At 31.4% G+C, this 113,866-nt stretch overlaps 9 protein-coding genes, 2 long non-coding RNA genes and 1 pseudogene across 17 annotated transcripts; 7 read left to right on the top strand and 5 right to left on the bottom strand.

Moving 5' to 3' along the window:
• Positions 1-9,790: 9,790 nt before the first annotated feature.
• Positions 9,791-18,001, top strand: LOC106439608 (UDP-glycosyltransferase 84A3-like). Its single transcript, XM_013881092.3, has 2 exons — positions 9,791-11,411; positions 16,777-18,001. The coding sequence occupies exon 1, from the start codon at positions 9,905-9,907 to the stop codon at positions 11,351-11,353; it is 1,449 nt and encodes a 482-aa protein (XP_013736546.1). The 5' UTR covers positions 9,791-9,904; the 3' UTR covers positions 11,354-11,411; positions 16,777-18,001.
• Positions 18,002-18,218: 217 nt separating this feature from the next.
• LOC106444144 (UDP-glycosyltransferase 84A1) lies at positions 18,219-20,941 on the top strand. Its single transcript, XM_013885659.3, has one exon. The coding sequence runs from the start codon at positions 19,237-19,239 to the stop codon at positions 20,665-20,667; it is 1,431 nt and encodes a 476-aa protein (XP_013741113.1). The 5' UTR covers positions 18,219-19,236; the 3' UTR covers positions 20,668-20,941.
• Positions 20,942-28,389: 7,448 nt separating this feature from the next.
• LOC106439610 (senescence/dehydration-associated protein At4g35985, chloroplastic) lies at positions 28,390-30,679 on the bottom strand. The gene is made up of 5 exons (XM_013881094.3): positions 29,969-30,679; positions 29,571-29,680; positions 29,330-29,496; positions 29,160-29,244; positions 28,390-28,706 (listed from the first exon to the last, which is right to left on the bottom strand). Exons 1-5 carry the CDS (start codon positions 30,638-30,640, stop codon positions 28,553-28,555), a joined length of 1,188 nt encoding a protein of 395 aa, XP_013736548.2. The 5' UTR covers positions 30,641-30,679; the 3' UTR covers positions 28,390-28,552.
• Positions 30,680-30,924: 245 nt separating this feature from the next.
• LOC106376338 lies at positions 30,925-32,891 on the top strand. 3 transcript variants are annotated; one of them, XR_007333837.1, is made up of 5 exons: positions 30,925-31,442; positions 31,511-31,910; positions 32,083-32,368; positions 32,448-32,555; positions 32,652-32,891. It is a non-coding gene; the product is annotated as an uncharacterized LOC106376338 (long non-coding RNA). The 3 variants fall into 3 exon arrangements; XR_007333815.1 differs by having other exon boundaries at positions 30,930-31,442; positions 32,083-32,359; XR_007333832.1 differs by having other exon boundaries at positions 30,930-31,442; positions 32,448-32,891.
• A 436-nt stretch (positions 32,892-33,327) lies between these two features.
• On the top strand, positions 33,328-37,329 carry LOC106376349. Its single transcript, XR_007333890.1, has 3 exons — positions 33,328-35,967; positions 36,052-36,144; positions 36,223-37,329. It is a non-coding gene; the product is annotated as an uncharacterized LOC106376349 (long non-coding RNA).
• A 2,259-nt stretch (positions 37,330-39,588) lies between these two features.
• LOC106373934 (pentatricopeptide repeat-containing protein At1g62590) lies at positions 39,589-41,979 on the top strand. The gene has a single exon (XM_013814045.2). The coding sequence runs from the start codon at positions 39,589-39,591 to the stop codon at positions 41,977-41,979; it is 2,391 nt and encodes a 796-aa protein (XP_013669499.2).
• LOC106446904 (CSC1-like protein At4g15430) lies at positions 41,301-45,974 on the bottom strand. Of its 5 annotated transcripts, XR_007333921.1 has the most exons (15): positions 45,632-45,974; positions 45,497-45,552; positions 45,043-45,392; positions 44,801-44,956; positions 44,575-44,713; positions 44,383-44,484; positions 44,175-44,294; positions 44,022-44,102; positions 43,608-43,948; positions 43,279-43,524; positions 42,735-43,059; positions 42,422-42,655; positions 42,090-42,347; positions 41,768-41,953; positions 41,301-41,699 (listed from the first exon to the last, which is right to left on the bottom strand). XR_007333921.1 is itself a non-coding variant. In XM_013888724.3 (13 exons), the coding sequence occupies exons 3-13, from the start codon at positions 45,354-45,356 to the stop codon at positions 42,117-42,119; spliced, it is 2,289 nt and encodes a 762-aa protein (XP_013744178.2). In that variant the 5' UTR covers positions 45,357-45,392; positions 45,497-45,552; positions 45,632-45,974; the 3' UTR covers positions 42,016-42,116. The 5 variants fall into 5 exon arrangements, 4 of the variants coding, with proteins under 4 accessions (XP_013744178.2, XP_013744184.2, XP_048629355.1 ...); XM_013888724.3 differs by lacking the exons at positions 41,301-41,699; positions 41,768-41,953 and having other exon boundaries at positions 42,016-42,347; XM_013888730.3 differs by lacking the exons at positions 41,301-41,699; positions 41,768-41,953 and having other exon boundaries at positions 42,016-42,347; positions 45,043-45,396.
• Positions 45,975-64,122: 18,148 nt separating this feature from the next.
• LOC125600844 lies at positions 64,123-71,307 on the top strand (annotated as a pseudogene).
• Positions 65,764-67,470, top strand: LOC125575705 (glycerol kinase-like). The gene is made up of 5 exons (XM_048775579.1): positions 65,764-65,788; positions 65,878-65,924; positions 66,015-66,071; positions 66,745-66,977; positions 67,140-67,470. The coding sequence occupies exons 1-5, from the start codon at positions 65,764-65,766 to the stop codon at positions 67,468-67,470; spliced, it is 693 nt and encodes a 230-aa protein (XP_048631536.1).
• A 173-nt stretch (positions 71,308-71,480) lies between the features above and the next one.
• Positions 71,481-78,357, bottom strand: LOC106376360 (ribonuclease 3-like protein 3). The gene is made up of 3 exons (XM_013816432.3): positions 76,628-78,357; positions 75,902-76,045; positions 71,481-75,788 (listed from the first exon to the last, which is right to left on the bottom strand). Exons 1-3 carry the CDS (start codon positions 77,069-77,071, stop codon positions 75,525-75,527), a joined length of 852 nt encoding a protein of 283 aa, XP_013671886.2. The 5' UTR covers positions 77,072-78,357; the 3' UTR covers positions 71,481-75,524.
• Positions 78,358-79,815: 1,458 nt separating this feature from the next.
• LOC106446935 (serine/threonine protein phosphatase 2A 59 kDa regulatory subunit B' gamma isoform-like) lies at positions 79,816-82,098 on the bottom strand. The gene is made up of 2 exons (XM_013888766.3): positions 80,528-82,098; positions 79,816-80,457 (listed from the first exon to the last, which is right to left on the bottom strand). The coding sequence occupies exons 1-2, from the start codon at positions 81,635-81,637 to the stop codon at positions 80,080-80,082; spliced, it is 1,488 nt and encodes a 495-aa protein (XP_013744220.2). The 5' UTR covers positions 81,638-82,098; the 3' UTR covers positions 79,816-80,079.
• A 7,452-nt stretch (positions 82,099-89,550) lies between these two features.
• LOC106446940 (cytochrome P450 708A2-like) lies at positions 89,551-94,131 on the bottom strand. The gene is made up of 7 exons (XM_048773512.1): positions 93,820-94,131; positions 93,345-93,660; positions 90,834-90,983; positions 90,396-90,740; positions 90,130-90,312; positions 89,920-90,047; positions 89,551-89,821 (listed from the first exon to the last, which is right to left on the bottom strand). Exons 1-7 carry the CDS (start codon positions 94,077-94,079, stop codon positions 89,710-89,712), a joined length of 1,494 nt encoding a protein of 497 aa, XP_048629469.1. The 5' UTR covers positions 94,080-94,131; the 3' UTR covers positions 89,551-89,709.
• Positions 94,132-113,866: the final 19,735 nt, after the last annotated feature.

The raw sequence follows: 113,866 nt of genomic DNA on the forward strand, positions 1-113,866 counted from the left end.
TATATTTTACTTATATGATATTATTTTCAAATAAAATCACAATTTTTGTTACTGCTTATTTTTAAAAAACATTTTAAAAAAAATCGTTTCATTAAATAGTTACAATAATGAGGTAAATATATTATATTTTATCATTACTAAAGTTATTTGTTTTCTTAATATTAAATTTGCTTCTAAATTTTATGTTTTTATGTTTGTGAAACTTAATTGAGCCATAATCAAAATACAAAAGCAAATCTGAATTCTCATTTTTATAATTATTTAAAATAAATATCAGTTTCCATTTAATAAACCAATGGCATAAAGTTATTTAGAATGTATAAAAGATTTTAATTATTGTAAATATTGATATGTGTTCAAGAGCTTCCAAAAATGTATCAGCTACTTATGCATGTAAGAGCAGCTCCATCGGGGGTTGTTTAGAGGGGTTTTATACCAAAAAAAAAAAAAATTTAGATGAAAAATGAAATTAAACGCCAGAACCGGTCCTGTATTTGGTGGTTGTAGAATCCGTAATAACCCCATATGTGGCAAAATGATATTGGCTCGAGAGAGGTTGCTGCTTCTCTTCTCTATCGCAATCGATCCGTCTCTCTTTTCTTCGATATTGTCGATGACTCCTCCCCACCGAGGATCTCCGCTCTTGGCCGCTTGCAATCAAACTGTCTCTCTCGCAACCGATCCGTCTCTCGCAATCGATCCATCTCTCTCGTTCTTGGCCGCTTCTCTTCGCCGCTCTCTCTTCGTCGCTGTGAAAGGTAGATGATGTTTGATCTGTTTCTCTCTTCGCCGTTCTTCTCCTCGGAGCCGTCCATGCAAATCATTCTAATTAAAAAAAAAAAAAATTAAGAACCCCTATGGGGTTCTCCCATTGGAGGAGAAAAAAAAATTCCTCTAACTAAGGTTCTTAAGGATACAAATCACCTTTTTTATTCTTAATTAAATCAAAAGAACCCCTTAGGGGTTCTCATGGATGGAGATGGTCTAACTTCCTATTGATCATCGCTTTATTTTCTAATATATTTTTAAAAAAAATCAACATGTAATTTGATAAATATTATGAAAATACATGCACATGTAAACGATAAATTAAATTGATTTGATATGACTTAATTATGATAAAAAATAATTATACTTCATTTTGAATTTGAAAGAATATATGTAACTCAATATATTCACAACATGAGTAACTCGACTAATCCAACGTATATTTAAAATCATAGATTTAACTACGATAATAATATATAATTTTATAAGAATAGTAATATATTCTATAAATATAAATCATAGGAAAACTCAAAACATATTAAAAATGAAAATAAAATATTAACCAACTGTTACAATTTAGTTCTTTTGAAAAATTTATATATATACATGAGACTTTAAAATATTATCATTATATTAATTTATGTAATTTGGAATCAGACACTTTAGTTTATTTTTTATTTATTTCATTCTAAGCACAATCTATCTTAAGTTATACATAATCTTCATAAAATATATTTACATATCTAAGACAACAACCACCTAAATGAAAATAAGAAATTAATCAAAATTTTAATATATAGAATAAACAATATTACAGTTGAATTCAGAGATGCAATCCAATTTACTTAAATGATAAAAATCGACTGTAAAACAACAAAACCGATTAGATATAACATATATAAAATCATATGTATAATTAAAGTAATATAATATTATTAATATAAATGATGCATACAAATTATAAATTAATTTAAAATTAAAAGTAAATAGCAATCAATTATTATAGTATATTTACTTCAGAAATATTTATACACGTGCATGAGCATGAAAAAATCACCTAGTTAATAAAAAAGAGAGATGATACAAAAATTGTTATCAAATATGTATTATTCATATCATTAATTTTCATATATATGTTTATCATATTAGATAATTCCGTTGCTTTTATTTAAGGTAATAATCAAAAATATTCTTTTGTAATCAATTTGTAGTTAGTTTAATAAAAAGTATCATATATATTTATATGGACCAACTTATTTTTCTAAGGATTCTAAGAATCATCCTAGTGATTGACATGTAGCAACGAAAATATGTTGTAATGCTTCATGATTAATATATAGGAGATATATGGTATCAATACTATTAAAGGAGAAGGAGTCTTAAATATCTACCTATGAAAGGTTGTTGCACCATTTCATTTTTTAGCCCAGTATATTACATATTCTAAATATTATAACTAACCTCTATTATATCAACAAGAAAATATCTTCAAAGAATTAAATAAAACCTATTTTGTTCCAAGCTCTATTACATCTTTTTCTTTGTTACATAGAATCTCATAATTAAATAACCATTATTACATTTTATAATCGAAACCATTGGATATTATATATGTACATACGTTTAGTCTAAACCACTAAATATACCACTTTCACACCACCATTAGATACAAATACTATATACAAACATTATATATATGTGTATACGATTAGTCTAAACCACTAAATATACCACTTTCACATCTTCTTGTGAGGCAAAACAACTCCTCCATTTCTATATATCTCATCACCTACATGAACATCTTCCCCAAGTATCGTCATGTTCACACCACCATGCGGGGCAAGCTAGACATTGTTTAAACCACCACTCACCAATCTGAGAAATCAAAGAACTAACATTATACACCATAACAAGATTTTAATGATCCATATAATCATAGACATCTATTATTTAAGTGGGTCATCACATTCATGACAATATTATAGCAAACTTACATATAGCATTTCCATCACAACATTTTAAGGAATTAATATACATGTATTAATTAACCCTAAACCCAAAACTTAGAAATATATAGAATACCGAAAAATATATCCAAAATACATAAATATACCTAATATACCAAAAATAAATTTTGGATACTTTGGGTACCCAATCGGGTTTCGAGTAGGACTCATATCTCATGCCTACGAGAGATCTAAATAAAATTGTACATACAAAATTTCAAATAAACTAATTAATAAATTATATAATTTTTTAAAATTTATTATTTTATATAATACGACTTTGTAGTATAATAATGTATAAAATTTTCAAAATATTAATTTATATTAAAATTTGTTTATAATAAAAAAATGCGCTTTCAAAGTACGGATAAAAATCTAGTTTCTATATTAAAATACAGTAAATACTTATAAAACTAGCACTTTAGTGACTCGAACTCTGGTTGGATTCACGATTACGCAAGAGTGTAACCATTAGATCACTTAGATTAACATGTTAACTAATATATTTTGTATATATATATTTGATTCATATATTAAACGGGTACCCGAAACCAAACCGAAACTGAACCAAATTTTCATAAGTACTTATTGGATATAAGAATGATTTATCAGATGAACCCGGAACCAAATGGTTCCTACCCAAAACCGAACCAAATATCTGAATGCCAAAATACAAAGAATTGTAAAATCTCTATTGTAAGCATTGAATTTTGAGTTCATTCATTTATTCATGAGACTCCATAAGAAATGATTTGAAATCAATCCAAAATACAAAAAAAAATTAAATCTTTAAAATTTGAATATTAATAGATTTTAAAAATTAGATTTAAATCACTAATTGAATAATATTATATTTTAAAATTGAATATATAATCATCATTCATATAATAGTAGATTTAAACTGTATTAAAATGCATGATTGAATAACACCACCTTATTTTCTACGATAAGGTGGTGTTATAAAGCTAGAGCTTTTTAAAAATATTTATTTTTCAATAACTAAGGAATCTTAATCATAGTATAAACAAACATGCATAAAAATACAAAAATTCCCCTTTTTGAACTGATGGAAACCAATGGGAACTTGGAAAGGGATATGTATGGTCATAAATTCATGCCTTCATCACAGAGGTAGTACAAGATTCTACAAAGTGATATGCTAAAAAGAAGTGTTTGATTTTGCCACTAATTATCCTACTTCTTTTGTTATTTTGTATCATGTTCACAATATAAAGTGGATATCCAAAAAACCAAAAAAGATACTTGACTCGACGTATGTGATTGATATGTGAAATGACAAAAAAATGATATTGGAGTAATCAGTAGAAAAAATGTTATAAACTGAGGAAAATATCGGCTGAAAAAACAAGAAAAGATAAAACCTATACTTATATAGATTAATAAATTGTATTTTAATATATACCTGTATTGTTGATTTGTTTCTGAATGTAAAATTTTTGGTCAAATAATAGTAGGTGAATTGGTAGGATAACCATATTGAAAAAATATTAGGTAAATAACCATGTAATAAAGTAGGAGGTTTGGTGTGACAATTTGGCATGAAAACATACCAATTTTTCCTTTTCTGCGCCTGAAGTTTTGGCAAATGCGATGTCTAGATTTATCTGTATTATATTTGTTCGATATGTAGTATAGACTAATATATTCGCACATTTTTGTTATAATTTCGTCTTTTTCAACGCTTTACTTTAGAATTTTTCTTTACTCACAGGATACACCTTTACTCGCCGCGTAAAAGATAGATTCAAGCAATTGAAGAGTTGACACCAGAAAATAATAATTGTAATATGAATCTTATAAACTATATCATACTATATGCGCTTGACAAATAGTACAAAATAATCCATTTATCAAATAGCATATTAGTAAACATAATTGTCTTACTAACTGCACTAGTCAACCCAAACAAAATGAAAACACCCAACCCATGGAACACAATAAAGGCCAAAATATATTACAATTTTCCATTATCAACTGCCCTAGTCAACCTAAAAAAAAGAGGAAAGATGATGCAGAGAAGAGGAAAAAAAAGAAGGACAGAGAGAATGAGGAGAATAAGAAGGAATGAAGAGAAGAAGAAGATGGAGAAAGATGAAATAGAAAAATATATTGTATCACTAAAATAGAATAGTATGTAGTATTTACAATATATTATAACCAATTACATATTGGTTGTTCGAGGAGAGAACATAATGAAAATATAGAAAATATGAGAGAAGATGTAGAGTTTTGACTGAGTTAAAACTCTAGACAAATCAATTTATATAAAATTATCTAATCTATATATTTAAATATAGGATATCATTTGAAGTAGAAATTAGACTATATTATATGAATTTACGATATAGTATAGAATTTATAATTCGATTTTCTTACTCTAACATGATATATCAAATGTTATAATATATATATATGCTTTAAAATTTTCAAAACACATCATAAATAGGAAAAAAATCTATATTTTTGTGAGTATTTTATAAATCTGAATAATTTTTTTTTAAAGAAGCTAGAAGATAAATAAGATTATAGGGGAAAACATTATACAAGAAAATAAAAAAAACAAAAAAAACAAAACCACTACATATGCTTATACAGAGGGGTATAATTGCAATTAATACAAATATATATTGTGTATCCTTGCCATTTAATTGCTATGGTCATTTGTCTAATTAATTTTTTTTCATGGTTATATTTGCCAATTTCTCATAATAGTATTGTTTATGTTGTGTATTGTTTTTCACACACAATATCCCCTATATATTAATTGAGAAAAATTATAACTTCTTTTTATAGCCACATGTCATACTAGAATGATTCTTAAAATCATTAGAGACATATGTTGGTTCATCTAATTATATAATAAAGTTTTTTATTAAGCTAGCCAAAAATTCAATAATAATGTTTTTATTATTTCTTTAAATAAAAGTTACGGAATTGCTTAATGTGACTAAAATATATATGACAATTAATGATTTTGAATAATAAAGATTTGATAAAAATTAGTGTATCCTTCTATCATGCATATATGTTTAATTTTAAATTATTAAAATAAATTATAACCACATTAACCATATCATAAATTTTAGATTTTTCAGTATATGTATATTTTGAATTTTTACAAACAACTACAAATTACTAAAACTGTTAAAAGTCTCACATTCAAATTTTGTGATCCATGGTTTAAAATTTTTGTTATGATAAAAAAAAATGATTATAAAATCATATAAGTAAGAAGTTTAATTTAATTAATTATTAAGATTAAAAGATATATATATGTGTATATATATCGTTTTACAATAACTATATGCCATATAAAATATAAAAGTATTTTAATTTCTAAATTTACTTTGAATTTAGTTTTTGATAAAAGCTTTGAACAAAAATTGAAAACTTAATTTTTAAAAATATAAATTACTAAAACTGTTAATTCCACAATGAAAATTTTGTTTTCAGTAATTTAAAGTTTTTGCTACAAAAGATACAAATGATAAAAAAAACATATGAATAGAAAACATCATCTAATAAAAAATATTATTAAAAATATACTATGTATGTTAATATCATTTATATTTAATTATATATCATATCAAATAGAAAAAAAATATTGTTTGGATTAATAAAATTGATTTATATGTTTGCACCAATTTAATTATATATGTAATAGTTACTGACTTTTAATTATTCAATATATATTTATTATTTCATAATAAATAAAAACATAAAATAATTTTTATATATAATGCTCATTCCGGACTGCGGGTCTTAATCTACTATGGCCATGTTCGTTTGTACATCTGGAAGATGCATCCAGATGGTCCATCTAGATGTCTTATCCAGATGGAAGTCCATCTAGATGTCTTACCCAGATGTTCCATCTGGATGTTGTTCGTTTCTTCATTTCGTCCATGCATCCAGATGAATCATCTGAATGCAACTATGTTCGTTTGCTTTTCATTTTTTAACTTTCATCTGCATCCAGGTGGAGTTGTTAATAAAATAACTAAAATATAATTTTTTACGTTTCGGCGGAAAATAGCATTTTTACGGTTTTGGCCGAAAATATTTTTGTGGTTTTTGAGGAAATATGTGTTTTTCGCGAAAAAGTGCATTTTTATGGTTTTGGGGAAAAAATATGTTTTATGGGTTTGGCAGAAAAATACGTTTTTGCGGTTTGGATGGAAAAAGTGTGTTTTTAAGTTTTGGCGGGAAAAGTGTTTTTGACACGATTTTGGCGGGATTTTTTTTTTTTTTTTTGCGATTTTGGCGGGAAAAGCATTTTTGCGGTTTTGGCGGGAAAATATACTTTTTCCGGTTTTAGCGGGAAAATACAGTTTTTCGGTTTTGGCAGGAAATTGCGCTTTTCCGGTTTTGGTGGAAAAATACGTTTTCCGGTTTTGGCGGGAAAATACGTTTTCCGGTTTTGGCGGGAAAATACATTTTCCCGGTTTTGGCGTGAAAATGTGTTTTTCCGGTTTTAGCGGGAAAATGCGTTTTTTCCGGTTTTAGCGGGAAAATCAATTTTCTGATTTTAGCGGGAAAATACGTTTTTCTGGTTTTTGCGGGAAAATTTCATTTTCCAATTTTGGTGGTAAAATTGTGTTTTTCAGTTTAGGCGGAAAAATACGTTTTTTCCCGTTTTGGCAGAAAAATTGTGTTTTCGGTTTTGGCGAATGCATTTTTTTTTGTTTTGGCGGAAAAATATTTTTTGCGGTTTTGGCCAGAAAATGCTTTTTGGAGTTTTGGCGGGAATATGCGTTTTTTGGGTTTTGGCGGGAAAATGCGTTTTTTCGGTTTTGGTCGAAAAGTGTGGTTTTACTGGTTTAGCCGAAAAATGTGTTTTTATGAAAATGTGTGTTTTATGTTTTTTTTTTGCGGAAAAACACATCTTGTGGTTTTGGCGAGAAAGTGTGTTTTTCAGTTTTTGCGAGAAAATGCATTTTTTTTGTTATAGCGGAAAAATGTATATGCAAAAAAATAGAATTTACGATTTAAAAATAATATTTTTATTTTAAAATGTCATTTTTGTCATTTATCATTTTGGACTGAACTAGATGCATCTGCATCCAGATGCACTATCAAGACTCACATTCATTTGGATGAGAATTTGAGATGAGTTTTTAAAAATTCAGCTGGATGATCCATCTAGATGTAGCATTATAATGCACAAAACAAACATCAATTTGCATCTTCACCCAGATGGATCACCTGGGTGAGCAAACGAACAGGGTTTATCATGGTAAAGCTAGAGAAACAGTATGCGCTCACCTTAAATAATCCACCTTTGCATTGTTTTAAGAAAATAAGTCAATTAGCCCAAAATCCTATTAGAACTTAGTAATTAGGAAACTACCCATGAAACATTTTGTGTGGGGTTTACGTTGCAAGTGGAACAAAGCAAATTACCAAACAGTCCTTCAGTTGATTTAAACAGAAAAATTAAAATAGGCCGACTTCCAAAAGATTAATGGGGAGAGGGGCTAGTAATTAATCATTAATCTAGGTCTTATCTCCTCTCTACTTTTTTTTTCTGGACTAAATCCTCTCTACTTTTTTTTTCTGGACTAAATCCTCTCTACTTTACGTTGTCTATGAAAAATATGCAAATTTATGGAAATACCCAATACAGTGTTTTTGGGAGTTTGGCAAACTATTTATGAGCGTGTATTTTACCCTACTGTGTATTTTACCCTACTAACCCTCTCTTTGCTAGCAGAAGATTTTTTTTTTAAATTTCTGGATACCATTTCCAAATAAACTCCATCAGAGTAAAAATATACAACCAATATAACCTCTGTAGAAAAATTAAATTTTTTGTTTGAACAACTAAGAGAAAAAATACATTTTTAAACAGATAAATCGGAAATGCTTTATGAGAGAATTTGAAACATGTGTGAAACAGACGAGATTATGTTTGTACGGTGGTTGATAGGTCATATAGGGTCTTCGAGGGGATCGGAGGAGGAAGAAAACAGAAAGTAGGGTTACAGTTTCAATTTCAATTTGGGAAAAAAGGGGCTATAGGTAATGAACACGTATAAGGGAAGTCGACCACTTCTGAACATACGTTTAACTACATAACTACATCATTTTTCTTTTGTAAAAGGGCTTTCAGCTACATCATGTTTTATCGTTTAGCTTTTCGATTCACATATAATATATTGAATCAGAGGGAGTATATGTTAGCCGGCTAAATGCATTAATAGATTTGCATGAAAATTTAATACATTTTTATCGATGGTAACTGATATGGTTAGAGAAAATTTTATCCAAGACAAAAAGAATAATAACTGGCTAAATTTTGTTTAGGCCATCTATTAATGTATGTAGCCGGCTAACATGTATATATTCTATAGCACAAATTTTAATATATTTTTTTAACAAAATTAGTTATTTGTTTTTATTGATATAGGAATTTATAGCAGGCCTTGAACGAAGAATTAGCAAGCTATTTAAGTGTTTAGATTTATAGAGGAATTTGTAGCCCGATATAAAATTTGGTATTTCTGATGATGATTGTTATGGTTTAGAACAAATTTTATATTAGACAAAAAATTAATATCCGCCTAAGTTTTTTATATAGGAAATAAAATCAATTATGTCGTGACATAATATAAAAATAAGAATGGGTTTTGTGGAATCTGATTGGGATGGGTTATGTAGTATGGTTCGAGGCCTTTTGATGTTCATGGTTTTTGTTTCTTTATTGCTTGTGGTCTAGCCAGCTTGTCTCAGACGGAGACGTATGCAAAGCTTCTATTTAGTCCGAAAATTGAGATAGATGGAGAGACGAACATAAGAATATATATAGCAGAAAGGCTTAGATAGGAATTATCGAAATTGAAGGTTTTAAAGAACAGGGATAGGTTACAACTTGTCTGACAATAAACTTTACGTGTAACTATAGTTAATCCGAAAATTGAAAAAAGAAAACCAAAAAAAAATCCATAAATTACTATAGGGTTAAAATCGTCCAATAAATATCGATAATAACGGAGAAGTAAGTCGATGGGTATTGAGCTAAATAGGGTAAAGTGCTAATGTGTGGAGTGCAATTTCTCAAAATAAAATCAGTTTCTACTTTCTAGTTTCCATAAGGAAAATAAAAATCGATGGAACCGTCTCTTGAGCATGTGATGCTCGTATCTTTCCCAGGCCAAGGGCACATAAACCCTCTACTTCGTCTCGGAAAGCTCATAGCTTCGAAAGGCCTACTTGTCACCTTTGTCACCACAGAGCAGCCATGGGGAGAGAAGATGCGTCAAGCCAACAAGATTCAAGACGGCGTGCTCAAACCGGTCGGTTTAGGTTTCCTCCGGTTCGAGTTCTTCAACGATGGGTTAGCCGACGATGACGAAAAAAGAACCAACTTCCAAGCCTTCCGACCACACCTTGAACTTGTCGGAAAACGGGAGATCAAGAACCTCATCAGGAGATACGAGCAAGAGGAAAAGCAACCTGTGAGGTGTCTTATAAACAACGCTTTTGTGCCGTGGGTGTGTGACGTGGCTGATGAGCTTCATATCCCTTCGGCTGTTCTATGGGTCCAGTCTTGCGCTTGTCTCACCGCTTATTATTATTACCACCACCGGCTAGTTAAGTTCCCGACCAAAACTGAGCCGGAGATTAACGTTGAAATCCCAAGCTTACCTTTGTTGAAGCATGGCGAGATCCCAAGCTTCCTTCACCCTTCATCTCCCTTTGCAGCTTATGGAGAAGTCATTTTAGACCAGCTCAAGCGACTTGTAAGCCACAAGCCTCTCTTTGTTTTCATAGACACTTTTCAAGAACTCGAAAAAGAGATCGTCGACCACATGTCTAACCTCTGTCCTCAAGTCAAGTTTAGCCCTCTCGGTCCTCTCTTCAAGATGGCTCAAACTATAAGCTCTGACGTTAAGGGAGACATCTCCGCGCCAGCGAGTGACTGCATGGAGTGGCTCGACTCGAGAGAACCATCCTCAGTCGTTTATATCTCCTTTGGCACTATAGTCCACTTGAAGCAAGAGCAGTTCGAGGAGATCGCTCATGGTGTTTTGAGCTCTGGTTTGTCCTTCTTATGGGTGGTCCGGCCTCCTATGGAAGGTTCAAGTGTGAAACCATATGTATTGCCTCGTGAGCTTGAAGAGAAAGGGAAAATCGTTGAATGGTGTTCACAAGAGAGAGTGTTGGCTCATCCTGCGGTTGCTTGCTTCTTAAGTCACTGCGGATGGAACTCGACAATGGAGGCTTTGTCTTCGGGAGTTCCCATGGTCTGTTTTCCGATGTGGGGAGATCAGGTGACTGATGCTGTGTACTTGGTTGATGTTTTCAAGACAGGAGTGAGACTTGGCCGCGGAGCGGCTGAGGAGAAGATTGTTCCGAGGGAGGTTGTGTCGGAGAAGTTGCTTGAGGCCACCGTTGGGAAAAAGGCGGTGGAGATTAGAGAAAGCGCACGGAGGTGGAAGGAAGAAGCGGAGGCAGCCGTGGCGTTCGGTGGATCATCGGATAGGAAGTTTCAAGAGTTTGTGGACGAGTTGATTACGAAATCTGTTGCGAGAAAAGACAACGGAGAATACTCATGATGATGTCACGTAATAGTCCAAATTGTTGATGTAACTCCGAAACCTAGACACCACTACGGTATGTCAGTATTCATATTATCTTTTTTCTTTTTCCTTTTGGGTAAATAACACATCAAATCCCATCTCATGCTCTAGTGATGTCGATCTATCAATTTTTACATTCTATTTCATCACTTCGAGCCACAAGCACTTAGATTTTTAAAACCATTTTGATGCATTAAACTAATGTCGCCATATGGCTTTAAGGTCATTTAGTATTGGGCAATTATCAATAATAGTACATTTTGAGTTTTTGTCTCAAAATAGCATTAGAAGGAGAAAGTCACAAAAATGACATTCATTTAAAGAGTAAAATATCTCTAATACCATTAGTTTAGAATTAAATAAACAAAAAAAAATAAAATAAAAAATAAAATAAAAAAAATGGAAAAAAATAAAACTTTTTTGTATAGTTTCAGATTATATGTTTTCAGATTCGAAATTTTTTATAATTTTTTTTGAAATTATTTTTTTCGAATTTTATTTTTATTTTTTTTTCAAATTTTCTTTTTATAATTCAAAAATAATTTTTGAAACTGTTTTTTAAATTTTTATTTTTAATTTTTTAGTATTTATTTTTTATTTTATAAAATTTTAAACCCTAATTCCAAAACCCCACTCTTTAACTCTAAGGTTTGGATTAATTAATCCAAAGGATATAAGTGTATATTTACCTCTTTAATAAAACTTATTTTTGTGACTTTGAACCTTGAGTGCTAGTTTGGGTACAAAAACTTGATTTGGTGCTATCCTATTTTTCTCTTTAGTATTTTATAACTTTGATGGAAAACCATAGAATATTACAAAACTTGCAATCTTAAAGTAACCAAATAACGCAATAAGCGGAAGACGCAAGTGATTCTAAGAATGATTTTGAAGTTATGATTACTATGTTCTCTTGAGACATATTTTCCTTCTCGTCTAGGTTCAGTTCAAGTTGCGGTTCACTGTCGCCTTAGGTTCTGGTTGTTTAGTTTCATTTACTGCATTTGGCTACTAGTTATCTGTGTAATTACTGTAAAATTTAACATTTTACCCCAAAAATATTTTTTATTTTAGTTTAACTGTTGCTCACTCCTTTTCTTAAACTTTTTGGGTTTGCTTAATTAATATCTTGCTTTATTTATCTCTTATCTTCCATCATCATGTGAGCGTTTGGCTCACAATCTTTTGAATGTTTATGACATTATGGTGACCAATTAAGGCATTATCTTCGGGTATGCTTAGATTTGCTACTGCCAATAGCATTAGATTTGCTACGGTTTTGGTGGGAAACATAATTTTACAGTTTTGGTAGAAAAAACCTATAAATGTATCGTTTGATGGAAATCATAATTTTGCTTATGATGAAAAAGGTCGTTTTATGGTTTTGCCAGAAAATGTAATTTTGTGGTACTGGAATATATAATTTCACAATTTCTGACGAAAAGCATAAATATACCGTCTAACTATGAATACTATTGCGATTTCATAGCTATGCCCATCTGGATATGATCTCTCTTGGGGTTGGATATTTTTTGAATCATAGTCCATTATTGATCACCCCCAAAAATAATGGTCCGTGTGGATAGTGTAAAATGGGCTGGACGGACTAATTGACACCATTAGTTCGATAAGCTTGAATCGTTTGTTCCTTGTCTGTGTGTTGAAGCGAATAAGACATAAATTTTGTGATTACTTGGATAACATTAATTTGGTTGCAGAGACGTTTTTGTTGATTTGTCTATTGTGGTTTGTTAGGTTTATTGGTTATTTGATTGACATATATGAATTTTCAGGCATGCATGATGTCATTTTGTTTGCATCTTTGTTGTATTGACATATATCTGCGGATTTCACTTAAAATTGTCACTTTTTTCAAGTAGAAATAGTCTGAAGAATACATTCATCTGTCTCATCAATACTATTAAAACAGAAGGCCCTTTTTTGAGGTCACCTTAGAGTTTTGAAGTAATTACAGATTTCTGCCACTGGAATATTTTTAGTCTATACTTTTATATTTTTTTCTATTTTACATGAAATATTTTTTGTTCCAATAATCTATTTAAACAACTATAGTTTTCTTTCCATTTCACGGACATAAATTAAGTTTCTTTTCTTTATACAAACTTCTCATCTGTTTCACATTAAAGGTCTTCGTGCTTTCTAAACATATAAATATTGAGACTCTGATCATCGGGTTCTATCAACAATCACATTACAACAATTCGAAGTTTTGATATTCTGATACAATTAAATAAGGATGATGCTTAATACTAAACATTATGCCCTATTCAGAAATATGAAAATCTAACATATATGAACATATTCGTGTTTATATTTTGCCTTTTGAGATGTATAGTATGAAATAGACACAAACCCATTAACCCCAGATCATTTTTATTTTGTTTAATTATCAGTAATATTAAAAATAAACAGCAAGTACTCATTTGGATAACAATTAAAGCTTATATATAATAAAAGTTTTACTATCCAGTTACTTTAAATTGTGAATATATCGAGATGTGCAATATACGCGGGATATCATCTTAGTTGCACATATATTTTCAAATCAATAACCCAAAATTAGAAAAATAAGGAAGTTTTTTGAAATCGTCTACAAATTGATCAAAAGAATCTAAACAAAAAAAAACTAAATCATAAATACTCGGCCAATCATGATAGTTTCAAATCTTTTACAAATCACTAACAAGAAAAAAGCAAAACAAGAAAATTATAATTCTGTTAACATAAATACTGAATATAACAAATCACAATATCTAATTTTTCTTACACGTATATGCAAGCTAATCTTCAAAGTATCTATATTTAAATAAAACAGGACATTTCAAAAATATTCTGATATAATTCAAAGTTTCAAATCTCGCTCCGCAAACACATAAATATCTTTCTGGCTTAACAACAATATATTCAGTTTTAAAAGTTACTAACTATATTAATAGTTTGATGCGGAAAGTTAGTAATCAAAATATACTGTGAATCATTAAAGAAGTATATTCCAAGTAATATTCTAGATTACCAAATCTTTCCACCATGTTCCATTCGTGTAATCCCTACGAAAACCTACATCCCCACTCACTATATATACAACCATCTAAACCCTTATGTAGTACCATGAAAATCTGAACGATAATATTTAAGATGATTGAGAAACAAGTAACCAAGATAGGAAGGCTCTAGAGATTCTCTTTACCTCTTCATGTTCGACCGTCTATGTGAGAGGAAGAATGACGTGGTTACTTGGGAAACAACCAATTCTAACGCATGGAACAGCCAATGGAGTTGCTTGGAGGGATGCAGCAGTATAAGGAACGACGCCATAGTTTGTCCATTCAGCTCGGTGAATTCTCAAGAAACGAATCATGTACAAGGGGTGGAACATTCTTCAAGGTAACACAAGTAAGAGAATGAGTTCATACAGTAATTAGACCGATTCTTTTATCTATTCATATGTTTAATCATTATATAAGCACCTACAGCTTGCATGAGTGTAACTCTACAACAAATTAAAGATAACAACACAAAGATCTGAACTGATCAGAAACTAAAACGAATCAAGAAGACAACCATAAACATCATATGTAAGAAATCATAAATGTTTATAAGCTTTAAACTTTTTTATTATCCCAAAACAGAGATTTCAGAGAGATATGAACTGAGCAAACATAAAAACTTATAAAGAAGACAACCGATTATCAAAAACTGGGCTCTGAGCTACCTCTTTTTATCTTTATGATAATCAACCGAAGTCTATCAACAACTAAACAAAGAAAAAGACATAAGAAATTGAAAAAATTACAACTCCAAATACATTAAACTTACGGTAATCAGAAACTCAGTTTTGAAACTCGAGAAAACAGAAGATCCATGCCACATATCAAAGGTTTAATGGGTAAATATAAAAGAGTAAGGAGCCATTGGAGACGTCAGTTTTTAGATATCTCATGAAGTTTGTCAAAGCACATTCAGATGATACTATTAGCCTAAGAAATTGAAGAGTTACCTGAAGAAATCGGATTTGATGGTGTGAAATTGCATGGGTGAATGGACAAGATCATCGGTTGATAGGGAGAGAAATGAAGTTTTTTTTACCGTCCGATTTGTCTCACATGAGACAAAAACAAAGTTTGTGAAATGTTTCTAACGCAATAACTGAATTATTTGGGCCACTGTTTGATCTTCTTATTCTCTACCCAACCGAATAAAAAAAATTAACTACTAATTTTTTTAATGGTAGATGTAACCCATTTTGGAAGCTCACTTATTTAGTCTTACTTAGTCTAAACCAACTTAGGTTAATCTAAGAATAATGTCTCTAAACATCCAGCATAACTTAAATTATATATTGTATCATACTGCAATATAAATAGGAATAGTTAGGTACTAAATTTGGGAACTTATAATATTTATAATAACATAGGATAACTAAAATATATTAATAATATGTTATGCAATTTAAAGTATCAACATAAAAATGTGAAAGATATAATGAATTCAAAATGAGACATTTAAACTAAAAATATAATTTATTACCTAATTAAGAATCAATATTATTAAAAACTCTATAAATTAATAATGTTGGGACTTATTAATTTATAGATTCATTAATTTAAAAAAATTTCATTTTAAAAATTTACTATACATTAATTAAAATTTAGAAAATTGAATTTCCTTTTATTTTATTTTACTATTTGGTGTATATCAAATATTTTTATATAAATTAAATGTTTTTTTAGATATAATTTTACTAAAGATTATCAAAAGTATTGAAATGTTAAGAAAAACAAAGATGAATTCTATTGTGAATAAAAAATAAAAAATAAAAATTTGATTTCTGTTTATATTAATATAATATCTCTCTATATATATATAAAAATTATTAATATATGATTTTAGTGGGACCATAAATTTACATAAGATTTTTAAATAAATTATTATCTTATTATTTTATCGATTTTATCATATTTTGAACTACCACAATTCGGGACTAAAAACAATTATTAATTTACTACGTTTGTTAATTTATGAAATGTTAATTTATAGAGTTTCTACTGTATTGCACAACCAAAATCATTAATATTAAGAAAAAAAACATGTCTTTATGTAAAACACTGATTTATATGATAAATAAAAAAATAAAGCTTTTAAAATTTACATATCAACACAAAATACATCATATAATGTAAGATCCTTAAATCATGGTATACCATAAAATTTATAGATTAGTATAAAATAGAATACTTATAAATGCGACAAATCCCGCGCTTTTAAAGCGCGGGTCAAAATCTAGTTTAGTTTAAAGTTTCCAAAATGTCATATGGAAAATTTCAAGATATGGTACTCATCATATAGGTCGGTTGTTTATTTGATTTGCATATATGTAGTGTTTTGAAACCTGTACCGAACCAGCAGTCGAACCGATAAATCTGGTGACACGGCATGTAATCAGGTTTGGGTTTAAGGAAAAATCCATGATATAAAACTCGTTAAAATCCACAAAAAAAACTGTTAAAACCGGAATCTGGCTACCGATTGAACTACTGGTTGAACCAATACGTAATTTTTAATTATTTTTTCTTGGATTTTTTTGTTACATTATTAGAATATGTTTCCTATTCTAATTAAGAAGTTTTTTTTGTTCAAACTAATTAAGAAGTTAAGTTTTTAGTTTCTTTCAAAAATAAAAGATTGTATGATCATGTGGATTAAGAATCTATTAACAAAACTAGTTGATGTAATTTGGCATTAGCTTATTTTTGTTATCAATAATTTATTACAATTTATATTTTACTTTTGGTTTATTTTAGATTTAAAATTTAATTTAATTATTCACACTAGACATTTAAATACTTAAAAATTTTAAGTCTTGATATATTTTTTATTATTTGTCATAACACTTAACTTGTTACAAAATTATTAAAAAGTCTATGTTTTATATATTTTGTTTGTGAAATGAAAATAAAAACAAAATTAAATAATTTTCCAAATGGTTTTTAACACATAAAACATTTTTTATATTTTTCAATAGCTAATATATTATTATATAACAAAATTATTTAATTTACTAACTTGCAGTTCGCCTGTGGTCAACCGAATAATCTGGTGATTTTGTAAGTTGTCCGGGTCGAATTTCAAAACATTGATAAAATGATCGGATAAATGTGAGAATATCATCAACTGTGTATAGTGATGGCTCTCAGAAACGGTAAAATATTGTTTTTTGAAAAATAACTAAACCGCTAGAAGATTAACACATGAAAACAAATATCTCGTGAAGAGATTTAAAAAAATATATTATTTCATCTTTTTTTTTTTACTTTTTTAAAAAAATTTCAATTGTGAGAGTCTCATGAAAAGTTTCCGTTGCGATGCTTTTATGTAACGTTTGGTTAAGAACATGTTTATTGTATGTCTCTTAAGTTAAGTCTCTTCGCGTAATATAAGATACATTCTCTTACCTTTTAACTAAAAAAGCTAAGAGACGTCAGTTAAGAGACCGTATCTTATATTACGTTAATAGACCCAACCTAAGAGACCTCCAATAAACATGCTCTAAGCTTTTCTTTTACAGTTTAAAAGCACTTCCAACTAGAGCACTTCTAACTGTGCCAAAAAAAAAAGATATCTAACGAATAAAAAATTGAAAATAATAAAAAGCTAAGGAAAGAGAAAATTTTGTTCCATTTGATTTGATAGGTTTTTAAAAACATGTTTATTAGGAGTTCTTAGAGCATCTTTATCCCAAGGTGCTTAGGGGGAAGCTTACAAAAAGTTTAATAAAATAGTAGGGTGGGTCCCACTAAATTGAAAAAACCGGTGCCTATGCAGCTTATATAAGCACCAATGCCATTGTATTGTTTGCACTGTTCGCGGATCCTACTGACACGTGACAGTCTGCGATTGGTTAGTTTTTTTATTTTTTTTTTAAATCAGACAAAATAAAAAATAAAAAAAAATAAAAAAATAAGCATCTCAAAAGGGGTTTCTGGCTTAAAGATGCTCTTAGGTAGGGGTCTTAGCGGAATATAAAAAACCGTCTCTTAACTTTTAATTAAAAAGTTAAGAATGGCTTTTAAATAAGATATTTTGCTAAAAATTTAAAAGTTAGAGACGGTTTAATATAATCTGCTAAGAACCCAACTTATGAACCCTCAAATAAACATGCTTTGTAGATACTAATTTACAAGTGTCAAGTTTGGTTCTCATTTGAGACTTTTAAAAAGAAAAAATTGCATAACAAAGATAAACTATAATTGCAAATTAATGGGGGTGATTGGTTGGGTTGTAGGAAGTGACTTTAGCTTTAATTTCCATCTACAACCTTAAATACTACCAATCATGATTTATCTTAGTTTTTAAAGCTACAACCAAAAACCTAAAGCTACAGCAAAAACAGACAAAAAATGGTTGTAAAAATCTTATTTTCTAAAGCCTCATCCTTTTAGATGTAGGAAATTTTAAAGCTACAACCCTTAAAGCTAAATCAAAAAATTCTACAGACTAAATTCTAAAGTAAATTTTCTATAATTACAGTCCAACCAATCACCCCCAATATTCTACGTTGACAACTTGATATCTCTGTGACCATGTTGATAATTTTCTAATTAAATTAAAGTTATACGTTCGTATCTTTTAAATTAAATTAAGATTGAGAAAAACGAGAGTGGTAAGTAAGGTGTGAGGTGCTGACAAAGAAAAAAACAAAAGAAAGATGTGCGTTAGAGAAAGTGAGTGAGTAGGTCTATAAACGTTTCGGCGCTTCTATAAATAAAGAATGGTGCTGAGTAGGTCTTTTTTGTAATACAAGTCTTCATAAAAATAATTGTTACCAAATTTGAACAAAGATGGAGTTGGAATCTTCTTCACATTCGAGTCCAGTTCATGTAATGCTCGTGTCTTTTCACGGACAAGGCAGCGTCGGTCCTCTTCTTCGTTTCGGCAAGCTAATTGCTTCAAAGGGAACAGTCGTTACGTTCGTCACTACGGAGTACTGGGGGAAGAAAATGAGACAAGCCAACCAGATCGTCGAAGGTGAGCTTAAACCGGCTGGTTCCGGCTCAATCCGGTTTGAGTTTTTCTACGATGGATGTGCAGAAGATGATGTCCGGAGAGGTACCACCTTGTACATGCCACGGCTAGAACAAACCGGGAAACGAGAAGTATCGAAACTCGTGAGGAGATACGAGGAGAAGAACGAGCCCGTCTCTTGTCTGATCAATAACCCGTTTGTCCCGTGGGTCGGGGACGTGGCGGAAGAGTTAAACATCCCGTGCGCAGTGCTGTGGATACAGTCTTGTGCTTGTTTCTCTGCTTATTATCATTACCAAAATGGCTCTGTTCCTTTCCCAACCGAATCAGCTCCTGAGCTCGATGTAAAGCTCCCATGCGTTCCTGTCTTAAAGCACGACGAGATCCATACCTTTCTCCATCCTTCTTCTCCATTCACCGGAATGCGAGACGCGATTCTTGGGCAGTTTAAGAATCTTAGTAAGTCCTTTTGTGTTCTAATCAATTCCTTCGACGCTTTGGAACAAGAAGTGATCGATCACATGTCGAAACTCTTTCCAATAAAAACCATTGGACCGGTTTTTAAACTCGCTAAGACGGTGATCTCCGATGTAAGCGGCGACTTCTGCAAACCCGCGGATCAATGCCTCGACTGGTTAGACTCGAGGCCAGAATCGTCAGTTGTCTACATCTCTTTCGGGACGGTTGCGTATCTGAAGCAAGAACAGATGGAAGAGATGGCTCATGGAGTTTTGAAAACGGGTTTATCGTTCTTGTGGGTGATACGACTTCCATTACCAGATCTGAAGCTGGAGACTCATGTCCTGCCTCAAGAACTGAAAGAAGCGAGTGGTAAGGGATTAGGGAAGATTGTGGAGTGGTGTCCACAAGAGCAAGTGCTGGCTCATTCTTCAGTGGCCTGTTTTGTGACTCACTGCGGATGGAACTCGACAACCGAGGCTTTGACTTCGGGGGTTCCGGTGGTTTGTTTTCCGCAGTGGGGAGATCAAGTCACCAACGCGGTTTATCTTATTGATGTCTTCAAGACGGGAGTGAGGCTTGGCTGTGGAGCGGCGGACGAGAGGATTGTGCCGAGGGAGGACGTAGCGGAGAAGCTTTTAGAAGCGACGGTTGGGGAGAAAGCGAAGGAGCTGAGGAAGAGTGCTTTGAAATGGAAGGCGGAGGCGGAAGCAGCTGTGGCTCCGGGGGGTTCGTCGGAAAAGAATCTCCGGGAGTTTGTGGAGAAGTTAGGCGTGATCAGTGGCTGAATGAGATAAATATTTCTTAGGTAAGAATAAATTCTAAATAAATATTAAAATAATGTCCTATAAAAGGCTATAAAGTATTTATGTTACTGTTTATTGAAAACATGTACTCTCTACCCTAGTCTTTCAGGAAGTATTTGTGTTACTGTTTATTTTTTTTTGGTCGAAAACAATAGTGTTACTGTTTATTGAAAACATATGCTCCCTAGTGTTTCAGACTCAGTTTGGAGAGAAGGTAACCTTGTAAGATAATAATAAAGAGTCTGAGCTAGACAAAGAGAATATGTGTAAAACGTAATGTTATTTTATTTGACGTATAGCCCAAGGTAATGTACTAACTTATAGACCTTTTGGTTAAACAAGGAGAATGAGTAGTTTTTTTGTTTTTGTTTTTTTCGATTCACGGCAACCTTCAAAAATCGTTGTCTGAAGCCTTCTCCACTAAAGAAAATGAATCTGCCAGAAGTTAGTAATGACGGTCACTCGAGTTTCCCGGCAGTCTCTGTCGGAGACAATACTAAAGAATCAGTGCCGTGCCAACCCTCTCAGGACTCGAGACAAATACGATGACTTAGAATTAGATTTTTAATATAAAAATTATTTATAATCAAAATATTAATTATATTGTAATGTAATATAAAATACTAAAGAAAAATAAAATAAAATAACATTAAAAATGGGGTGTTTTTCAAAACCAACCCATATTTTTAAGTCAAATCCAAAACCAACCCTTTTTTTTTTGTCCATACTATTCATCAATAAAATTTCCATACTATCCTTATGTTTTTGAATTATTCACAAAATTGCCATTTTTATTTATTTTTTTATTAATTTCGAAATTAACAAAAAATCAAATACACCCTAACCATTTCTTCTTATTTACAAAAATGCCATCATCATCAATTTTTCCAACCACCATGAACCACCATTTTTGAGCTCTAAAGCTCTAGAATTCAATTTTCAACCACTTTTTTTCTCATTATAACCCAAAAAACTTCATTTTCTCTCATCTCCTCTACATTTCCATCTAAAAAACTCTCATAACTATCATTTTCATAATCACAAACTTCATATTTTCGAGTTTCTTCATTAGTGAATCGTTAAAGATGCTTCTTTTTGCTCATATTTGGAGTTTGGACGGTTGAAAAGGTTGGAAACAAGCTTTACACATGAAAAATGTAACTATTTACATGGTTTTCGTTCTTTTTCAGATCTGTGTCGCGACGGTAGACTGTTTTGTATGTCTACGCCTCCGTGGAGACTTACGATGCAGTCTATTTGTCAACGCACGGGTTAGTTTTGCAATTGAGCAGACAAATTTTTTTTCTAACGCAGACTTCCCCAGTAGTCTCCGTCTTTACCTTTGACAACAAAAATAAAACTTTCGGTAGACTTACTAAGACGTCTACCTAAAAGAGGTTAGTTTTTCATTTGACCGAACTTTTGACTTTTCAAAATAGACTTCAACGGAAGTCTACAAAATGTAGACTGCCAACAAAGTCTATAAAAGGTCAGTTTTGCATTTGACCAAAACTTTGACTTCGTGGAATAGGTTAGTTTTGTGTTTGACCAAAAAGTTTAAAAAGCAATCAAAAATTTATTAAATTGTAGACTTCATATGCAGTCTTCTTATCTTAAAAAAAAATGTAGACTGCGTATAAAGTCTACTTTTTTATTTTGGTCAAATGCAAAACCAACCCGTCGGATTTGAGAGTAGACTTCACAAGAAGTCTACACACCCGTAGACGTTCATTTTAATCTACTGATTTGAAGTCAAACTTGGTCAATTGCAAAACTAACCTCTTTCAAAAAAATTCAAACATGTAGACTGCATATGAAGTCTAGTTCTGAAAGTCAAATCTTGGATGAATTCTGGTCAATTGCAAAAAGTAACCTTTTTAAATTGTAGACTGAAATGAAAGTCTACATGTACAAAATTACAACTTTTATTCAACTATAGAAAGCAACCCGTAAAATGGTCAATTGCAAAAACCAACCCAAAGAGTAGACCTATTTGACAGTCTACGTCTGTAAACTGAAAAGAACGTCAACATCTTCAGAGACTAAATATTAAGTCTTCATAGAAAAATCTATAAAAATGTGAATTTGTGTATTATTCATTAAATTTTTTCTAGTTTTTTTGTTTGACAGTGTGTGTTAGTTAATCCTAATGGGTTTGAGTGATTTTGAAAATAATTTTTTTTTTATAATTATGAAGGTATAATTCATTTGATTTGACAATGTTGTTAGCTAATAATTGTAGACGTATTTCTAAGTCTTCGTTTATAGTTTTGCTAGTAAGGCTGAGCTTGTTTCAAAGCTGAAGTCGGTGACTGTGGAATATAATTTTACATTTTCAGCATATAAGACAACAAAAACTCTGTATGTGGCTAAGTGTCGTGTTCAAGGATGTGGTTGGAAACTTAGAGCGAGTGTGAAGTATGGGCCAAAGACATTTTGGGTGACAAAATATTCGAAAAAGATGAAGAATCGGAAAGGTTGAAGAATGTTCCTTGTGCATGATGGCTGTACACATGGTAAACTTCTTGAAATGACACAAGAAGATTATGATCTGGACAACAAAATTGAGAAGATGGTGCTAACCTATTCCTTACCAAACATCATTTAAAACAAATGACTCCGAATAGGAATATACTCCTCTTATGCCTGTCACGAATAATCGACAAGTACGGAACTTGATCGAGTTATCTAAGACACACTTTGTACGCCTTTGTGTATCAAGCCTGCGCCAATACACTAAAAAAATTTGGATTGACTATATGTTAAATAATAAGTGTAGACGTTTTTGTAAATCTACAAATGTAGACTGCAGTTGAAGTCTACGTCGTAAATTCTATTAAAAGTGTATTTGTGTATTATTCATCATATTTTTTCATGATTTAATTATTTTACAGTGTATGTTAGTAAAATTTTAATGGTCTTGGATGAATTTCACAATTTAATGTGTTATAATTATACACTTGATACTTATTGCAAATTGTTTTGATTAGTATTATTCTTGAAAATTTTTGGGAAAATTTTGTATAGATTTTCTTCTTCTCACATGTGTGTTAGTTATTATTTTAGCTTATGGTGGTTTTACTTGTTTGGTTGGTTAGATCTTGTGAAAAAATTGATATCTAACAAAAAATTAATAATATCATACAAGTGAAAACAACTAAAAATGAATACAATGTTTATAGATTATGCATTAAAAAATTATTTAAAAATTAATATTTTATTATGAAAGTTATTACAGAGCAATATATTAAAAAGTATTCTTGAGTATGTTTGATTTTTCATAATCTTGATGCTTCAAATAAAGTCTTGGAAAAAGTACCTGCCAAATAAGATAGAGTTATGAGAAAAACATAAGATAAAAAATAAAATCATATTTTAGTAGACTTTTTATTAAGTCTACGTAAAGTTATTGTTTAGTAGACTTTAGTTGAAGTCTACACTAATGGAAAATTTTCATATTTAAAAGTGTGCATTTAGAAAATTTGAAAATACTTTGTTCTGGAAAATATTTCAAAAATGGTTTTTTGTCATCCTTGTAACAAAGCAAAAAGATAATGTATGAATCTATAAATTTAGTTCATTATAAACACAAAATATCTTATAATGAATATATGGAAAGCTTACATTTTTGGGAAGATGATTTGAAAATATTGGAAGAGAATACCTGCAAAATAAAATAAAATTTTAAAAAATAAGATAAAAATTAAAATCATATTTGAGTAAACTTCTAATGAAATTTGCTTAAAATTCAAGGCTAGTAGACTTCATTTGAAGTCTACCAGCCGTAAGTTTTAAGTAGATTTCAAATGAAGTCTACTCTATCAAAAAAAATAGATCTGAAAAATAATACATTAAAAATATGAAATAAGTTTAAATCTAAAAAACTTTTAAAAATATGATTTAATAGACAAAATAGTTATAAATTAAAGACATATTAATATGAATTTTAATATGTAACTTTATTTGAATATAAATACTAGAACACATATTTTAAATCTATAGATGTAAACCTTACATTTCTAGGAGGAGAAGAGAACAACTATGGAAGAAAATACCTGCAAAATAAGATAAAATTATTAAAAAACATAGAAAAAAAATTAAAGTCATATTTTTGTAGACTTCCAATGAAGTCTGCTTAAACTTTATGGTTTAGTAAACTTCATATGAAGTCTGCAAGCTTTAGTAAACTTCTTTAGAAGTCTACACTGTCTGATAATTTTCAGATCTGAAAAAATCTATATATTTTGAAATGTGAAAATAATTTTAAATCTGAAAATACTTTACATAATATAATTTATAAGGTAAACTAGTAGCAAATTAATGTAGAGAGCTTGATCTATAAATTTATTTGAATATAAACATGTAAATACATATTTAAAATCTATTAATCTAAAACTTACATTTTTAGAGGAGATGATGAAATCCATGAGTGATAATACCTACCAAAAAAAGATAATATTGTGAGAAATAAACATAAAATACACATTTAAAATCTATAGATCTAAAACTTACATTTTTTAAAGGAGAAGATGAAAACCATGAATCATAATATCTAAAATGACAAGATAATATTGTGAGAAAGACTTGAGAAAATTTTAGAGAGAAAGAAGATAATGAGAGAGATTTAGAAACAATTGAGAGAATTTTAGAGAGAAGAGAGAAAGTTTTAGAGAGAAGGGAGAGAGTTTTAAGAACTTGTGCAGCCACTTTAGAGAGAGATTGAATAAATTTTGTTTATATAGGGAGACAAAAATGTAACTAGGTTAAAATTTACGATACTGTAGACTTCGTTTGAAGTTTACTAAAATTAAAATTTTGGAGTAGATCTTACTATAACATAGTAGACCTTTTTGGAAGTCTACTATAATAATTTAATTATTGTTGTTTATTCTTTATTATTTTAATATATGATTTATTAAATTTATTTCTTTATTTTTTAATAGTTATAGTATATGATTTCACTTTTTTATTCTTAAGGAACTTAACTTAGTTTAAATATAATGATTTTTTGTAAAACAAATTGAAAAATATAGACTGAAAAAGACGTCTTCAGATAAATAGACTTTATTGTAGGTCTACGAAACCCTAAACCACAAATATCAAACCCTAAATGTTTTGCTTGATAATCAAAAAGTCTCATTTATACAAAATATAAACTACTAAACATTAATATGCAGATTTAAGTTAATAAAACAAAAAAAAAACAAAATCTAAAATCTAACCCTATGAAATCAACTACTAAAAGACATAACATGTTAGAACCTTTTGTTTCTAAACTATGAACATAGTCTAGCACATGATAACCAAATTAGTATATATTCTTCAAAATTGTTCGATTATATAAAATTTTAATTTATTTACTTCATATTATCCATTATATTGATGATTAATTAAAAATATCACAATAATTATTTTTATACATTTTCAAAATTAAATTAGTAGACCAAATTAGAGTGTAGACTACAAAACAAGTCTATAAAGTAGACTTCGTAGGAAGTCTATATATATGTAGACTTCTTTTATTACGTGTAGACTTCCAAAGGATAGAAACGTAAAATACGTTTATGTTTTTTGTTTGGTCATAAGGGTGAAATAGTACTTTCACTACTCCTTTAGGTTGGTTTTGCATTTGACTGAAAGTGGGGTACACTTTTACATTTGACTTGAATATTTGGGTTGGTTTTAGCAAATGTCCCTTAAAAATGATTATAGTATTTAAATGATTTTACTTTTCGTTTTTTTATAAAGCATTTTCTTTTTCTTTTTTAAGATATGTTCAATATCTTAAAAATTATAAGAAAAAAAAAAGCATTCTAATTTATATATGTTTAAATAGGATAAAGTATGCTAACCATCAACATTCACACCACAAAATTTTAAAAATAAATTATTTTAAATAGATATACAATTTTTTGGTAGAAACAAATTTGAGAAGACAAAATTAACTAAAAAACTTGAACTTGAACAAATAAAAGGTTATTTTATTTTATATAATTTTAACAAAAAAACTATTTTTGTAATTTTTTGGTTCTGAGTTCAAATAGAAAACATAAATTTAAATAATTTTCTAGAATTTTTTTAGAAATTTGGGATTCTAATTTTTGTAAATTATGTGGGAGCCTAAAGCTAATGCCTTTTTGCTAACACTATAGACTATAGGCACGCTTCTGTAAAGAATTAAGAATGGATAGTTGACAAACAGCAGAACCAAAAAATACGGGCATGGCCTGCGCAATTTTGGCATCTTTGAGTATCTGCTACAGTGTGTAGTGTGTACTGTAGTCTATGTATCAGTTTTATCAAAATTTGGCTGCTGCTTCATTTAGAGAGTAACAGATTGTGGCTTACCAAAAGGTGTTCCTCTGTTTCTTTTAGTTGGTAAACTCCTTCAGATGTTGGGGTAATGAGCAGTGCGGTGTTGTTCATACAGCAAGATCTCAAAATAATGAGGACATCGACATCCTCAACATAATTTTTCGGCCAAGGAAGCTTGGCATAACATTGGAGCTTCTCTTTGTTTATGTAAATATTGCCTTCTTGTCGGGAACACGGTCAGCAGCAGTCTAGTAGCCATGTCACTCCTCTCTGTGTCGCGTGACACAAATCTTGTAAAGAAACATGCTTGATTACTAATACCATTTTGAACGAGGAAGTGATGCAACACTTCATAACTCAAAGAACATCTTCATCAAGCTAGACATATATGGCATAGATAATCTTGTCGACATCAAAAGAGTTCAAACGTTGGACATGAGAACCTCAACAGAATGAAAGGCCGACGCTCAGAACACAAGAGCCCATGGGAATGGGGATATGTCCAAAATTCAATCCAAAACTCAGTCCAAAATAATAACTGAAAAAATAATTTTTTTTTATTTTAAAATTTAATACCATCAAATTACATGTTCTTTTCAATCCAAAAATTCTGTAAAATTATAACTTTTTCGCCAAAACCACAAAATAATAAAATAAAAAATCACATTTATTTGTCAAACCCTCAAAATTACTTTCACCACTAGCGTGGAATTAAACTTTTTTATCAAAACTGCAAAATTACTTTTTTTCCGCCAAAACTGCGTAATTACATTTTTCTACATGAAAAACAAAATTATATTTTTCAGCCAAAAACTACGAAATCTTTTTTTTCTGTCAAAATCAGTTAGTTACATTTTCAAGCCAAACCTAAAAAATCACATTTTTTTACAAAAAGTACAAAATCGTTTTTTTCATCAAATTGTGAAATCATATTTTTCGTCAAAACTGCAAAATCATATTTTTCCTCTAAAACCATAAAATCATTTTGCCACTAAATTTGTATAGCTACATTTTTCTGCCACAACTCAAAATTATTTTGTCCACCAAAATCATATATTTCGTCTAAAACCAAACTGCAAAATTACATTTTTCCTCTAAAATCATAAAATCTTTTTTCCTCCAAATCACACAAAATCACTTTTACCCACTAAAATTGGAATTACATTTTAGAAACCACAATTATATTTTCCGTCAAATTTTGGAATTACATTTTTTTGTTAAAACTACAAAATCATTTTTCCCACCAAAAGAATAGCACCATAAAAATAGATATATTTGGAAACTATCAATCAAATTAGTAATAACAAATTGAATTCCCTTGCCTAAAAATCTTCCGTTTCAACCTTTTAAAATGACAAATTTCTTTCATTATTAAAAATGACGGAACGATTGGTAAAGAAAAGAGGTTTTCTTGTTTAAGATTCAAGAATACACATTTGCACATTTCGGTTTTAAACCTTATAATATCTACCCACAAAATCAATCCAAAAGCCAAAAACATAACTTAAAAGCGGATGAAATGTAATTCCGCGATGAGAGCACGTGACAAAGATCACTTTCGTGAAGCGTTTTTTAGGATGGCGGATGTGAGTGAAGAGGAAGGATATAAAGCTTTGCGAATTTTGAGCACATTCCAAGCAGTACCGGCTGCGTGGCCAACCGTGTCTAGCACATCGCTCGTGGCTTCCCCAGCGCTCTCACCCAACCTGATCCATGTTATAATGTGAGATATTCTACTCAACATTGAAGGAGGATGCATGCACTCATATAAACAATGGCAAGTACTAAGTGAACACACAACTTGAACTAATAATGATTTATATTTATCAATCTCAACCGTGGACGCCAATGGCAAAATATAATAGAAGGGTTCTTTTTCAAATCATTTAAGGAAAACTGAAAACATGTGAATATATTTTCCCCATCCATGTAAACATCTGAAGCAATTGAAACCTCAGGCTGTTCAATTAGTTTAAGGATGTAATCATTAAACTATAGTTATTTCACATTAATCTTAATCTCCAACTGGACAGTATCCTACTATATATATATATATATCCGTATTAAGTACACGTATTCAGCTCCTATATACAAGATACTATACACCCAATAGTAGTCATAAATGTGATCTAAAATTAGACTTTGCAAGTGAAACTTACCTCTCGCTAACCATTCTAGTTGTAGCTTTGGATGTAGCAGAAAAAGTTTGTCTCTCTGCAGCTTCAGCAGCATCTAGTATTTTATCTAATTTCAAAATCAAATTATATCATTTTAGTAAATCATTATAAAGATAACCGAGTGAAACCAAATAACTAGTAATTTGACTTACTAAGAGCATCAACTGAAGCCAGGAGAACTTCCCCTGGAACCATTGAGAAAAAAGCTTTTCCTGGCTTTGACTTCACAATAGGAGCCATCACCGAACCACTCACCATTCCCACACCATTCAACATAGTCTTGCTCAGTTTCTCAGTAGCTCTGGAAAGTTTCCTCACTCTGTATACTATATGGTTCAATAAGAGAGAAAAATAAAAGAATCACACACTTTATTGAGAAATTATTATTAATACCGTTGAAGATTCTTGTTGATTTGGTTCTTGTTTGTGGTTGCATTTCTTTTCGACGATGCACCACTCTTCTTCTCAGCCTTCGTAATCATAGTTTCACCTCCTTTGTTAACCTGTTTTCACGTAAAACAAAACCCATGATTCAGAATCAGAACCGAACCGGCCTACAAAAACCCGAACCCGATCATGTTCGGGTTATAAATAATAGATACCAAAATGACATTTAAGGGCTAAAGTACCCGAAATCCGAACTACTATCCGAAAATGTGAAGTTAATTAAATCCATTTTATCTAATTGGATGATTTAAATCCAACCCGTTATATCAAAAAGACATTTCCTAAAATGTACAACCCTAATTATGAAATATCAAACGAATTAAATTAGGGGAGATTCGATAAACCTGATTAGTGTAAGCATTACTGCATTTGAACATCCCTCTAATGATATGCCCTGTCCCTCCAGCAATGGCTTTAGCCACGACATTGTTATAATCTTCAATCCTAGGCGCAAACTCTTTCCAATCGATTCCATTGTTAACACGCGAAGAAGAAGAAGAAGACGAAGAGAAACACGAGTTCTCTCTCAAGAAATCGTCTAGCAACTCGAGGCTGTTCACGAAAACAACGTCGTTTGGGTCTGGAGGGAAGAACGTGACGCCGTAGCTGAGTGGGTCTCCGTCTTTCACCGGAAGCGTGAAGAGGTAGTCACGAGCGTCGAGTTTCACCACTGGCTCGTCTTTAATCACCGGCCACTGTAGGTCGTTTCCGATCCTCACGACCATAGCTAGAGCTACGCCGTTGTCTGAGACCTGTACAAGGTCGAAGTCTCCGGCGGCGAGCTCCACCGCTTCGGATCCGTCGATGAGATGGGCTCTGCATCCCTGAATCTGTAGTAGCACTTCTTCTCTTACGGTTTGGTGATGAATGGTGCCTTGATGTCCGTACGAAGGTGGTGGTGGTTTAGTTCTTGGAGTATTTGCTCTGAAACATCTCATTGTGCTTTCTTTTCTGAGGTTTCTGATATGTGAGGATTGAAGATTGATTTTTTTCAGAGCCTTATTGGAAACTTGCATTAAAGTGCTTTTTTTCTGAGTGAATTAAAAAGACAAAGAAAAAGACATATCAGTTTTTATTTTACTTTAACAGTACTAGGACCCAACCTGACACACTTATGTTTGGCAATTAAAATTGGGTTCTTTTGCATCTCCAATAATTCATCAAAAATAAGGAAATTTAAATAAATATTTATACAATAATCTTTAAATTTTGATAAATCTTATTTCATTAACTAAATCAATACAATATTAAAAGAGGAATAAGGACTCCCCTCATGCTTCCACGTCATCAATTATAATCAGCCAATAGAAAAGATCTGTTGCTATGTCAACTCAACTTACTTGAAAAATGAAGGAAAAAAACTGGGCTTCTTCATGTCTATACGTAGCCCATCTAATTCACAACTAAAAACTTTGTCTAACAGTAAAGGTAAAGTCCATACCCTTTCCCCTCCCCCTTTAATTTGCCGGTTTCAACCAAAACAAATCTATCAAAATATCAGTTTTCAGTCTCGCCATAAAAGATCTTCCTCCACCATTCAGAGATGCATTTAATGTTTAAATTCTAGATCACAAACTGACGACCTCCTCTTCAACTTCTCTCCATGTCCCCGTATATATATTGGTAGCCACTTATCAGATCCGATTATTCTCCAAACCAAAATCCCGAGCAGCCATACCGATTCGAAATCCCAAAGGTCTCTCTCTGTGAAGCATAAGATCCATCAACTTCCTGCATAGAACAAAGGGATGGCACAAATCATCTCCACTTTCTATGAACTACTGAAGAAATACAGAGAAGCCAGCGAAGAACCCAAAGGTCTTTTCAACATTTAATTTGATTTATAGCTTTTACTGTCAAAATAAACTCCAATTGGCCTCTTCCAGTTACAGATTTTCCGATCGCCACTGACACCAAAGCTCCAGCGTAACCAAACCTCCTCTCCGGGTACCACTATCTTTGCCGTCAGCAGATGGGCCGATCGTCATCCACTTCAATTTCACCAACGATCTTCCACCGCACTACCACTTTTTTCTCTTCGCCACCATATGTTCCCATTCCCACCAGTTTATACCATGTTTTTTCTCAGTCCTTAACCAACATTTTCTCTTCTGTTTATCACTATATAATCTGATTTTCAGAAATCTAAAAGGTTTAGGAACCGGGCGCATTTCTATGGAACCAGAATAACATTTCAAGCTAGGATTTCGAAACCACCCCAATTTGGTTTCAGTGATGACGCCCTAATCGATTGAATTCTCAGTCTAAAAAAGAGTACAACGAAAGGTAATTTGAATTTAGAATTGTTTTATTCGTTTAAATCTTCGAAAATAGATTGAAGTGAAAGTTTTTTGTTGAAGCAGCTTTTGCCTAGAGCTTTGTCTGGAGGTTATAACTCTCTTTGGGATAGTTTTCTGAATTTGACGCGACCTCTCTCTGTTTTGATTCTTTTTGGCAGGAGGAAGAAGCAAGTCTCCTTGCACCAGATTTACGGGCTCAACTGATGAGACCTTTGAAGAGATCACCCCTCAAACTTATGCCTTTCATATACTTTTTGTTGACGTGGTTGTAGGTCTGTTCCATCAAACAAATTAGAAATAGTTCCATGTAGCTAAGAAGATATATAAGGAACGACGAGCAGCCATTACTGAGTTTGAGATATTCCGCAATAACGGTACATGGCTCTGGCATGTTGTTGGAGCCAGGACTCAATAGTTTGTCCACATGACTAACTGGTAGTATGAGTTAAGCTACAACCAATATTTATGCAATATAACTAATCAAGTGTTACGACCCAATGTTAACGCAAATTTTGTTTGTCAGGTTCATGGATTCATAGAAAAGGTTCCACCACGTGTTTGATGCTTGTGGTGTGAATAAATAGCTGAAGAATGTGGCTTTAAAGAAGGCGATAGCGTGATCATAGAAGATGTGTGTATTAGTTACTCTGAATCTTTGTTGGTTATAAGTGGTTTAAATTTGGGGATTGTAAAATTTACTGTATTTTGTGTGTGTGAATATCTGTAGTTGGTGTGGCATGACTCAACCAATGGCTTGAACAAGACTATGACACTCAGTTAGATGGCCTCAATGGAAATGAACCATCTTAGTTCTTTTGTGGAGTGTTTCTTATACTGACCCTCCAAGTGAATCAGATGCTTTTTCCAGTCAATGATTTGTGTACATGTTTTTCCTACAAATATGTATGTAGTCTTAAATAGAACAGTTTCAGCTAGAAATAAACTAAATAAAATTTTGTTTTCATTTTTTTTTAACTTGAGATGTGTTATGGTTGATGAGACTTTAAGAAAACAAAACAGTTGTGAATTCTATTATAAATAATTGAAAGTCAAGAAAAAATAGAATATTAATAAAGGTTTAATCAGTTGTGAATTTAACAATTATTTTCATCAAATTAATCAAGTTTCGATTGGGTAATACTTATTCTCTGTTTCAGATAAAAGCATATTTTGTAAAAAAGCCGTTAAACAGGAAAATGCTACTATATTTACATAAATAAATATATTTAATTTTTTCGACAAAGAAAAATATATTCAATTTTTTTATAAAGAAAAACAAAGATCCACAAGTTGAAGTTGAACACAATTAATATATTTACATATCTTTGATAAACGTTTTATTTTCTGAAATGCTATCTAAAAATATTTTAAAATTCTACAATTTTATTAAAATATAAAATATATGTTAGATAGTCACATTTAATAATTATTAAAATTACTAAAAATAAATTATATTAGAAAACTTTAAAGAGGTATTCCTCTATTTTGATTTTTAGTCGTTTTACAATTTATTTGTTTAATATTATGTAAAACTATTCATAATATTAATAAATTAAAATAAAATTTAATAGCATATAACCCAAAGATAAAGGAAATATGTTAGGATTTTCTCTAAACTAATTACTTAAGTAATTTAAATCAGTTAGTTAATTATTTTAAGTGAATAAAATCTATAGTCTTCTATATTCATACAGAAACATAAAATTATTTTTAATATGTTTTAATAATTTTTTAACACAAAATATGTTTTCATAATTCATTACTTTTTGGAAATTTTAAAATTAAATAAAAATTGATTGACTGAATTATTAACATATATTCAGGAGCAGCACTCGAGTGTACTAATACGTTCAACATATAGGAAATACATATGAATTGTAAAGCGAGTAATAATCCATGATCTAACATGCAAATTAATACATTTGTATTTTGATTAGTTCTGTTAATTTTGCTAATCTCATCGCATTCAATGTTTCCATTGATTTTTATAAGAAATGCAGCTTCAGTTTATTGACCATGAACACTATGATCCTATAAAAAAAAATCAACTTGATGAGATGTTGAAAAAAATAAGATTATAAATAAACAAAAACTAAACGAACACAAAATTTACTTAGCTCAGCCAATGACCGTCTGAAAAATACACGCAGTTCGTTAGTTTCACCTTTTCAATAATAAATAAAATGACAAATATTTTGGGTAAGAAGTTATCTAAAACATAACAAATAAAATTTAATCACACTCCAACGATACTCATATAAAACTTCCTTATAACACAAGTAACGTTGATCAGGTTACACATCCTTCTTGAACTCGTGGTTAACTTCAATAACTTCTATTTATTTTACTTACATGTTCTTTATTTTAATCACTTCTTCAGTATCACATTCATAATACATTATAAGCCGTTACAAAATGCAATCATCTTGAACACAATCCATTCATACAAATGATAATAGAACCATAAACTTATTTTTTAGAGCCAAAAATATAGCAAACCACACTAAACCAACCAATTATAGATTCAAAATTAAAAAAACATACAACCACGTAAACCTCATCCAACTTATATAATATAATATATGCCGAAACTTTTTAATATCGACACAAACATCGAAATCAAACATGATAAACTTAACATACATAATCCCTCCATGCCCAAATTAAGATTCTTAACAACCATAAACGTTCTTATATATTTTTTTTTGCAAATGCAAACATAAACACAAACAATGGGAAATATACAGTTAAACCAAAAAAAAAAAATGGGAAATATACAGTAATATAGTTATATATATCACACGTAAAACAAGTTCTTCTGCTATCCCTGATCTGAATTTTAAAATTTTAATATCAGTTTATTCTCAGGACATACAGTCAGTGAGTTGGTGACCTTATTACACTTACTCAAAACAATCTGATTTTTAAAATATACTATATCCTCTGTTTTGGGTTTATATGCTTCAAATACTTTTAAATGAAAATACTCAAATAATAGTATTATATAGGTATCTGAAATATATATGTTTAAAATGAGCAACGCAACTGGTATGTTACATACACGCATAAATATAGAGCAATTTTTTCTGAACAGAAAACTTATCAGTACACACATAATATAGATAGATACATAGATAATTAAACAATTCATTCAAACGAAACAACTAAAATTATATTATCTATATATACTATACTAAAAGCAAAATATAGTGAGCGGAGAGTATGTCCACGTCGACAAAAATAATCGACCAATAGGAAAACAGTTCTCTGCCACGTCAGATACACGATGACAAACTCTTATTTTCCCAAAATCGAATCTCGGACCTTTCTCTTCGTCTTCTCCGTCATCTTCGTTTCATGAGTTTACAATTAATCGTAAATCCCACGGGCCATTTGCTTTTGGAATCTATGTTTGGAGGCGTCTTTTCTGTGCCTGTGAATAATCCTCTCTTGCGCAAATCTGGAAGTATACTCATGAGACGAAGGCTTGCACTGCGACTTCACGTGCCTGATATATACCCTCATGAGGACGAAGCTCATGGAGGAGCGCGTGAATTCGATCGTCTCCGACGCGGTCGAGATCGAGAGGGAGTTTGTGTGCGACGCGCTTCCGTGTGCGTTGGTGTGGATGACCCGTGAGCTGATGAGTCAGTATATCGAGTTCGTGGTGGATAGGCTTTTGCGTGCGCTTGGGTACGGGAAGGTGTACGGTGTGGCGAATCCGTTTGATTGGATGGAGTTGATTTTGCTTCAGGGGAAAACGAACTTCTTCGAGAAGAGAGTTGGTGACTACCAGAAAGCTTCTGTTATGTCTAGCTTTAATGGAGGCGGCGCGTTTGATAATCATTGAAACTCATGGCTAGGTACTATTGCCAAATTGCGAAGCCCTTTTAGTCCTTAGCAGCCTCAAGGTTTTTTCTTCTTTCACTCAAATTCTTGGACTTTCTGTAGAGATTTGATTAATATAATGGACTGATTTGAGATTTAAATCTTTGATTCTTCAGGTTGCTTTGTATGTTGGTGGTCTTTATATTTGTGGAAAGGTTGGAGATTATGATTTAGCTTTTGATTTGCCTCTATAGTTTTGAACTCTTTTCATTATATGAACATGTTTAAAAAACTTGCAGATTGGATGGGAATCTGTAATGAAAATGGGACAAGACACACGAGAACTGTTCTTCTATGAAACATTTCTATACTACAACCCTCTCCTTCTCATTGTAAGTCTTTGTCTAAATCAGAAACTCAAACCCTTAACGTGTGTTTCATTCCTCTAATATATATTCAATTACTTTCAGACAATGATGGTTTGGCTCTGGGGTGTTAATCTGTGGGTGTTTTCTCGAACTGGAGTCGATTACGCAGCAATATTTTATCTAGGACCAGATCACCATAGTCACAAAGAGATATGGAAGGTATTACAATTCCTTAGTTACCTACCATCTTTATCCAATGATTTTCTAAAAAATCTGAGGGTGTCACAGTGTGCTAGGTGGATGACGACGATAACATTAACTAGCATGACTGTGTATCTGTATCTACATGTCCTTGGCTGCTTCTCAACCAGTGTAATAGATGCATCTTCTCTTATTTTTAGAGATATTTTTTATTCATTGTGTTTCATAGAGTTTTGACATTTTTTTTCTGATGTTTTCCAGATTGTTTTGTATCTCTCTGCTGTGATCATTCTCATCACCCCTTTCGATATCTTCTACAAGGTAGGTTGATCTCGACGAAAAAACATTTCGATCCAAGTGATTGCTCCTGCAGCAGAAAACGTTGAGGTACCAACCAAGAAAGTGGAGGAACCCGTTGTGGTTACCGAACAGGCGGAAGAAGTCGTGGCCGCGACAGAGTCTGCTCCAGCTCCAGTATCCGAAGCACCAGTCGAAGGAACGAGCAAGGAAGTGGTTGTGGAAGAGGCAGAGAAAAAAGATGAAGAGACTGAGAAGAAACCAGAGGAGCCAAAGGTAGAGGAGGAAGAAGACAAGACAGAAACTCCGGTCGTTGTGGAGGAAGCAAAAACAGAAGAGAAGGATGAGGTGACTGAAACTCTGGCGGTTGTGGAGGAGGAGGAGAAGGCTAAGGCAGAGGAAGTTGTGGCTGCTGGTGAAGTCGCCGCCGAGAAGACCGATGAGTAAAGCGGAAGAAACTATATATGCACCTTTGGTCTCATTCCGTTATCTTATTAAAATATTTATTTTATCAACATTTTATAAGTTTCTATGTTCTGTTGTGTTTATTATGATGAACTCAGATGTTTGGATAATTTGATGGTTGCTATATTGCTTACATGCTTGGTCTAGCTTCTTTTTTTTTGTCAGCAAGCAACTACTACTTGCCTACTTGGTCTTAGCTACAAAGTCCAAGCCAGGGCATGGAATATTAAAACCGTTTTGCGTTTACAATTGGTCAAAAGAGAGTATAATTGATGATCCAAGTGATATACAAATCTTCAAATTTCTTTCCGTTTTTCAAAATGAAAACATAATCCGACATTTCCAAAAAGAACACCGACCATAAGTGGATCATCACAGATGATTGTTCCCAGGAATTTTTGAAAAAGTTATTCAAAAGTAAAGATAATAATTTCCAACATACGACTAACTAACAAAATATTCGTAGTATACATGAAAAAAACCATAGAACTAGGGTATTGATCAACCAAAAAAAATCTGAATAGTTATAAAGTCATGTTCGGCCCAGCTCACTTTACCGTATTGTTCAGGCCTATCTTTAATCCAAATTTATGTTTTGGTTTTACTATAAAAGCCTAATTTCATTCATTAACTGAGCATGACTCGCGTTTAACTTAGAAAATACCGGTTTACTGGGCTATGAGTGCGGAACATCATATTTTTTCAATTCATATATATATATATATATATATATATATATATATATATATATATATATATATATATATATATATGTGCGTGTATATATTGGGTACAAAAATCCAAATGAGAGAATGAAATTTCGTAATTAAAAATTGATTAAATATAAAGAGTAAAAAACAAAGTGTTATTAAATATACAAACTACAAATTAAATATGCTCAACGCAAACACACATAAAAGTGATACATCATATTTGGATATATTTAAATAAATAATTTCAAATATATTATATTCTTGGTAATTTTAAAATTAATTAAAAAGAAACTAAATTATTAAAAAATTAATATACAAATAAAGCTAAAGCAATATTTTGTAACGTCAAAATAATAAATGAATAAAAATATATTATGTTAATAAAATAGATTTTAGATTTTAAAGACTTCTAATTCATGTAATATTACAAAATTCAAAAATTGTTTATTACAATTAATATTTTACCTTTAGATATATTAAAATATTATTCTAGATTGATATTCAATTGCCAGTTTTCAACTATTATACGTAAAAAAAATATTATTAAGTACGCTTATTTTTCTAAAATGGTTTTTATATTTTAAGTAGGTTATTGGAGTATTTTTTTATTCGTGAATTTATTCAAGATGAGATTCCGATCTTTTAAACTAAGTTAATATATGTTCTATACATAATTATATTTTTTTTACATAACTCTAAAATCTCGTACTTGATTCTTCATATTTATTAGCTAATTGTGTTACATATAATAGAAATACTTACTTCAAAGGGCAATTATCAATAATAGCACATTTTGAAGTTTATGTCTCAAAAAGAGCACTAGAAGGAGAAAGTCACAAAAATGACATTCATTAAAGGGTAAAATGTCCATAATATCCTTGGTTTAAATTAAATAAACAAACAAAAAAAAATAAAAAAAAATAAAAAAAATAAAAAAAAATAAAAAAAATAAAAAAATAAAAAAAATTTTTTTTATAGTTTCAGATTATATGTTTTCAGATTCGAAATTTTTATAATTTTTTTTAAAAAAAAATTTTTGAATTTTTTTTTTTTTTTTTTTCAAATTTTCTTTTTATAGTTTAAAAATAATTTTTGAAACTGTTTTATAAATTTTTATTTTTTATTTTAGTATTTATTTTTTATAAAATTTTAAACCCTAATTCCAAAACCCCACCCCCTTAACTCTAAACCCTAAGGTTTGGATTAATTAACCCAAGGGGTATAAGTGTATATTTACCTCTTTAATGAAACCTATTTTTGTGACTTTGAGCCTTGAGTGCTATTTTGGGAACAAAAACTTGGTTTGGTGCTATCCTAGTCTTTTTCTCTACTTCAAACTAAAAATATAAAAAAAAAATTTAAAAATTAGTTAAGTATAATTTAACATACAAAAATTCACATATAAATAAAAATGATAAATGCAATAAATTTAAATATATTATCTGCGCGTAGCGCGGAGAAAAGATCTAGGAAACCCTAAAGAATTCACTAATGACCAACTATACAACTGGTCAATTATACAACTATACAACTAGTTAAAGTTAAACCGGTCAATTGGTTAATTTTACAATGAGAACCAATCCGATACAAGTAAAATCGGTATGAAAAAGCTTTGATCTTCCTCGAGTTCCACCGGAAGGCCAAGGTTAAGACAATGGCGACTCAAGACTACGTTGAACTGATGGAAAGAAAGTCACAAACTCAGCAGCACGAATATCACATGAAGTCTACTTCGAACGAGTAACCAAACTGGTGAAAAACACTCTTCCGCTTCTATCTTCCGGCATCAGCGATGAACGTCGGAGCAAAACCTTGTCATCGCTCCCTCTCTTCACTCTCCTCGCTTTTCAAATCGAGGACCCAAAAGAACGTACATAGAAACACAGTTCTGATCCAAAGCGAGCTTGAAGTTGAGGTGCGCCGAGAATGCAAGACCGGTCAACTAAAGCTCGAAAAAGCTCTGCTTTACTTCGAAAAACTCGTAGAGGCAAGACCCATGCCTTTGGTCGAGACATTTAATCACCTGTTAGGTTCCGTCATGAAGCTTAGAGAAGCTTCGGAAGTGATCTCTATGTACAAGAGGATGAAACATCACGGGGTTGATCCTGGTCCGTACACTTCCAACATTTTGATTAACGCATTTCGCCATTTGGGGAAAATCGATTACGCGTTTTGCGTTCTGAGTGATTTCATGAAGAGAGGCTTGGAGCCTGACCTGGTGACGGTTGATAGTTTGGTGTGTGGTTTGTGTTCTCAAGGGAGAGTGATAGATGCAGTTAAGGTGTTCGACGAAATGTCTAAGAGAGGGGTTAAGAGTGATGCGACTCTCTATGGGACTATCATCGGTAAGCTTTGCGGGGCTGGCGAAACGGGCATGGCTGTGGGTTTGCATAGAAGGATGATTGCTGCTGGCTACGAGGGGAACGCCGTCACTTACGGGTTTATAATCAGCTCCTTTGTTAAGAACAAGTCGATCGATGAAGCAATGGCGGTGTTTGGAGAAATGAAGGCGAATAGAGTTTCCCCTAATGTTTTATCTTTTGGAATGATTATCCATGGTTTGAGTAGCTCGGGGAGGTTGAAGGAGGCGCGTGGATGTTTCGATGAGATGATTGCTCAAGGGATCTCTCCCGGTCTCGTTGTTTATAACTCTCTCATCTATGGATTGTGCAAAGAAGGAATGTGGGACGATGTTGCAGAGATGATCAATGAAATGGTGAGCAGAGGGATACCACCGGATGTTTGCACTTACAACACTTTGATAAGTCGTCTCTGCAAAGACAATAAGCTGAGTGAAGCGATTGATGTGTATGGCTCAATGATTGATAAAGGTCCGGAGCCTAACTTACAGACGTATAACTCGCTGTTGGATGGTTTATTCACAGGGTGTAGGCTTATAGACGCAACTAAACTGTTCGAGACGATGAGGCATGAGGAGATTGAGCTTAATGTAGTTACTTACAACATAATGATCAGTGGGTATAGCAAGTATGGGAAACTTGAGGAAGCCTTCGAGCTTATAAGGGAAATGAACTGTAAAGGGTTGAAGGCAGATAGCTATACATGTATGTCGCTGATCCGCTTTGTTAACAAAGCTGGAGACTCAGAAGTTGCCAAAGAAGTGATCGATGTGATATGCAAGTCTGATTGCTCTCTAAACCTACATCATTACACTGCTCTAATTGATGGTCTGATTAAAAGAGAAAAAATAGATGAAGCAAGAAGACTATTTGATCAAATCTTGCCAAATGTTGTAGCGTACAACAGTATGATCATGGGCTATTTCAAGTATGGTAAAATGATGGAAGCCATGGAGCTCATAACAAGAATGAGACGTGATGGGATGAGACCAAGCGGTGCTATATCCACGACGCTAATACGTGGTGCAAGACAAGCCGGAAACTGGGACATTGCCTTGGAGATCTTTGATGCAGATGGTCAAGCTTTAAACGTAATTCAGTTCAACGCTCTCATCAATGGTCTGATAAAAAGTGGTAGATGGGATGATGCAAAGAGACTCTTTGATGAAATCTCGGACAAGGGTTTGGTGCCTGATCCAATTACATACAATACAATGATCAGTGGCTATTGCAAACATGGAAAGCTAGAAGAAGCCACTGAGCTTATAAGACGAATGAAACATGAGGGGATGGAACCAGACAGTTATACATATACTTCACTGATACACGCTTCTTGCCGAGCTGGAAATTCAGATGCTGCTCAAGATATCTTCAATGCAATACGCAAGTCTGGTCAATCTCCCGACATATTTCAGTTCAATGCTATCATCAGTGGTCTGATTAAAAATGGGAAGCTGGATGACGCAAAGAGACTCTTTGATGAAATCCAGAACATGGGATTGGTGGCAGATGTGGTAACGTACAATATAGTTATCAATGCCCTCTGCAAACATGAGATGCTATCAGAAGCCAGAGCATTGTTCTATGAATTAGAATCAAAGGGTTGTTCACCTGATTCTGTTATGTTCAACACCGTTATAACTGGCTTCCTTCAACTGAACAAGGTTAAAGATGCTGTCCCGCTTCTTGAGAGCATGCTCGATAGGAAATTCACCCCAGACAGTGGGGTTAAACACAGACTGCGTCGAGTTCTTGCTCATGCTGATGGTCGTAAAGCTCTTCAGCCACTTCTAGACACTTACGGAGAGAACATTTTCGAGTGAGATCATTGTAATCATAGTTGGCATTGTCCCGTAATGTTTCTTCAAATGGTGTTTCTTTTTCTTGCATTTAATACAATTGTTACTATGTACATAGAACATGAAAGAATTACCATTAAAGGTAGAAAAGAGCAAAAGCATCAAGGTGAATAAGGGCAGCTATGTTTGCTGCTAGGCAAAGGAGTGTTCCTCCATGAGCCACGCTTAGTGGCAACTAGCTCCGGTGTCTTATTAGGCTTCTCCACGGCCATCTCTAGCTCTAGGTCTTCTCCCACCCTAAACTCCGGGTGGGCATACGCATTTCTAAAGAAAGCCTTGAGGTTAAGGTTTGGCTCACGTGTGCGTTCCAGTGTATCTTTGATCATGGCTTCCTGATACAACAAAATGTAAAAATATATCACTTAAAGCTACTAATTATCTCAGTATGTTTAGTTTTTTAACTAGCCTGTAAAGAGTATCTGACAAAAGCAGGTTGGTAACGGCATTTGCAGTGCATGTGGAACCCAATGGTCAACACCGGAAGCACAAGAAGGAAAGGAGTGGACTTAGAAGCTTGTTTGGTGCTTAGAAGACCCATCAAGAGCAACTGAGAAACTATCAGTGCGGTCACGACACGCCTGTGAACGTCAGGCCAGAACTTCCCTGCGCTCTCATAATTTTGGTTATACACATTTATAACCTGCAAAATGAATTCTTCGTTATTACTTAACAATGCTCGAACTCTAAGCAGACGAAAGAAGGATTCAGTTATATCTCACCTGATGACGGTACACTACATAAGCCAGGGCGAAGAAGAGGATGATAAAGGGAAGAAGGATGGGGCTAACTGCTGCGTAAACAAGACCAAGAAGGAAGTAGAGTTGTATTTGAGGTTCACCAGTGTTGAATCCTATGGTTCCAGCATCAGTTGCTTCTTCCCTATCATTCTCGGTTCTCACGAGGAAGGAGTTCTTTAGATGATAGATTATTAGCGGCTTCAACCTCAGTATCTCTCCAGCAACACCTGCCCATCCATCCACCATTATGTATGTTATGAAGAAGGTCGCTTTCATTGGAATCGAGACGCCTATTGTCTTTGGAATACTGCAAAAAAAAAATCTGAATAAATATTGACAACTTCCCGGTGAATACTAGGAGGTACGGGCTGAAACTCATAATCCTCTAATTTCGAAACTGGAACATGTAATATTACTTTCGTCCCAGCAGTCACTCGAACAGGAGACCTCTAACACAATAGTCAAGGATACTATCCAGTTGAGCTAACGACCTCTGGTCAAAGGGGAGAGTTGTTAAAGAGCATACTCGTTTGCAGACTGGTTGAGGAAGCGGTTGAGCTGTTGAAACGCAGTCCCGGTGACTATGCTTCCTAAGAAAACATTGATGAACTGAAACATGTAGAATCTACTTGCTGCTCTTCTCTCTAATGAGGATGTGCTGACAAAACCTTCGAATTTCGACATTTGCATCAATATTCTTGGGAGGAACATGAGGAAGATCTTCAATGCAATCCCTGGAAGGAACCCTTGGATGATGGACTTAAAAAATTTCCTGTCCAAAAAGTACCAAAAAAAACAAACAGTAAGATATTCTATCAAGTGGACAAAACAGGTTTTGATAGACATTAAACATACACTTCTATAAGGGGCTTCAAGAAGGGAAAAGCCTTCTCTATGCCTTCGATGTTAGCTAGTGACTGTACAAATGCTATTGGGATCATGAAGAAGAAGGTGAGGAAGAAGTATGCGATGGCTACTATGATCCTTCTTATCTTAAGGTCGACGTATGGCAATGCCAGATTGTCATAGTAGATGTCACGTGGCTCTGCAGCCCATTCGGTTAGCCACTCTGTTGGGTCTCTTGACTGTTCAGTTTGAGCACAAACCGCTGCTCCCCAACGGCTCTTGAAAGACACAAAAGCTGCAGGGACTATAGACTTTGTACCTGTCCTTAACCTCTGCTTCTCCTCACTTATCTGAAACATTCCAAAGTGAGTTTTGATTAAATGTTTTCAAATGAAATAAGCATAGTAGAGATGAACGCTCTACTTCTCTCGTTAGACTCTCCACCATGGACGTGTAGTACTTGATTCCATCAACTTGTTCACCGCAACAGCCAAGAAACCCCATCTGCTTTCAGACATTGAAAAGAGTCATAAAGAGAGACAACAAAGAAGACTTTTCAAATGTGAGTTTACTTACCTTTATTATTGGCCTTTTAGATTGAGTTCTCATGTGTTTGTTGATATTGTAATCGAGCAGATTCTGCATTTGTTTCCTCTTCTGAACCAACTCTGAGAGTTTTGTTGAGTCGTGGACTGCCTGAGTTAAAAGCAGATCAAGAATCGTCAAACTCAGAATCAAGCCAGGTATAGATAGATAATATCAGAACATCCCAAGATGACTTTACCTGGTAAGTGAGGTAGTGATCTGGATGATTGACCTTGAAGAAATGTTCAACAAGTTCACAGATTGATTCATGAGGGTCTGTAGGAATGTTTCTCACCAGCACCTAAACATTAATCAAAAATGTTTTCAGCTTTGGAAGGGAGTGATAATTCTATCAGAAAGCACAAACTCAATGAGTGATTCGATTCATTACAGTAAACTGGTTAGGTCTCCTTTCGTCATTAGCAAGAAACTGTAGCCTCATCAAAGCTATATTCTTGTACTCTCTTTTCAGCATAAAGCATGTCCAGAAGGTGATGGCATAAGCCATACACAAATGCACCCAAAATCTACTGGAACATGAAGATACAATTATTCACCATTACACTATTGGTAACAAAAGAAAAAGTCAGCAAACTTGGAGAAGCATCTTCTCTTACCTGCCTGATCCATTTGGTATATTCGATAAAGAAAGTTTATCGATATCACTGTAACTTATATTAGTGTGTTTTAACCGATCCAGACCCTTGTTTGTCCAGTTAACAGGCACCATTGCTGTAAAAGCAACACAAGCTATGGGGAAAAAGATCTTGAGCCTGCAATTTTAATACACTATGACGTCAAGAAAAAAAGCTTAGGATAAAAGAAAAAAAAAGGCTTTGGAGATTATATATATAAATACCCAAGTAAGTAGATCCTCAAGTAGACAACAGAATCTAGTCCTGCGTGATGGACAAGCTCAGGTTCTGGCATTTTAAGTGCTTCAGGCATCCAGTTGAGGAATCGAACATATGACCTAAAGTCCAAGTTGATAAACTTGCTTCCGAAGCCACCGGTTTGTATAGAGCTAGTTCTTAGGCCCTTAAGATACCATTTAGGGAAATAGACTCTGTCGTTTACTGGTTGAATCCTGAGTATTGCAAAAGCTAGCAAGAACGCAATTGCTGTGACTATGTTGATTGCTGCTGCTACTCCAATATCGTTTATTGAAGCCATGAGTAATGCTGCGAATGTAGATAATGCTGTCTTTATCTTCCTGAAAGACAACAACAAAGAAAGAAACACACAGATTCAGACAAACTTTGAGAGTCGGTGTAAGAAAAGTCAAAACGAAAAAAAAAAAAAAAATCTTAAACTTTCTCTGTTTATGCTCTACTCAAGAGTGAACATCCAAGCAGAAACAAGAAACCATCTGTCACAGTCACAAAGAACACTGAAGAAATCAGCTTTAGTAAAAAAAGAAGAAAGGAAACAAGATTCACTTTTATTACCTTCTAAAAGAGCAAAAAGACAAAGCTTCCTTGTTCTGTAAGTAGGAACTGAGCTCAAGAAGAAGAAGAAGCAGAAGAAAGGTTGTATTTGTGGAGATTCAATGGGAAAGATGAGAACTTTTCTTAGCGGGTTTTGAGGAAATATGTCAGAAAATACATTCGACTAAAGATTACTGCAAATTTATCGTTTGAAATCCGTGAAGGCAAAGTACTGTTTGCTCACTTGGCAAAACGTGAGCCTTCTGTATTTATTACACGAGTAAAGAAGAAAGGGAAGATGCTGTTCAGAAAGAAAGAAAGAGACCGACGAGTAAATTAAAACCGTGACTAAAGAAAATGACAAGGAAATATTAGATGTAGGCACCAATTAAATCGGAGTGTGTCTTTTGGAATTGTCTCCCAACGTTTCTTTTCCGTTTTTTAACGATAATAGGATTTCAATTGATTTTGTGTTTCTTTTTTTTCGTTATGTCCAGTGCATAAAACTAGTGGATCTGATTATTCATTGGCTTTAATAATATTTATCTTCCGCATACTGTCTTAAATTTTATTCAATCTATTACCCATTTCGATTGAATTTTTGAAAATTAGATATCCTTAAGGTTTCAAAACAAAGTAAATAGTATTATACTATTATTATGTTATAACCATAAAAAGCATTAAAAATCCCAAAACAAATTTTGAAAAAGCGAATATTCAATCTAATTCGTATATTTATAGATATCTAGTGTATTACATATTATATTTTGTCTGTATGTAATAATTCTGAAATTATTATAACAAATTTTGATATTGAACAAAAAATTTTAAGATGTTAGTTTGTTAATTTGATGAATAACTTTGATTTGCTTTAGCTTTAAAAACTATTTGATAATATTTTGTAAGCAATATATCATATGATGTTTGTTCAATTTTTTATTAGTTTATTTTATTTTTGAAATAGAGTTTAGTGGATCAAAATGGGTAATCTGCTAATATCAAAAAAAACAGTTATTTAAATTTTGATTATTTAAATTTTAAAAAATTAAATAGATTGTAAAAGTAAGTATTTGACTCAAACCAAAGAAACTCATGAATATTTAAAAATATTCATTATGCGCTCATGCCTTGATTGGATAAGATAAAGTCTGTGGACCCATCATGAAGAAAGACGGTTAGTTTTTAGTGAGTGTGAACAAGTTTACAAAATATCCTTTTCAATAAATAAAATTACATTCAATTCAAAACGTTTTTACAATAATAATTATATTGTTATGAGTATGCATGAATCAATACTATTAAAAGTGAAGGATTTTGAAAAAATCTACCTAAGAAAATTGTTTGGACCTATTATTTTTAAATTTTTTTGGACTTACTCTGTATATTATAAAAATAATTGACAAGCTTTTTTACCCTATAGACTTCTGATATTGATTTTAACCATGCAAACTGTATGCATTATTTTTTATACATAACCACTTAAATCGATTGCTAAACCACCCTACCCAAAAAAATACATTACATGAATCAAAACCAAAACACAACCTATTATAACTGTTACGTTAACGAAATATTCATTTTCCCCCACTTTATTAAACATCAAAATATTCATTGCACCTACAAGAAGCATACTACCATCGACTACAAAACACGTTACATGTAAGACACTACGTGAGAACTCGATTCAAACCTCCTTACTTGATACTTTATTTATTCCAGTTTCAATTTGTTATACTATTTTTACACACAAATGAATCTTCAAACACATTTCGAACAAACTTCATAAACGGAAACACGTGATCAAATTTCATAAATTAATTGCGCTTATGCAAATGACCTATATATTAGTGAAATAATCTTCAAGATTATATGATTCAAACACTAAATTTCATAATTATAAAAGCAAAACAAAACCAAACCCGCGCTTTCAAGCGCGGGTCAAAATCTAGTACACATTTAAAAGATGATATGGTTTGAATTTAGTTAATACAAATTTAACAAAACTAATTTGCTATTATCTCCCTTTGATAAGGGTTTTGAGAAATTCCCTATGATATTTTTTTTTAGTTTATTTTCACAAAAATATTTTTTAATGAGAAAAATGATCAAAATAAGTTATATTAAAGGGTAGAAATAGATTTATACCATAGAGTTAACTAATTTAGACTTAGGATTTAAAGTTAAAAGATAAGGTTTTGAAGATAGAGTTTTAAAATTTTAAAAATAAAAATGAAATATTAAAAATTTCAAAATAGAACTAGAGAATTGCCCATAGGCTTTTTTAGCAGACAATTATGGTTTCACCAATCTAATTTTTCCAATTTATAACCATTAGCCATATATTTCAATACTGCATCATTTCTCTATATTTTCTATATATAAATCTAGTGTTTAAAATGTAAGTAAACCATATTGTAAGAACTAAAATCAACATTTTTAATGTCGAATAGGAAATCTATCTTATTAAAATATAATCAGCATATATAACTAACTTATTTCTATGTGCTATTTACGATTTATGCCACTCAAATCAAATTTCAATTATTCCTAGGTATTTTATTAAAACTAATTTGGTCATTAGTTATATATTATACTATTTAATATATTATATTTTTTAAGAAATAATTATATTTGTAACTATTATTAAATAGTTCTAAATACTAATACAGTTTAGTCTTGAAATAATTAAAATACAAACAGTTTATAAATATAAAGTAAAACTAAATCTAAAAAATATTTTGATTTTTATTAATTAATTATGGATGAAAATAATTTTGTATTTTAAAAACACGGATGAAATTTAGTAATATTTACAAAGAAAATATATGTAGATGGTTAACTTACATTTTCAATAGCTAATAAAATGCAACAAATCTTGAATTAAAATTAAAGTTATAGTCATTATTAAAAACACTTTTAGTTTAAATATAATCTCATTTCCAAACAGGATATGTAAATTTTGTTTACACTACAAACCGTTTTACATGGTGGGTCCATAAACTTTACAGTAAATAGTTATGTGAACAATTTCAGACAAACTTTATAGCAAAACCCAAACCGCATTCCCGTTTAATAGTTATATGGCGCATTTTGCCAAAACTACTTTATAAAATTTAGAATTATTGTGCAAAAATATCGATTAGTTTTACATACTTTTGTACGTACTCTCTAGGTCCCATTCTCTATAAACTTTAGAATGTACAGCTAATGTTCTTAACTATTAATAGGTACAAACGTTATACGGTAACTTTTAAAAGAGAGCACTGCAAATTGTTTTTTAACTACAATACCAAAACATATTTACTTGTCCAGTTGTATATATTAATATTGTTGGCTTGTTGCTAATATTACCACCCTTGTTCCAATTTGGTAAACTAAGTGTTGATAAAAGGTGATTTTTCTTACTACTATCACTGGAATAGTCTCTTATTTTTCTGTAACACTCTTTTTGGTTCCGCTATCACTGGAATAGTCTATAACTATATACTCACAGTTTGCTTTGAAAAAAATTCAAAGATGTAAGATATATTTTAAAATTTTTAACTTAACGCAGATATTTCGTACAATTACAAACAACCCGAAGACTAGAGAAGTAGTATGTAATGTCTTGTACATTAAAACAAAAAGTCACAACTTTGATTCATGTGTGATTTTTTTTTAAAAAAATAGACTTAATGGACATATTCCTAGATAATTGGTCCTACCATAAATCTTCTATATTATCATTTACACTTTGGGTCTACCATAAATTTTTATTGGGCTATCAATAATTATATTTAAACAATCTATTGGATTTATAGATAGTATAAATTAAATAGATATAATATAATGTTGTAATATTATACCTCTATATGCTAAATATTTAAATATTTATCGATGTTAACTTTTAAACACTACAAGAAAACATATTTTTTACGAGGGCAATATACGTTGTAACTTCGTCGTAAACGGGGTGTTACAACGAATGAACCTCGAAACACGTTTCGTCGTAAAACGCCCGTCGTAACCGACGATTCGTCGTAAATGACTTGTTACGTTTACGACGAAATATATTCCTCGTAAAGCGCAGGGCAGATATTCGTCGTAAATGACACGTAAAATTTCGTGGTAAACTCCACGTAATGGATTCGATGTAAAGCACACGTAAATTGTTTCGTTGTAACACCCTCGTAAATGTTTTGATGTAAACTCCACGTAAAATTTCGATGTAAAGACCACGTAAAATCTTCGATGTAAAAGACTCGTAAATCATTTCGACGGTAATCAGTTGTAAATGTTTACGTCGAGCCTACATCGACGTTTCGTTTTATAATATATTTTGAATATTGTTTTTAACCTCAAATATATATATAAATTTGAATTTATTTAAAATTCAGAATTTTAAATAATTTTAACTTTAAATAATTTTAATTTTAAAACGAAATATGAAAATAAAAAACATATATAAAAAAGCATTTAAAAGTCATAATATTTAAATTCATAATACAAACCGAAAATATTAAAAAAACTACATATCATCGAAGTAGTCGGTGGGGTTGCTCGGCTGTTGACGGGTTGGATCGGACTCTTGGGGATCTCGTACTGGCAACCCAAGAGCGGCTCGTCTCTGACTCAACATTCTCTGCATAACCGGGTTTCCCACGGCCATCACGTCTAGCAAATCCTCAAGAGAGTCTAAACGAACCTGCTGGCTATCCATTCGAGCTTTCATCTGAGAAGTCTCTTCATCCCGTCTCGAAGTGTATGACGAAGTTGCCCTTGCAACTTGGTTTACAGAGCCTATACCGACTATTCGGCCCTTCTTTCTAGGAGCCAGCTATAAAATTTAAACATATATTAATATAGTTATTAAAAATAATGAAAAAAAAAAATTTAGTTGTACTACCTCTTCGAAGATTCGGTCGGCTTCTTCGGTGGACAATGTGACGGGTAATCCATCGGGAGACTCCTGAGTTAGTTGCGTCTCCCGTTCTTCAATCCGAGTAGCCACTGCTTGAGCGAGTTTCTCTGATGCAGGATCCACAAAAACTCCGTCGGATGTGGCGTGAGTCATCTTGAATAGGTCAGACAGAGATGGTAAGACTCCCGTCTTCTCCAACTACAAAAAAAAAAAATATATTAAAAGTTATATTAGTTGAATATTTTAAAATAAATATTTAAAAACAAAACTTACAACGTCTAGACGGATGCCTGCATGTGGTTTTTGGCCGGTTCTGTGAAGCATGGGCAAATTACCATCTTTATCCTTCGTTCTTCGGGAAGCCGAGCACGAATTGAGCTTTTTGATCGAAGACGGGTGCTTCCAATAGGCGATGAGGCCATCCCACAAATCCGTCGTGAGCTCAGTGGGCTTTCCCTCATACCCGTCGAGCTCCCACTTGTCCTTCCAATCGGAGACTGTGTTGCAGAGGCGGATCTTTGCTTTTGCAACGAATTCCGCCTTCACCATCTCGGTGATTCCCAAAGACCAATGCCACTTTTGCTGAAACACAAAAAATTTGAAAAAATTACAATTAATAATAATATTTAAAAAATATATACATATTTAAAAGTTAAAATTTAATTAAATTTAAAAATCTTACCGCAAACATTTTAAACCAAGTGATCTTAACGTGATTTGGAGTCTTGCTCCAGTTCGGATATGCCCCGTCGTAGTAACCCTTAATCGTTTTCGAAACTCTCCGGCCAACACGGTTATTAGCCCCAAACCTGAAAGGAAAACAATTTAACTGTTAGAAAATAAAAATATTTTAAATTTTAATGTAATAAAAATTAATAACTTACCAATAAGTTCCTCGGAGTCTATCGGGGTCTAGAACATCCAAACCCTCTCGTCCGGGCTGGGCAAGCAAATCCTCTACCGTATATCTCGCGAATGGGGCATATGAAGGCACACGCAAATCCGGATGAACTGCACCTTCTGGGACAGGCTCAGGTGCAGCCGCTGGAGGAGGAGGTGGAGGCATATGTGGTGGAGGCATTTGCGGTGGAGGCATCTGCGGTGGAAGAGGACTCCAAGCAACTCTCTGAGAAGGCTGAGAGTCTGGAACTGCGGTGGAGGATGATGGACCGGAAGACGATGGACCGGAAGAAGATGTACCGGAACCATCGTCGCCAAACAAATCTCTATAACTAGGTGCTCTGGATTTTCTTCTAGGAGCCATCTAAAAAAAATTAAAATAAATTTTATCAGTTACGACATAATAAAAATATTATTCCGTTACCTAACTAATCACCTAAACTAATTACCTAACTAATCACCTAAACTAATTCCGTTACCTAACTAATCACCTAAACTAATTAAAAAAAAAAAAAAGAGAGAGAAGAGTGAGTTTACCTTAGAGAGAGCAAATTAATTTGGGAGGAATGAGCGAGGCAGCCTCGCTCTCGGCGTCCCCTTATATAGATTAGGATTCGTCGTAAAATCGACGTAAATTTACGACGAATTTACCAGGCCCGCGTTTCCATTTACGACGAATTTACCAGGCCCGCGTTTTTCCATTTACGACGAATTTACCAGGCCCGCGTTTTTCCATTTACGACGAAATTACCAGGCCCGTGTTTTTCGTTTTACGACGAAATTACCAGGCCCGTGTTTTTCCATTTACGACGAAATTACGACGCTTAACCCTAAACACCGAGAATGAAATCCCTAAACCCCAAAGTGACATATCATCTAACATCATATCTTATTTCATACTACTTCTTACTCTTTCTTTTAGAAAATGTTACAATAGAGAAATCCAACATTTGATACATATATTACATCACTCTAAATCGTTTTCGTTCTCATCACTATCATTACAATCATCATCGTCGCTTCTCTCGAACTCGTCTTCACGTGCTTCATCTGTCGCATCTTCGGGAATATCTTCATATTGAAAGTTTTGCGGGTCGATCAAAAGGATTTCATCAGTTGGTTGTTCTGGTACCTCAACTTCAGTGATAGCGTCTTCTTCTTGCAAGGGCGGTTCTTCTCCAACTACAATGCGTCCACGAGGTGTAACTTTGATAGCAGTTACCCAGTTTATCCCGGAAGTTCGAAGCCGAGGATAAGGAAGGAAGCTAACTTGCTCGGCTTGTGAAGCTAAAATGAAAGGCTCAAATTTGTTGTATCTTCTCCCAAAATTGACATCCACAACACCAAATTTGTTGTGTCTTGTTTCTTCTGTACGGATGGGCAAGTGGAAGAAACCGACGATGACAATCAAACCAACAACTCTTCCTACCATTCTTCAGTTGAAAAGCATCCGTGGATCCAAGACAATACGGACAAGATAATCTTCCATGTGTTGTCCAGCCAGACAACATCCCATAAGCAGGGAAATCACTTATCGTCCACATCAGAACTGCTCGCATCGTAAAATTGGTTTTCAAGGAACAATCGTACGTCCTCACCCCTTCTGACCACAATTGCTTTAGCTCTTCTGTCAACGGTTGAAGAAAAACATCAAGAGACCGTTTTGGATGCTTCGGCCCTGGGATTAATATGGTCAAAAATAGAAATTCTTGTTCCATGCACATATCCGGCGGTAAATTATACGGCGTAAGAATGACTGGCCACAAAGAATATTGTCTACCAGACATTCCAAATGGACTAAATCCATCGGTGCATAACCCAAGATAGACATTCCGAATATTTGTAGCAAAATCTCCGTGTACCTTGTTGAAATGTTTCCACGCTCTTGCGTCTGAGGGATGTGCAACCTCACCATCTCTCTGGACATGTTCGGCATGCCACCTCATCGACACAGCAGTCCTCTCAGATTGATATAATCTTTTCAATCTGTCTGTAATTGGTAGGTACCACATCCTTTGGTACGGTATCATATTCCTCCCACGGCCTTGCGGTTTGAATCGTGGTTTTTTGCAGAATCGACACTCTTCTAACTTGTCATCTTCCTTCCAGTAGATCATGCAGTTGTCGATGCAAACATCAATCATCTCCGAGGGTAACCCAAGACTATAAACCAATTTCTGAATCTCATAATAAGATTCAGCAGACACGTTGTCTTCTGGCAAATACTCTTTAAACAACTCCGCCCATGCATCCATGCAATTCTCAGGTAAATTATGATCCGTTTTAATATTCATCATCCTAGCTGCTAGAGACAATTTAGAGAGACCTTCTCTACAACCAGTGTAGATTGGTTGATTTGCAGCATCTAGCATTTCATAAAACCTTTTTGCATCCAAATTAGGTTCTTCTACATTTCCAGTTCCATCTGCTATTGTTGTAGTTGTTTCTAAAAATGCATCACTAATCATATCTTGAACCCTATCATGATCTACCATCTGCTCCTCTTGATGATAATTATATTCATTATGCACATGATTCGGTTCTTCATTATGATGAGCATCCTCAAAATTAGCATTACTACTACTAGGTTCATTTCCCCCATAACCCTATCCATGTTGATACCAAATGTAATACTGTGGTGTAAATCCTCTGTTTACTAAATGATTCCATACAGTTTCACTACGTGCAAATTTCGAATTCTTGCATTTTGAACAGGGGCAGAACATCTTACCGCTTTCCTGCGTGATCGGTGTACAGCCCGCCTGGTGCATGAATGTCTCTAGCCCGTTCAGAAATGCATTCGTCACTCTCCCGTCGGAATCTTTGTGCAAATACATCCAACTTCGTAACTCGTAAATACTACCGCCACCGACCATTTTTTCTATTATTTTTAAATTTTTTTTTTTTTTCCGTTTGGGTCTTGTGAGGAAGAGAGTTGTGTGTTGTGAGGAAGACAGTTGTGGGAAATGACATATATATAGAGAAATTTTCCAGTTGGGTAGTTGAAATATAACAACGATTTTACAAGGGAAAGTTTACATGGATTTTACATAGTTTTTTACAACGAATTTACAACGAAACTCGATAAGTTTTTCACCTAAATATAACGGTAACATGATTCGTTGTAATATCGATGTAAAATTTCATTTTCGACGTACTTACGTCGTAATATTACATGGCGTTTACGACGAAATTTGGTTTCGTTGGTTTCGTCGTAATTGCGTTGTTACCCCACCAATTACTATTTCTAAGACAACGATAAGGAACCTGTGTCGTTCGTCTGTCTGCCAATTCAGTGGAACGACAAGGAGAAAGTGGACGGAAGTGCAGCTGGTTTGTACTTGAGAGGAACCTTTGACGATGGTCGGAGGTTTCACTCAAGTATAAACCAACTTCACTTCCCTCCATTTTCTCCTTATCGCTCTACTGAATTGGCAGACAGACGAATGACTCATGTTCGTTATCGTTATCTTCGAAATAGTAATTGGTGGTTCGAGAAGAAGAGAGTTGTGTTTTGTGAGGAAGAGAGTTGTGTGTTGTGAGGAAGAGTGTTGTGGGAAATGACATATATATAGAGAAATATGGTAAGTTTTACATGGATTTTACATGAAAAATTTACAACGCGTTTACAACGAATTTAGGTAAGTTAAAGCACTTTGAATACACGTTTTCACCTTTATGTAACGGTAACATGATTCGTTGTAATGTCGATGTAACGTTTACAACTATTTTGCATTCCACGTACTTTCGTCGTAAACTTACATTAACTTTACGACGAATACATTTCGTCGTAAATTACCATCGAGTTTACGACGAAGTCATGTCGCGTCGTAATTGCGTTGTAAAGCTTATGTAAATTTACGAGGAAATAATTTCCTCGTAAAACGCCGTTGTTACTGCTACGTTTTCTTGTAGTGAAAATCATAAAGATTTTCTTTTTAAATAACAAAAATCATATTATCTAACAATGATTAATCTTTACTAACTTAAACCAATGAAAACAAATTTTAAACTATATATTTTATTTTAAAAATTAAAAAAAAAACTAAATGTTTAATTATTTACTCGATAACATAAATCTATGAAGCGAAAAGTTTAATTGTTTTAAAACTTTCTAAATTTATGAAATGTTACAATATCTTTGAATATGACAGTAAAACAATATTTTACTAATCTTTATATATATAGTTACAATTTTAATAATAAAATATAAATCCGAAAATATATATATAGAAGAAGATACAAATACATGTAAAAGTTTGAAATAATATATTCAATGAAAAATATACAGTAAACTTATTATGTTTTAAAAATTGATAGACACATATATATATTATAATATATACCAATTTAGAAGTGAAAAAAATATTTATAAAAAAATAAATAAAAACAAAAACCTGCGTCGTTGCGCGGGTCGAGATCTAGTTTGATTTTAAATTTTAAATGTTATTTTTTTCCCTAAATATTATACCAGTAACTTGGTTCGCCGACTCCAATTAAGTTTATGATTCTTATTGTTGCCAAAAATATACTATTATGATTAACTATGCCTAGGCCTAACTATGCCTAGGGAAATATAATCGTTAACTAGATCTCGACCGCGCAACCGCACGGGTTTTTGTTTTTATTTATTTTTATATCAATTTTTTTTTTCAATTCTAAATTGGTATATATTATAATATATATGTGTCTATCAATTTTTAAAACATTATAAATTTACGGTATATTTTTTTCATTGAATAGATTGTTTCAAATTTTCACTTGTATTTGTATCTTCTTCTATATATATATATATATCTTTGGATTATTATTTCATTATTAAAATTGTAACTGTATATATAAGAGATTAGTAAAATATTGTTTTATTGTCATATTCAAAGATATTGTAACATTTCACAAATTTAGAAAGTTTTTAAGAAATTAAACTTTTTCGCTTCATAGATATATCTTATCGAGTAAATAATTAAACATTTAGTTTTTGTTTAATTTTTAAAATAAACTATATAGTTTAAAATTTGTTTTCATTGGTTTAAGGTAGTAAAGATTAACCTACCAAAAAAAAGATAGTAAAGATTAATCATTGTTAGATAATATGATTTTTGTTATTTAAAAAAAAATCTGTATAATTTTAAAAGTTAACATAGACAAATATTTAAATATTTAACATATGGAGGTATTGTATTATAACATTAAATTATATCTATTTAATTTATACTATCTATAGATTGAATGGATCATCTATTGTTTAAATCCAGTTATTGATAGCCTAATTAAAATTTGGGGAATTGCCACTAATACCACTTTTCTAATACCACTTTTCAACTTTACACTAACCAATTTTACCATTAAAATTTCAATAGGCAAAATACCATTATACCCCTAACTAATTAAACCTAAAACTATTCTTTTCTTCCCCAATCCCAGATTTCTTCAAATCTCAGATCCAAAATGAACGATACCAGTAATCAAATCCGACGAATCAGACGATGTTGACGAGTTCTCCGGCGCTGATGAGTTCTCCGGCAAAATTTCTGACTAGTTGTACAGCGAGATCCGACGACGCTGATGAGCTCGAACGAACAAGACGAGTTCTCGGCGAGATTTACGAACACTGAAGAGTTTCCGACGAGATCTGACGACGAGTTTTCCGGCGAGATCTAACGATGACGAGTTCTCCGAGAAGCTGACAGACTCTACAAGCTCAGACGAACGAGACGATCTCTTTCCCTACGCCTAAGAAACGCTAACAAAGGTAAAAGGATAATAGATGGTGATTTTCGTCTCTTTCTGTAATTGTATGTTGGTTTATCAAAATCGATCTGTTTCTCGAAAGGAAGACGAAATTTTTTTATGAAGTTTTCAAATCTCAAATTTATAAGACCTTATAAATTGAGTCCTTTCGAATCTTATTGGTTGATTTGTTAGCAATCAAAAGACATAGAGCTTAACATATATTTAATTACTAACCTCAGAGTAATATTATTCCATGATTACTTCTTCTCTTGGTTGATCTGGTAATGTTGCAGCGAATTACAAAGGTGTGCTGTGAACTTTTGGATTTATAGGATGTTGTGGAGAATATGTATGGTGATATGGATATCAAGTACCTCACTTTCTTGAGGTAATACAATGCTACTATTTGTAGTTTGACTAGCAAGGTTTAGTATGTGCAATATATGAGGTAGAAGGTTGGTATTTTGGTAATGTAACGTTATGTTTGGTACTTTATGAGATTCATTTTTTATGTCTTGTTTTGTGTATAATATCTAAAGAAACAGTGGATATGGAGATGAGTTTGTTGAGTTACGAAAGCATATTATTTTTGAATCTTGTTTTTGGAAGTGAGTTAGTGCTGATGCGTAGGAATAATATGTGATTGGCTTGCGTTCAGATTTTGAAGATCGGCGAGGTTGGTGAGCTGTTTGAAGAAGCAAGAGGGACTCTGAACAAGAACGTGGTTTGTGCGATCAAAGAATTACATATTTATAACGCTTTATAAAAGTTGCAGAGTTGGCTTGTTAATACATTCTTCTCTCTCATCTTCTTCAGACATCTCTTAATTAGGATGATGTCGCGTCCAAAGGCTCAGACCATGCTTGTAGATGGAGCTCTTAGGGAGGGCGAGCCGCTGATTCCACTTCCTTCACTTGAGATCTTGGTGCTTCTCACATTCTCTTCTCCATCCACAGGAGTTAAGGTAAGTAGTAGTATTTATAAAACTAAACCATGAAATGAGCTTCTTTGATTATGATCACAAGCATGGTCGCTGTACAGTCTACAGAGAGGGTTAAGGCAGTATATCCCTTGTTAAAAGACGTGGCTCTTTCACCAGATATGTCTTTTTGTGTTGATTGTCTTTTTGAGGGATTTTAGAAAAATTAACCTGTAAGCCATTATAAATCAGTTTATAAACGTTTATAAATCATTTTTGAATTCCTTATACTTATTATGCCTAGCATTCCTCACAAAACTTCTCAAGTTCACACATTTATATGTTTTATAGACATATCTGATCCACTCTTGTTTAAAAACTTCTTTATAAAGACTTATAAATCGTCAAGTTGTACTTTTAACAATATCCTGAAATCCAGATTTATAAAGAATTATAATTCTGTAAAAAATGTAGTGTTCACTATTCAAATAACAAGTCCAACTAAGCCTTATTTGCTTTTTGGATAACAGAAGGAAACAAATCCTAAAATTACTTGAACTCTTATTTATAATTTTTTTATAAAGACTTATAAATCGTCGAGTTGTACTTTTGACAATATCCTGAAATCTAGATTTATATTTTATAAAGGTCTAAAAAATTGGAACAAATTTAACTTTTAGTGAATAACTGCATGATTAATGTTGTAGAGAGAAACTCACACACATTCTAAGACTGAATTGAACAACATTAAAGAGTTGACGAAGTCGGTTGTTTAGAACATATTCATATAAATTGTTTTTATAAATATTTTATAAACTCTTATAAATTATTTACATACCTTTATAAACCCTAGAAAATTATTTTATTAACTCTTATAACTTGTTTAATAAGCTTTTCTAAATAGTTATAGACTCTTATAATTGATTTAAGATCTCCAATTGATTTCTAAACCTGTATATACCTCTATAAACCTTATAAATTATATACATACCCCTTATAAATGATTTATAAACTTTTATAATTTTTGTAATAAACATTTATAAATAGTTTATATACTTTATAAATTGTTTTATAAGCCTTTATAGATGGTTTATAGACTCTTACAAATAATTTGTAAACCTTTATAATAGGTTTATAATGTTTATAAATTGTTTTTAATAAAATTTTATAAATGATTTATAAACTCTTATTAATTATTTATATATCCTTATAAATATTATTTTAAAAATCTTTATAAATTGTTATAGCCTCTTATAAATGATTTCAGAGACTTTCTAAGTGATTCATAAACCAATAAACCTTATAAATTGTATGCATATCCCTTATAAATTGTTTATAAACTTTCATAACATTTTTATAAACAATTATAAATGGTTTATAGACTTTATTAATTGTTTTATAAACCTTTATAAAAATATTATAAACTTTACAAATTGTTTTATAAACTTTTATAAATGATTTATAAAATCTTATTTGCTCTTCATCATTCCTTTGCTCTTCATTTTTATCTTCTTTCATGTGTTATTGCATTATATCATACATTGCAAAATGTAAATTTACAAATCCTTGTTCCCATTAGCTTTTCTTCATTTTATATCCTTGTTGAACTGTTAAGATCCATGTTATCAAGATCAAGAGGTGTTGTTGGGTTCACGAAATGTTTGTATTCCTCAGGGAATCCAAACACTGTATTAACCACAAGATGTAACAAAGAATAAACAACGTTTTATAAGTCTCTACAAATCTCTAATTTATAATTTTATAAACTCCTATAAAACTACATTTATAATCTTTTATAAACACTTCACATTATTGACAAAAACACCGATTGGATAATCACTTTTGGATTGTCTACTGGTTCTGTTCCAGCTTCATAATCCTCTGAGGCAATCTCAAAGATGTGCAATTCATTGCTATCTAACAGTAAGACGAAATAAAAAGATGATGTTAACTTTTAATCATGGTCTAAAAATACCTTATCCAATCATAATGTTCATGTATTTCGATAACAGCCTTACAAAGAATATATGATAATAAAAGACGAGACTTTTCAAATTCACACATTTATATGTTTTTTATAGACATATATGATCAACTCATGTTTACAACCTTTATTTATAAAACCTTGTATTGCATTGAGTTGTACTATCGACAATATCCTAAACCCCAGGTTTATAAGAGGTTATAATTCTTTAAAATGCAATGTTCACTATCCGAAAATCTTTCTCCTAACTAGAACTATTCAAATGACAAGTCTAAATCAACCTTATTTGTTTTTTGGATAACAGAGGAACGAAAATCCTAAAATTACTTGAACCCAGATTTATAAAGGTTTATAATTTTTCGAAAATTCAATGTTTACTATTGAAACTCTTTCCCTTAAATCGACATGTTCTAAACCTACCTTCGTTGACTTTCTTCGAACAAAAAAAATACACAAAGTAGCTGCTTCCACCTCATCTGGTTCCCTTGACCATCTCAATCCACAATACTCGTCTGCTGCAACTTGCGTCTTCTTCGACGTAGCAAGAACTTTCTCCAAATCCAACTGTGACAATGGCTTAGGTACCTAACAAACAAAATGATAGCAACTCACAACATCAACACTTGCAAATTTGGTGAATGCAACAGCATTGGACATTTTCATATGAAACTTAGAGGACATGGTCTCCATTTTCTCTCTTCCTCTAGGATTTCTCTGATAGGGAAGTAAGCTGCTTTCTTGCAGAGCTCAAAGATGTCCGATCCGGTGTAGCCTCCGCATAGACGAGCTAAGTGATCGTAGTCAATATCGGGCTCCACCCTCTCTCCCTTCAGCGTCACTTTAAATATCTCAGCTCTCTCCTTACGTTCAGGTATTCCAATCTCAAAGGCTTGAGGAAGACGCCTCATTATTGATTCATCAAACTCTGATGGTCTGTTTGCTGCAGCAAGTACCATCACCCTCGCATTCACTACAAAGCAACCATTATACTCATTTAAAAACTATTGTATCCAAGTAGAGCATGCTCTAGACTGCACTAGAGTGATCTGAAAGGTGAAGGATTCAACTTACGATCAGTAGAAAACCCATCCCACAAAGCCATAAACTTAGTCTTCATGTTTGCCATGGCTTCGTGATCTGTGACTTTTGTACCTGTGACTTTTGTTTCATGCATCTTTTTTCTTCACTTATAAACCATTGAGTTGTATTTATCAACAATCTCATGAAACCCATATTTATAAGGGGTTATAATTCTTTAATATTCAGTTTTCACTATCGTAAATTATCTCTTCTTTAATATGCAGTTTTCACTATCGGAAAATCTCTTTCTTAACCGAAACCATTCAGATCAATCTTAATATGACTCCAAAACCAGATTTAAGTTTTCAAATACTCAATATTTTCACTTTCAACATTTCACTATCAAATCAGTTTCTCTTAGATCGACCTCTTTAAATGAGATATCTAAGAGAACCTTGTTTGATTTTTCGATAAGAGAAAGCACAAAATCGAATCAAACAAAAAATACAGAAATTAGAGAACAAACAAATACAGAAATTAGAGACATACAAGTTGTGAATCACGTATAGGAGTCAACATCTTGGAGATTTTGAATCGATTTCGTCGCCGGAAGTCTACGGTAAGAGAGATATCGACGGTGAGAGAGATACACTGGAACTAGACGGTGTGAGAGAGAGACGCCAGAAGGAGAGAGAGACGACGGTGAGAAAGAGACGACGGGGACTCGGGGAGAGGGAAAGAAACCGATGGTGGAGAAAAAGATAAAGTAAGGATATTATTGTCTTTTGCTCATTAATGAAAGTGGTATTTTTGAAAATGTCTTTAGACTTATGGTAAAGTTGAAGTGGTATCCAACAAAGTGTAAAAGTAAATTTTCTCCATAAAATTTCTGGTAGACCCAAAATTTAAATAATAAGATTAGAATGTAACATGAATTTTTAAGAATATATTCATTAGGTCCATTTTTTAAAAAATCACACATGAATCAAAGTTGTGACTTTTGTTTTACATAATGTTTTAATATATAAGATTAGATACACATTTACTCATTTTAGGAAGAAATATCTGGATCCACTTGAATAAAACGAAGAAATTAGCATTTTTAGGTTAAAGTCAAAGCTAATTGCTATATTAATGGAAACCAGTGTAGATAATCCCATCATGGAGGAATGCATGGTCAAAAGCTAATCTGCTAATTGAAGGCAAATTTTATATTTTATTATTTTCTTTTGATTTTTTTTCTTGTCTAAACTTCTTTTTGGTAACTTGCAAAGTAAGTACAAAAGCTTCTCCACAATTCTCAATTTTCAACCACACAACAAAATTGGACTGAGAAAGAAAAGAGATATGATCAAGAAACTCTCACCAAGCAAGTTGGTCTCTCAATGGAATCAATCATTGTCATGACTCATGACCCACTGTAATAAACATTACAGACCAAGCATCATTGTCTTTTCTCTATACTTTTGGTTGTTGTATCAATTTTGGACATATTTCGTAAATAAAAGATTGAACATTTTGAGGTCTCATGGGCTCTACTCATCATTAAGAATCATTAGATGAAAGGTACCTTTTATTTCCGATATTGACTTTCAAGAATCATAAATGTTGCAAATAGTACATATTGCTTATAAATGGATATGCTTCTTTGTTTAACCAACTAACAATTACAACATTTAAAAGAACTTTTACTTCCATATCAATTAGGAACAATACTTAGGTTCACCCCAGGGGTGAACCTTTAAATTCACCACTTTCCTTATATCTAATAAATTTCCATATATATAAATAAACAGTATATATTAAACTAAAAAGCTAAAATAACTAAAAAAATAACTAAATCCTAAACTCTAAATCATAAACCATTAAACCTAAACCCAAATCCTATACCCTAAATTTTAAATCCGAATCATAGATCATAAACTCAAATCTTATATCCAAATTCTACACCTTAAACCCTAAATCTAAACCCAAATCCTAGATCCTAAACCCTAAATCCTAAACCCAAACCCTAAACCCTAAATCAAACCGTAAACCCTAAACCCAAATCGTAAACCCTAAACCCAAACTTTAGATCTTAAACTCTAAACCCAAAACTAGAGTTTAAGATCTAGAGTTTGGGTTTACGGTTTAGGTTTAGGGTTTACGGTTTGGATTTAGGGTTTAGAGTTTAGGTTTAGGATTTAGGGTTTAGGGTCTAGGATTTAGGGTTTAGGTCTAGGATTTAGGGTTTAGATTTAGGGTTTAAGGTGTAGAATTTGGGTATAGGATTTGAGTTTATGATCTAGGATTTGGGTTTAAAATTTAGGGTATAGGATTTGGATTTGGGTTTAGGGTTTGTGTTTAGAATTAAGGTTTAGTGATTTATGATTTAGAGTTTAGAGTTTAGTTATTTTTTAAGTTATTTTAGCTTTTTAATTTAATATATATTATTTATTTACATATATGGAAATTTATTGGATATAAGGAAAGTGGTGAATTTCAAGGTTCACCTTAGGGGTGAACCTAAGTATTGTTCATCAATTAGCTACCCTTGCCGGTTGCCATGAACCACAAGTACGTACTCTCATGTTCAGAGATCCCTCTCATCCTTTCTCTACATCAGCTGCAGAGCTACCCGCTTACACCAAATCTCCACAGAACCTGTACGCTATAATTAGGCGAAGAGGACTATCTCTTGGCTCTTGCTTGTTGTTGAAACTGCAACAAAAACACAATCTCTTGTTATAAAAAATTTGAAACAACACAACACAAGGTCATGGGAGAAGAATGGCAGTTTCATATACGCACCGTCTGTTCTTTTTCAAGCACTATCCCGCAAACCACAGCAGAGTGGTTCATGGAAGACTTTCAAGTGTTTCTCCATCTCTAGCTGTTGGCTGCAATGCTTGCCCACATTTTTTACAATACAAATAGTTTTTCGCCTCCTCGCCACTTAGAACGATTCCGCATACGAGATGATTACAAACAACGTTGTGTCTACTACAATACACCTTGTGCAACACAATACTCCTGCTTGAAATAGAATGCTTACCGTTCCTACACTCTATTGTATCGACATCTGATGAAGATGAAACATATCCCCATCCCTAACCGTAGTGCCATCGCTGCTTTCTTGAACTAGTATCAAACCTGGTACTTGACCATTCCCTTGAAGCCTATACTGTAAGTCCCTGAGCACAAAGCTCTACTCCTTTAATCCCAAGATCAAGGTGTTTGGGTGTGAAGACCCCTCTTGCTGATTATCAATATTACCTTCCAGAGGAAAACATTATAGAGAGCGTTTAATTTGACTTTGGTAGAATGAATACATAACACAAAAAGGTAGTAATACCCGCAATGACTATTCTTATAAGAGTGTCCCACCAAAAGCTAGACTTTTGATTGACCAGGATGAGAATCTTTTCTTGATTTGATGCGTTAGCTGTACACAACTTGCGAGGTTAGCTTCCTATAGCTACTAAGAGGAACACCAAGATAACTGATAGGGAGGGAGCCACAAACCATTCCCATAAATCTAGTTAATGTTTATTAAAATAATTTTACAATATTTTTTTATTGTAGATTATACATTAAATAAACAACTCTTCTATAGAAAAAAGCCTGTAGATGTACAAATTTCATACTTTGTTTAAGATGATTTTTTTTTCAGACGACATACTTTGTTTAGATGTTTACAATGATTTTCATTGTTTATTCCTTATATCTTTTTAATTTAAATATTTAAAGTGTATTTACATACAAGTACCAAATAAATAAGTCTTCTATTTGAAATCAAATATCTGTAGATCACATAGATTTCTTACTTGGTTGAGGTGTGTTACAATGATTTCTTTGTTTTTTTCTTCTTTTTATCCCCTCTTAAGTTAAATAGTGGTGCCATTTTAAAATTTTAGTTCAAATACTGCGTTGATTGCCTATATTTTAACACGTGTGTTATCTATCTATCTATATATATAAAGGAGAGTTGTCTCTCTGCTTAGGCTATCCAGCTCAGCAAAGAGGGAGGGGCATTTTTGGACACGTCAGCACTCCTTTTTTAAAAAAAATCGACAGATTCTGTGACTTTCTTGGGCTGGGCCATTCGTTTATATTCTTTCTGGTCTGGGCAATTTGTTTGTATTTTCATCCCTGGCCAATTAGAGTGCAAGTAGGGTTAGCATCACCTTCTCAGCTTCTTAGAAAAAAATTGCCTGATACCGTTGATAATCTCAATGTTACGTTTTCAGTTTTGCATTAGTAAGTTCTTTATTCCGAGCTTTAGCTTCACCACCCCGCTCTTCACACTCTGAATATTCATCGGTCTCATCATCTCCCAGCTATGAACAACACAACTTCAACCAAATTGAGAAGAATATACTTGATAATTAGAAACTCCAACGACCGCTGTATTCCTCCTGCTCTGCGTCTCACCGTCGGGCTAAGACAAAAGCTCACCGGCTCTGTCTTTTTATGACAAAGAAGCTCACTGGTTATGTCATGTCTTATTTCCTTGACTTCGCTTTGGTTCCTGGGTCTGAGGTTATACTCGTCTCTCTTCTTTAGTTCCTGGGGTAGTTGTGACTGTGTCTTGCTTTTACACTTCTTTCTGATGTTTGGAATGATTGAAGTTGATAGTTACACTCGTGTTATGTATGTAGACCATATTTGAATCTGTAATGTTTCAAGATTGCATTTTTACTATTTTGAGTTATGAGATGACTGGTGATCTTGCTGAGATCCGTGAGTGAGTGATTCACTGACGATTTGTTTTGAGTTTATTATATTGACTCAACAGGTAACTAACTGATCGATTCTACTTCTACTTGCAGGACTCTTCTGTTCTTGCACCATACTGCGTCTTGATGTGTTGGGTCAGGTTTGTTTTTTTGATAAATTTTATAAACACTAGAAACTCTTGAGTCAGCTTTTATTTTTGGTTATTCAATTTGTCATTTTGTGAATGCAGGAAACACTTTTGAATCTCTTCCTTCGCAACTACCTGCCCTACAACCTTTATGACAAAGTAGAGAGGTTGAGATCAATGCACCAAGATTTGAGGCACATTCTAACCAACAGGTTTATCTTTTATTATTCTTTCATAGCACTTGGTTATTGTAGCTTTCTAGATCTGCTAGGCTTTGCTCTCCCATTATGTTCTTATATTTACATTTTGTTTCTTTTCCCTGCCTTACTTGTGCCTTCTTAGACCTCCATATCTACAAATGTAATATAGTGTGTGTATATATACACATCTCACAGAATGTGGTCTTACAGTTGTTGATATTTGTGCAACTCAGTAAAATCTGGACGACCCAACTAGAGTAAACTGATGCAAAAGAGAGCCTCCTTCAGGCGGCTAGAAAAGCACTTGTCGCTACTCTAGGCTTCAGAGTCCAATGCGTCAAGTGGGCTATTTTAGTTTGACTCCTCTTGGGTGAAATCCCATAGCGATTCATCTTCACTCAAAAAGGAATGAGAAAGCTCTTACGCCATATTTGGAACTTACCAATGTAAGTATCAATCTTAGGAATTCTTGCGTCTGTGACACTTTCTAGATTAAAGTTAAGTTACTCTTCTTGCTGCTGTAGACCTCCTTTGTTGTCCTAGCCTTCTTTGACATTTAACTAGATTTATGCATCATCATGTTGATTCTGAAATAAGGATTTCATACTAAAAATATGTTTGAATTTTGTCAGGCAGTGAGGATAGATGACTTAGAGCTCAGTAACGTCCAAGAGAGGTTTGAGACATTTTCTGTAAACATGACTCACAACCTCATAGTCAGGCTCCGACACAAACAGAATCTTGACAAAGCCACAGCCGATGGACACAACGTGGACGGTGGCTTGAAGGCCATTGGGCTTACCGATCAAAGAGAGACGCCATCTTTTGAAGCAAATCCACTTGACTTCCTCTCCACAAAGCTATCGTATGGATGGATGCTCGCACCAGTTCCAGCTGCAGGTACATACATACATAATCTCTCTCTCTCTTTCTTGCTTTGTTTTCTTAAATCATTTGTCATAAAACAAATCCTCTGTTCTTAGGGACTTCATTTTTGATAAAAAAAAAATTTGGATGATATTCACAGGAGACTAGAGAAGGAACTATCAGGAGTAAGATCCCATTTTGTTGAGTCTTGTGCATTGCCTATAAGCACATACTTCTCTGCCATGAAGCTTCTCTGGCTAATGGAGAACGTACATGCTGTTAAAGACGCTATCAAGAAAGGATATGCCATCTTTGGCACAATCGACACATGGCTGATCTGGAACATGACCGGCGGTGTGAATGGAGGTCTACACGTCACTGATGTCACCAAGATCTTACGCAGCATTAGCATCTCTTACTCAAGAATCTCTCTAACAGATGTTGCCCAGAAGCTAAGGCTAAACTCTGCATACCCGATGGCAGATGCATAAAGCATAGTGGCTAAATCCATAAGAGACGGAGCAATCAACGCGACCATCGACCACCTGAAAGGTTGTATGGTCTCAGAGAAAATATGAGACATCTACTCCACTAACGAGCTACAGAATGCCTTTAACTCAAGAATTGCCTTCTGTTTGAACATGCACAATGAAGCGGTGAGAGCGTTGAGGTTCCCACCAAATACGCACATGGAGAAAGAGAGTGAGGAGAAGAGTAGAGAGAGATGAAACAACAAGAAGTGGAGCTCACTTAATAAATGGCTGAGGAAGATGATGACGACTTCTAGATTTGATACAAATTCTCGCGTCTCGTCTATTTTTTTATTTCGAAATTAACTGTCATTTTTCATCTTCTTATGCACATCAGTTCTTTTACTTTATGAGTAACAGAACTCAATATATTTGCAAGTGTTCCAAGTTTCAAAATGTGATGCTGATAGTGCATATTAGCATGACATGATTTAGTATGTCTTGGCGTTTGGTCTGGATAGGCTTTTAGGTCCGGCTTCGTGAACTCTTTTCAAACCACCGCAAAACAATATTTGCACACATGAAAGCTTCCAACCTTAAATGAAACTATAAACTACTATGCATAGTACATTATTTCAAGACAAATTTTGTACCGTAAAGAAACTAAATCTCTTTTTTTTTGCATGAATACCAAGTTAATATTAAGAACACTCCCATGTTTGAAAACACAACTCAAGAGTCATTGTGGTTATTTTCCCAGCCTAAGACCCCCAAAAAAATCGTTTAACCCAAATACCAAAAAAACATTAATACATAATCAAAACATTTTTAGTTTTGTTTCGAAAGTAAAAATAACAAAATAGAACAAACAAAAATAATTATTTTGTGACAGTCATTACTTGAGCTTGGTGCAAATCTTAGCTAAAAAATAATAAAATTAGACAAAATACTTAATAAAATAAATACGAAGATCAATAAAAACTAAGAAGAGAAATGCACCTTTTATAATATTGCTTAACATGTTTTATAAAATCCAGATCAATAAAAAGTGAATTGCATGAAAAAATGTTCATTTGGTAAGCAAAATCAAGGTTAAAGAAATTAATAAGAAAAAGGTGAAAAACCATAGTTAAAGATTACTATATAATAAAAATATATAATATAAACAAATAAACAATAAAAAATAAAAAATATAACTCAAAGTATATAAATTTTAAGAATAAAAGAAAAAAGCATAAGAACAAAAAAGTAGGAAACTAAAATTTTATATTGCTTTCATATTTCACAAATAAAAAATATATATTAACATGAACTACACTGACTTTTTTTTACTACTAAACATAAGTTACAAATAATATAAAAGAAAATGGTGGAAACCAAAATAATAAATACAGTCAAAACAAAGATTTTTTATTAGATCCACCAAAACTAATGGGGCTCAAAGCCAGCTTTCGCTTTGACAAGGTGGTGCTCTAACTAATAGAATTACGTTATCATGAAAATCAAGCGGAATAGCTTACATTTTTTATGATCTCATTTTAATCATTTTTTTTATTCAAATTAATTTACAGTAAAACGTTGGAAAATCAAAAATGACAAAATATATGAAGAATTCGGCTTTAGTAGGTTTTTACAATAATTATAATGATATTTCTCTAAGCCGTATACAAATATTTCACAATTATCCGTAAGAATAAAAAATACGAACCCGGCGCGTAGCGTCGGAATACCACTAGTTTTGTTATAAATAAAAGCTAAAGGAAAGCGATAGGAAAAGATTGAATAGGAACAAAATTTTGGAAAAGACCAGGAATGAAAGTTTCTTATCAAAATTAACAAGAAACAAATTTGTATTATAATTCTTTACAAAAAAAAGAGAATGAGAGGGAATGAAGAGGAAAAAATATTCCTCGTAAATGGTAACATTTTTAAGGAACGTTAATGAATGTAGTGTTACTCTTCATTCCCTTAGTTACCATTCAGACCTAGGGTTAGCAATCTTGTTAATAATACTCTAGACCTTATTCAGAACTATTCCTCTACCTACCACTAGCGTCAACTCCCACCTTCTGCCCACCATGATCCCCAAAGAAGCTAAACCAAATCAGACAGAGACGGAAATTAAGCCTGAACCTCTGTCGTTTTCATCACTCCCAGACGACATCATAGAGAACATACTTGCCCGTCTCTCCAAGTGGAATTACCCTAATCTCTCTCTAGTCTCCAAGAGATTCCTCTTTCTCCTCTCTTCTCCCGAACTCTACATTACGCGTTCTCACATCGGTACCACCGAACCATGCCTCTATTTTTGCTTAGAGGACTTGCCAACTATCCCACATCCCAAATGGTTTACTCTTTGGATGAAACCTGCCGATGAAACCCTAGCTGACGACAATGAAATTCTTGAAGACTATTTGTTGGTTCCGGTACGTTCCTGTCCCCATCTTCAACACATACCATATTTTTCCACCGTAGCTGTTGGTTCGGACCTCTACTTAATCGGTGGACCCTACAAGGGGCCGCCATCTTCACGTGTTCGTATCTTTGATTGTCGGAGTCACACTGTGGCATGACGGTCCAAACATGTTGGTGGCCCGTGAGGCTGCGTATGCGTTTTATATCGATGGGAAAATATACGTAATGGAAGATGACCGGAAAGACAAAAATTGGATGGAAGTATTAGACATAAAGACTCAAACTTGGTGTCCCTTGCTGAGCCATGGAGCTACTGAGTTTCGTGGCAACTTGCCAATGTGTTTAGAGGAAAGATATACGTAATTGCTGAAGAGGAGAACTTTGCTTATGACCCAAAAAAAGGGACATGGGAAGTTGTGGGAACGCACAAGTGTTATGGACATATAGAAAGGATGTTTGGTGTGCAATAGAGGATGGTAAATCAAAAAAGGAATACATGGAATAGAAAGAAATGGAATAAGATGAATGGAATGCAGTAGAAAAATGGAATGGATTCATTCCATTTGTTCCTTATCAAAATTGTTTTGGAATGTTTTGCTTTGTATTTTGATTAGATGTTTTTGGAATTGATGGAATGAGCATTCCATTCCATTCATGTTAAATGGTAAAAAAATTATGGAATTAATGGAATTGATCATTCCAAAACAATCCATTCCAAAAATGGTCAATCCAGTTGCAGCCGTAATGTTTTGTTTTACGAACTCTGGTTATTGCAGGTGGTATGACACTAAGAGTAGAGAGTGGAGAGAGGTCAAGGGTTCGGATATGGAAGTATTGCATAAAAGCGAGGATGGCTTAGCAGGGCGGTGTCTTGTTCAAATTGTTAACCATGGTGGGAAACTATTAGTTATTTGGGTCCCCAGGACTAAGGAATACAGGGCAGAGCGGAAAAGGAGAATTTGGTGTGCGAGAATCGCATTTGAGAAGCGCCGTGAAGGTGAGATTTGGGGTAAGTTGGAGTGGGTTAATGAAGTTCTTACGGTCACCAAGTCGTATAAGTTTCTGAGTAGTTTATTCATTACGATTTGAAGATTACTAAAAAGATGGAATACTAATTGAACAATATATCTCGGTAGAATCATATTAATTGTTTCATTTTATTTGAACAACCTGTTTTCTTTGAAAGAAGCTCTATTTCGTTTTGTCAACAATCAATATCATGAAACTCTTTTGAGAGATCCATATATAATGCTATTTTGTACACATTAACAATGGAGGATTTTCGTAAATGGATGCCTCAACTTTTATTTGAAATCTAAAAAAAATCATATATTCAATTAAATCAAAACTAACATAAATGTTTAGTAAAAAAACTCATGATTTGAAATGTAACATGGAAGTTTTTGGTACTACATACTACTAACTCCTCAACAATGGCTGCATAACATGGAATGTAGACTTTTCTTTGTGCTAGTCTTCTCTCTGACTTAAACTTGTCTAATTTTGTGAATGACATGTTGCTGGAACTAATCCTTAAAGCTTCAATTTTCAAAGCACCAGAATAGTTTAAGAAGGACAGAATTTGCCTGCTCGATGCTTTGTTTGGTCGAGTGTGGACAGCGAAGTACTTAGAGTTTCTGAACTCTTCTCTCATTCTTGACTGCTCAGATAAACAACTCCCTCTTGGAGCCTTAGAACACTACACATGTGACGAGCTAGCCTATTGTATAAAAAGATATGGGGACTGTAGGTGGATAATATATATGCACCATTACACATCAAAAACAATCATTGGGTAGCATTATGGGTATCAATTCATATCAATTTCTAGGAGGCACATAGTGATTTGGGATAGTGGTATTATTCACTCAAAGGATGAAGAAATTGCTACAGTTGGGAACTTGTGAATCGTATTGCCCACATCACATAATGGCGTACATGCTTCGTTAGTTAGCTCACGGCAAGAAGAAAAAGATGAACCCAAATGAATTCACACATGAGCGGATCTCAAAGTCAGGAGTACCACAAAACGTACAAAGTGGTGATAGTGGAGTGTTTTCTTGAAGTATATAGAATGTCATGCCAAATGCATGACGTTTCCATCTTAGTTGTGTGATAAGAAGTTCAATGAAGCTAGCGGCAGAGATATTCGACGAGACCAACATAAATAGCACAGAGAAATGCTCTTACGAGCTGTTGGATATCGATGAGTAAGGTGTGCAACCATTTTTGGGCTGCAATTGGAAGACAAGATGAAGTTTGTAGTGTCCTCAGCGGATATCGGTACACATTTGTAATAGGCATTTGTATTGTGCTTTTGTACCAATTATACTGTACTGTGCTTAGTTTGAGGATATAGAATATGATAAATTATCATTTGTCTTTTATAGAATAATTTACATATATCTAAATTATTGAATTTATTATTAAATGATATGGTATGCTTATGGATAGTGAGGTGGCAACACCAAAAGAAAATAAAATATTTTGTAGTATATATATTTTTATTTGGGATAATTTGCTCAAAAACAAAGGAAACTAGTAAAATTAATTAAGTGCCAAAAACAGTGAAAGTAGCAGAAAGCTTAGTGACGTGGTGTGATGAAATTGTCGAAACTACCCCTTTAGCATAACGATGTTTCTGTTTCAGAAAGTGTAGGGCAAGTACAATTAGTATCTTCAGATATCTTGGTAGTACAATAAGATATAGAAAAGATTTTGGATTAGATTTCGAAATTTTCCTCGTTCAGAGAGAATGGATTGTGCTCTGCTGTGGTGAAACCTTCTCCCCTCAGGAGTTCATAAGTTTTTTTCTTTTTTTTTTGCATTTTTCTAATGAATTAAACAACATCAGAGAAGGTCAGTTTATAAGTTTCTCTACTTTTTTCTTCAAGAGTTCACGAGTTGCGAACAACCGAAAAAGGTCATGAATTTCTCTGTTTCTTTTTTCTTTTTCTTCCTCTACATAATCACTTGAATGCATCCAACCATTCATAATCACAGTCCTGAACAAGATTATGAGTTCTCTCTACAGGAGTTCATCATCTATCGTTCAAAGATTCCCCGAATCACTTTTCCAACGGTACCGTTTTGGAATTGGCTGACTGTCTGGTCGTGTATATGGTTGGTTATTCGTTTAGCCAGCTAATCAAAATATGGACGTTTTCTACTTCCCCATCCTCAACGTGATTCATTTCTACGTTCGAAGACCTTTGAGCTGTTACAACAAGTTAAAGACTTCTAATACGATATAATAAAGAGCTATACTATGATAATATGATTATTACACGGCTACAATATATCATGGATGTATGTACTAAATCTTAGCTTGTGCAAAGAGGAGTTTAGCCGGTTATAAATGATTCAAATATATTATTCTTGAAAATGATGGTTACTTACATTTTAGGTTAGCCATACACATTAATAAGTCAAAAAATGGTCAGAATATTGATTTGCTTATCAGAGATGTAAACTAATGTAAAGATCATAGTTAGTTGTTTTAGATTTTTTTCAGTGACATGGAGTGAATTAGTCTTGTAAAAAAGGTTCAATAAAATTGTTGGTTAGCTATCTAAAATAATTTATGGTTCGAAATCATAAAGCTTAACCCTAAACCAAAAATCGTAAACCCTAAACAAAATATACTAAGACCTAGACCATAAAGTCTAAACCACAAATCCTAAATAAATACCATAAGCCTTAACCAAACAACAACACCTTAGACCATACACCATTGATCAAAAACCCTTGACACTGTAATACTATACACTAAACCGTATAGACAATTTCATTAAGTCTAAGGTCTCGTTGATAGAGAAGAAATATAAGTAAATTATCAGATGTCCAATTTCTTATGTGAACAGTTACCACATTTTTTGGATGGCTAACACAATTAATGAACATGTCAATAATAAGGTCAGCTATAAATTATCATACCCCTACACTCTATAGTTTTAACCATAAGTTGAAATCCCTTAACCCCTACGTCTATGATATATGATTGCTTGTTAGGTTTGTACACGGCTGTGTAACTTGTTTGATAGCTTGTTAACACATTTTTTGGATGGCTAACACAATTAATTAACAAGTTAATAATAATATTAGCTATAAATTATCATATCCCTACACTCTATAGTTATAAACATCAATCAAAATCCCTAAACCCCCTACGCCTATGATATAAGATTGATGGTTAAATTTTAGACAGATGCGTAACTTGTTTGATAGCTTGTTAACACATTTTTTGGATGACTAATACAATTAATTAACAGGTCAATAATAAGATTAGCTATAAATTATCATACCCCAACACTCTATCATTTTAACCATAAATCGAAATCCCTAATCCCCTTATGCCTCTGATACAGATTGCTTGTTAATTTTGTAGATGGATGTGTAATTTGTTTGATAGCTTGTTAACAGACAACTTTTTAATGGTTATAAAAAACCTAACTTTCAATTATCCGGAATTCACTGTTACAGTACAATAATTTTTCAAGCTATCCATTAGATAAAGTTTTCGGTTAACAGTTTTACGAGCTGGTAATAAATTTAATTATCCAAACACTGCATATACAATAATTATTGCCTTTAATTACAACTAGAGAACCCACTCTTATTGTTGTTTAGAGGCCGAGAGCTTTGCCGGAGACGCAGCGGCGAAGAGATTCAGACCCAGCGGCAGAGAGCTTCAACCTCGAGACCAAATAAGCCTATCTCATGATCTTCCTTCTCTTGATTGTGATTATCTATTTCAGCTTCCATAACTTCAATCTTGATAGCTTCGCCGGGGACACAACAGCTGAGAGATTCACCAGAGATGCAGATACAGAGGGATTGACCTGAAACGCAGAGTCCACGAGATTCACAGGAGACGCATCGGCTGAGAGCTTCATAGAAGAAGCATCCGTAAGGTTTATCTTGGAGCTGGGCACTGTCTCAAATTTTTCTACATATTCAGCTTGGATGGTATTTAGTATTTATCTAATAGCATAGGGTTTGTGATACAGTGGTACCCTCACCGCGACTCGTTCTTCACGGCCTGCGAAAATTCTCTCCGAAATGGGAAGTTGCGGAGCTTGGTGTTCGTCTTCTTTCATTTGGTGTCTCAAGTTAGAGAATCTAGGGTTTGTTACAGGATTAAAGGTGTTTTAGAGAGGAAAAAGGATGGAGGAGGAGAGATGTTGAGAGATCTTTTGGATTAGTGAAGATACTATGGAAGAAAGAGAAAAACTGTAAAATATCGAATTTTGAAATCGTAAATGGGACAAGGATTGTAATTTTGGACTGACAATCCTGTGAAAAATCCTGTGAAAATCTTCTGAAAAATCATGTCGTATCTTTTAGATAGTGTTTGCCTAGGCACACTGGTTATGAAGCTATAGGGGTATTAATGTCCTCCGAAATTATCAACAGTGTAGAAATAGTGGCCTTTTGGCAGTGTGCTAAATATGACATAATTGGTTGGTAGACGTCCTAATTTCTCTTTTTATTTTTAATTTTCATATAAAATGTTGACACTTACAATGGTGTTTCATGGGCTTTACCCAAGATGAGGTTATTTCTTTTCGCCTTGATTCAGATGAAAAAAAAAAAAGAAAAATAATATCTTTTGCAGAAAACTGAGGTTTCATACAAATTTATATATAAATATGATGATATTAAATCTGTGGAAAGGTATGGGAAAATTTGTCCAGAGCATTTTGTGCAGCACAATTTTTAGCAATGTCTTTCTTGACAAGATGGTGTCCATGTCCAACCAAATGGTCCTCAATAAAGACACGAACAGTTTTATCAACTTCCCAAGTATTGTCATCGAACTTCAGTTTCAAGTTCTTCTTCTGACACATCTCATTGAGTTCTGTCACTGGATGGTTCTCCAGTTTATCTAATGGTATTATTGGCTCCAACAATGATTTTACCACCTATATATTTATAATTTTCAACCAAAACATTCATGGACTAGTAGAACATGTCATTAATTACTCCAACAAAAGAATGAATACAATTGATATCATACATGTATGCATGCAGTTACCTTACACACGGTTTCGAAGGAGTCGCAGTCGGTGTAGAGAGCTCCAATGGTAGACTCTACTATATCAGCTAGGGTTTTAGGAGTTTCCAGGAGATGACGCGAATGTAGTGGATATTTTTCTATATCTCTTGCAAATTTCAATATCTACATATATTTCACATGATTTCATTATATAATTGTATATATTGAGCAAAAAAACACCTGATACCTAGTCTTTTTAGGATTGTTGTCCGTATTTACAGTTTGTACTTTAAGACCCATGGTATAAACAAGAATAAGAATTGTTAAGTTTCGAAGGTTCATAGTTAATAACCAGATATCAGATACGATCAAGGTTCCGCAACATGAAGCATAGATTTGGCCAATATTAGTGGAAAGCACATGTTAACCGAAAATAAACACACATCAGGAATATCAATTGATACGAAGTTAATAAGGTATGGATAAAAATTTGAAATTTGATGATAGAATCTGTAATTCGTGAGCAGAATTTAATCGATTATAATATAAATATAATTTTATCAATGACAAGTTGAGAACTGATAAGTTCCAACACGTACACGATGGAAGTCTTTGTTGTCGTGGCTAGAAATAGTTGAAATATTAATCCCTATTCAATTAGTAATATTTCGATCAACCAATATTAATTATAACATGATCTGAAGATAATAAATGGAAAGTAGAGAGCAAATAGAAAAAAACTAATTATTTAAGAAAGAGGCTTACTTGGTCCTCAAGCACGGGTTTCTTATGACGGAGGTAACGATGCAGATTATATTTTACGGCGACTCGGGCAAGTTTCTCTCTATCAACGTTGAACGCACGGAGTCTGGTCAATGAACCAGGTGTAGCATCCTCGTAGCGAAAATATAAATATTTGGTTACAATCAAGTTTAAGACTGTGTCTCCTAAGAATTCTAAGCGTTCGTAAGAAACACAGTTTTCATCAAAACTAGCATCGGTGAACGCTTGCAGCAGCAAGTTCTTATCTTTGAACTCATAGTTCAAGATCTTCTCCACGAATTCGATGCCCAAAGGCTGGTCTGTACCAATGGAGTTTGCTGGTTGTGATGCGTTGACGTTTTCTGTGTTGTTGTCGTTAACTCCGAGGCTCAAATTCAGTAACCGCTGGAGGGATTCAGTGTCTGCGTTTGGGAGTTGCGTTCCCATAGAAACAAGAGAGAGGGAGGCAGAAAGAGAGAGAGGGATTGGGGTCTTTTCTGATTTTGGTGCTTGTTTTAATTTTGTTTTTGGTCTTCTTTGGCCCCTTTGACACAGCCCCTTTATATATTTATTATAATCTCTTCACTAGTTTAGTAGTCATAATTTGAAAGAAGAAAAATCAAAATAAAATCTAATATTATTTATTATACATAATAAATACATTATCACTATCTTTCAATATTTATGGTTTTAATACCACACCATCTATGAACTAATAATATCTTATTAAATTTGTTTCATAAAGAGAATACTATACACCTTTTAATTAAAATTATAAAAATCCAGTCTTTCATTTTGGATTAAGCTTGTCTAAGTAGGTAGAAAATACTGCAAAGTGTTATTTTGGTAAGAGATAACAAACATGGATACATCACATTTCAATGAAATGGAAAATGAAATCAATTTAGTTATTTTGGAATTTAGGAAGTGTTAGTGGGAGTTGAGCTACAAAGAGTGTTGGTTTTAAAAGTTGACATATTTGTAAAATTTGGAAAGAGTTTGAAAAAATTTAGTATATTGCGAAAATCTAAAAAATACTATAATAGCTTTAACAATCGAAAGGATATATATGTATTAATGTCAAAATATTAATTTTTGAGTTAATGGTTAAAAATACATTTTTTAATAGTTCTAAATTTAAGTGATTTATAGAATCATTAAAATCTAAATTTTTTTAATAGCAGTAGATTTGGAAAACAATTATAAAATCATAAATTTAATAATACTAGATTTTAATTAGAAAGTGAAAATCTATAAACAATAATACTAGACTTGAAATTTCTAACAATAATTATAATCTAATTTATAATAACACCCCTCCCACCTTAATATATTTTGTATGATGATAATATTCTAGTTTAGGAAGTTCGTCTTAACTTATATTAAACATATGTATGAGATGTTTATCAATCTTTAAATTATTCTTTTATTTGCAACAGAATTTTTGTAAAGATATACATTCGAAATATAACTGTATACTCACTCACACGACCTTATGTAATATCTCCAATAGTACTCTAAGGCTATGTTATTCTGTCAAACTTAAAATTGTAAATAGTGTTGTAAATAATATTACACCAAATTTAATGTAATACTATTAAGGAAAATTGCCACAAATAGCATATTCATAATAATACTTTTCATGTTTACACTAACCACTTTCACACTCACTTTTAATGAAGGGTAAAATACAATTATACCCTTATGGTTAACTAATCTAGACTTAGGGTTTAGAGTTGAGGGGTGGGGTAGGGTTTTTCGAGTGTGAAAATTATAATTCTAATAAATATATAAATAAATACTTTAAAAATATATAAAAAAAATTTTAAAAATAGTTTCAAACATAATTTTCGTTTTTCAAAAAGAAATTTGAAAAAAAAAATTCGAAAAAAAAATTTCAAAAAAAGAAATTTATAAAAAAGTGTGAATTTGAAAAAGTATAATTAGAAAACATAAAAAAAGATACTTTATTATTATTATTATTATTATTTTATTATTATTTTTATAATTTTTATTATTTTCTATTTATTTTTTATTTTTTTTATATTATTTTTTATTTAAATAATAATTTATTATATATATAATAACAATAGCATAAGAGTCTTTTGCCACTTAATGAAGAATGTATTTTTGAAAATGTCTCTTTATTGGTGGTAAAAATGAAAAGTAATACTATAAAAGTGATAAACACGTAATTTCCCCTACTATTAATCAGAGGTGGATCCACCTTAAAGGAAAACGGTCGTCTGAGCAACCTGAAATCTATAAAAATAATAATGTGTAGGCTTATTAGCTCACTTATTGTTGTAATGAGTTGATCTTAGAAGAACAAATTCTTCACCGGTCAAACGGTCTTCAAAGTAGATTTCACTTAAAACCAATCTGGTTTTACTATTGTTCCCGTGTGAATATGATCCGGTCGTAATAGATTGACTTTCATGTTGAAGCAAGAAAATCCGGATATTTTCAATATGTATAGAAATCTTTAAATAAATGTTATGCTTATAAGTTGACTTTGACTTAGTAATTGTGTTCAGTTATCCTTTGGATTTTTGTTATTATACTCGAAGTTTCAATCGAATTTTACTAATTATCGGGTCAGATTTGGTTCCTTGCAGATTTGGTTTGGATCGGATTACAACCAATATCTGAAATCGTCCAAAATTTGTTTTTCAAAAACTAAAATATTGACAAAAAATATTTAAAATATATAAATCATTTACAAAGATAATTTAAAACTAGTTTTCAACTACCTAAACTAACAAAAAAAAACTATTCAAAATAACAAATAAATCAAACTACAAAATTCTTTTAAAATACTCTAAAACATCTAAATTACTTTGACATATATTAAAGGTTAACATATTTAAGTAATCTCGGATATTTTCGGATCCTAATTTGGATTTCAGTTCGGTTTGAGTTTTATATATACCTAAATTTCAAATTACCAAGCTGTTAAGATCTGTTTGGATATTTTTGTATAATGGTTTGAAATAAATTTCATCTTTTTTCAATTCAGAATAAGGTAGAAACTTTGGTTTGGAGTAAAATCGCCACCTTTGAACATCGACTAAAGAACAAAGAAATAATTATTTCACTATAATGCGTCTGTAGCTGTTATATGATTGCATCTGCATATTTTTGAAACATATAAATCACGGTATAGTACGAAAAATTATTTAGCCATCCTATGAAGAACTATATCTATAGAACCAATTTATTACACAACATATTGTTTTTTGCAACTCCTTTTAAGAGCTGACAATAAAAAAGAGATCAGAAACAACAAATAAGCGAGAAACCCTTGATTTCAGAAACCTGAAAAAAATAAATGTTAAAAGTATTCACTGATGACACAGCTCCTCTTCGATGATCATCGCATTCCGCTTCGGTTTCTCCATTTTAAGTACTGATCCTGATGTTTCCTACAACTCTGCTGGATCTTTTGAAAGTGTTCAACTAGCAGAAGTTTTCCCAGTGGCAAGTGTAACCGAAGATGAAAACCTTGAGAGCAGCACTGCCTCGTTGCTCACGGTTTTGGAAGCCGCCAAGTCTTCCAAAAGCTTCCATGTTGCTTCTCTTTTAGCTAAAACCTCAGTTTTATTCGCCTCGTCTTCTTGGAACTTGGCTAAGCATTCATCAAACAGAGCCTGGTCTGTCTCTGCCAGTACCTTTCTCACATTCAAAGTCAGACTCTGAACCGCTTGGTGCCAATGGCCACGCGTGTTCCTCTCCATAGCCGGGAACACAATCGGCATTATCACTTTATAGTTTTGAGTAATCAGGTTTCTTATGTGGTCGTTGTTCCACAGAAACAAAGCTCTTTCAGCCACCTGAGGAAAAAAAAAAGAAGCAACTTAGAATCTAACAAACTCTTAGCAAAGTTTTTACACAGACTCGAACCTGAAAATGCGAACTGTTGATGCATCTTGCGATTAGACGGAACAAAGGAACCATACACCGCTGAAACTCAGCTGCTTGAGTTGCTTCCAAGACTTCTTCCAACTCACCAAGGAACATAACTTCCTTTGAACTGTTAGTCACAGGCCAATACTTCAGAAGCCCTCTAATGACCGTGTCAGCAAGCTTGAAGTCTTTCTCTACAAACTGAACAATGCAGTAACAAAGCTGCTGGTGATAAGCCGCAGCACATTTAGGTCTGTGCAGCGGTATCAAAGCCCGGACAAGGAAGAGCTTGTGCTCTTCTTTCAACGGCAAAGCGAAACCGTTGATTATACTTCCAAGAATCTCAAGCAGCTCGGCGATACCGTTATGCTTCTCGGTCTCAAACATGAACCTGTAGAAGATATTGTTGATAGCTTTTCTTATAAAAGGACGGTGAACCATGAACTTCCCGTAGATTCGATGGAGAATGGTCTTCAGATACTCCCTCTCTCTTTGATCTTCAGAGTCAAACAAATCCAACAGCTTCAAGACGAAAGAATGGTCGATGTATCTCTTTGCAAGCTTGGCGTCAGTCATGGGCGAAGCCACGAATCTAAGGAGAAGCTCGTAGACAACTTGAAGGTGAGGCCAAGCAGGCTCTAAAGCAGGCTCCTCATCATCACCAGCATCAAGTGTTTCCAGCATCTTGCTTTCTTGATTCGCGGAAGAGAACTCCCTGAAGAGATTAACAACAGCCAGCTTCGCAATCTCTTGCATCGCAGCGTCGGTGAACTTAGTGGAGACGGTGGAGATGTAGTCAACGAGCTCGAGCAAAGTCTGCCTCTTTATCTCTTTCTCTCTGAGATTCTTGGAAGGGTCGGTGAAGTCGAAGACGACGCAGCATAGAGTCAGTTTCTTGATGAAGAGGTTTGGTTTCTCTGAGGTGGGAACGTCTCTGAAGCTAGGCAGGGCTTCGTAAACCCCATTGGTGGCTCTGTTTGAGGAAGGAGCAACGGTGCCATTTGGTGCATTTGAGTTTGAAGGTTTTGAGCTGGGAGGGACTTCTACGTTTGGATTGGATGATTTGGAAGTTTTTTTGGGTAATTTCCCAAATATTTGCTTCATCATATCTAATTGAATTAAAAGCCCTAAATTATCTTGCTTCTAACTGAAAACCCCTTTATCATTGAACCGCGATATGAATCAAGAATTAAAGAAATGGAAGGAGAAACTCGCAGATTCAATTGAGGATTAAGTTAGGAGGAGGATGAAGAAGAGCTTACAATGGAGATCTGGGCATTCAAACCCTAAGAAATGCGAGCTGAGCTTCAAGGGATCTTGTGATAAACCCTTTTTTTCTCCTTAACTGAATCAATCGAGCAGAGAGAGAGAGGGCAGGAGAAAGAAGACAAGGCAACGAAGCACAGCAGCTAATTAGAGAAAATAATCTGAGAAGATACAGAACAGAGTATGACGATTTAAGGTTGTAATGAAACAAATTAAATAATTGTCTCTCGACTCTCACTATTTCTCTCCCTTTTCTAGTTTTTTTTTTTCCAACAGTTAAATCTCTGGCTTCCTTCGAATTCGAATTACAGAATTTTTTTTTTTTTTTTTGCGCAAAAAATACAGAATATCAATTTTGTTTTTTTTTCGAAGAGAACAAGAAAAAATGAAAAACAGGGAATCGACAGATTGGCCGGTATGTCAATTTACCTTTATGTCCTTCATTCAAGGGAGCTTACATGTGTGTGGACTGTGGAGTCAAAGCAGCAACTGGTCAATTCGTAAATTCACGAGTAGGAAATTATATAATTGGACAATTTTTGTACAAAAGATACAAAAGATACGGTAGTCGAGTCGTTAGGAACCGAATCAAATTTGATTTTTGCATAGGAAGTGGATGGAAGATGAATCTTAAAGAAAACAGATTTGTTGATTCTCTCAAATTATCCCAAGTCCTAGCGTTGACCAAATAGTTGAGTCAATGATAAGGTTCTCAACACTGGCAACAAAAACGCAACCAGAGAATGACATATACCGAATGGTCTCGAATAAAGCTAGAATTTCTGGTACTCTCTGGAGCCACATGGTCTTGAAGCGACCGTGCAAGTGTCTGATGGTGTGGTGGCTGTTGAACCTGGATGCAAGGTGTGTCCCGTCTACTAATCTGAGCTGGAACGAGGTAGTTGGTGCTGCTGTGTCAACAAAATCCATCTTGATGGTCCTGGTGCTGCGTTCATTTGTGTGGGTGAAGCTTCTGGTTCTGCAGTTGATCCGGACCCGCTGGCTCCTCGGGTTCTTTCTTACACATTGGAATGGATTTTTTGGCTTTGGTGGTTCCAGTGTGTCAAGAGATACTAAGAATCCTTGAAAGGAAGTACATGTCACTCCACAATATAATTCAGCACACAAAAGAAGAAAACCACATACTTACTTCTAATGTGATGGAAGAGGTGTTAATTGACAAACCGAGCAACTTCTGGACACATTACACACCAGCCTAAGTAGTTTGAGGACCAGAATCAAACATTCTAACGGGTCCAGACTCAAGATTGCTATGATCTTTAAAAAGATTGTTAGCTTGAATGACAGTGATAGATCAAAGATTTCTCTTCTTATAAACTGAATTAAAGTAATTAAGCAGATTACAATCACAAGAACCTCTAATCTCAGGAAGATCAGAGAGAAGATCTCATCACGATCTTCAACAAACTTCTAAATCACGCTCGTTCTCACAATTACAAAATGCCTACGAAAGTAAAGTGTAACAATACTAATTACAAAATGCATAAAAATAAAGTGTAGCAATATCAATTATATTACTAGATTATAATCCGTGTGCATGCGCTGGCTGAGCTTTTATACTAATGTTTATTCATTAAATGGTTTTAACATTTTGCAACACTACAATTTTTATCGATTGTAAAATGACGAATACAAATGTTTGTCTCTTAAATGTTTCATCATTGTTGAAAAATTATCATATTACAACTTATTTTAATTATTTTTAAGACTGAATATGCACAAAAGAAAATTAAGTTTTGCGGCTGACACTAATCACCAAAACCAGATACGCAACATCGATTATAAAATGACAAAGGAGATTATGTTTTTTGCTCTCGATTTGTTTATTATTGACTTTCCATAACTGATTTCATTTTCTACCTCTATAAAATTGTGCTTTCGTTCTTCTTTATGTTACACTGATATAAGTTTTGTTTCTTATTTTAACTTTTTCTGTGAATTCGGTGAATTACATAAGTGTCAAAGAAAAAATATGGACATCTGTAAAAATTAGTTTCACTCCAGATACATATCTAAGAATCAAATATTTGAAGAAAATCATCGGCAAACTCTATTCACAGGTTAGTGTTCAAATATAATATATCAAGGCTGTTATATAATATAAGTGCAGACTCAAAATATAAATGTCTGTCTAGTATATATTCACCTGTTCGGTCTAAAATCATATAATTCTATTGAGGTTTATTAACCTACACTTTTGAGGTTTAGTTACTTAAGAATATACCGATAAAAATATATATAATATTTTACCCCATTTTAGTATATGTAAATTATGTATAAACTAAGAACTGTTTGATTTATTAAATGATAAATGAGAAAATTTCTAATAAATAGTTCAAATCTCTCATTCTTACAATTATAATAGCTAGATATGGTATTAGGAGAAACAAATATTAGACGAATGATATTTCACTAAAAGCTTTTTAGAAATAAAAATCAAAACTTATTTAATTTGAATGAAATAATATATATATAGTGCTTCTAATATTAAAAATCACTTCGATTTGAAAAAAGTGTATTTCTGGGATTGTAAGGATCAAATAACATATTAGAAATCATCATTTAATGATAATGTGTATACATAAAAGTATATACATTACAATAAGCACATAAATCAAAACTAATATATTTTGTTTATTTACAATCATATTTTTGGAAAATAAACAAAAACAATCATTTAATTAACTTTATATGGTATATAATTAAACGTATATACATTACAATAAGCACATAAATCAAAACTAATATATTTTGTTTATTTACAATCATATTTTTGGTAAATAAATAAAAACAATCATTTTATTAACTTTATATAGTATATAATTAAACTTTAATGATATTAACATAGATATATGTATATATAGTATATTTATATTTATTACTAACACCTCATACTCATATAATTTTATTAACATTTGTATATTTATTGTAACAAAATTGTAAACCGTTAATCACAAAAATTTTAATGTGAGATTTTTCAACACAAATTTCAAAATTAAAATATTAAGATCTCAATAACTTTTTCAATGCAAATTTTAAAATTAATATATTTTATATAGTATATAATTTAATATAGGAAAATTGCCACAAATAACACATTCATAGTACCATTTTTCATGTTTACACTAACCACTTTTAATGAAGGGTAAGAGACAATTATACCCTTAGGGTTAATTAATCTAGACTTAGGGTTTAGAGTTGAGGGGTGGGATAGGGTTTTTGGAATGTGAAATTTAGGTTTCTAATAAATATATAAATAAATACTTAAAAAATATATAAAAAATTTTAAAATATAGTTTCAAACATAATTTTCGTTTTTCAAAAAGAAATTTGAAAAAAGACATTAAAAAAATTTCGAAAAAAAGTTTCAAAAAAAAAATTATAAAAAAGTTTGAATTTGAAAATTTATAATTCAAAAACATAAAAAAATTTTTACTTTTTCTTATTATTTTATTATTTTTTAAATTTTTCTTAATTTTTTTTATTTTATTGTTTTTTATTTTTTATTTAAATAAAGATTTATTATATATGTAAATAACAAGGGCATAAAAGTCTTTTGCCACTTAATGAAAAAGGTATTTTTGAAAATGTCTCTTTAGTGGTGGTGAAAATGAAAAGTGGTACATGAAAGTGGTAAACATTTAATTTCCCCTTTAATTTTAATGATATTAATATATATATATATATATAAATATGAATATCTATTATGAGACCTCATATTCATAAGATTATGATCATTTGTATCTTGATTGAACAAAAAAAAATTAAAGCATTGTTTACAAAATTTTCAATGTTAGATTTTTACCATGTTAGTAATTTATAGTCGTTTAAAAAATTTAAAATATAACATATAAGAAAAAATCTAATTTTTTATTATATATTTAATGTGATTTTTTAATTTCTTTAAATAATATAAAAGTAAACAAAAAAAAAGATACAAAAATTGTTATCAAATATGTATTATTTATAATCATTAATTGTCATATATATGTTAATCATATTAGGTAATTCTGTAGTTTTTATTTAAGAAAATAATTGACAATTTTATTTTGTACACTACTAATCAATTTGATAGTTATTTTAATAAAAAGTAAAATATATATTTATATGGACCAACTTATTTTTTCTAAAGATTCTAAAAATCATCATAATGATGACACATAGCTATGAAAACATATTGTAACTAGGTGATTTTCTCGTGCTCATGCACAATATAAATACATTATAATAATTTATTAATATTGTTTTTTATTTTAAAATTATTTTGTTATTTATATTGTAATCAATATGATTGGTTTTAAATAACATTATGTTATTTTAATTAAATGTATAATTTTGGATATATAATATCTCGACTATTTGGTTATTATTTGGATATATTAGATACCATTTACTTTTCCTATTCAACTATAATATTTTTGTTATACAGCTTAAAATTTTGATTAATTTTGTTATTTTAATGTAGTTTGATTATTGTCTTAGATTTGTAAACATATTTTAGTAAGATTATGCATAATTCAATATATGTTGTTTAATAGTAAAAGTAAACTAAAGTGTTGACGATTCAAAGTTACATAAATAAATACAACAATGATGGTCCATTGAAACCTTATGCACATATATATATATATATACATATGTAAGTTATACAAAATACTTAATTGTTATAGTTAGCTAATATATTTATAATATTATTTGAAAATTTCATATTTCTTTGTAATGTGTTGAGCCGTTCTATAATTTATATGCATAAAAATATTACTATAAATAATAAAAATATAAAAATTTTAATTTAATGTTTGACTTTGTATAAAAAAATTTGAATTGGTCTAGTTACTCATTTTGTTGGTATATTGTGTTACATATATTCTATCAAATTAAAGTATAACTATTTCTATTCACTACATTAGTTGGGTTGTTCATCTTAGATGTGTAAATATATTTTGGTTTTTATTAATTTAGAATATGTTAATTTGGAAAAACAAAATGGTAAAAATAAAGTGATGATAGGTAAAAAGTTACATAAAAGCATAACTGATAAATTTTTAAAAGGAAGATTATTATCTTACTTTAATATCAAGATTATTTTTCTAAACTTTCTTTTTTATGAAATCACATTATACATATAAAATATATTCGTCTTAAATTTTATTAATATTTTATTTATCATATATGCTATTTGAAAAATATAAAAGGGAACTTAAATAAAAAAGATAGATTAAATAAAATTTTATTCATTTAAGATATCGTAATTTATGTAATTTAAATTATTTTATAATAATTTGAGAAATAGATTGATTTAAATAAAATGCTTAATACTTTTAAAATATACATTATGTTGTTTAAGATTATCTTTTAAAAGGGAAGATTATTTCTTTACTTTAAAATTAAGATTATTTTGTGAACTTTCCTTATTATGAATTACACCATATATATAATAGAAAATTTCGTTTTTAAAATTTATTAATTTTCTTTGTTATATTTGTTATTTGAAAAAATAAAGAAAAACAAAAAATATATATAAAGGAAAAAATAGAATAAATATTTAATAATGATACTTAGATATATTTAATTCATTAAGGGTATCATCGTAATCAACCACCGTGAGAGTTAATATGAGCGCGATACGTAATAAACTGACTTCTCAACTAATATTATAGAGATGCTCCATAATTAATATATATAGTGGATGGATATATACATATATCAGAGAGGATATCTGTTTCCAATTTTTGGATTAAACTGAAACGTAACGGATCAATTAATATCTACAAGTGAATGAATTCAGGGACAAGAAACAAAGCACATAAAAAAGTTCAGTATCAATACCAACGTTTGAAGAATCAAGGACCAAAAGAGAGTTGGATAACAGAAGTTAAATACAATATGTTGCTAGTTTCTGTGAATGATTCATTGATATATGAATGAATCGTTCGAGACAACAGAGCCACTTACCGTTTGCTGGGATCACGCAACTTGGTCGAGTGATAACAAATAGCATAAGTTTGTACGGGTTACTATACAAATAACATTGGATTCGTGTAGCATTATAAGATTAGGGAGGTTAGTTGACATAAGTTACATTATAAAATAATTGGTTTTATAACCATAAAGAATCAGCAGCCAAAATAGTATTTGTTTTGGGGTACTGACACCCCTAAACCAAGGTTCAAATCTCCAAATGACACTTTTCTATCATGTTTTTAAATTTTATATATATAATGACACATGTAAAGAAAACTGTTGGATCCGCCACTGATGGTAGCATAACATTTTAAGGTTAAGAATGGGAAGCATATATTAAACAGTTCTCACACCTACACATCATAATTTTCCATTTAACAAAATTATTTATCTAGTTGCACTTTACGGAGTAACACCGTAAACAGTAAGGTAATCCTATATTATGAAGAAAAGTGGAGAACCGCAAGTGGATCAAAGTAAAGCACGCTTGCAATAGGGAGTGTTTTGAGTGGTTCTTGTATTATACTTTAGCTATTTTAAATTCAATTATAAATTAATATATACTATATTATATGTGCACTAACTATTATAATTACTCTGTAATTTATATCTTTTATTTCTAATTCTTATATGTAACTGAATCGATCAGACCAATTTGTTTTTTTAATTACAAATGTAATTCAAGTTGGAGGATTCAAAAATCAGTTATTGCCTTAGTTCGTTAACCTATTTATTTTAAGATTTTGAAAACCTTGAAATATTAATGAATTTTTTAAACTTTTACATGACTTATATAGGTATTCGAACCCCAACCAATCTCACAAAAAACCCAAACCGATTTATAAATATCTTTAAAAAACGTAAATCATTAGTCCTCAAACATAAATAGACCTGAATGAAAACACAAAATGATATCCGAACGGATACTCGAACGTCCACTCCTAATCATATTGACTATATATATATGTATATACTATATTTATATATATCTTATTATTTGACATTATACTTTATTTTCTTGACAACATGTAATTTTCTTTCAGAAAAAAATAAAATATTTTAAAACTGATTATATATAATTATTTTAAAGCATACAAAAGTAGATATATATATATATATACATACATATAATTTTAAAGCTCAAAATAGTTATATATATATATATATGTTTAAATTATTTTTATTATATTTTGAAAAACATTTATACTTGTTTAAATTATTTTTCATTTATAAAGTATTTTTAAAATAACTCTGCTTAATTATGAAAATAAATAGTATTATATAATTTTATGTAAGTTATTTTAAATTTGTACAGTAATTTGAACCACTTTTTATCCACTTTCATCATTCAAGCATAAGTTTTGAATCGCTAGATCCGCTTGATACATACTTGTACGGCTAGATTCGCTTGATCCACTCTTGTTCATTCTATCCGCTAAATTCGCAACGCCTGATCCGCTTTTCCCATTCGGAAATCAAACTTTCATGATACTTGTAGTATCCTTCACACAAATTACTTAGTTTAGAGCATTTCCAGCTCACTCTATTCCTACTTTAAAAAGAGTTTGAAAAAAGAATACTTCAATTTTATTTCGTCTCCTGTTTAATAATAAAGTAAAAAGGAATTTATTGCATAAATGAAGTAATTCATTTATTTTTTATTCATTACTTTATTTTTCACTCCAAACTAGAATAGAATTAAAGCAAAACTCACTCAATTATAGAATTATTCTATTTTGGTGGAAAGAAATGGAGTTCTAGGCTGGAAATGATCTTAACTTATGCATTCAAGAGAAACATACACTTTAGTCTTTGTTTCTTACAAGATGGCTTTTATTTATGCAGTAATTAGTATTGTTCGACATATACATTCATACAGTGTATAGTTACCCCGAACCAGTAACCTCCGATGAAATATAACCACTCTACTAACCAGCAGAGTTTTCCACTTCAGTGTCTTGTGAAATTTGAATATCAGATCCACCTGGAAACGTAAGTATAAACCTTCGAAGTACTGTAGTCTCTGTCTTCATTGACCACCTTGAAACCATAGATACATATAAAATATATATGTAAATTAAACTTTTGACCGCATACATAAAAAATCGAATCATGAGTCATTAGGTGATTAATTGAACCTGTATCTACACAAATGATGGATAAAACTGGCCATTATAAGCTTAGCGAAGTCAGCTCCTAAACATAGTCTTGAACCAGCGCCAAAAGGAATGTACGTCTTCGAGACAATAGCAGTCAGGTCTTTTTCCTGAAAAATTTATGTAGTTTAATAAATGCAAACAAATCTTATGAATGTATAAGTAAAGGATGAAGAAAAAAATAAAAATCACCTTCCACCGCCATGGATTAAATGCTAAAGGGTCATCATATTTTTCTGGATTGAAATGGACAGTAGGAAAGCCCATGAAGATCCAACCAGCTGGAATTGTATATTCACCAAACTGGAACTCATGATCAATTATTCTAAGCACTGTCGGCGCTGTGCTTGTGATCCTCAGTGACTCATTTATCACCTGAAACAAAACACCATGATTGTCTAAACTATGATAAGGTTCGTCGATTTTCAGTCAAAACCCTGTTGACAATGAATGCTGACCATTTGCGTGAAAGTCATTGATTTGTAATCTTCCCATGTTAGGCCGGTCTTCTTCTCCTTCTCACTCTTATCCCGGACAATGCGTTCATGCTCTCTCTTTAATTCCTGCATGACTTTAGGGTTGTCGCTTATGAGCTTTACTGTAGCCGCAAGGACGCTTGGTGTTGCTTCGTTAGCAATCACAAAGAAAATAAATATGAACTCAATCGCACTCTCCACGCTTATCTTTTCCTCTCCTCCTTCCATTTCGCCAAGTAACGTCTTGAAAAACTCTCCAAGCTCTTCTCCTGAAGCTCTTTTCTTCAACACCGTCTCCTTTAATATATTAATCATCTGTTTTTTTGCCTGTTTAAGGACATCATCACCCCAGTTCTCTTTCTCTAATTCTCATATATAGAGCTGTTTTAAGGGTTTATAGATGAATAAAAAGAGGTGTACCTTCATCATTCGATAGACGCCATTACCAGGAATGTTCCAGGATATTCGAAACCATCCCTTTGGAAAATGGCTCCAACAGAGTGTGAGTTCTTTTGCAGCCTCTGGTTCCATTTCGCCCATAACTTTCTTGGCAAGACATTCAATTAAGATCTGTAAAGTTTGATGATATGTATTAGAGGAAATGATCCGATCTTAATTAAGTAATCGAGTTGATTCTTATCGTAGCAATTCAGAAGAGCCGTGCCAAATGTTAATATAAGTCCTATACACAATTTTCCAAAAAAAAAAGTCTCCCTTCAATTTTCATTTTGAAGCTACAAAATAAAAATAATCTGCTTCTTATTTTGGAGTGAACCTCAAAAGATTTGAATTTTACACCACTTACAATGGAGAACTAGATGATTTCATGCGGCACACACAAAAATATATATTTTTTTAAATATTCATTTAAAATTATATTTACATTACATTTAGCTTTAAAGTTCATTAATTTTTACAAGTATAAAGTACTCACTTGTAATTTTATAGTTAGTTAAAATTTCTGATCCGATTGTATTTAAATTAGTTTAACTTAATAAAATTATTTTTCATTTTATAAAATAATAATTTTATACTATTTTACTTATTTTAAAATAAATTTAATAAATTTTAGTTTTATTGTTTTAGTCAAAAAATTTAAATTATAAAAATATTTATTAAACCTAATGAATCGAATGCTAATCACTCAATTAAATTATTTACTAAATTTTAAATATTTCACTAGTTTAGAAACTTGACTATACGTATCCTCATATTAAGTAATAAACTAAAACTTAGCTTTATTTATTTAACTATCAACGAAAAATATTAATATTTCTATAAAAAATATTTTTGATATGATGATATACATATTATTAAAATATCTAAAAATCTTGTCAGAATGTAATATCTATAATAAATTTGATCATGTTACAATAATTTTAATATCATGCTACAACTTTTCAAAATAATATATATTCTTTATACATGCCAAACTTTTGTTTGTTTTCCCTTGAACAATATAATATTATTTTTGTCAACGCCAAAATTAGTTATCTTGTAACATCATGTACTATTAGAATTTTGTTTGTTTGTTAATGGTGAAAATAGCAGCGCCATATGTATTAGATTTTTGTTTTGTTTGTTTGTCAAGTTGGACTGTTGCTGGCTATTAAAATGCATAATATATCAACTGTTGTTAAAAAAAAAATATTATTATTTGAAAAGTGAATTTGCTTACTTGTCAATTTTTTCATAATTTTAGATAATTTTGCTAATTTTACTTATTTATCATTTTTTTTTATCTATCGATCATTTTGGCTTTAATACGCTTTTTATTTTAAAAATAGATAAATAAACATGATACGTTAATAACTCTTTAGATGAAATATTAATACACATGCATTATCATCTAACTGAACCTAACTTTATACGTATTCTCTATGCACAAAAACTAAGATGCATATAAACATACATAAAATTAAACAAAATTATATACTTTTTAAAATAATAATTTATAAAACTTATATTCGCTTTTGGGTAAGCTTAAATTCAATCTCACTTGTAGTATACATTTGATAGATATACTTACTTTTAGTTTAATTAGCGCACATACATGCAGACTTTATGGGTATTATATTATATATATAATTTTTATATACATGAGTATTTTTAAATTTATTTTATGCACCTAAAAATATTTATTTTATAATAAAAAATTGTCATATATAAATAGTTTGATATTTAATTTAATACTATAATATTTTAAACGCATGAGTATTTCTACTATAAAAAGTATTTTCTGTTGTGATGAATTAATTTATCATATATAAAGTTTGCTGTTTAACTTATTGTTAATATTTCAAACAAATAAACAATTATGATGATTTGAACTGATAACACATTTACTTAGAGATATTTGTAAATTTGTTATGCCCGCATGTGCGGACAAAACACCTAGTTATATTATAAACTATAATTTTAAGATTATAATTTGAAAATAATAGTTTTCTTCTATAAAGCTTGTAAATACTATAAATTAATTTGTATGTACTTCCATATTTTGGTACTCTCAAAATATCATATCCGGCTGTGATTTTGTACATCACTTATTTTTGGTGTAGAGAACTTAAATACTTTTTCTATAACAATTTTTTTTGGTTTATATATACACAGACCTAATCTCCGAATGGAGGTAAAGATAGACTAAGATAGATTTTCTCATAGACATTCAAATGAGCCAAAAACAATAGCAGTGGCCAGCGGGATTCGAATCAGGATTCGCCGTATTGAGTTTATTTCCTCAAACGCCACTGGACTACCACCACTGTTATATGTTTATGAACAAAATTATTGTTTTATTTGGTGAAGATTGTTACTGTATGAAATTGGGGCCGGCACTGGATTGGAAATACAAATAAGTTAAATGGGCACTTCACACATAACTTTTTTTTCTAAGTGCACACTTGGCACGGCGCTAAAGTGGAATTTTACCTTGCTTACTGTTTCCTTGACGTCAAGACCGCCGTTTCTGGCTCCTACCTCCATATGTGTGAGAGTCAAGATATCGACGTCTTGCATCATTCTCAATTTTAAACCTTGTGAACCTAACAACTGGGTTGTTACGCTTCGGACATGCTTATGAGAGTCTTTACTCTGTACGAACAAGTTATTTTCGCCGAATAACCGCGCTAAGCTCTTCGGCATGCCAGGCATGTGATTCGTCTTTGCCATCTCTATGTTCAATCCACTATCAGTCGAGATTATAACTTTGGCTCCAAACAAGCTTGTCCGAAAAACTGGCCCATATCTGGTTTTCCAATAAAAAGGGAAAATTAAGACAAGATAACTGTTAGTTGCTAAAAAAAAAGACTTGATAACTGATTATGTAAGAATTAAATATCTTCAACTATATATTTCTCATAAAAACACTCCACAACCTTATACTGAAAATATGAAATCAAATAACCTGTGGACTTTCTCCTTCACAAATGTTGGCAACTGAATAGCATCATGAGGTTTCATGAACTCGAAGGTCTTTCCGATGATTGGAAAGCCCATCGATCCTGGAGGAAGCTTTCCTTTACACTTTGGATTGTTCCACTGATAAATCCAATGATAAAGCTTCACCACTATGAGTGAAAGTATCAGAGTCCATAAATTGAAGACCTCTACCATGTTGGTTTGTTTATCTCTTTCAAATGTTCGTTTTAGTTTTTTAGGTTGCATACTTATCTGAGGGAGGAGAGAGTTCTCGCTTTATATTAGTGCTCTCTCGTTGAATAGTAAATATATTAATTATGAAGATAGTTACTGATTCTGTAGGAAAGACAGCTGTTCTTATGTCTACGAGAAGGAAAGACAGCTGCTCTCATGGATATTTGTTAGTTTTATTCTCACAGAAATCTTTTTTGGTAAAGAAAATAGTTTCAATTCTTTGTCGGAAACTCCAAAAGTGTAAATAGTCATTTCAACGAAAATTAATTTCCAATGATGAAATCCTACTAGAACTCCTTTATTAGTAAACTAACAACTCGATGATTTATCACCGATCGATATCCTATTAATGTTACTAGGGGCATTGCTCCCCGTTTGCACCAAGTTACGGACAAAAATTTTGATTCATTTCAATATTTGCGTTATTGTAATTGTTAATTTTGTGTTTTGGGTTAATCATTGTTTTTTAAATTTTTTATTGTTATAAGGTTAGAATTATGATGATGAACTGTATATGCATTGTTTTTCACTTATAAAGGACTAAATTGTGTTAATAATGTGATTAATATAGTATGTGGTGTTGCTTGATGTGTCACTGAAACTTATTATTTGTTTATCTTTTTAATTTGTTTCTTGTACTGTTGAGAGTACATAAATTATATTAAGGTTGTTGAGAGTACATTTTGTTTCTGGATATTTTTTCTTTAATTTAGTTGTGTAAGTTGTGTATATTAAGTAATAATTTCTATTATCCTTATTATTGTTTGTTATATATATTTTTTATTTTTAAACTTTTTGTTTTTACTGGACTTTTAAAATAAATACATTAAGACTTGTAGAAATAACTATAAAATGAGTGACAATTCTGAGTATTTGAGCCTTAATGGATTTTAAACGAATTTATGTATTTCTCATAAGAAGACAATAGCATTGACATGTTGACATTGGACATGTAAGCTATTTTCATAAGACAAGAAGAGTGAGTAGGTGGAGATGTTGTTGCTACCTTTGTGTCTGTTGGGATTGTCTCTTGTATCTCCTGGTGATGGATAATATGTAAACAAAAATCATTGTTAGTTCTATTTATCAGAGTACGTAACTTACTCTGCTTTTGTGTTTAGGTAATTTCACTGATCTTGGTTGTTGTCTTCGTCTTCTTCGTAAGCATCAGCGAAAGTAAATTTGTAAATGGTTATATAGCTGTATTTGTCTAGCTGACTCGATGTATGTGTCGTTGAGTTTTAGTTGAGGTGATTGGTTTGGTATATTTGTTTTGAAGTTTATTTGTAAGATTAGATAAAAAAATGAAAAGTGATCATTAATGGTTCGTCTTTTTTTTTGGATTCTTGTTTTTGGTGATTTGATTATTTGGGTTGTTGTGGTTTCTTTTAAGCTGTAACATAAAGGTTTGTGTAAAATTAGTTTGATAAATAAGGGAGATAAATAAACGACCACAGATCTTGGATAAGAAATATTTTTGATTATTGATGTTAGCACAACATAGACAATAATATAAAGAGAATTGTGTGTTGATTGTTTCTTACGGATCAATGACGAGACGGATAACGACTCGAGTTGTTTCTTTTGTGAGGTCAGACCCTAGACAGAACGGATTTGCCCAACCACATCTGCGAGTTTAAATATCAGAAACATAATATAAACTCAGATGCAATATGATAATATGCCTAGGAGCTCTAGGTTTGTGTTCACAATCACTTGAAGATTGTCGAACGTCTAATCATGATTGGAAATTGATCTTATGAGCACACGTGATGACTTCATCAATAATGGTTGGTGAGATGAAACGAATGAGGAATGGATGATCAGTTATCTTGTACATGCTTGAGTACCTAGCAACCTCAAAATGATCGACTTTCACAATGGAACCGGCTTTCAAAGATGGCATGTAATGATTAGCACGTCCGTCGGGAATAAACCCATGAATCACAGAATCTGCAAATCACATTATTCAACAAAAAATCAGGAAATCAATTAAAATAATTATGTTAAATAAGTGTGACAGATCGAAGATTAACTTACCTTTTCATCAAAGAAGAGAACCGTGATTCCCATAAACTCACTGTCTTTCTTGAAGTTCAGGGAATCCCAGAAGCAGAGGAGGCCAGAGGCTATGCTCTGACTACTACGACCAAGACGGAAAGACTCGAATGTTGAGTGACAGACGCCAGGAACACCGGTTTGAAGAACTGGAGAGGCAGAAAGAGACATTTTCTAGAAGATGGTTAAAGCTAAGAGGAATCAATGAGTTTTGTGGAAATGCAGATTGGATTCATCAAAGATGAGAATCATATTATATATATATATATATATATATATATATATATATATATATAGGGTTTATAGAGGGACTACAAACCAGGAACATTTATGATCAAGCGATTTGAGATGGAGAGATGAAGAGTTCACCAGTGAAAAAATAGATTACGAACAAACACACGGTGCAACTCTGTAACTCAGACTTGTCTGAGACAATGATGAAAAGAACCCTAACTCATAATACACTTGTAGACCCGATCCTCAGAGGAAGCCGAAGAAGCAAAAACTTCCGACCTTCATAAATATATATTAGTTTCGGCTATCAATCTACAAAGTATCATTTAGTTTAATGGTATAAATATTGGTGTTTCTAACTCAAAAACCTGGGATTGGATCATGTTCTTGACACTTTTTCACAGTTTTTAAAAGTAGGATTTACAAAACGCTGACGTAGCGCGCTGAGGAGTGAGCTAAGTACCTCATTATAATGTGAATTTATAGTAGTTATATAATTAAATTATCTAATGTAATGAGATAAACTAAACACTTATAAATGCACACCAGTATCGAATGACTTTACTAAAGTTACAAAATTAGAGACTATTGATATAATATCTTAGAAACCAGCAATAAAACTGTTTTATTCAATACTTTCTCCGTTTTACAATAAGTTTCGTTTAAAGTTTTTATCTATCGATTAAAAAAATTAGTAATTTTCTATTTTACCTTTATTTAATACATTATTTTATTTGGTTTTTGTTAATTAATAAATTAAAATTAAAGTAGAAATTTATTTATACATATTGAAAATGTAGAGCGATATTTATAATGAAACAAATTTAAAAAAACTAAAAAACAAACGAAAACAGTACTAGGGAATTAAAATGAAGATAAATTCAAAATTGTTGTCTTGGGAAATGGCATAACTTCCTTGAATTCCTAAATGGTTGCACTACACCCTCACAGATGAGATTTTCGTTAAAAATATCCAAAAAATAGGTTTTAACTGGTGACCATTAAATTAAAAATAAAAATGAGTAGAAAAAGAATGAATATGAACAAAATAAAAGGAATGGAAATAAATATTTGTTCCTTTTGTTTCATATCAGTTTTGATAATAAATGGTTTTTTTCTATTGTTTTTTTATAATTCAAGGAATCACAAGAAATCAAACACAACAGAATTTTTCCATAAATGATGTAATTTTTTAAAAATAAATAGAAATTGACTATTTCCCTTAACTTCCTCTGTCACCATTTGGACACTAAGGTAAATTTGTGGAGTCCTAGACTAGCCAATCTAATAAAAATTTGAGGGTAAAAGTAAGACAAAAAGCAACAATTTCTTATTCTTGTCGTCGATGAAAAGAACATTGACTTTAAGAAATTGCGCTATTTCACTCTTCACGCTAATATTAATTGTACTGATCTGTTTTATAAATCTAGAGCTGGTCCTGTTGAGCGGATTGGGGAGGAAGGCCGAAACATTTAATTCATAAGGAATTCATGAATCGACATTGAATTCCAGTCTTGAATTTAATGGGGTTTGTGAACATGTTTGTGAGAAATAAGGAATACTTCACTAGTATTATACTATCCCATCTAGTTAGATGGTAAGACTTGGAGCTAGTATACTGTATACACAAGTGAACCTCTATTCTGTTGAGACTCTCTTTTCAGGTCTCGGTTTATTATATATGGCGAAAAAGAAATGGTCGAAGACACTCTCAGCCTGCCCGTCCGGTGGGTCAACTTGCAAAGATCACTGATAAAACCATAAGGCAGAGAATCTTATCTACAGGCTACACTCAGAAACCAAAGCTATATGGTCTACTCTAATGTTGGTTTAGTGCTCACATGAGACATAGATAGATTACATGAGACTTATTTTAGCATTATTTCGATGTAAATAAATATTCAATTTCTGGCATATCAATAAATTTAACATTTTATAATAAAAAAAAGGTCCAGACCTGTATCCTGACTAACTTTAATTTTGGTATAGGAGAAGGTCGATCATGGTATAGACCGGTGGAGATCAAGTCAAAACAGTTGAGTAAATGAAGATGAGTACGTGACATAGTAGCAAATCATTAAAGAATCGTGTGTGGCTTAAAGGTGTTAGAGGAATTTGAAGCTCCAGTCAATCAAAGATTCAAAGTTGATAAGGTTTCTACTGATGCTATGTAATGTAGCATTATGTCCAAACCTAAAGGCAGGCAAGATTTGGATGAGTATGTATGTGAATTGCTGAAAGAGATCAAGGGTCGTCATATCTATTAGAAAAGCACCAAATGCAAATTTTTAGGACGTAAGCTCGTGTGATACTTGGAAGAGATAATATCTCTTATATATTAAAAAAGAAACATTTGTCATTAGTGTGCATTCACACTAAATTCGTCATATGATAGCATCACGTGGATTTTAAATTGAGTATGCTGACGCGTCCGTTTTGCAATCATTTAACAACTAGGTGTTGTGCCCACACATGCAAACATAATTTTTTCACGGATATTTGTTAGTTTAAATCAAACAGGTACGATAGGTTATTATTTATCTCTTTAGAAAATTAAATCAAACACTAAACTATTTATATTTGATAAAATTTTCAGTAAAAACTCTCAAATATTAAAAATATTTTATGCAATTTTTTAACCTGATTAATTAATTGTATTATATCTTAATTTAAAACATTTATAATAGAAAAATAATATTTGAAGATAACAACACAATACATATAAATTACCTTATTTTTCAAAAATGTGATATTATTAATATAATTTTCTTAAATTATATAATATATATATAGAAATTCATTAATAGAACAACATAATATATGAATTATCTTCTTACAAATATTTACTAGTTCAAATCAAACCAGCAGAATAAGTTATTATTTATTTCTTTTAAAAAATTAAACAAAACTTCAAATTATTATTTTTATTCGATAAATTTTTTCATTTAGAAAATGTATTATGCAAATCTTTTTACTTGATTAATATTTGATTATAAACTGTAGTATATCTTGATTTAAAAAAATTATAACAGAAAAATATTATTTCAAGATAAAAACACAATATATAAGAATTATCTTATTTTTTAAAAATATGATATTATTATAATATAATTTTTCTTTAATAATATAATTATATATATATATATATTCATTAAGATAACAACACAATGTATAAGAATTATATCATCTTCTTTTTTTAAATATGGTACTATTAATATAAATTATTTTTTAATTATATAATAAAAATATATGAAAATTCATTAAGGGTAACTATGACATCAATCAATTTAACTTTTAACGTGAGCGCTCTATTGCAAAAAATCACTTCACAAAAAATAGTATAGATAGATTAATTCGTTCACACAATAATTTTTTAATTCCACCGTAGAAAATTTAATGTCTTCACATTAATTTGTTTTTAATCAGCTCATTTTAGCTCCTCAATTTTTAACCTTCGTATTAGTGAATTGAAATTATATCTGTTCAACTACAGAATAATATCATTTTGAAAGAAATAAATTATAAAATAATAAGATTCGCAGCAACTAAACTGCTGGAATGAGAATGTTTTTGGAAATTGAAAACAACCCGACAAATAGACATCTACTACCACCTATAGGCAATTTTAAACAAGTTTCTTTTGAGAACTCAGCCATGGTTGAGGCTCCTGTAAACGAATACAATAAATAATTTTGATTGGTGATGACTTAAGAAAAGTGAGGTAAAAAACACCACACACAAAACCAAATCTTTCGTTTAGCCAAATATTTCTTTTCTTACGGAGTTTTTATATTATACCAAGAATTATAAACATAAACAAATTGCTAAAAAAAAAATCAGAAATCAGAAGAGTTTTAAAAGAAAAGAAATTTCGAAATCGATTGACAAATAGAATTCATGTGCCGAGTGAAAAGATCACATTATTTTCTACACAACTCTAATATTTTTCACTCGATTGTATCTTGTTATTATTATATTTACCAAAACAATAATTAAAATACACATTATTGGTTACTGATATCTTGCATATTTGCATTGTTTTATCCATTCATCCATGAGCATTTTCATCATATAGATTAGGATTTAGCCATGTCTAGGTTGCATTTTGCATTCATTGTCCTTATTAGGTGTTGGAGTGCCACATGGAGTTCTTGGGAACATTTGGATGCATTTGGAGCTTAAAGGACGTGAAAAAGGTGATCATTGGACGAGCAGAGCATGGGAGCGAGGTTCCGCAGCGACGTCATGAGGTCGCTCCAAAGCACCCCCCAGAGTGACTTTCCCAGAGCGACGCCCCGAGGTCGCTCGCATCTCACACCCCTCTCGGAGCGACCTCACAAAGCGACACCCCGAGGTCGCTCGCGTCTCTGCGAGACTACACGAAGCGAAGCCTGGAGCGACCTCTCAGAGCGACCCACTGAGGTCGCTCCCGAAGGCCGGAGCGACTTGTCGGAGCGACATGCCGAGGTCGCTCCGCATCTGTTATCTGCTCGATTTCTATTTTACTTAAGGGTCTTTTGGTCATTTCATTATGCACGTTTTACATTTCTAAAACCTATGTTTTAAACATCTTTTGTAGCCACCAGGCAGATTATTTTTTGGATCTATTGATAAATACACAAAAACTCTCTTGAGAAGTTCATCTCTTGGATTTTGATTGTTATATTCTTGTGTTATTGTTGATTTCTTATCTATTTCTCTACATGATTAATCTGAAATCCAATATGGGTATAAGAGGAATCATAGAGATTAGTGAGTAATCACCTTTTGAATTCATGGGTTATAGAGATTAAGGGTGATTAGGTTAGTTTTAGGATGTTTTAGTGTAGATCATTCTTGTTCCTTGCTAGTAGAGTATTCTTAATGCATCTTCTGAGTTGGCTCCTCAAAAGTTGATCAATAGACATTTCCCACCCAAAAGGTGTTTGATGAAATGCCTGAGACAACTCTCCTAGGCTTTTAGTATACTTTGCCAAAGACATTTGTTGTCAAAGATGCTAAGATAGCTAATAGACTTGTTAGTAACGATTGCTTTCATATTATTCAAGGAAAGACATTTGATGTTTGAGATATGTTAGTAAATGAGCATTCATCTAGACATAGAGCTTGCTTAGAATTGTGTCTAGGCTTAAGGTCGATAGTTTGATTGATCATTTGCCATCCTTAGTTCGTTACTTGATCACTCAAGGTCTAATCCCTATGCCCATGAGTTCTCTTTTCCCTTAGTCAAGAAAGTATCATTCTGTTATTGCTTTCTAGTTTTAGTCATAGCTTAAAACCCATCTAAATCATTGGTTGCACTTAGATTAAGTGAGTACTTGCATTCTCGGTGCTTTGATATCCCTCAGAACAGGTTCGACAATCTTTTATACTACATTATTTGTCTTAGGAGCCTTGAAAACTCCTAACATCAGTTACAGACTACGTCAATTTTGCAACATGCCTAAAAATATTGACACGACGTCCACTAATCTTATTGGTATTCTTATAGTATGTTGTAATAATTATGTATGTTAATAAGCCCAGGATATTTGGTCTTACATAATTCAAAATTTAATGTTTTATTTTATTTTATTTTTGGATTTTGAAGTTTAAAGTATATTTAGATTTTTGTGAAAAATCTATACTATTAAAAGGGAAGGAGTTTTAAAAAATCTACCTATGAAAAGTTGTTGGACCCTTTCATTATACTTAACTATTTTTTTGGTCTCACCTTATATTTATCTAACTATGCAATAATCAATTACCTTATATTTCTCTAACAATAAAATAATCAATGCTCTTATTTATTACTCAACTTACTATGATACACCAAAAAATTATACATAACTCCATTATACTAAAATATCATCTTACCAAAACATGTCTCATGAATCCATAACCAAAACGTGACTGGTAAATTTAAATACAAAAACTATATTGTTACTTGGTGCCACCAACTTTGCAACATTTCACAATATCATTTATTTTTTGACCAAAGGCTTCACTCTATCATTTTTTCGTTGATCGAAAGGTGGTTTTCAAATGAATATGTTGATATTTCTGAAATATTTATCTACACAGCTTATACATCATAGATTCTCTTTGACTAACACTTCTAATAATTTTGACTATATTTTAAAGGAAGTTATTTTGCATACAGTTTAACAATTTATTCTAAATATATTTTGTTAGAGATTATTTTGTGTACTTTAGTTTAACAATATATTCTAAATATATTGTTATGATGATTTTTGATAAGAATATATTATAGATGCGATTGAAAATTTATATTATTAAAAGAAAATATTTTAAAAAAAAATATTATAAAAGAATTTATAACATCTATATAAAACTTTATTTTTTATCCTACCATTAACTACAATAACTATAAATAATTTCAATATTTTAAAAAATCCTATTATTATTTCTCATTTTGTATGATACGATTTTCTAATTATTTTTCTTATTATCATCCAATGTTATTGTTGTTATTCAATAACATTATATACATCATATATTATGCTCAAAGATGGATATATAATATTTAGATATCAATTATTAAAATGAAAGCATATATCATACAACATATTATATCATGTCATCTAACATTATATAATTCTAAATATTTACAAAATCAAATTTAATAAAAAAAAACTTTAGCAAATCATTTGTTAAAACAAAATTATATATATTTACGTTAAATTATTTTTTATTATGTTAATATATTAGAAGTTTCATTCATCTCTTAAAATATTATTGAAGATTATTTTTTTCTACCATGTCAACCAAATGTCGGGTCACACTTGATTGCATGTTTTTTCGAAGTTTGCATGCTTTAAATTAACGAGTTTTCATTAAACCTAAACTAACTTATGTACAAGTCATCGTGTTTACTGGTTCGACGACGGGTCCAAACTTGATATAAAAGTATTGTTTTGATCTAACTGAAAATAGTTTATTTTAAAATAATAGACGCACTGAGTCTGATCAATCCATATAATTTTTTTGAAAAAAGTAATCAAACGATTAAAAATATAATTGCATTAACTAACTAAATAAAAATAATAACTTTTTTTGATATAATAAAATTTTGTAACATAATAATGTATAACAAGACTAAAATACTAATTCATATCATATATATTTATCAACTGAAAAATAATCCGCGCTTTTAAGCGCGGGTCAAAATCTAGTAGATAATTAAAATGGGTACTCAAACTCGAATTCGAACCCGCAATGATTCAACCAAATCCAAACTAAATTTTGTAAACATCCGAATATAATTTTAATTTTAACTCTAAAAATCCAAAATCTAAAAAAATCAACTGAATCCGAGCGGATATGTGAATGTCCATCCCCATCAAAAACTATACAACAAATTACTTAGTACAACATACAATAAATAATCTAATAAACTATTTTACTCTTTGCACCGCTATAAATCAACTAGATAAAATTAACTAAAATTTTTAATATAAAAGTAGATAAAAGAACGTTATGGAAACTGAAAAATCTTTCAGTTAAGATATGTGGGACATTTTATGGTAATTAGTAGAAACTAATCTGGTAATGGTTATTGCTGAGATATTTTATGGTTAGGATGTAGCTATAGAAATTTGTCTGTGTAATTTAGTTTTAATGATTTTTTGATGTAGATATATCTATTGTAATTGTAGAAATTAAATATAAATAAATAAATTTCATGCATCAATATTTTTTTTTTGCTTTAGAAAACAATGCTGCTACATCCATTTTTTTTTAAGTTTTTGACTTTATCTTTAAAAACTAGTTAAAACATGATAAGTAATTTATATGATTGCAGATAAAAATTAAAACTAAAACAAATGGCTACATCCTAATCAATCACAATCAATAAAATTTATATTTAATAAAAACATCACACATGATCAAAATTGTAACTTCTATTTTAATAGATAAAATAGATATCTTTGGATATTTAATTCTCCGTATATTTTGAATTTTAATTAAAATTATTTCATTTTTTATTTGGTAAAATACACTTGTATTTATTTAGACAATACATGTATTTATATGAAATAAAAAATATTATCTTAAATTAAACTAAGTTGATTTGGATTAATTTAATACTACTTGCAGTTATATTATTTTAAATTATTAACAGTAATAATGTATATAATTTATATATGTGGTATGTACCCAATTGTTATTATTTCATTTTAGAAATCGCACAAAAAAAACAAAGAAATATATATCATTAAGAAGGTAAATGTCATCATAAAAGAAAACCATGTCATATTTTTTATTAATCACGTTATATTTTTTTGGATAAAAACATAGCCGAAGAGTTAAATAAACATACGATAATCTTATTGTTTTTGTGTTTCAACCGGTGTTGTTCAAAAGCTTCCAGGCTATATATTTTTACAAAAGAAAAAGGAAGAACATTAAGAAGCAACCAAAATGGAGACTAATCTTATATATTAACAGAAATAATAACCTTGATTCATGTGTGCTTTTTTAAAAAAATGGACCTAATGGACCTATTTCTATAAAGTTATTTTACATTTAATATCTAATTTTGTCATTTAAATTTTGGACCTAACAAATTTTTTTATTGGACTATCAATAATTGAATTTAAACAATAGATGATTCATTGGATTTATAGATAGTATAAATTAAATATATATAATTTAATGTAGTAATATTAACCTCTATATGCTAAATATTTCAATCTTTGTCGATGTAAACTTTTAAAATTTTAAATATTTTAAATAACAAAAATCATATTATCTAACAATGATTAATATTTACTGTCTTAAACCAATGAAAACAAATTTTAAACTATATAATTAATTTTAAAAATTAAACAAAAACTAAGTGTTTAATTATTTACTCGATAATATAAATCTATGAAACGAAAATTTTAATTTTAAAAAAACTTTCTAAATTTGTGAAATGTTACAATATCTTTGAAAATGACAATAAAACAAAATTTTACTAATTTATATATATATAGTTACGATTTTAACAATGAAATAATAATCCAAAAAAATATATATAGAAGAAGATACAAATACATGTGAAAGTTTGAAACAATCTATTTAATGAAAAAATATACAGTAACCTTATTATGTTTTAAAAATTAATAGACATAAATATATTAGAATATATATTAATTTACAATTAAAAACAAAATATTTATATAAAGATAAATGAAAACAAAAACCCGTGCAGTAAACTTATTATGTTTTAAAAATTGATAGGCACATATATATTATAATATATACCAATTTAGAATTGAAAACAAAATATTTATATAAAAATAAATAAAAATAAAATCCGTCTAGTTGCACGGATCGAAATCTAGTAATATTTAAATAATAACAAATGACATGTTTTTGGGAAATAGTGATATCGGTAAAATATATTCTTTAAGGTTTATATTAAATGTCCTTTTAGCTTTTAAAATTTGTTTTATTATAAACCTAAAACATAAAACAATACATACATATATTAAATTATTTTTTCAGTTTTTACTCTTATTTCTAATTCATTAATTAATAAAACAAAGTGTACTAAAAGTTAATAAAACAGGAAAATTACTATATTTTTTAATCTGTATGCAAAAACATAAAATAATATTTATTTATTATAAAACAGAGAAAGTTTTATTTTAAGAATGCCACCAAATCCTAATGATACATCGATAGCAAAAGATCTAGTAGAGTAATTCAGCATACTTTTAAAACCTCGACTACAAAACTAGATTTCGTCTTGCCGCTTGGTGGCTGGCAAACTCATCAAAATTGTGGACTAGATAAGATTTTGATAAATCTAGAGAATAGATAAGATTTTGATAAAATATAGCCTAGATATTAAATTCATCAAAATTATGGACATGCATTAAATTCATCGAAGATTGTGGGCCAGACATTACATTCACTGCAAATTATGGCATACCAAAACAAAATATAGTAAATTCGACTTATCCGTTGGTTTCGGAGGCCTGTGATTTTTATCTGAGATTCAGATTCAATCTGAATTTCGATCTGGATCCGATCCAGAAATCTGGATATCTAGAGGGGCTGAATCCGGACCCGGATATTAAAATGTTGGATCCGTCAAAGCTGGATCCGGATCCGAATATTTTAATTTTTTAATCCGGATATCCGGATCCGTAAGTTTTATTAATGACTATTTCAAAAATTGTAATATCTATACATAAAATGTAATTTTATTTAATATATTTTCATTTTTATAATTGTATATATAAAATTTATGTAAATTTTGTAACATTATACATAGCAATAATTAAAAACGTTATATTTTTTTTTTATTTTAAAATTATTTTTAATATTTTATATATATTAAAATTATTTTTTATTTATTTTAAGAATCTAAATCCGAATCCGGATATACACCTGATATTACAATTTTTAGAAAGATATCCGACACGCGGATATTCAAGAACCCCGGATCCAGATAATGATAGTAAAATTATGGATCCGCCGGATAAGGATCCGGATCCGGATACCTTAAAATTACCCGATTATCCGATCCGTCCCAAGCCTAGGTTTCGGTGCATGTGTATGCCAAAACAAAATTAGGATTTAAGAGTAGTTCTACATTAGGATTTTGGGGCCGTATATTTGTATGTGGTCTAATTAAGTTTGGTTTGAATATTTGTATGTGGTCTAATTAAGTTTGGTTTGATGTTTATCAATTTTATTAAAATAGAAGTCACAATTTTATTTATGTGTGATATTTCAAGTTGGACCATTATTAAAAAAGTTTATCAAATATACATAATTTCATGATAATATCTTTTATTATATTTATTTTATATTTAAAATAAACTAAATATTTATTTAAGAAAATTCTAACAAATTTGTTTTAAATATTTTCAGTTGCATTTTAAATTCTTTTCCAAAACTTGATTAATTGAAATTTTAGTTATCTTAAAAAATAACCAGAAATTGAAATTTAATTTATTTTTGATTCATAAACGAAAATGAAATAACCAGAAATTGAAATTTAATTTGTTTTTGATTCATAAACGAAAATTAAAAAATTATATAAAGTATTTAATGATACTCAAAATTATTACTTTTCAAAAATACATTTTACCAAGATTTTAAAATGATTTTGTTGGAAAGAAAGATATTTCTATTTAAATTTTAAAATAAATATCTTATTTATTAAACACATAAATCATTACTTATTACATGTGTGATTTTTTTTTTAATTTAAACTACTTTTTAGAGGTTGCAACTTTAAATACTTCTATCATGTAACATTAAAATTTATGTCAATAATTTTTAGCACAAATCTAATATTCTTATTAATGGTTAAATTTTAATTTAACTCCCCCTTCGTAGATAAAATATTTAACCTTATTACATATTGTATATATAAAGCTTTAGTCGAATGTTATTAGTGTTTATATATTCCATTGAGTTAAAAATCATTTCATTTCAATATTTAAAAACTATACCAAATTGATATAGTAATATATATATTTATATATATGATATAAATATATACATGAACGAATACATTAAACATGAACACAGTTTTATCATCTATATGCATACTAATGTCATAGCATGAATAACATATACATGTTAAAAAGATTAATATTCCAACACTATTCTATATGAAGAGAACACACATTTATCAAACTGGTTTAATGTTAATTTTAATTTTACTTCATATTTCTTACTATTTTTCAAATTTACCTTTAAATTATTATCATTTTCATAAATATCTTAAATTTATTATTAAAAGACAAAATTAACCCTTCCAAAACATTCATAAATATATAAGAATTAGTTACATAAGTTTAAAAACTCAACTTTACCACCTAAATAATAAATATTAAATAATAATCGTTAAATCCTAAACTCAAATATTATGATATCTTTAATTGATTTTTTTCTAAAATGATATCCAAGTTGGTGTATTTCAAGCAATTTCTCAAATAGAATCTTTACTAAAAAACTATTTCGCAAGTACAAAATACTATAGTTTCTTTTTAAAAAATAATTTTTTTTGTTTTTAATAGTATCCCAAAAAGATCATCTCTATTGTATAGATTCGGTTTAATTTAATTTCCATATAAATTCTAAATTTTAGAAATGAAACATAAAACTATGTAAAATATTTTTGTTACATAATAATGTTTACAAATATTGTTTTTTAGAAAATATAAAAAAATTATGTAAAATTGTAATAATGTTATATAAATTAGAATATTTTAGTACAAAAAAATAAAACATGCACAAATGTGCGGATCAAGATCTAACTTCTTATAATACAGTAAGTGTTTAGGTTTTAGGAGATCCTATAGGATTTGATATTCTACATACATGTTGAAGATAACAAACAATAATTTTAAATATCAAGATCTTATCAATAAATTATTTTAAAAATAAAAGATGTCTTAACTTAAAACAAAATATATATTAGTAAGGTTAAAATTTTAAAATGAAGATCATATCAATAAAATAAATTACGTATAGAAAAATAGTCTTATATAGTCCTATATCAACTTTTTCTTCCCAATCTAGACTCCAAAGCCCAATATCACAAAAATGTTTCATTTAAAATGACAAATTACCATTTTATCATTTTTATTAATTCTCCAATTAATTAAAAACAAAAAAATGAATTGACGATCAACCACGGTCGTTGTCTTCACCTCCTTCATCTCACTGTCATAAGTTTCGGCGTCACTCTTTTTCGTCGTCCCCTAGATCCGTCGTCATCATCTATTAGCTCGGCCATCGTCGTTGCATATCTTTGTGACAGTCTCTTTCAACTCCGTCAAAAGTAAGTTATGACGGTCTCTCCCGGCTCTTTCGACGATCTCCCTCAATTCTGCCATTGACGATCTCCTCCAGCTGAGGCGTCAACGATCTCTCTCAATTTTGTTGTATCTTATACTTGTCGTCATTAAGGTATATCATATCCATCATTCTCTTTGGTTGATTATTCTTTTTCAAAAAAGTTATTTTCATACCATTTTGGAAGGTTTTCAATTAGATTGGTTATGTTGTTTATGAATTAACATACTGTTAAGCTATGGAGAAATGAAATCAATTGATCCTGAAATTGATGTTGTAATTCATCATAAGACTGATTAGCTATGGAGGAAGGGCCTCTTGTTTTGACAGGTGCTGAATCAAAGAATATTGCATACAAAATGTTTGACATAATGTTTCTAAGAAGACACAAAGTGGATGGGAAGAAGAAACAAATGTTGGCTACTAAATCATAGAAATTAAGTAACAAAGAGCTACTTTATTGAATTTGCTTCCCAAAAGTCAGGTTTTATAACTCTTATGTGGAATCCACCAGTAGATGTCACGTAGATTTTTAGCTGTTACACGTAAGAAGAAGACATATGCAAAAGGCTTACACTAGAAAATAAACTATTTGTAGAATGTACGAAATATTTTATTTGCAATGTTTCTGAGGAGGATGATTTTGGGTAAGATATTGGAGAATGGTACAATGAGAGCTTGGTTAAAGCTGAAATTGTGGAGATAGAAAATGCTTTTATGTGTTTTTTGCTAACCACTAATGTCAGTTTTTATTTAAAGGATCTACAAAATAAATGTCAGAGTTTGTTATTTGGTGCAACAATGCTAAGTTGGATCAATTATCTTACCAACAACTTCAAATGTGAAATTTTTAGTTGTTACATGTAAAAAGAAGACAAATGCAAAAGACTTACATTGAAAAAAAAAACTATTTGTAGAATATACAAAAGATTTTACTTACAACGTTTCAAAGGAGGATGATTTTGGATACACATATATTGGAGAATGGTACATCAAGATCTTGGTCAAAGCTGAATTTGTAGAGATAGAAGGTGATTTATGTGTCTTTTGCTAACCGTTAATGTCATTTTTTATTTATAGGATCTACAAAATAAATGTCAGAGTTTGTTATTTGGTGCAACAATGCTAAATTGGATCAATTATCTACATCACAATTTGAAACATACTAAAAATGTAGATATCAAATCCTTAGTTTTTGATACCATTTCATTTCTAGTTTAAACTTTGCTAGATAGAAACACACTAATAATTATTTCTAGAAGCCCATCCAGAATTTGTCAAATGCTTTCCAGCTTTATAATATATAATTTAGGTTTAAATAAATTTATTTGTTTGATTATAACAGATGATTCTCCTCAGCATAGCGGCTAAACTACTACTCTTACTAAACCTAAAAGTCACACATGCCCATCGATTCCCCGCGGAGTCCGCATCTTATGCTTTTTTTAGTTGAATAAAAAGCTTTTGGTTATATTGTTTTAAATACATCAAGAAAGAGGTATAATTCCATTGGCCTAGTGGCTGCACACTATGATGCATTTTCCTAGAGTTCTCGAGTTCGACTAGTGGGAGATGCAAATTTTTATTTTATCTTTTTTTTCTTCGAAAATTCAACATCACAATTGAAATCTTTAGTGTTTGATACCATTTCATTTCTAGTTCAAATTTTGCTAGATAGAAACATACTAATATATTATTTCTGGAAGCCCATCCAGAAATTACCAAATGCTTTCCAACTTTAATATATAATTTAGGTTTAAATAAATTTCTGTAGTTGATTATAATATAGGATTCTCCTCAGTCTAGAGGTTAAACCACTACTCTTACTAAACCTGAAAGTCACATGCCCATGCGTTCGATTCCCCACAGAATCCTATCGTTTTATGTTTTTTTTCAAAATTGAATAAAAAGTTGTTGGTTATTTTTTTTACTTACATCACCAAACAATTATAATTCCCTTGGCCTAGTGGCTGCACACTTTAATGCCCTTTTCTAGAGTTCTCGGGTTCGACTAGTGGGAGATGCAAATTATTTTCCTTATCTTTTTTTTCTCAAAATTATACATCACAAATTGAAATCCTTACTTTTTGATATCATTTCATTTATAGTTTAAAATTTTCTAGATAGAAACACACTAATATATTATTTCTGAAAGCCGATTCAGAAATTGCCAAATGTTTTCCAACTCTTTAATATATAATTTAGATTTAACAAAATTTATGTGTTTGATTATAACAGATGATTCTCCTCAGCCTAGCAGCTAAACTACTACTCTTACTAGACCTGAAAGTCACATGTCTTCTGCATTCGATTCCCCACAGAGTCCAATCATTTTATGTTTTTTTTTAGTTGAATAAAAATCTTTTGGTTATATTGTTTTACTTACATCAACAAACAGTTATAATTCCATTGGCTTAGTAGTTACACACTATAATGCCTTTTCCTAGAGTTCTCGTGGTCGACTAGTGGGAGTTTTTATTCATTTCGAAAACGTGGAACTACATTTCTAGCTTAAAATGTTTCACAATTTGTGTTTTCTTACAAACTTACTTAGATAACATCTTAAAAAAAAATTGAATATTTTTGAAATATTTAATTCAAATTTCTTTGATACACAGTTGGTTGATCTTTTTGAGATTTTGTTTTGATCATTTTAATAGGTTTTCAAAATAACGTTGATTTTTTTTTTGTGTTTGTTGAGAATGGACTAGTTAAGGTTTGTTGTTTTGTTTCAACTAAATTATTCAGGAATCTTTTCCCGATCATGTAATAAACTTTCCAAACAAATTGAATCGTGCATGTTATTACTGATTCAGCTAGTTGTACCAAGTAAACTACTAATACATTTGCTTCTCATGTTATATGATGAAGTTCCTTTTTCATTTGTGTCTTATTCTTTTTCATTTCAATGGTTTGTTGATGATTTACATTTTTATTGATCATTTTCTTGATGTTGTTTATTTAATGGTTATGTGATATTCACAAGACCACACACATATATATATATATGTTTATAAATCAGCAAGAGAATTGCTTATATTGCTTTTAAAAGCTTACTCATTTTGAGATATAACACCTTTGCTTAGGGGTCTTGTATCTTGGTAATCTTTTTTTTCATATTCAATTTTTGGAAACTCATCCTGAATATCACAAATTGTATCCTAGATAAGATATATTTATCTTTGTGAATAAATAAGTTCACATTTCTATTTTCTGGAAACCCATCTTAAAAGTTCCATAAGTTATCCTAGATAGGATATGTGTTTTACAATGATAACACATTTTAACATTTTCTTGATAGAATTACTGGCAATGCTTCAAGACTTCCTAAAATTTCTTTATTAACAAAGTAAATGAAACAAACGTCGTCATTATTCATTATAAATTTCTTACTTGTCCAAGTCAACATCAAAGTTAGAAAAACATAGTCTTAGCATGCCAGGTATTGAATCTCCCATCTTGTTGCTGTCGTGCGTAACCAAGCCAATTTTTTTTTCAAATTTTCTATTATCATATTTTCTGGAAAGCTATCCTAAAAGTTTGAAATACCTTCCTGATCATGTACTAAACCTTCCAAACAAATTGAATCGTACATGTTATTACTGATTCAGCTAGTTGTACCAAGCAAACTACTAATACATTTGCTTCTCCTGTTATATATATGATGAAGTTCTTTTATTCATTTGTGTTCTATTCTTTTTCATTTCAATCATTTGTTAATGATTTACATTTTTATTGATCATTTTCTTGATGTTGTTTATTTAATGGTTACATGATATTCACCAGACCATATATATATATATATATATATATATATATATATATATATATATATATATATATATATATATATTTGTTTATAAATCAGCAAGAGAATTGCTTATACTGCTTTTAAAGACTTACTCATTTTGAGATATAACACATTGGCTTAGTGGTCTTGTATCTTGGTAATATCATTTTCATATTCGATTTTTGGAAACCCATCTTGAATATCACAAATGGTATCCTAGATAAGATATATTTATCTTTGTGAATAAATAAGTTCACATTTCTATTTTGTGGAAACCCATCCTACAAGTTCTATAAGTTATCCTAGATAGGATATGTGTTTTACAATGATAACACATTTCAACATTTTCTTGATAGAATTACTGGCATTGCTTCAAGACTTCTTAAAATTTATTTAATAACAAAGTAAATGAAACAAACGTCGTCATCATTCATTATAAACTTCTTACTTGTCCAAGTCAACATCAAAGTTAAAAAAAAAACATAGTCTTAGCATGACATGTATTGAATCTCCCATCGCGTTGCTGTCCTGCGTAACCAAGCCAAAAAAAATTCAAATTTTCTTGTATCAGATTTTCTGGAAAGCTATCCTGAAAGTTTGAAACACCTTCCTGAAACTAAAAACAAAACCCCACAAATTTTCACAAACAAACTCATCTCATTCACACTCAGGAACACTGAGATTGCAGATAAAATACCACACATAATCAACAGAAACAACATTGTCTAGAAAAAGAACAGAATACAAGGTACATTACCTCAAAACCTTGTGTTCCCAAAATTTAGCAGCCTCTGATTTGAGCTCCAACAACTTCCGGGGACCTTTCCAACCCTGAACAACAAACGTAACAGAGCTTTGTCTTTAGAAAAACAAATTCTCAGGTAATGGTGTTTCTCTTCAGCTACAA

This window comes from Brassica napus, chromosome A1 (genome assembly GCF_020379485.1).
Source record: "Brassica napus cultivar Da-Ae chromosome A1, Da-Ae, whole genome shotgun sequence".
Lineage (NCBI taxonomy): Eukaryota > Viridiplantae > Streptophyta > Magnoliopsida > Brassicales > Brassicaceae > Brassica > Brassica napus.

Bases quoted from the DNA above. Each gene is read 5' to 3' on its own strand.
- LOC106439608 (XM_013881092.3), top strand. From the start codon at position 9,905: ATGGAACCGTCTCTTGAGCATGTGATGCTCGTATCTTTCCCAGGCCAA.
- LOC106444144 (XM_013885659.3), top strand. From the start codon at position 19,237: ATGGAGTTGGAATCTTCTTCACATTCGAGTCCAGTTCATGTAATGCTC.
- LOC106439610 (XM_013881094.3), bottom strand. From the start codon at position 30,640: ATGCAAGTTTCCAATAAGGCTCTGAAAAAAATCAATCTTCAATCCTCA. The intron at 29,681-29,968 runs GTTTATCGAATC...ACGTGAAAACAG, and splicing joins GTAATGCTTACACTAATCAG to GTTAACAAAGGAGGTGAAAC. The intron at 29,245-29,329 runs GTAAGTCAAATT...TTTTGAAATTAG, and splicing joins GGCTTCAGTTGATGCTCTTA to ATAAAATACTAGATGCTGCT.
- LOC106373934 (XM_013814045.2), top strand. From the start codon at position 39,589: ATGAACGTCGGAGCAAAACCTTGTCATCGCTCCCTCTCTTCACTCTCC.
- LOC106446904 (XM_048773346.1), bottom strand. From the start codon at position 45,356: ATGGCTTCAATAAACGATATTGGAGTAGCAGCAGCAATCAACATAGTC. The intron at 44,103-44,174 runs GTAAGTAAACTC...GTCTGAAAGCAG, and splicing joins CTAAAAGGCCAATAATAAAG to ATGGGGTTTCTTGGCTGTTG. The intron at 43,525-43,607 runs GTATGTTTAATG...CTTTTTGGACAG, and splicing joins TTGAAGCCCCTTATAGAAGT to GAAATTTTTTAAGTCCATCA.
- LOC125575705 (XM_048775579.1), top strand. From the start codon at position 65,764: ATGACTGGTGATCTTGCTGAGATCC. The intron at 65,789-65,877 runs GTGAGTGAGTGA...TTCTACTTGCAG, and splicing joins TGGTGATCTTGCTGAGATCC to GACTCTTCTGTTCTTGCACC. The intron at 65,925-66,014 runs GTTTGTTTTTTT...TTGTGAATGCAG, and splicing joins GTCTTGATGTGTTGGGTCAG to GAAACACTTTTGAATCTCTT.
- LOC106376360 (XM_013816432.3), bottom strand. From the start codon at position 77,071: ATGGGAACGCAACTCCCAAACGCAGACACTGAATCCCTCCAGCGGTTA. The intron at 76,046-76,627 runs GTAAGCCTCTTT...AAATATATGTAG, and splicing joins AACCCGTGCTTGAGGACCAA to ATATTGAAATTTGCAAGAGA. The intron at 75,789-75,901 runs GTAACTGCATGC...ATAAATATATAG, and splicing joins CCTTCGAAACCGTGTGTAAG to GTGGTAAAATCATTGTTGGA.
- LOC106446935 (XM_013888766.3), bottom strand. From the start codon at position 81,637: ATGATGAAGCAAATATTTGGGAAATTACCCAAAAAAACTTCCAAATCA. The intron at 80,458-80,527 runs GTTCGAGTCTGT...TTTTTTCCTCAG, and splicing joins TCAACAGTTCGCATTTTCAG to GTGGCTGAAAGAGCTTTGTT.
- LOC106446940 (XM_048773512.1), bottom strand. From the start codon at position 94,079: ATGCAACCTAAAAAACTAAAACGAACATTTGAAAGAGATAAACAAACC. The intron at 93,661-93,819 runs GTTATTTGATTT...TTGGAAAACCAG, and splicing joins GTGAAGGAGAAAGTCCACAG to ATATGGGCCAGTTTTTCGGA. The intron at 90,984-93,344 runs GTAAAATTCCAC...CAAACTTTACAG, and splicing joins TCAAGGAAACAGTAAGCAAG to ATCTTAATTGAATGTCTTGC.